This window comes from Channa argus, chromosome 16 (assembly GCF_033026475.1).
Source record: "Channa argus isolate prfri chromosome 16, Channa argus male v1.0, whole genome shotgun sequence".
NCBI lineage: Eukaryota > Metazoa > Chordata > Actinopteri > Anabantiformes > Channidae > Channa > Channa argus.
In genome coordinates this window covers 6,767,151-6,902,415 of record NC_090212.1, presented here as the reverse complement: position 1 = coordinate 6,902,415, position 135,265 = coordinate 6,767,151, and the positions used below count along the sequence as shown (strand labels likewise).

General features: G+C 40.0%; 16 protein-coding genes across 35 annotated transcripts; 8 read left to right on the top strand and 8 right to left on the bottom strand.

The window, feature by feature from the left end:
• Window positions 1–1,163: 1,163 nt before the first annotated feature.
• On the bottom strand, window positions 1,164–4,193 carry insm1b (insulinoma-associated 1b). Its single transcript, XM_067480046.1, is given in 3 exon segments — window positions 1,164–3,726; window positions 3,728–3,768; window positions 3,771–4,193. Coding segments are annotated over 3 exon segments (1,608 nt in total). The 5' UTR covers window positions 3,813–4,193; the 3' UTR covers window positions 1,164–2,201.
• A 15,338-nt stretch (window positions 4,194–19,531) lies between these two features.
• gale (UDP-galactose-4-epimerase) lies at window positions 19,532–24,050 on the top strand. 3 transcript variants are annotated; one of them, XM_067480041.1, is made up of 11 exons: window positions 19,532–19,690; window positions 20,461–20,590; window positions 20,760–20,884; window positions 21,871–21,984; window positions 22,264–22,440; window positions 22,521–22,634; window positions 22,750–22,816; window positions 22,976–23,061; window positions 23,165–23,242; window positions 23,463–23,577; window positions 23,679–24,050. In XM_067480041.1, exons 2-11 carry the CDS (start codon window positions 20,470–20,472, stop codon window positions 23,741–23,743), a joined length of 1,062 nt encoding a protein of 353 aa, XP_067336142.1. In that variant the 5' UTR covers window positions 19,532–19,690; window positions 20,461–20,469; the 3' UTR covers window positions 23,744–24,050. The 3 variants fall into 3 exon arrangements, with proteins under 3 accessions (XP_067336142.1, XP_067336144.1, XP_067336143.1); XM_067480043.1 differs by having other exon boundaries at window positions 20,772–20,884; window positions 23,679–24,049; XM_067480042.1 differs by having other exon boundaries at window positions 20,769–20,884; window positions 23,679–24,049.
• A 364-nt stretch (window positions 24,051–24,414) lies between these two features.
• On the top strand, window positions 24,415–28,070 carry zbtb8a (zinc finger and BTB domain containing 8A). 6 transcript variants are annotated; one of them, XM_067480034.1, is made up of 4 exons: window positions 24,415–24,593; window positions 25,841–26,712; window positions 26,894–27,063; window positions 27,185–28,070. In XM_067480034.1, the coding sequence occupies exons 1-4, from the start codon at window positions 24,529–24,531 to the stop codon at window positions 27,500–27,502; spliced, it is 1,425 nt and encodes a 474-aa protein (XP_067336135.1). In that variant the 5' UTR covers window positions 24,415–24,528; the 3' UTR covers window positions 27,503–28,070. The 6 variants fall into 6 exon arrangements, with proteins under 6 accessions (XP_067336135.1, XP_067336136.1, XP_067336139.1 ...); XM_067480035.1 differs by having other exon boundaries at window positions 24,434–24,593; window positions 25,784–26,712; XM_067480038.1 differs by lacking the exon at window positions 24,415–24,593 and adding an exon at window positions 24,603–24,852.
• Window positions 28,071–28,486: 416 nt separating this feature from the next.
• hmgcl (3-hydroxy-3-methylglutaryl-CoA lyase) lies at window positions 28,487–31,562 on the top strand. The gene is made up of 9 exons (XM_067480044.1): window positions 28,487–28,621; window positions 28,844–28,927; window positions 29,187–29,294; window positions 29,455–29,550; window positions 29,702–29,850; window positions 29,948–30,011; window positions 30,099–30,287; window positions 30,411–30,536; window positions 30,800–31,562. The coding sequence occupies exons 1-9, from the start codon at window positions 28,526–28,528 to the stop codon at window positions 30,899–30,901; spliced, it is 1,014 nt and encodes a 337-aa protein (XP_067336145.1). The 5' UTR covers window positions 28,487–28,525; the 3' UTR covers window positions 30,902–31,562.
• A 1,324-nt stretch (window positions 31,563–32,886) lies between these two features.
• On the bottom strand, window positions 32,887–35,700 carry gjb3 (gap junction protein beta 3). The gene is made up of 2 exons (XM_067480045.1): window positions 35,544–35,700; window positions 32,887–34,887 (listed from the first exon to the last, which is right to left on the bottom strand). Exon 2 carries the CDS (start codon window positions 34,817–34,819, stop codon window positions 33,959–33,961), a length of 861 nt encoding a protein of 286 aa, XP_067336146.1. The 5' UTR covers window positions 34,820–34,887; window positions 35,544–35,700; the 3' UTR covers window positions 32,887–33,958.
• A 2,584-nt stretch (window positions 35,701–38,284) lies between these two features.
• Window positions 38,285–40,283, bottom strand: gjb10 (gap junction protein beta 10). The gene is made up of 2 exons (XM_067479460.1): window positions 40,149–40,283; window positions 38,285–39,750 (listed from the first exon to the last, which is right to left on the bottom strand). The coding sequence occupies exon 2, from the start codon at window positions 39,660–39,662 to the stop codon at window positions 38,862–38,864; it is 801 nt and encodes a 266-aa protein (XP_067335561.1). The 5' UTR covers window positions 39,663–39,750; window positions 40,149–40,283; the 3' UTR covers window positions 38,285–38,861.
• A 559-nt stretch (window positions 40,284–40,842) lies between these two features.
• Window positions 40,843–45,031, bottom strand: ppie (peptidylprolyl isomerase E (cyclophilin E)). Of its 2 annotated transcripts, XM_067479458.1 has the most exons (10): window positions 44,957–45,031; window positions 44,435–44,533; window positions 44,301–44,344; window positions 43,992–44,018; window positions 42,233–42,314; window positions 42,040–42,143; window positions 41,829–41,952; window positions 41,503–41,688; window positions 41,254–41,396; window positions 40,843–41,055 (listed from the first exon to the last, which is right to left on the bottom strand). In XM_067479458.1, the coding sequence occupies exons 1-10, from the start codon at window positions 45,027–45,029 to the stop codon at window positions 40,987–40,989; spliced, it is 951 nt and encodes a 316-aa protein (XP_067335559.1). In that variant the 5' UTR covers window positions 45,030–45,031; the 3' UTR covers window positions 40,843–40,986. The 2 variants fall into 2 exon arrangements, with proteins under 2 accessions (XP_067335559.1, XP_067335560.1); XM_067479459.1 differs by lacking the exons at window positions 43,992–44,018; window positions 44,301–44,344; window positions 44,435–44,533; window positions 44,957–45,031 and adding an exon at window positions 42,429–43,930.
• A 1,140-nt stretch (window positions 45,032–46,171) lies between these two features.
• Window positions 46,172–54,412, bottom strand: pabpc4 (poly(A) binding protein, cytoplasmic 4 (inducible form)). Of its 3 annotated transcripts, none has more exons than XM_067479454.1 (15): window positions 53,781–54,406; window positions 51,240–51,433; window positions 50,169–50,284; window positions 49,038–49,177; window positions 48,859–48,953; window positions 48,647–48,784; window positions 48,442–48,537; window positions 48,087–48,356; window positions 47,625–47,715; window positions 47,407–47,502; window positions 47,112–47,242; window positions 46,919–47,009; window positions 46,697–46,827; window positions 46,479–46,603; window positions 46,172–46,385 (listed from the first exon to the last, which is right to left on the bottom strand). In XM_067479454.1, exons 1-14 carry the CDS (start codon window positions 53,971–53,973, stop codon window positions 46,502–46,504), a joined length of 1,884 nt encoding a protein of 627 aa, XP_067335555.1. In that variant the 5' UTR covers window positions 53,974–54,406; the 3' UTR covers window positions 46,172–46,385; window positions 46,479–46,501. The 3 variants fall into 3 exon arrangements, with proteins under 3 accessions (XP_067335555.1, XP_067335557.1, XP_067335558.1); XM_067479456.1 differs by lacking the exon at window positions 53,781–54,406 and adding an exon at window positions 50,381–50,534 and having other exon boundaries at window positions 51,240–51,377; XM_067479457.1 differs by lacking the exons at window positions 46,172–46,385; window positions 46,479–46,603; window positions 46,697–46,827; window positions 46,919–47,009 and having other exon boundaries at window positions 47,349–47,502; window positions 53,781–54,412.
• Window positions 54,413–58,657: 4,245 nt separating this feature from the next.
• tmem54a (transmembrane protein 54a) lies at window positions 58,658–62,700 on the top strand. The gene is made up of 6 exons (XM_067479609.1): window positions 58,658–58,805; window positions 59,963–60,159; window positions 60,355–60,414; window positions 60,770–60,964; window positions 61,067–61,204; window positions 62,288–62,700. The coding sequence occupies exons 1-6, from the start codon at window positions 58,793–58,795 to the stop codon at window positions 62,420–62,422; spliced, it is 738 nt and encodes a 245-aa protein (XP_067335710.1). The 5' UTR covers window positions 58,658–58,792; the 3' UTR covers window positions 62,423–62,700.
• A 213-nt stretch (window positions 62,701–62,913) lies between these two features.
• On the bottom strand, window positions 62,914–67,585 carry LOC137101327 (probable histone deacetylase 1-B). 2 transcript variants are annotated; one of them, XM_067479608.1, is made up of 14 exons: window positions 67,430–67,585; window positions 66,631–66,743; window positions 66,412–66,529; window positions 66,248–66,322; window positions 65,969–66,107; window positions 65,615–65,756; window positions 65,448–65,540; window positions 65,259–65,367; window positions 65,034–65,174; window positions 64,712–64,820; window positions 64,367–64,497; window positions 64,098–64,250; window positions 63,899–63,950; window positions 62,914–63,807 (listed from the first exon to the last, which is right to left on the bottom strand). In XM_067479608.1, exons 1-14 carry the CDS (start codon window positions 67,479–67,481, stop codon window positions 63,780–63,782), a joined length of 1,455 nt encoding a protein of 484 aa, XP_067335709.1. In that variant the 5' UTR covers window positions 67,482–67,585; the 3' UTR covers window positions 62,914–63,779. The 2 variants fall into 2 exon arrangements, with proteins under 2 accessions (XP_067335709.1, XP_067335708.1); XM_067479607.1 differs by having other exon boundaries at window positions 64,080–64,250; window positions 67,430–67,584.
• Window positions 67,586–68,608: 1,023 nt separating this feature from the next.
• On the bottom strand, window positions 68,609–82,296 carry lck (LCK proto-oncogene, Src family tyrosine kinase). Its single transcript, XM_067479606.1, has 13 exons — window positions 82,077–82,296; window positions 80,120–80,232; window positions 79,410–79,470; window positions 78,280–78,370; window positions 77,028–77,126; window positions 76,775–76,878; window positions 75,819–75,968; window positions 75,569–75,721; window positions 73,859–74,038; window positions 71,843–71,919; window positions 69,756–69,909; window positions 69,411–69,542; window positions 68,609–69,265 (listed from the first exon to the last, which is right to left on the bottom strand). The coding sequence occupies exons 2-13, from the start codon at window positions 80,225–80,227 to the stop codon at window positions 69,069–69,071; spliced, it is 1,506 nt and encodes a 501-aa protein (XP_067335707.1). The 5' UTR covers window positions 80,228–80,232; window positions 82,077–82,296; the 3' UTR covers window positions 68,609–69,068.
• A 2,239-nt stretch (window positions 82,297–84,535) lies between these two features.
• Window positions 84,536–86,609, bottom strand: fam167b (family with sequence similarity 167 member B). Its single transcript, XM_067480861.1, has 2 exons — window positions 86,172–86,609; window positions 84,536–85,758 (listed from the first exon to the last, which is right to left on the bottom strand). Exons 1-2 carry the CDS (start codon window positions 86,571–86,573, stop codon window positions 85,495–85,497), a joined length of 666 nt encoding a protein of 221 aa, XP_067336962.1. The 5' UTR covers window positions 86,574–86,609; the 3' UTR covers window positions 84,536–85,494.
• Window positions 86,610–87,672: 1,063 nt separating this feature from the next.
• zgc:154055 (uncharacterized protein LOC556036 homolog) lies at window positions 87,673–94,216 on the top strand. Of its 2 annotated transcripts, XM_067480976.1 has the most exons (11): window positions 87,673–88,210; window positions 88,552–88,608; window positions 88,999–89,107; window positions 89,317–89,442; window positions 90,936–91,109; window positions 91,189–91,406; window positions 91,487–91,648; window positions 91,969–92,110; window positions 93,396–93,616; window positions 93,712–93,863; window positions 93,948–94,216. In XM_067480976.1, exons 1-11 carry the CDS (start codon window positions 88,014–88,016, stop codon window positions 94,046–94,048), a joined length of 1,659 nt encoding a protein of 552 aa, XP_067337077.1. In that variant the 5' UTR covers window positions 87,673–88,013; the 3' UTR covers window positions 94,049–94,216. The 2 variants fall into 2 exon arrangements, with proteins under 2 accessions (XP_067337077.1, XP_067337078.1); XM_067480977.1 differs by lacking the exon at window positions 88,552–88,608 and having other exon boundaries at window positions 87,674–88,210.
• A 132-nt stretch (window positions 94,217–94,348) lies between these two features.
• tdh2 (L-threonine dehydrogenase 2) lies at window positions 94,349–98,384 on the top strand. The gene is made up of 9 exons (XM_067480978.1): window positions 94,349–94,764; window positions 94,887–95,093; window positions 95,726–95,768; window positions 95,854–95,924; window positions 96,059–96,208; window positions 96,305–96,477; window positions 96,575–96,665; window positions 96,750–97,019; window positions 97,457–98,384. Exons 2-9 carry the CDS (start codon window positions 94,901–94,903, stop codon window positions 97,600–97,602), a joined length of 1,137 nt encoding a protein of 378 aa, XP_067337079.1. The 5' UTR covers window positions 94,349–94,764; window positions 94,887–94,900; the 3' UTR covers window positions 97,603–98,384.
• A 411-nt stretch (window positions 98,385–98,795) lies between these two features.
• srrm1 (serine/arginine repetitive matrix 1) lies at window positions 98,796–108,901 on the top strand. 8 transcript variants are annotated; one of them, XM_067480970.1, is made up of 17 exons: window positions 98,796–98,938; window positions 99,853–99,942; window positions 100,096–100,218; window positions 102,356–102,526; window positions 102,800–102,900; window positions 103,001–103,225; window positions 103,404–103,583; window positions 103,682–103,804; window positions 104,104–104,312; window positions 104,575–104,655; window positions 105,388–105,474; window positions 105,728–105,863; window positions 105,967–106,053; window positions 106,351–106,806; window positions 106,925–107,111; window positions 107,445–107,639; window positions 108,078–108,901. In XM_067480970.1, the coding sequence occupies exons 1-17, from the start codon at window positions 98,918–98,920 to the stop codon at window positions 108,186–108,188; spliced, it is 2,583 nt and encodes an 860-aa protein (XP_067337071.1). In that variant the 5' UTR covers window positions 98,796–98,917; the 3' UTR covers window positions 108,189–108,901. The 8 variants fall into 8 exon arrangements, with proteins under 8 accessions (XP_067337071.1, XP_067337070.1, XP_067337073.1 ...); XM_067480969.1 differs by having other exon boundaries at window positions 106,324–106,806; window positions 107,445–107,618; XM_067480972.1 differs by having other exon boundaries at window positions 106,324–106,806; window positions 107,445–107,618; window positions 108,062–108,901.
• Window positions 108,902–109,555: 654 nt separating this feature from the next.
• On the top strand, window positions 109,556–127,710 carry clic4 (chloride intracellular channel 4). Its single transcript, XM_067480979.1, has 6 exons — window positions 109,556–109,952; window positions 120,461–120,570; window positions 122,480–122,605; window positions 123,115–123,221; window positions 124,297–124,478; window positions 126,084–127,710. Exons 1-6 carry the CDS (start codon window positions 109,884–109,886, stop codon window positions 126,246–126,248), a joined length of 759 nt encoding a protein of 252 aa, XP_067337080.1. The 5' UTR covers window positions 109,556–109,883; the 3' UTR covers window positions 126,249–127,710.
• The last annotated feature ends 7,555 nt before the right edge of the window (window positions 127,711–135,265 follow it).

The following is a 135,265-nucleotide window of genomic DNA, read 5'->3' as shown; positions in this document are numbered from 1 at the left end:
ACTCAGTTGAGAGCATCTGTGTGTGTTTCTTTTTTTTCCCCCTTGGACAGGTGCAGTGTGGAGCTCTAATGAACAGGAGCAACTCTCTGCAGTAGCAAGTGAAAGAGTCTACGCAAAGGTGACTTTTATTATACGCATACGTACTTCTTCCAGATCAAAAGCAAGTGAAGTTTTACCAGGCGTGATCATGCACTAAAGGTGAAGTGCACCCACAATTGAAACTTAAATGCGAACTTACAAGTAACTTAATACGGACTGGGTCGAGGTCAGTTATGAAACCAACTGAGCCCTGGAGTGTACTAATCAGCTCTAATCCCAAATAAATCGAGCTGCATAAGTCTTCCCAAGGACACAGATGTTTTACTGCTCCAGAGGTGAGCTTTGATACACCACCTCTTTGTCCGCCTGTCATGTCATGACATGGTGTTGGAAATTTATGATGAGGCCCTAAGTACTCTTCTATGCCAGGGAAGGCGTCTATTGAGCCTCTGCAGCTGTGATTTACTGAAAATAAGTCTGATAAACTGGGAATCGAAGGGAAAGGGTTTGGCAAAGGTTGTTTCTGGTGTTTCTGTGTCCTCTTAAGGAGAATTATTAGATTACCAATAATGTGGATAGCATAGCCTGTTGTGATGAGAAGGCGCAGAGATGTGAAAAGTTAGGCTTTTGAATGCCGGGCTTTTTAAAAAAAATGTATATGTATATATAATGGGGCATTAATGTATTAGGACGGTCCTCGGGCCTAAGTTTGGGAATTACCCTGGCTTTTAAAGTCTGTATGAAAACCCTTCATCTCCTTCTGTAAAACTTTAAACTCTAAAAGATCTCAGTGCGTTATAGACACAAAGTGTATCCGTGTTTTTTTTTTTTAAAGATCCTTAATAAGTGAAGCGTTTCGTTTAAATTATTGTACAGATCATTTTGACAGTTCTTTAGAAGATTAGATGTAAGTTTAGCAAATTATAATTTGTGACAAGAAAAGAGGACTGCAAATCCAGAGGTTTTGTGCAAAGTCTAAAAGTATAAAGGTTTTTTTTTAAACTTGCCCATAAACAAAAAATACATGAACTAAAGTTTTGCAAAACTCCCTCAAAAAATGTGATTTTGCGCTAAGTTCGTTTATTGTTTTTATCAAAAACGTCAAACCACCCTGAAACCGTGTGTCCTTTTGAAAATATTTTATTTCGATAGACAACATCGATATACACATACAATCAAAGCGCTATAAAAGCCAACATTTAAGAAAAAATAACTTGTCCTTAAAAAAGATTGCATCTAAGGTAAGAGCTTTACGTTTTTTCTTCGTCTTCTTTTTACAAGAGCTGTGGAGATTGGAGATTAAAACCCGACCCACGACAATTATCACAACTCATATGAACCAAAAAACAAACAAAAAAAGAAAACATTTGGCTATACGACATGTAAACTGCCAGAAAGATTTACAGAAAGAAATCATAAACACAACAATAAGTTACATCAAATAATTAGAATAAATAAATAAATAAACATATGATGAAAAATATTGCAACAATCTTCATTAATAATAAAATATGTGCCAGCATTCAAAATTAAAACAATCTATGTTGACTTTTTAAGGCAGTTATACAGCGGGATTTGGATGTGTATGTTGGCTATTTCAGACTAGGCTTATTTGTATACTAAAGGCATTTGTGGTTTCTACTAAACAGGGAATGCTTCAGTCACTCGTTTTTTTCACCAAGACAAAGTTGATCTGTCATTCAAAAACTAGCGTAAAGCTACAGTGATAGAGCAATCACAGTCGGTGAATTTCAAAGGCTTTGATGAGAGGGGGGGAGGATTTCTGAGAACTTTAAGACATTTCTTAGGTCTAGAAGCTATTGTTGAGCACATGTGCTGTCCTAGAAAAATACCCTTTAACAGTCAAACTAACGCTTTTTTTCTTGATAAACTAATTTGAGAAAGAAAATCTCAAAATAGGCCTATATGTCGTTCAAATATAGGGAGAAGCATTCAACAATCACTGATTGGCATGGAAAAAGACACCTCATTAAACACCACTTAAACATCAAACCGCCCTGCCTTTCATTGGCTAAAGTTATGGCAGTGAGCATCACAAACTTATCTTTTTTATTTTATTTTTTTAATTCAACCCCAAAGCCGTTTGATTTTTTTGTCCTTTTCTAATTTCTCCCATCAAAGGCACAAGTTTTGTGTTGTCTTTAGCAGGCAGGGCGCACCGGCATTTGGAGCAGGATCACCTGCCTGTTCTCGGAGGGGTGGCACTTGTTTATGTGCCTGGTGAGCCCCGGCGAGCTGTAGAGAGTGGCGGGGCAGTATTTGCACGGGTATATCTGGGAGGAGTGCATGAGGCGCAGGTGTCGCTCCTGGCCGGCCCTGCTGGTGAAACTCTCCCCGCACACCGGGCACAGCAGGCAGTCCACTGGGCTTAGATTGAGAGGGCTTTGGTTTGAGGCTTCCTCTGAGGATGATGATGAGGAGGAGGAGGAGGAGGAGGATGCTGAGGAGGAGGATACCGGTGCTTGCTCTGCTGCGCGGTCGGTGGTTTGAAACCCGTGCTCCTCCAGGACTTTCTTTTGCAGGGCCTGGTGTCCCATGATGTGTTTTCTTAGATATGCCTGTCGCTTAAACCTCTTCCCGCAGAACTGGCAGTCATATGAGCCATCTTCAGAGCCCGACTCGGACAGACCTGGACTCGGGGTGTCTCTGTCGCTCATCTCTTTGGCTTCGTCAGTGACGGATTTGACACCTAGTGGTGGCATTTTGGCCATTTCGGGTTTGATTCCCTGTGCGGGTGGCATCGCCGGTGCGCCGGTGGTCCGGGGTTTGTGCCAGCGGCGGTGAGAGGCGAGGTTGGCCGGGCAGCTGAACATCTTATCGCACTCTGGACAGCGGTACTCGACCCTAACAATGCGGGAGCACTTGTGCTGAGCCAGAGAGAAGGGATCCGCGTACGCCTCTTTGCACAGCTGACACACAAACTCCCCCAAAGGCTTGTTTCCTCCAGAGGACTGCGCCCTCGGCTTCATCTCGACTGGTCCCTCTTTGATTTTGAGACCGAGCACGGGAGAAGTCGTCACCTCGTCTTCAAAGTTGAGTTTTCTAATGGCTTTGGGTTTCTTGGAGGCGGGTTTAGGTTTTCGCTCGATACCATCAGGCGCCGGTCTTTTAGCGCCCACGCGGTTGCTTGGTGCCGGTAGGCTGCTGGTGGTGCCACTGCGGCTGCTGTTGCTGGTGCCGATTTTCAAGTCGACCGGAGCGTACAGGAGCTGGTCCAGGCCAGAGAGGGAGGCAGGTGTTGGAAATGACTCGGCAGAAATAGGCGAGCCTAGATTGAAACTTCGCTCAAAATATCCCCTGTCGTGCTCCTTGCTGATGGGCCGGGTGGGGCTGTAGAGGGCTTGGCACACCGCCTCTGGGTTGCCGAACTGCGCCGGCTTTTCCAGTCTTGGCACAGGAGCATCAGATGCTGTGAAATCCGGCGATGCTGCGACTCGGTCTGGACTGGATGCCACGGACATCGCTGGGGATGGGTCCGCCTGACTCGGTAAGGCAGCTGGGGTGGGTGGCTCCTGGAGGTCATCCTCGTCTGACCGAGTCCGGTACGAAACATGTGCAGATTTTTTGTTTCTTTTTACCAGGAATCCTTTGGGCATTTTGGCAAGTAACAGCAGAAAGGCACTTCGGGGAGGTGGGTGAAGTCTCGAGTATCCAGGTTTGTTAAAAATATGGCAACACTTGAAGCTTGTGGGACTTTATCTCCCCTGTATATCGATCCTTCTGTTGCTGAAATGTTTTCGTCTCCAAGGCATAGCTCCACTCTTTTTATGCCGGAATGATGCTATTGTTCTCGCCCCCCTTGTTGCAGCATCCCCGACCAATGGGATGAAACCAAGATCCCAGTGGATTTGATTGTGGGAGGGCTCTGAGACTGGGTTTGGTGGATTTCGTTGGAGGATGTGCAGATAGCTTAGCAGATGTACTGGCGGTTTATTACATTAATGTGTGCGCTCAGCCCCTCCCCGACAGAGGCACACGCCGGGACCCTCCTCTTTTTACGGTCTGATGGGCCCCTATACAAATGCACACGTGCCACGGCTTTGTGGCTCTCCTCTGGGGGCCCCGGAGCTGCCAAAAGGAAATGTCCGTCACTGCCATAATCATCACAATTTAGAATTAAGACGGGGATGAGACAAGCTTGGTTAAATACAAACCCAACGCTGCGTTTGGTTCATGTTCTACTGTGATGTTGTTCAAAGAGGGAACTCACCTAATAGCCACAGCTGTAAACAAATGCCCGATGCTCTACTGGGGGTTTTTCCTCCACATTGGCTGTTTTTCTATCTTTTACGCACGACCTTTACGCACATGTCACACATTGCACATACAAACTAAAGAAGCCAGTTTTAGGATGAGTTTCAAAATTAAAATAAACAGTATGAAGGGAGTGTTTTTTATTTTATGGCACGTGTCTGTCTCGGTAGTTTAACTCGACATATAAATCAGACACCTCGCTGCATACATAAGTAATAAGAAGGCCCTCTGGTCTTTGTGCACAATAGCCACGTCTGCTTGGATATCCCTGTCTTTTTTTTTTTTTCGATTGAAAGGCAAATTGACCTCTTAACTGTGAAACGGGACTCACGGCCAATCTGGCCCACAGCTAGACGCGTGCTGGGCGGAATCAGTGCTCCAGACAAAGAAGGCCGCAGCTCCAAGGCTCGAAGCAAAATACTGCACAGATATTTAGAGCTAAAAGCCCCTATAGGTGCTGTTGTTTTAGGGTTACACCTACATGCATAGGGTTACAAGCCTGGTTTGTACTAATATGTGCTCTTTTTATTGCGCAATTTGTTGAGTACACGTCCATTCTGTTGAAAATTCTCTACCATGTATTCTTCAAAATTTAAGTTCGTTTGTTGAAGTAAGTAGTTTCTCAAAACAAAACGCAATTTTTCAGTTTAGGAAATTTGACTTTTGCAAATTTAACTTTGCAGCATCCTGTCTACGTAATGGAGACAACTTTTGAAAAAAAATATACTGTGCCTACCCTCCCAACCCACCCCCAATGTTCCTGTGCATGCATTGTATACAAAGTGTTACTCCGTTTTTGTATATGTATTTATTTATTTTGTTATAAAGAATAAATGTAGGGTTGCAATGCACCACTTGGCAGAGAGTGCATTCTTTTTCCTTTCAGCCGACAGAGCAGGGAAGAATTAATCTCCATCGTCGTACATTGTTCCCCTCATTTGCATAAAGCTGCAGTATGACCAAGTCAAATAATTACACCATCGGAGCTGAGCCGCGGGCCTCGCCTTCCTTTCAATAGGCCTCTGTGTCCCGGTACCTCCTCACCTGCCTGAAAGCACACCGTTATTTTGGTTGGAAAGCGTTAAATGACCAAACTTCAATAAACTCATAGTTTTAAATGGATATTACGAAAAGGTTCAAACTGAAAATATACTTTTTAATGTTTCCATCCAATGGCAATAAGTTAGAGAATATCATTTTGAAGAATGTAATTTAAAACAATCTTTTTTAGCCACTTTTTGACATAGTTTCACTGACTCACCTTTAGCAGCCTAACTTATTTGCTCTTAAAAACCAATAAAAAGCCTGTTTCCATCCCAAACTGAGATGTGTGTGACGCCCTGCTCCCTGTTGGAACTGCCAGCTTTGATGGCATTTTAACGAGTTCCTCTTTCCGCCGTGAGCACGTCTGTGGGGCGCGTGGGCCGCTACGCCGGCCTTGGTTCCACCGACGCATGCGCGTGTTTGCTCAGTGGCGCGTGCTGCCATGCCCTGACGGAAAGCAGAGGCGCCTCATTAGCATACAGCTGCAGCCGCTTTAACGCAGACCTGACTCCATACTCCTGAACCTTATGGCATGCAATGGGATTGTTAATGTTGGGTTCATTTTTACTCTTTTACCTGGAAGCTGGGCCGCCAGTGTAATCACTTAATTATGTCATAACAGTTAAAAATAAAATAAGGAATGTTATTTTTAAATACTCTTAAATGTTGTACTGTTTGTTTGCAGGGGATGTGTTTGTCCAGCTGTCTGTAAATAGTCATTTTAACTGATGCCTAAGCTGCATCAGGCCTGATGATTAATAAACTGTCAAACCAGAAGTCTGAGATGCAGACTGGTACCTCTGTGAGCTTCTGGCCCCAAAGCTGCGTTCTTATTTTATTGCACCACCTACAGGATGAAAGGTTAATGTTTGGGTTACATTAGACAAAGTTTACTCCCAGTAAACCCAGTAACTGGTTTCACTCTAATCTCCATGATGGAATCTCACTTTCTGTCACACAGTGAGCACTGTTATGGAAAAAGATGCAGGACAAGTTGGTTATTTCACAAAGATTAAATTACACCTTTGTCACTATGAATGTACAGAAGATTCCAGTACCAGGTAAAAAATTGGCTCCATGGTTTAAATCAACCCGAGCCGGTTTGAAAATGCATTAGGACATGACTGTAATTGGTGCTCACTACATGGCCACCTTCAGTGTATTGTCAATCAATTATTGTTATGGATTAGCTGAGGTTCTATTCTGGCCGGTTGTAATCTGATAGAGGCTCTTTCAGCACCATGGAGAGAGCCTGCAAGGGACCCAGATTTAATCAGGGTGGCTGTGGACACAGCACAGCCTCCCATTCAGCTTTTGTCCTCACAACTGAGAACATGCAGGCACCGAGTAGAAAACAATGACACAGTAGAACAAAAGTGCCAGAGTTTAATGAAGTGATTGGTTTTTAAATATTGTTGTAAATGAGTTTTTATATAATACTTTTTAAAACAATTTCTACAGCTCCGGGTTACTATGACTCAATTTTGTTTTATGCTTTGTTTGCTAATCAGTCTTTTAGTGTGAATTAATCAGTGCATTTGTTTATTTAAAAGCACATTCGTACTTCTTTTCAGTACTGGATGTGTATTCATTCTTCATATTTTAGATGTTAATTTTAATGTTTGTTCTACTTTTCTTTCTGACAAGACCCTTGTGACAATGTCACCAAATTTAACTTTGCAGCACTATTTGAGTCACACGTTCTTGTTTCCTAACGTCTGTTTACTCGTGGAAGGACTGGAAACCCCTCTGTTGGCAATCTCGGGGAAGTCAACAAGTCACCATGTAAACAGCAGCCAAACAGCACCTGTAAAGAGCAACAATAGAGAAAGGTTTGTAGCAAGCTTCTGGAAAATAAGTTAGACTCTAGCACAGAGAAGATCAATGGGGAAATTGCCTGTTTGGCCATGAGAGCAACACAGAGGTCACTGTCTAGACTTTAAAGTGTACTTCAGAAGGATGCCCATGAGACCAGGTTACTGTGAAAAGCCCTGTAAAGTAGTATAGCTCTGAGCTTTAGACTAATGGACCTCAGTGTTGACTGTGAATGTCCCTGATGTCATCTGTACTTTTGACAGTGATGCTGATAACTTTATGAGGACATGGGTAGATTTCTCTGGGCTTTTTGGGCTTTCCAATATGGTTCTATGCAGCTCAACCATAAATGCAGTGCATCCTTTATGCTTCTGGGCATATTTTGACTGAGATTATGATCCGAATCAAATCTACTACAAAATCATCACGAAATGCATTATGAATAACTACAGGAACAGTCATGACTTTAGGGAAAACCATAGTTGGGTACCATAGTCTAATGCTGTGTGTGCACAGTATGAACAAAGGCTTCAAAGAGGCAACACTAGATTTTCTTTTCTTGTGAAGAGCCTCTTAGTAAAAGAGGCCTTCCTGCATATCAGGCATATCAGTTGCTAGAGTCCCAGGGGCATGTTTAGTTCTAATTTACTCATCAAAAACATCAGAGTGTCTCTCAGTAATCTCTTCAGTCCATTGGTTGTTTTGGGTGGAGTCCTCTGTCAGAAAGCATGCCCCGGAATGTTAAACACTAATTCACCTCTGAGCTGTGGAGGTGGATAAAGTGATTGTTCTATCTGGAAGTTGATTAAAACGGGCTGTGTCCTGTTTCTCCCCTCTGTGTTCACCTCTGACGTCCATCACATTCATTTCTGTATTCATGAGTGGATGAGAAAGCACAGGCAGAGCGGCTGTCGTATTATAGATAATAAGGCCAGCGGGCTCCACATTCGCTGCCACAGGTTTCCCCCTGCCCCGGCTCATTCAATTACTTCATAAGAGTTCTCTGAGGCACACCTGCACTATGGGGGTGAAGAGGAGTAAATTGAGGTACATTCATGTAGATACACACAGGCACACACACACAGCTCACAAATAGAAACATGCGGACAATGCACAAACACTGCAGCAAGAGCAGCCAGCATATAAAGGATCTTAGTGACAGGCATTTGGCTTAGTAGTCAATAGATCTCTCACACAAGTAGACAACAAAAATGTCCATCCCCTGTTGGTCACTGGCTTCTTTGAGATTGTAATGATATGGATAATGACTCCATGTAAGAAAAATGAAATCAGAACTATTGCTCATAGACTCCATATATGAGGTCACCATTATCTTGATGAAAGTGTAGACAGCAGCTGTATCATTTAGGAGCATGAGAGATGGACTCTGGCGGACCTAATGGGCCATATCCTTTATATATTGACATATGGAGCTACACACCGGTCATCTTTCTCATAGCCCTAAGCAATGAACACCCTCAAATCTTTAAATACATAACTGTGCTGTATGCTTATTTATTAATTATAATGTCACATATTAAACAGATTTAAATATGTTTGTCTACTCAGCGTTATCTGTCCAGGCAAGATGGGTTGCTGTCCATGGTACTGACTGATGTCCACCCTTGACTTTACAATGGTTGCTAGTGTCTTATGCTCTATAAAATACACAGGGCCTGTGGGAAATAAAAGCTGGTACCACATCAGTGACTTTAAGCGCCTTAAATAACAAGATGAAGATCTGTAGTTTATCTGACTTGTGCTCTCGGTTTAAATAATGGATGTGTTCATGAAATAAATCTTACATACTGTTTATGCTCATATCTATCTATATCAAAATAGTTTATCTATCGATAGAGATAGAGATATAGATAGATATACACACATACACACACACACACACTTAAACAAACCAAATATAACATGTATAAAATATGGGCAGTGCCAGGCTAGCTCTTTGCTTTTTTTAATTTAAGCTAAGCAGCTGCTGTTCTCCGTAGAGAATTTCCATTAAATGTTTAAAGCATTAAAAGAATTGGGAGATCAAGTATGAAAGTACATCCTTAACATTATGTACATGAAGGGAAGAACTTTTTCTTGACCTTTGCTTTGGGAATGCCACATTTTCCAAACAAAGAATTCACAGAATTGGTACACTCTTCATTAGATGGCATAATTTGCATTCTCCTGTAATTGTGCTGCTTCCTTGATTATTAAATGATCACCCTAATTAGGAAACATAATAGGGTTAATCAGACTTATTATTATTCCTGCAAAAATGAAGGAAAAAGATACAGTACTTGATTAATTATATCAGCCTTTTCATCAGCTGGGCTACCATTCCCCCCTCAGAAATTAATATCATGTTGTAAATGGAAGGAAGGAGCTGGCCGGACACAGACAGATGAAAGATTTCACTCAAATTAATTAAGCACTAATTATGCGGCGGGAGTTGGGAGCAGTTTGCATAATGAGCACTATCAAAAGAGATCAGTCATGGAGAGGGGCTGTAGAGTTTCTATACAGCCTTCAGATGATACACAGACACCACTGCACTGCATGAAGAGGGCTGGCAGAAAAGTGGGAAGAGGGCTTGAGGCTTGAGTCGTGAGGCTGAGGAGTGTGTTGTTTAGTTTGTCAACATGCCGTGAACCAGAAGCTTCCTCACTTGGCATGTTTTTTGTCACATGTGTGGATTAGTTCATCCTTACTTAAAGATATTACATCTGGCCTGGGGCTGTGTGCGTGTGTTACCTCTCTCTTGGCTTAAGCATCAGATAATGAATTCCCTGCTCCAGCAAGAACAGAATGTACCTTTAAATTGGAGCTAATGACAGACAACCTGCGTCCACACTTTAAACTCCAGGGAGCTTTAAAGACCCTAATCACCTTTCACACCAATTGTGGTGGTGTTCAGTTATTGTTGATCAGGGACTATACTGTGGCTATCTATTTAGACAAGGGAAAAGGGGATTAAACAGACAGAAACTCTCTATGTCTTAATCGCCTGTTTAATCACAGCCACTGTTTAGTGTATGGAGCTGAGTTACTTGAACTGATTTGTGCCATAGCAGCAGCAATCATGCATAGGCTAATCAGGGTGCACAGCCTGGCACTACCCTTCCAGGTTTCCAAGTGGAATTACAAAGACTATGATTAGTTAATCAAATGAAGAACCCAATGTCCTTTCTTTATTTGTGTATACACCTTATCTAAATGGAAATTGTATAGCCGAGGCACTTCCAGAAGGACACATCTACATGTGAATGATCCTCCTTGAGTCCTTGGCAGTGAATGCAGAATAAGATCTTTCACTCCCAATCATCGTGTTATGGCATCGTGGAGACTTTTACATGTCTGAATGATATTTGTTGTCAGTGCTCATGTGAATGATGCAATCACTCAGTCTGTTGTGAAGTAAATCAGGAAGCACTAGACGATAACCCTTCAAACACACAGGATGATGTGAGGCAGAATGTCAAGACTGTATTACTTTAAGATTGAAGTAAAAAGTGGAGTAAAGCAGCTCATGGCTGGTACATAAATAAGTTAAATATGCAGAAGTCTACTACATGTATAAGCATTTAAATGACACGTACAATGCCTAGTTTTCTCTCCCCCTTCCTAATTTTTAAAACAAGTTCATTTATATCGACCCTTTTCTGCTCCTGGTACATACTATGTAGACTACCCCTAAATACATCAGTATAAAATTTCACAAAGTTAAAAAAATTAATAATAAAATTATTTGAGTATGAAAATATGTGAAAACATATTTGTGGAGCTCTTTCTACAATTTACTAAACATAAATTTTGCTGCTGGCTGACCCAAATAATGTTTTACTCTTTAATTTATTGTAAAACTGTACAGTGTTATAGGCTTATCTAAATTGACACCTAACCGAAACACTGGAGCATTATTTGGTTCATGCCAGTATCTGAAATGTTCATGATGATAAGACAGAGGTGGATACTCTGCAAGGGATGTGTCTCAATGAACAAAAAGAGAAACATCAACTTGTGTCAGCCAAAATTGTTCGCATGCTGCCAAGGCACTGATCTGCAGCTCCCCTTTTCAGTAGTCAGTAAATATACAAAATTAGAAGGCTTTATTTTCTTTACAAATTTACTGTTTGAGCTAGTAGATTGTTTGATTTGGGTGATAGACCTTAATAAACATTTGACAAATGGCATAAAAAAACACACTGATACACTTCAGAAGATCCACCAGTTATACTCAAGAATATTGTCTCCATCATCACTTATAATGTGCATGGAGTTAAAAAAGTCATTTTTTAGATATTTATGAAACTATCTACCAAACATGCTTCTGTCACACATACTGTGACTGATGTTCCTAAAGAATTTCCCTCCATTGCTTTGTGATAACTTCCTTCCAGGGGCGGCAGACTTGACCTGCTCACTCCTCTTAGAATCACCTCTATTATTTGTCAGTGACAGCGGCCCTTTGGAGGGTGGGGGGCCTCCCTGAAAGGTACGGGGTTGTGGATGTCCCACTCCATCTCTGTCTGCCAAGCGATTGATTGTGATTTAGTGTGCAGGGCATGAGATGGTGGGGTTCCATTCTAATGAGCGATAGGTGGGAACCTTTTGACTCCCAGCACATGGCAAGCAGAGGCAGGGCTATGATGAGAGGTCAGAGGCAGCTGGTGGGGGTAACTAGGGTAGATCGGGGGGCTGGAGGGAGGCAATTGGGGGTTGAATGGATCACAAGATAGAAAGTATTAGAGATCCAGGACAAAGGCGACCAACTAACCGCCTGAGTCTATCACTTCGTCCATCCATCATCCGTTCAGCTTTGTGGTCAACGTAACAGTTGCTAGCTAATCGTTTCATCATCAGGAGCATAATGGAGATGACAGTGAATACAGATTAGCAGTGTAGGCTGTGTATGCTTATATATGAGGACGCCTTATGCCAGCTGGATAAAGTCTGTGTGTATTTCTCTTTTTGTCCTGAGTCCTGACTAAATCACAAAAGATATTAGTATGCCAAATGGAGCTTTGCACTACAGGTCTTGTTTAAACGCCAATGAATGGTCACATGAGTGTGTCATGGAGCTGGCTTGAAATGTTTTCTCAGTTTTTAAGTCTGAATGAATCCACCATGAATCTAATGGGTTTTTTTTTTTTCCAAATTGTGCTCGGAGGAACTCCATCCTGATTAGGAAAATAAAAACTTGTCTAGTGTGAAAAAGATTGATATGCTTGATATGATGGACTGATTTCCCAGTTCTCCTCTGAAAAATCACAAGACTCCAGACAGATACACATAATACACATGATCTTACTGGATATTTAAGGAAAATGGCTTTTACTTGCAATATAATCTTATAAATAATATTGCCTTTAAATCTCAATGCTCAGGAGCAAAGTTGAGAAAAAGTATTTCCCCATTATTAGCTGGGCTTTATCCCCCAGTTAAAGTCCAAAGCTGTTAGATACAAGCTGCTGTTGGATAATGTTAAGCCCAGCCTGACCCTCGCTTCACTGAGCCAGTGTTGCAGCTTAACGCCTTAATTAACCAGAGAGTCTCATTAGGACAAGATCCTAAAATCAGAACATTGACATTAATCAGAATTGTTTGTAAAAATATGAGGATGTTGTTATTGGCTATTTAAGGCAAACAAAAACGACCTTTAGGAAATGTTTCTAAACATAATTTACACATATATCCAAATTATTTTACAAGCGCCATTTTACTGTTAAAAGATTACTGCATATTTCATAAGCCTACATACAATCCTGGTGTATTTTCAGTCCCAGGAAGTTGTGTCAGCCAGGCGAATGTGTAGCCAGTAACCTGATCTGCTGTTGACAGAACAGGGACAGGTGCTCCAGGGAAACTAATCCATACGTGCATGTTAGACACAGGTCATCCATTAAGGTGGATTGATTCAAAGGTTTAAAAAAAACTACTCCTCAACAATCCAAGCCCGGCCTTACCTTTGCTGTTGCCATGATACGAAATTGCAGTAATTCAAGATGGCCTGCTTTGGAAAGGAAAAGGAATTTCACTGTTTGCCCAGCTAATACTGGAAACATTTTGTCACACAAGGGATTAGGGAGCATTTTTAGAAACGATGTCTGAACTTTATGGAGGGAAAATTAAATGACTGAGTGGTTTGTCATCTAAAGTATTAGATGCACAAAAGAATACTTGAGATTTATTTAACCCAAGTTTCTTCATGCAATAAATTATTCAGTATATTGAGGCTCAGGGAAGCTTGATAGCAGTGGGCTAAATATGTAGGCAGCTTATTGTCATTGCTTGCATGGCCATCGCAGATAATATCCCCATGTAAAAAACATATAAACCTGAGTTCACTTTCATTCACTGTTATTACAAAACTCACTCCCATATAGCCCAAATGCCAAATAAAGGTTTACAGGCAGAGGCCAGACATCTGCTGCACTCTGATTGGTTGACAAGCCATCAGCAGTCTCACCTGTTATCCACAGCCCAATGCATGGTAAACACCCTCAGTCAGACCTGCAGGGAGAAGGAGCCCATCTGGTCAGCAGCATTAACAACCAGCTCTTTAACAATGGCTTCCAGGAAAAGGAGAAGGGCACAACAGGCCATATCAGCCAATAAAAACAGGCTATGCATGACATTTAGCACCTGATGCAGGGCTTAGCAGTATACAGGTTGCCTACTGTCCACAACCGCCTCTGGCAATAAAACACAAGGCAATCTCAAAGTGTATAGGGGGTTAGGGGGGCTGCTGCGTGTGAAGCCGTCTGTTTCAGTTGTTCAATAATATGTTCATAATATGTGTGTAAAGGTGCAGACAGTGTGAAAAGTTAAAAAGCATAAAGGGAATCATTTTAAGGGTGCTTTCACATAAATATAAAAGAAAAAAACAGCCAATACGGTTGGTTCTGCAAACACTGTTATTCCCACTCTTTCACAGTGTCAAAGTGTATAGAAAGGGCAATTACATTTTATTTGGAGCTTTTATTTTGGAGGGATGTAAATAAGAATAATACAGATGAGGGGTGAGCACTGTTCTGGCTGTAAAAGCACAGTGATTGAACGGCTGAAATTTTTATTTGACTAAACAGTGACATCTTGTGGTCAATTGTTCAAAAGGAAATTTATGGGAAAAACATATTGCTGCATTTTATAGGAAAATTTAAACTTTTTGTCTTTGACTTGTGACAGTAGTAAATAAACTATTTTAAATATTATGTCCTTGAACATTTATATAACTTCTTCTTCTTTTTAATCATTGCTCAGAGATGCTGTTGCACAATCTACAAAATGGACTAAACATTCGGAAAATCAGGGTAACTCTGGCTTATTAGATGGTTCATGGTCTCTATTTTTACAACTGCCTCCTTCCAGCATGCCAAGGATGGAGACAAAGTCTCTAAATGAGATCTAGGGAAAACAAAGAGGGATGTGAAGACAGAAAGGTTCGGGGTGGAGTTTGAACAGCAAGCAATGGGCTCTCTACAGCTGCTGGCACTAATGAGGATAATTACCCCAGTAATAACATTAGCCTATCTGAGGGAATGGAGGGGAAGGACAAGTGGTTGCATTTGTTTGTGTGTGTGTATGTGGGTGGGTGAGTATGTGTGCATGTGTACGTGCATGTGGTTGCTTTGTGTGTGTGGTTGTGTGTCTGGCTGTGCACGTGCCTCTCCTTCTATCTCACTTGCAGTCTCTCTCTCATTCCCTGAATCTCAATATCTCTTTGTTAGCCCACAATAATTGTGTTTGGGCCTCATATCCGCCATATCAGATTCAAGTTTGTACAAGGTAATTAGCAGAGGAAGGGAAGCCTCCACACCAGGAGGACAAATGCCCCCATGACATAATTCTGGCTCCACTCGGGAGGGGAAGCTTTTTTCCCCTCCCTCTCATCCTCTTGTTAATCTTTCTTGTCATTCAGCTGTCAAAAAAGCGCATTGTATAAGAGCAAAAATGTAGTGGCAATCCAAAGTTGATGACATTGAAAAGGAGCAAAGTTAAGATTGAGAAGATAAAGAAATGAAGAGAACAAGGAGAGCTATAGGAGAGAAAGGGGTGGAAAGTGATTTGAGATGAGATGGAGGGCTATGTTTCACTGCAGGCCTGTAATCTCCAATCAGCTTTGACTAATAGACAGCGGGGGAAAGTTTTTCAGCGTTAATGCAGCTTGCCATTCAGTAGGAGCTGTTGTATCCAGCTGGGAGTTGGTGGATAAGGGAAGGATTAAGTAGCACTCAGGTGGAGAGAGATGAAGAGAATCAGCTGGAGACCCAGCGGATGGTCACACCCTCTCTCGCTTCATCCATCACTCAGTGAACTGATGGGACTGACACAGACTGTGACTGTGTGGAGTGAAGTGTCTCATACTAAAATGTAATGTTTTAGATGCCCTTCATGTTACTCTTTTACGATTATGCACCCCACTTGTTTACACAAGATAATGATTTGGTGCTATAATAATATAATAATATAAGCCGAAGCAAAGCTTAATTAATTGGTCATCTTATAACTGAGTAAATGAGCTGTGATTGGCAAACATCAGGGCTTTCTATTTGAAACAGGTTAGCTGCTTCGTTGTATTAGTTCAAAGAGCCTTTTTTCCAGAGGGCTCCTTGTTTTCTTCAGTTATAAACAGACTTAAAAAGTCAGATAATCTCCAGATGGCAACTGTCGAACACCACTGCCTTCCTCCTAATGATCAAAGTGTTTCTCCTGCTCCTCCATATGGCCCTTCACTGGAGAGTCGAAAAAAGAAATGCCTTTAATTGAGAATCTATCATTTAAAATAATGAGCTTGCTTTTCCAGTGAGCGGCTTTAGTAGGAAAATCAAATTCACCATAGGCTACAGCTAACGCTCGACTGTACTATGCAAAGATTCTCACATTATCTCAATGCTGTGCTCTGCTGATGCACATGTTTCACCCAAGGCATTTCTGGGAAATGCAAGGGTGAACCACAGTGACATAGAGGCCAGGTAGAGACTGTAATCCTTGGGTCCACCTCAAACCTCAAAAAAGAGAATTAACTTTAACAGATATGTGTTTTGTTTTTTATTTTTCATTAAAGAATTTTATTGAGGGAAGGTTTTCTTTATCTATATAAAGGGTTTGAAGATGGAGGGTGTCACTGTGGTACAGATTGTAGAACCTTGTGACAAAATTTTACTTCAGGATACATAGATGTAAACCGATTTGTTTTGAAATCACTACTGTATTACCTATATTGACTACCTTTATTTTTTAATTGTTGTCAATTATGCTTTTATTTCTAGCAGTTTTGACTGTATAAGTAAGTAAATGATAGTACACATTTCTGTGTAGGAGTTCAAAAGGAAGGTCTGTGTTAAAATAGATGCTGTCTTCAGAGACATGTTTTCTGTTTTCTGAGTTCATTATTCCTGTCATGATTATTTGACTTATTGAAGCCATTAAAATAATAATTAAATGTTGATGAATTCATGTTTGTTTAAATGTTCTAATGTACAGGTTAGTGAGGGGCATATCTGTGGCATTATGGACCAGAACCAAGATAGAGGCAACTACCAACTATGTACAATTATGCCCTGGTTTCATGACTGAAGGGGCACTTGAGTGACACCCCCAGCTTTGTCGAAGTCCATTTTTTTATTTATTTAACCAGCTAAAACCCATTGAGATCGAGATCTCATTCACATTGGCGACCTGGCCAAGAGATCAGCTTATACACTTATACACTTGAAAGGTCAAGTCCCCAAAAAATGTTATCCTCTGATACATTTTCCCATAATGCAACTCAATACTGTCTTTAATAACATAATATGGGCTATTTTGAAGACTTTGAAAAGCTACATTCAAATCCACAGAAAACATTCAACTGTTTTCACAATGTAAACATAGTTCCCTTATGACACATGATCACCTTTCTAAAATCCATGGGATGCCCCCTTAACCATACCTCATTTATTTAAAAAAACTTGGCCAAAGGTCCCATTAGACATTAGACACACAAATTTCAGATCTGACAGGACCCTTCAATTAAAGCTTACACTCTTAATGAGAGCTTAAGTATTTTATTTTAACGCAAGCCTGTTACAATCTCGAACATAGCCGTGAGGATTTTCTCAGGAGGTTATCACTCCCAGTCTTGCACTAGTTCAGGTTAGGAAGAGGACAGGGTTACACCTCACGGCCAAACTCAGTGTGCAATTGAACAGGTTTCTGGGACCTCAAAGGACACATGGAGCGTTGGCAAAAGGAATGGAGAACCCAAGGTTCAATACTAGTTCTTCTAAAAAACACAACTACAGTTTGTACAGGCTTTCAGATCTTGAACTATTACTTGAAGTATTAATTTTCCTGTTTTGATTATGCGAGTAAAGAGTACATTAACTGTAGTAGTAGGGTCCTTGCCCACGGAACTTAATGGTTGTGTTACAGCAGCTGGCAGCCTCTCTCAGCAGACAAACATTTGCATAGGTCCAGTCACCTGAGCCACACACTGTTCCCTTATCCTGGCACACACATAGGTTCTGGCTCAATCCTGTGCTCCCTCTTTAGTATTTTGCTCTAGCACCCCAGGCCTTCTCCACAACGACCATAGAACATCTGAGCCGCATTCAGGTCACACTGCTGCTCCTTGATGTTACGACACTACTCACAGCATCCACAGTCTGGGCCTGCAGGGCAGCTGCTGGGCACTGGGGGGCTAAGGAGCTCACTGCACTCCCTGTAGCCCTTTACCTCCTCCCAGAGCTAAACCCATCCACAGTGCTGAGGCAGCAGCCCAAAAGAACTGTACAGCCATACACTCCTGCATGTACAATGACACAGGCAAAGCTGACATATCATCCCTGCTTCAGCACACAGTCAGAGAAGTAACAACTGAGCCAAAATAGGACTGTATAATGTTTATGAAATGTATAAAAGAGGTGGCCCTAGTTTTCTGCTGTTCTCTATCAAACAGTCATGTTCCTCCTCTGAGTTTTAACTGTTTCCTTATGTCCTCTCTCTTCTCTTCTGAATGGCTGGATTGTTTTTATGATTATTACCCCAAAATTATTTTGCCATGTTGTTTTGCTCTTTGAGATTTCTTCATGAGCTTAAAAGTCCTTCTAACAAAGAGGTGGCATTTCCAGTGAATGAAGTGAGCAAACTTGATCTCTCAGGTATCTAATTCATCTCATCTTTGTTTCTTTCAATTCTGCTGCATTTCTTCATGTGCCAGCGACCCTGGCAGGGCAGGGCTGTAAAACAGGCTTCAGAAATTTCAAAGGATATATAGGAATCCAGTTTAACCTGCGCTTCAACCAACTGTATGTATGAACTGCATGATCTAAATATCCAGTACATTTACTCTGGTTTTTAAGTTTATTCCAATTGCAGCTCTATTTTAGAAGCTCTCTAGAGGAGTAAATCCTCCAGATTTAAACATTTTCTGAACTTTTAACAATTAGCATGATTAGAATTTTTTCAAAATTCAGTACATTCCTGTCAACACTGAACATATAGCAAATAAAGCGGTTCTGAACTTGATTATGATTTTTAATGATTTCTAAAGCTTGCATGGGCATGAGCACTTGTTTATCCATGAGAAATGTGTAGAGTTGTTAAAAAAAGCAAACACTTTTAAATTAGGAAATAAATAAATGTAGGTTTAGCTCTGAAGTTATAGCTTCAGATGAAGATGATTTTGGGAGGAAGCAGGGAGTGTTGCAATAGTCACTAATCACTTCTACCCCCTTTACTGCACATATTACGTAACAGCTGTCTTACCTGACTGAATTCACAAAAGTGGGCCTTGTAGCCTTTACATACCATGTAATTACATACCATTAATATGCACAGCAATTAAAATGTATTGTTATGTATGGTGTGTCTGGTATACAGCATCTGCCGTTTTAGTCTTACAAAACTGAACTAGCACTGGTACATAAGGCTTCTATTTCTTTTTTAAGTGACGTGGCATGTTTCCTTTGCCGTCCGGTGTGTTTCAGACTGCAGGCTCCACAGAGGTGGGTGCTCAACACAATCACCTCCCTGTGTGAATGGCCAAAGGCGTGGTTTTATTAGAGCGCTGTCGGACGTCACGGCACGAGAAACGCTTACGTAGCACCGGCACGCTTTAAAAGGCCCGTGCAACTAGCGATAATGCTACAGGGTGTTTCCGTGTTATACTTCAAAATAAAAGTGGAGTTAATAATTCTGACAAGAAAAACCTAAGTTTATTGGTTGCTGTGGATATCATTTAGATAAATTTCTATCCCATTATCAAAAGGATTTGGTAAAAGATCAAGCTGCTCTTGTGTGGTGCAAAATTAATAAAGTTTGTGCTTTTATTTTGGAAAACGCCATAAAGGAAAACGTTCGATAAGCAGAGGTTAACAAACTCCACGTTTTCCAGGAAGTAATGAACTGTCTAAAGGGGAGAACTTCACTAAATCAGCTGATAAATAAACTCTAATTTATCCTTGCGGATTCTCCTGAGCAGACGAAAGGACTCCACCGGAAACGACCATTTCTACTCTCACCGGGAGATTAAGTAAGTACATATCCTCAGTTATACAGTAACGTTACGATGTAGTGTCATTTGGGTACTTTGTCAGAAAGGTTGCACCTCTGCTTATTGGACTTTTGCAACTTGGGTTATTTGGCCTTGAGCGAAACTAACAAACTTGCAGTGGCTACATAATGACAATGGTATAATATATAGATTAATATATACAGAATGTTATTGGCTGATGTTAGACACTGGAAGTCTGATGCCAGATTTCTATTCATAGGATGCTCTCCAAAGTTAAAATAATTAATAAAATGGTGCAGTGGGTTGGATTAGAAGAGTGTTGGTTAGTTACCTGCACAAGCATATATGCACTATATACAGCACACAGCATCCTATACAGCATCTAATATTCGCCTGTAATGAGTCCATGGCTATTGACTTTGAGTTGAATTGAATTCAACCAGAAGCTTTCAATATGCATTGCACAACTGTGTAAAGCCAAGAATGCTGACGTGTGTATAAGAATAGCTTACAACAATGAATAGTAGCAGCTACAGGTTGATTAGTTGTTACGCAGGTTAAGGTGTGGATCTGCCTGGGTTGGCAATATGGGTGGGTCACATATCTGTAACAAAGCCAAACAAACCATTCAAGTGTGCTTCAAGGAGTTTAAACACAAAGATATCCTGTTTTTCCAAGAGCAAGTCTAGTGCTTGACTAAAGGTAATTTTGCTCCTCCCCGAATCACAAATCTCAAGATACCAGCTCTGGAATGTTGATTTTTATTTATTGTATTTTGTGTATGACAGGTCCAGAGAATGGCAGAGAAGGTGCTGGTAACAGGTGGAGCAGGCTATATTGGGAGTCACTGTGTCGTGGAGCTCATTGAAGCTGGCTACCAGCCAGTTGTAGTAGATAACTTCAGTAATGCGGTAAGAGGTAAGCTCACTTGAACATACCAATAAATTACTGTACGTCATTGTAAACTTGGCAGCTCCAACTGTTTGTTTAGTGCATTGATACTCATATTTGGTGTGTGTGTGTGTGTGTGTGTGTGTGTGTGTGTGTGTGTGTGTGTGTGTGTGTGTGTGTGTGTGTGTGTGTGTTGTGGATGGAGGAGATGGGGATGTGCCAGAGAGTATACTGAGGATAGAGAAGCTTCTGGACACCACCATTGAATTTCATGAACTAGACCTTTTGGACCGACCTGGCTTGGAAAAACTCTTCAAAAAAGTAAGACAGTTATTACAAATTATTTATCGATGATACTGTACTAGAAACAATTACTTGATTAATTTCATTCCATGTCAAAGAATGCCCCTGCTGGTCACCATACATTTTCAAATAGCATTTAAAAGTAGGGATGCTTGGATACCAATACCACCATCTGGTATGAGGTCTGATACTGGCCTTATGTACTTGTAGTAATACTTGTCCAGTACGGCACCCGATACCATGTTAAGCACATGTTAGTCAAGTGGTAGGTGGCAGTGAAACTGTCTGTGATTTGGAGATGTTTTAGTCACCAAAAGGAAAGCAGATTGCAAGCTCTGCCTTAAGAAACAGTAATTCATGTAAAGATTATTTTAAACATGTTTAATATTTATGACTGGCACCCACTGAGGTCTGCAATCAGTACAGCTTTATCTGGTTTGCTTGGTTTAACTAAGTTATTATACCCACATGGACTCTACAGTCCATGTTGTTTGCAACTCACCATCCAGGATCTCACTGCTTTGTTTTTTTTTCTATTCATATTTTTGAGCAAAAGTTGCTCCATTAATGAAACGCTGGTCTGCGCTATGTTTTCTTTGGTGGAAGAACATGCAAAAATGTACAAAATCTTGGTTTGAAGGGATGTTTACCACAGAGCTTAGAGACATCAGGTTTGTGCTCCTTACAGAATGCCAGAGAAATGTGAGACAGCTGGTGGAAACACTGTGACAGTGTGAACTGTCCAGTCTTTGAAAGACAGCAGTGTATGCCAGTGTGTCTCATCAGCTTAACTATGCAGTGGATTGATGAGGATTTAACTGTCCAGGAAGTCAACTATATGCACAACGTTTAGTACTCGTATTTTCTTACTTGGTATTGGCAAGTGCTAAAATGTAAGTACTTAGTCTGAGAGAACGTGGTATTGGGACATCATATATGGAGATTAGTCATTGAAACAATGGCCAACCTGATCACTCATGCTTATCTGTATAACTGTATTGCAGCATTCCTTCAGTGCTGTGATGCACTTTGCTGGTCTGAAGGCTGTTGGGGAGTCTGTGGAGCAGCCGTTGCGCTATTACAGAGTCAACCTCACTGCCTCCATGAATCTGCTCGAGGTCAGTTTTCAGCTTGAACTTTTGTCAACAGTCTCAACAGTCTGTGGTGTAACTCTGCACGTCACTCCTAACTCATCATTACTTGCTCTAACCTTCTAAATTGCACAATGTGTGACAGTGTGTGTTCATTTGAAATTAGATTAGGAACTTCTAACACGGCATTCTTTGTAGCTTTTACTGCATTTGCCAACCTTTAAACTTACTAGTGCTGTAGGCTGCTTTCTTACCTATACCTGACTGTATGTGTGCCGTGTTTGTGTGCATCTGCATGTATCCCAGGTGATGCAGGCTCACAGGGTGCACAATCTGGTCTTCAGCAGCTCTGCCACCGTGTATGGAGACCCTCAGCACTTACCCATCGATGAGCAGCACCCCGTAGGTGGCTGCACTAACCCCTACGGGAAGACCAAGTACTTCATTGAGGAGATGATCCAGGACCATTGTAAGGCAGAGAAGGTATTACTCAGGAGGTTGAAATGCATTCACTGATGCACAAACAAATACGGGGTGTCTAATTTTTGCTTTTGTCGAAGCAGGATTGGAATGCAGTGCTGCTGCGTTATTTCAACCCAATTGGAGCTCATTATTCCGGCCAGATTGGAGAAGACCCTCAGGGTATCCCCAACAACTTGCTGCCATATGTTGCCCAGGTACAGGAAAACTCTGCCAAATACACAGCTACATCAGAGGGACCGCTATGTGTTCTACTTAAGTTTACTGGATGATTTTGCATTGTTTTTATATCTTAATTTGTCCTCCATATAGGTTGCTATTGGAAGAAGAGAGTGCCTCAGTGTATTTGGTAATGATTACGACACAGTTGATGGGACAGGTGATTTAATTGCATCTTTTAATGCAGTGCACAGATTTAATTGGTATTGGAATATTATTTTGTGCAGACAACTGTTAATAACAAGTAAACTTATAGGGATTCTTTATTAGTGTTTTGAACCATGTGATGAATGTTTTTATTTCTTTTTTTTTTTTCTAGGTGTCAGAGATTATATTCATGTTGTAGATCTGGCAAAGGGACACATAGCAGCTCTGAAGAAGCTTAAGGAAGACTGTGGCTGCAAGGTACTGTACATTTGAGAAAACAAAAACTAAATTATTCACAAAACAATTTTACAATAATTTTCATAATATATTTAAATATTGAGGTTATTTATTGTGTCTGTAGGTTTACAACCTAGGAACAGGAAGAGGCTACTCTGTGCTACAGATGGTAAAAGCCATGGAGAAGGCCTCAGGGCGAGAGGTGAGAGACAGAAGAATGCTTTTCTTTACAAATTAAATTGCAGGATCAGGGTTTGTCCTGTGTGCCCTGAGAGTAATTGTAGATAATTGGTGCAGTGACTAAACTACAGCATGCTATCCTGTGAAAGGCCACACTGACTATAAGAGTTGATTCACTTAGGTTTCCAACTAATCTCATTCTTTTTATTAATTAAGCGTTTTTTTTTGCGTCTTTGTTATAGATCACATACAAAATCTCCCCACGCAGAGGAGGAGACATAGCCTCCTGCTATGCTGACCCTCGTCTGGCTGAGAAGGAGCTGGGATGGAAAGCTGAATTTGACCTGGAAAGGATGTGTAAGCACAGCCACACTGCAACATTTATTGTATTGCTTTATCTGATACTCCTTAAAAAAATACATGTATTTGAAAATACATACTTTTTTTTTTCATAAAAGGTGCAGATCTGTGGCGCTGGCAGTCAATGAACCCCACTGGATTTTCCAACGGCATGGCCTCTTGATGCAACTCCAGCTCATTGTTTTAAAAACTCTTCTTTATCACGGGGGCCAAAGGGAACCATGAACTTCCTCATTTCTTCGCATTAACACATGATGAGACCTCAAAAAATAGCTAAAAACTTGTTTTCAAAAATATTTTGTCACGTTTAAATTTCTGTTTCCTTAAATGTATGCTTAGCTTATTTTCCTATGATTGTGTGTACAAATGTCTGTCATCTGTGTTATGTCAGATTTTACAATGAATATTTTCTATATTGTACTCATCTGTGAGCCATAACGATGAAAAATAAATTAATTTTCTTACAGAAAAAAATTGTACCAACATTTTCACTATTTTGAAATGATTGTGAAATTAGTAGGACTGCTCACTTATATTAAATGATTTAGCAACACAAAAGCACAACAGACTGGTAATAGTAAAGTATACTCCTGCAAGACATGCTATATGATAACAAACTTTAGAAATTTGGCAAATAGAATTAAATTCTAGCTATAAATCCTTTAGAAATTTTGTAATAATAATTCAGATTTGACAAGGCTGGTGTACCCTGTCTTTCAATAAAAATAAAAGTGTTAATATGCAGTTAATACTGTGAACTTAAACTGGGCACTGGGGCTTTAAATGGATCTTTGAACCCTCGGGCACCCAGTTAATAAACACCCACGTCAGCGCAGTGCTTCAGTCGCTCTAACCGGGTTTCGGTCTTTAGGGCTGAGCAGGAAGTGCCTCACTGTGGACCCTGGACGAGAAAAAAACAGCAAAGAAAAAAGGGTTAAGAAATTAAAAATGGATATGGTGGCAGACTTGGGGTCGAACAGACTCTATCGGGCACCGGGTGAATCCAGTCACCAGTGAGTATCGATGGATTTTGTCAGGGGTATCACGGTGTGGGGCGTAAGCGGGTCCTGCACGACACCTCACGCCTGGGAAAGAGTCGCTGGTTTTGGGCAGCAGGCAAATCCTCCCCGCTGCTCGCTGCGCTCCGGACCTCCGCGGAGACGTGGGGGTGGTCTTGAGGATGGAAACGGGCGTATTAGCGCGTGTTCATCTCAGGCGAATATGTGATGTGAACATACCTTTATCAGCGCGCAGCACGCTCAGTTACTAGAGGTTTGTGTCTGTTTTTCTATTGTGTGCTGGCTGGAGCCTGAAGTGGGCGTCGCTCCAGGACAGACTGGGCTGCTCCGGTGCGCCGCTGCCCGCTTTTCTCTCGCAGGACTGCAGAACTCTCATTTCGTTTTCTAGGTCGACTGATGTGTGAATGAACGCAGAACAGGTCAGGGAATGTATTCGATCTGGTTTCGTGACACATGAGGTGCACTTTGGAGTGCGGGCGGGCGATGCACCGTGGGTTTTGGGGCGCTGCGGAGGGAGCGCGTCGCATAATTAAAAATGAATGCGTGTGATTCAGTCTGCACAAGGATGGTTAAATAGGTTATTGTAGAAGAAGTGTTCCTCAAATGAGGTTGCGGCAGTTCTTTTTTTTTTTTTTCTTTCTTTTTGGGGGGATTAAATGTTCGGCTTCAACGTTTTATTTCAAATTCCCACCGGTATGATGTGTTTGCATCGCCAGAGATTTCATAAGTGCTTTAGCTTCCCTCAGGTATGATTACTGTATTTTGTTACCCGATGCTCTCTGACTGGAGTCGGGTGTAGCCCATTAGAAGAAGATTTTAATAGAAGGCTCCTTCAGCCAATGGCAGTGAAGAATAAAGTGCTCTGGGCGGGACGTCTGCGGAGCTTGTCCAGTGCAGGGACAAAGACAGAGGATAATTGACAGTTACAGCAATACAGTTACTGCCGTGTTGGTGTAGTGACCTGCAGTTTAAATTTAGGGTATGTAGTGTAATCATTTATTAAGGTAAGCCGGTACTTACAAGCTCAGACGTCCTATGAATCACACTAGAAGAGCCAATGTTTACCTCATTCTGTCATTATAGGACAAAATGTACATCATGCACCTCACATATTGAGATTGTTATTTTCTGAGGTGGAAATTTAAAAAAATGCAAGCCCTCTGTGATTTGCTATTTTCTTGCAGAAGAACTCATTCTGTGCTGCCTCAACAGTGAGGGTGCTGTCATGTTGTTTCCTGCAGGCAGCCCCAAAGGTGGTTCAACACTGCTGACATCACAGTGTCTCACCAAAGCAACCTTCTGAAGCAACTCAACCATCAACGCCGCCAAGAGCTTTTCTGTGACTGCAGTGTGCTGGTGGAGGGCCAGCTCTTCAGAGCCCACCGCAACGTCTTGTTCGCCAGCAGTGGCTACTTCCGTATGCTGCTGTCCCAGGGGCCCGATGGACTGTCTGAGTCTGTCAATGCTACATTTGACGTCTTCAGCCCGGAAACCTTCACCGTCATCCTAGATTTCATCTACTCTGGCCAGCTGGACCTCTCCAGTCACAATGTGATCGAAGTGATGTCTGCAGCCAGCTACTTGCAGATGAACAATGTCATCAACTACTGCAAGAACTTCATTAAATCCTCATTGGACATAAGTGTGAAAGATGAAGACAATGAACGATGCCTCAGCTTGTCTGAGACATGCAGCTTCACCAGTGGAGCGGGAGAAGAGACCTCAGAGCAGCAGCAGCAAGGTCCCAGCTCTGTCAGCCCACCGCCTGCACTCTGGACCAGAGACAACTCCAGATCCCAGTCAGGCTTTATAGGGAAGGACCCAGACCAAGAGGCTTCTGCCTCAGCTGTGACTAACCCAAACAGTCCTGCTAATGAGCTAAACACTGAAGCAGAGGACCTGCAAGACCCTCATGACCCGCTTTACACCTTGCCCGGTTCAGAGCGCCGGAGAGGCAAAGGAGGAACCAAGAGGAGAGCACCCAACAGCACCCGCTCCAACCATCGTGAGGACTTGGACATACAAGAAGCAAGGACACAAAAGGCTGAGAAGGCAGAGGAGCTGTATGCTACACTACCACAGATTGTAGGTGTTATTGGACACTTTAATAAAGGTGAGTTGAGTAAGTTGTGATTTAGCTGAAAAAATGGAGAATAAATTATTATTATCTTTACACATGAGAAAATGAATACCATACTTCATCTTATAGCATTAGTGTATCCTAAAAAGGAACAAGTTCTATAATAACAATGATTATGTCAGGAAATAATAGTTTTTTTTTTTCGCCATTGCAGACTCCAACCCCATAATGCGCTTCAAGTGCCCTTTTTGTACGCACACAGTTAAGAGGAAAGCGGACTTGAAGCGTCACCTGCGATGTCACACTGGGGAGAGGCCGTACCCATGTCAGGCCTGCAACAAACGCTTTACGCGCCTAGAGCATCTTCGTAGCCATTTTGAGACAGTTGGTTTATTCAAATCTATTTGCAGTACAACAGACCAGTATTAAACATAATCACATTCATTTACAACATTTCCTTCTGATCTTACATTTAAACTTTTTGTTCCTACTTGGTCTTCCACAGATCCACCAGGCAAGGAAATTGGTGTGTAGGAAATGTAAGTGTCAGGTCACAGAAGAGACAGGACACGTGGTGTGTGAGGGCACACGACGCTATCGCATGTGCACTGCCTGCATCCAGGAGGTGGGTTGCGACAGTATCCCCATGGACAGTCTAGAGGGGCCTAATGAGGAGCCGGCCCTGTTGCTGGGCGTGGATGGAGAGGAGGAGGGAGATACCAAGAGCACCTGGATGGTAACAGATGATGACGACCTGGCCGAAGACTCAGGGGCCGACCTTATCATCCAACAAGTGGATGATAGTGATGATGAGTTGCAGTGAAATGGGACCAAAACTTGTGTGTGCGTGTGTGTGTGTGTGTGTGTGTGTTAAAGCCATTCAAGAGATCTTATGCATAAAATATGTGATCCACTGTTGTAAATATGCACATTTATGACATACTGTCTATTAGTTAAAAGCAACTGGTTCATCTTTTTTTTTTCAAAGAGATTGTTGACCTCTGTGACAAAATGGAATGCTTTTTGTTAAACTTGATAAAGATATGCAGTATCCAAAGCATGCATAATTTGTGTGTCATTTGTTTTAATTATAGTTATATACTAAAGTAACTCTTTTAATTGTATGTTTTTTGATATGCATGGAAGAAAACTTTGCTACTTTTTTGGCTCTGTCCATATAAGATCTGGCATTTAAGCAAAAGAGGTGACAACGGCAAAATGATGACTGCTATTTCTTTTAGGGAAAGCAAAGAGCTCCTTTTTTAGTGTCTCACAATTGCAGTGATTGTTATAATTATGTTTGTTCATGATATGCACTATGACATAAACCAAATTATAATTTGTCATGTTTTGTTTTTTACTATTTGACACATTAAAGATATTTTTATACATTTCTGTGCCTGGCTCTCTCATTGTCATCATAAACTTGGGATATTTTCATGTCACTGGATTTAAAACATGGGAGTATGCAGCAGTAAAATGGCACATATATATGACCCAATTCGTGCAGTAAGTATATTGATGATGTAGAAAAGTTCTGTACATCTAGTCATTTAGTCATTTGGCATCTGATGTGAGCAGCAACACTGGTTGTCTTTTTTTTATTGTTAAACTCTTATATAAATAAGTAAATTACCTTTAAAAATGTTTAGCATAAATATGTGGGTTTTATTTTTATTTCTCGGCTCTTGTACTAAACATACAATGCACATTTTCTTAAATCATTCAATTCAAATCATTTAATCAAATCTCCAGCCGGTAGATGGCGCCAGTGTGGTGCTTTTGACAGCAGCTACTGATTCCACTCCCGAGGAAGAAGTTGCGTCAGCCCGGAGGCTGGACCATCATGGCGGCCGTGCTGAGGTTTGTCAACAGAAGCGCTATAAGCTCATCAATGGGTCAACAGTACTTCGCGTTTAGCTCCACAGCAAAAGCTAAAGCAGTAAGTTTTCTTATGTTTTTATATTTCTAGCAGGTTGTACAGTTCATTATCTCGCACACCAGTGACTGTTAGCGTTCTCTGTTATTAAATTAGCTAACATTAGTATCATAACCTAGCTAGGTAGTCGGCTACTTATCCAGCGTAACAGGTTAGATATTTTTAATTTAACGATAACAAACTTTACTTTTTATTTGTATTACACCCGTTTGTGTGTTTTTGTAGGCTGGCGTAAGAACACGTCAACCTCTTCCAAAGAAGGTGAAAATAGTGGAGGTGGGACCCAGAGATGGTCTTCAGAATGAGAAGGTAAATTTGGGGATTTTTATTTGCATTTAGCAGTCAGTTTATTTTCACTGTGGCGACCCACGCAGTTCCGGCGTAAAACTGTGTCAAATCATCGTATGGACTGTGACAATCAGTGACCTTTAAACCGTTAGTGTTAGTGTAAGTACAGCAGGTGTATTGCTGATACGTTGTATAACCAAAACAAAGAATCTCAGTCATGCACTATTTTCATGTTTCTAAAATGTTCCTCATCTTGTAGTTTTCCTTTTTTCACTTTTAGACTATCGTGCCCACAGAGACAAAAATTCATTTAATTAACATGTTGTCAGAATCGGGGCTGCCAGTCATTGAGGCCACCAGTTTTGTATCACCAAAATGGGTTCCACAGGTGAGTTTGTTCTCTCAGAGCAATTCATATGCAAAATGCTGACACACCCCACTGATGGCAGGACAGAAACTGCATTGTATAGGAATGGAAGTAGCTTGTTTCACTACAGCGCTTACTGGTTTCTGATGTGTGTTTTTTTTTTTTTTCCACTGAATGTCAGATGGCAGATCAGGTAGAGGTGATGAAGGGGATCTGTAAGAAACCAGGAGTGTCTTATCCAGTCCTTACCCCAAATCTCAAGGGTTTCCAGGCTGCTGTGAGTGTCAAGCATGGATTGTACCTTTCTAAATACTACACGGACACACTGTTTATGTGGTTTGATATACTGTAGGTTATAGGTCTAAATGTTTGAGAGTCATGTTGAATGTCCTTCAAAAAAGTAGTTTACTTTTTCTTACATACTGCAGGTAAAGGCAGGAGCTTCAGAGGTAGCCATATTTGGTGCTGCATCTGAGCTCTTTAGTAAGAAGAACATAAACTGCTCAGTGGATGAGAGTTTACAGCGTTTTGATGAGGTTGTGACAGCAGCTAAGGCGGCTGGTGTGCCTGTGAGAGGGTAGGGGATCTGGCTTACTTTTAACTTTCAGCAGATCGTTAATTATTGCAATTTTTATTTGTTTTTGGAGTCTCATCTATATTTCTTGTCACCACAGTTACGTGTCATGTGTTCTTGGATGTCCATATGAAGGCAAGGTGGCACCTGCGAAAGTTGCACATGTGAGTTCGGTCTATTTATAATTCCTTCCCTGAGAAGTCTACAAATAGCATAACCACTCAAGGTCTAGATGCGTTTCTGCCTTTCAGGTAGCAAAGCGCCTGTACTCCATGGGCTGTTATGAGATCTCTCTGGGAGACACAACTGGAGTGGGGACTCCAGGCAGCATGACAGAAATGTTGGAGGCAGTCTGCAGAGAGGTGCCAGTCAGTGCTTTGGCAGTGCACTGCCATGACACCTACGGCCAAGCCCTGGCTAACATCTTTGTAGCTTTACAGGTCAGACTTTGCTCTGATTATATAAAATAATCTGAAATCAGCTGAAAATAGTGCAACCCAGTGTCCATAAGTGCAGTAATTAACCTGATTAGTTTCAAGGTTGATATTGTCTTTGGTTTGCAGATGGGAGTCAGTGTGGTAGACTCTTCAGTAGCCGGACTCGGCGGCTGTCCCTATGCCCAGGGGGCTTCTGGAAATGTTGCTACTGAAGATGTAGTCTATATGCTGCATGGACTTGGGATTCAAACAGTAATAAGTCATACTTCATATTTCTATTTGGCTGATCCTGTGTTTTAGTTCTTTTACAGATTATTGATACTACAGCTCACTTGTGCAAAAAATGAAGAAAATGACTTTCTTAGCCAGTTTTAAGTGTTTTTTTTTTATTTTATTTTATTTGTTATTCATTCTAACGAAAAAGATGCCCTTAGATATATATAGAAAAAAAGCTATGCTATCACGTTTTGATGTTTGACCCCTTTTTGATTTGGATTTTTTTTTCCTCACCTTAGGGAGTGGACATCTCTAAGCTGATAGATGCTGGAGCTTTCATCTGTCGAACCCTTAACAGAAAGACCAACTCTAAAGTCGCACAGGCCACTTGCAAACTCTAGAATATAAAACCCACAGGTTTTTCCCAGACTGGAGACTAGAGTACAACGACATAACCTCGAGTCATCTTTCTTTGTATGTTTAGTCCTTTTCTTTTTCATTTTAATTAGATTCTTTATTTGTCATCTACCAGTATGAGAATATTACTTTAACATTTGGGTGGTAATGACTCTGCTCTCGTATGATTAGATTTCACACTACATGACGGCATAGCTGGAATGGTGCCTTATTTGAAGTCTGTCCAGTCATACAGATTCTACACGTTAAAGGCTCATGGCTCATGGATGAGTCAAAATAAAGCGCTGACTTTATTTCTGATAATAAATCAAACGTCACCGAAGTCCTGGGGACTGATAAACTCACTGGTGATGTCAAAAAAGACAGAAGTGTTTTAATTTTTTTAATGCAGTGATTGCTGTCTTCAAATTAATGACTGTATAAGTAGCATTTGTGGCATTTAGATTCTTATATATTTGGGCATTGTGCTGACTTGTGAAAGAATGTTGATGAGCAGATTTTTTTTTTCTTTTACATACTGTATGCCTAGATTTATTAGTTTCTTTTTCTTTAATACAAAATTATTTAATTTAAATGCTTATGTTTACTTAAATATATACATAGGCACTATAATTGTGATTTTTAAAATAAATACTTTAATAAATACATTGTATTCACACTTTTTATGAAAATTACAAACAATTTTCAGGGTCTGAAACTCTTTGGGCAGCATTAATAACTAAATGATGTTGATTATTTGAACATCATATATTGTCAACATCAAATCATTAACTATTAAGATTTGAGTGAGAGTTTACTTTTACTGTCTTCCTAGTGCTTTGTCAGTTTGTTACGGAAATAATTAGAGTAAAGGAAAACCTTTGGCTACACATGCAAGAAACCTGAACATCAAGTCAGACAGGGAGACTCATCCCACGTTCAACATGAGAAACACATTTCTGTTAAAGAAAATTACGTATGGTCATGATGATTCACTGCAGTTCAAGTAAAGTACTTACCCTAACATTTACTCAAGTTACATAAGTATTCCATGAAAAATATTTTATAAACGACATTGACTGTGAATACAAAAATATTGAAGTCTTGTCTAGATCTATTTGACAAACTTTCCAAGGTGAAAACCGTGGCAAAGAAAAGTTATGATAATTCATAAAAGATTAGGGCCAAAGTTTCCAAACTTGTTACATAACTAAAAGGGTTTAGCCAGTAAAGTTCAAGAGTTTTTTGTTTTTTTTTTTTACTGTTTTTACTTTATGCCTCGGCAGCTGGCTAATCCATCATAATTTATTAGTTCATTAGGTTTTGTATAAAGTCGGAGAGGCCAGATTGAGGTGGTTCGGACATGTATAGAGAAGACATTGTGAATATATCGGTAGAAGGATGCTGAGGTTGGAGCTGCCTGGCAGGAGGTCTAGAGGAAGACCAATGAGGAGATTTATGGATTTAGTGAGGGAGGACATGAAGTTAGTTGGTGTGAGAGAAGAGGATGCAGAGGACAGGGTTAGATGGAGGCACATGGTTTGCTGTGGTGACCCCTGAAAGGGAACAGGCGAAAGGAAAAGGAGAAGATTAGATTTTGTATAAAGAATCTCTAAAACTGTAACTAAAGCTGTGAAATAAAAGTAGAATGAAACTACCAGAATTTTCTCTGTATTGTAGTGAAGTTAAAAAAAAAGCCTACAAAATTGTACTTAAGTACAGTAGTTACTTATTACTTATGCCAATGAGCCTGGTAATTGTGTTCAAAGTTTAATTAGGAGTCAGCAGCAATGGAAAAATTCAAGAGTGTAAATAATAAGACTGTCCCATGTTTAAATATAATTTAAGCCATCCATTGTCGTAAATGTGTTAAAAATGGATGTCTAAATTGTGTAAATATAAACTACTTACCAATTGAGAACCGCATTCTAGAAAACAAAATCAAGGAACCTATAAACAGTCCTTTATGTCAGAAAATTAAACACAAATACACAATCTATAAATGTTTATTTTATTTACTGTACATATGTAAAAATAATAACAATAAGTGCAGAAAATACATATTTTCATTTAATGCCCACAGTGGACGATTACAGACCAGAAGGATTGTTCATTGAGCCATGTTTTTGTTCAAGGTTCCTCCCACCTCCTCCACTGTGCTCCAGCTCTGCCAACACAGAATTAAACAGCAGCATTCCTCTCGCCTCATTTAAGTCAACAGCGTTCTTGGATGAGGTGAAGTTGTGTACAAGCACGTCAAAGCACAGGCAGTCTATTTACAATGTGTGTCTGTGCAGCAGAAACCTGAGAGCAAGCATAATGCATGCCTGCATATTCATGACATAAGCCTGCCGTTAGTTTAATCTGTCGTATCAAGTGAATTTATCCAATAAAAAATGTCAATTGAGGCCTGTTTGCAGATTTTCAAGTAGTAGTACTCTTTTGACTTTTGAAGCCCCTACGCTTCAATGCATATTGTTTACCATTCTTAAATAACTGTGGATCATCAGGACATCAAAACTGCAAACACAAAGCCATAATTTCAGTGTATACTGAAAAAGAGATGATTGAAATGTACACGAAGCACTCAGTGATTATAAAGCACCCGAACACCACAGCAGACACACTGGCAGGGAGTGGGCTGCCTTCATGCGTGCATTTCCTTCCCTTCCCTCCCATGTGAAAACTCGAATCACACCAAGGACAGTGAAACTACTGCTACTGGAATGTTATAAAAGGAATGAAAAGGCACATATATATTCAGCATTTATATTCAAAAAGGAAACTCACATTTTCTTAACAAACCAATATGGCTCTAGCTGATTTGTAAATATTGACAATGTTGGCTTGGAAACCAAGGTTTGTGCATTCCAAAATAGTGTTAGATGTGGTCACAGTGGCCCACAGGATGGACCCAGCACTGATGACTCGACTTCCCGAATCTGTCACAGACACACTGTAGCTCAGCTAATGGTTCGGAGTCTGTTTTCTAAAGTTTTTCATTTGGTGACATTCCAAGCATCACTCATCTTTTGATCTTCTACCTGATTTCAGCTTTTCTTTTAAGGAATGGACAGATTGGGGGCGGAGGCACGTATTTTCTCTTCAAGCCTGAGTGTGGGTGGCCTGAGCATAGACTTGTTTGCAGTCTTGAAGGATGGAGGCCTTTCTTTCAGCTCCATCCTTGATGCTGAGTGGCTGCAGTTGTTAAAAGGGTCATCGTTGTAATCGTCATGATGCACGGGTATGTGGCGGCTGCGCCTCTTCATCTTTTTTGCAAATCGCACAATGCACTTAGAGATGAGATAAATGATCTCGCAGATGTTTAGGACAATGCAAAGGGCTGAGGCTCCGACCATGAAGTAGGTGAAGATTTTCTTTTCCGTGGGGTGGCCGACGTAGCAGTCCACTAAGTTGGGGCAAGGTGACACGTCACACTTGACTAGTCTTGGAAGGTAGAAGCTGTCATAGACTCGGTGTAGGATGTAGAGGAAGGAGACCTCGATGCCTGTTTTGGCAAAGAGGCTAATCAGGTAGGTCCACCACAGGCCGCCATGTTTCTTCCCTGTGTTGACGTACAGTTTGCCGTTTTCACCAAACTTGGCTCTGTACTTGCGCTCACGCTCTTCACGGTATGCTACGTGCATGACCACCATGAAGGATGGGCACGTAACAAAGATGAGCTGCAGGGCCCACAGGCGGATGTGGGAGATGGGGAAGAAGTGGTCATAGCAGACGTTGGCACAGCCAGGCTGCTTGGTGTTGCAGTCAAAGTCCTTCTGCTCATCCCCCCACACTCGCTCGGCTGCCACTACATACACCATCACCCTGAACACAAACACCACAGACAGCCATATCCGTCCAAACGCTGTTGAATATTTGTTCACCCCACTGAGAAGGGCTTGGAAGGTCTTCCAGTCCATGTCTTTGGCTGCTAGTCAAGTCTCTTCTCTGGAATGCTTCTCTTGCTAACAGTAGTTCACCTTCACACCTGGACGTGACAGAATGAAATATGGGTGAACATGTTGTTTTTTACTCTCTGCTAAATTTTCTTCTTCCACTCTTTAGATATCGGTGTTAATGATGCTATACTCCAAGTAACTTTACAGTAACAAACAACCCTTTGTTCTGAGTTTTCAAATGAGAAACTTATCTTCAGAGTTTAGTTAGTAGTGAAACATCTCCAAACAGCCAATTCACCAAACTGTCCATAACGGAAACAAGTTGGGCCAACGTTCTTAACACACCCAGATCGCATTTAGAAAAGGTTGTGTGTCCAATTTCTAACTTTTAAGTAAATATTTATTTTATAAAACATAAGTTAACACTATCAGTTTTCAGTTTAATACCACTTGAGGTTTAGGCAGACTTTGACATATTAATGATTCTCCTTCGCTAGACAGCCTTTTACGCACGCTGCGTACAATAATTTGGAGACACGTCATGGCATGTTTGACTGTCTACTGAAATGTGACGCTTCTGCTACGATCAGAGATAAAATTCTAAAATCATTCACTGATATATAAAAGCCAACAATTCAACACATTTGAAAGAACTCGTTTCCAACTGGCTAAAACGCGAACTGCGAAATCCACGAAGCTGAGACTTAAACACGCCAAAGTCTTCTCAACTACGTTTTTCACTTACCAAAAGATGGTAAAGTCCGCAGCTGCTTAGCAAACGGGTACATGCGTGTATTTCCAGACTATTTCTTGTTGTTTTGAAGCCGGTTTGGTACGTTAACGCACAGATTTAGTCGTCCTCGACAGGTACGAGGGTGCAGCGTTAGTAATACGCATGTGGGTGGGGTTAAAGAAGAAAAGGCTGGAGCTGCACTACATGTTCCTCTTCTCTATTCATCCCTCCCTTTTATTTTAAGTACTTACACGCACGATTTAAGTGGAGGTTCAAATATCTTTTTAGCAGAAACCATTTCCAGGTACTTTGACCACGATTTGGAGATTTACACATGAGTTTTACACATGAACAACCATGTTAGAAACAAAACTGAAGGAGTTGAGTGAGAAAGTTTTTATGAACCATGTTTTCAGACACAAGAGTGTTCCCCTGTTGTAACTTGTTTCCTCACCTCATCAGGTAGACACACCCTAAATATGATTTTTTTTATGTAGTTATGCAAACCCTCAAACTTTTGTTTTGGCAAATGCAGGAGGGTGCTAGGCAACATATTTTCTAAGATGTTCATAGAGGACTATTGAAAAGGGAGAGGCAGAAAGTGGAGATGTGGAGATATACAGGTATGAGGAGATAAAGATTTATTTTACAGGAAAAAAATATCTAACCTAAAAATGTTTCCCTGTTCCTCTTTCATTACGTTCCGGTACAGTACATTTTGCCAACTTCATTCTACACCCAAAATGCCATTAAGATGTGTTGCATTTTCTTTATTGTTTTAAAAACCAAACTCTACTCAAATAACAGTTTCAAAATCCAAGAAATTCCAGGCCATTTAACATCCTCATTGTTGGATTATAAATTCAGCTTTTCAATCCAATTTTCCACCTGCCTTAATGTGACAGATCTGCCAATTTGTAGATAGCATTTTGAAATGAAGCTAAATTAAAAGAAAAAAAACTTTTCTCAGGGGCAAGTTCAGTAATAAATTTAAGCCTACGGATGTTTTGCAGAATATCAAATGTGATCTTGTTCAATGAAATGTCCTAACTCTGCTAGTTCTTTCAGAGAGAACCCTGCATTCAGAGCTCTTGAAATCTTTGTTTACATGATATAAAGAGATGAAAGACGTGTTCATACATCAGTAGTTCTGGTAAAGTACAATCACAAACTATTTCTCAATTGACACAAAGGGCTCCTCTAATGTTCACAACAGCTTCCAGACAAAGCCACACAATGCCGTGCACAGTACTTTTCCAATAATTTCATAAATTAAACCTGTAATTCACAAGAGTGTGATGTGACAGCTGTTGTGATGCCACATGCATGGAATGGAGGTTATTAACTTTTGAGCTTCAGATGGGGAACAGGTACAGACAGTTTGCTGAGACACACCTGAATCAATGCATGCCATAAGTCAACCACTGCCAGTTGCAAGTCTCAACAAGATGGGCAAGACAATAAACATTTCCCTTTACACTGTGGGTGCTGTGAAAGGAAGTGTGCCCGAGCAGAGAAAGCGTGGAAAGAGGAAGGATAAAAGGCCGGAAAATGGGGAGGGTCTCCTGAGAGTAATTGTTGATTTGTTTAGAGAACCACGGAGTCATGCTAGACGCTGTGGTTCCAACAGGATACGCACAAACAGAACTGCACATACTGAAGCTTGCTTATATTTCAGAGCCAACATATTAAAATAATACCTCACATAACACTCAGGGGTTGCAGTCTGTTCCACCAATGCAGAGGTCACTAAAAAAGTTATGATTAACACAGACGGTTTAAATCACACCCAGTAAACATATAGTTCCTTTTACTCCTTGTGTTAACTTGATATTCAGGTATTTTTGCCTTTATGACCCAGGGTGCAAACTTTTTCCTGTTACCACACAATTCCCTTCCTGAATAGCAACATGTCTTTTCTTTTGCCTTGGTCATTATGATAATCAACAGACCAAACATCATAACAATTTTCAGCACAAAAATAGATGTTACTGGTTCCAGTGACAACTATTAACAGTGGGACCTGCAAAGGATCCAGTAATTTTGGAAAAATGCCCATGCTGTTAGTCATTTATTCTGAGCAGCACGAGAAAAATGCGTTGTGTTTATGTACTGGTAGAAGTTTCAGAGAATGAGGTCTTAAATCCATTTCAGTTAAAACAGAAATTTTCCAAAAGAGGAAACACCATAAGAAGCAACTCAGCCCCCCCCAACAATTAAACTGCTGTGTTAATACTGGAATCATCCATTCACGACTTGCACGGACTGGCAAATTCCTGGGCTGGGTGGTTCCACTTGTGTCCACAGATGAATCAAGGGGAGGAGTAAAGACTCCTTCTATGCCTGTCTTAATGTACCAATCAGCCCTAACAAAAAACGAGCACGGCTCATTGCAGCAGGCGGATCTGTCCTGCCTTTGGGCATTCAGCACATTTTGAAACACATGAAAAACAAGCGAAGAAAGAAAAAGAACAAGAAAGAAAAAAGCTTTTCTCAAACCACAGTGCCCACAGAGCTACATCTTTACATTTTGTAATACAGTGTAACATACAGTGTAACTGTGTATTACAGTTACAGTACTTGCTCACAATTAAAGCACTCTGCACTATTGTGTATTGGCTTCTTTAAATAATATGCTTTTAAAAAAATGGAAACAAATGTTTGAAAATCATCTTTATTGAAAAATATTACATTACTGAAATGCTTTGAAATATACAAATTCTGATATTACAACACCGTTTACAAAACTGCACAAAACACACAGCATCTTTTAAAACATTGATAAGTTATGTATAATACAATTTTTACAAAGAATTACATGTGAGAGAAGGAAAAAGGACACAGTACAATCTGCAGTAAACTTTCTGAGCATCGAGCAGATGGAAAATCTCAGAAAACCAATCCATGTGTGATTAAAATCATGTGTTTGTAAAACCATACTCTCCAAGCCATGAAGTGACTCATGTAGTTAACCTCGAGACTAAATCTGACAGTGGATCCCACAAAACTGCCCCCCCACCCCCACCCCCACCCCCACCCCTTTTTTTTTTTTTTTTTTACATAGGACCCAGTCTGTAAAAATGTCTGAAAAAGCTCAGACACATACCGTAAACAGCAACAACATTCCAGATTGGTGCCACACACTTGCAGTAGCAAGTCTTGTAGTCTAGAATCTCTCTGACTGAACACAGAAACAGTTAAGAACTAACCCCACTGTAATTCACTCTCCGAATATACAAATGTCTGCTTCAAAGGAAATGCCTGGGCAGTCAGGACAGGCTTTCTTCCTTTTTATGTCTTTGTTTTTTTCATATAATCTTTTCCTTGGTTCTAGGTATCTCTAGCCATGGTGAGACTGTATGAGGGCGCAGGAGTTCCATGGGGGGGTTTGTCCATGAGCTTTAGAGTGTTTGAATCCACCAAGTTGCTTCCACTTGCGATTGTGCTGGTCTTGGCATTGTGTGAGCGATGGACTGAGGTCAAACATTCACAGCAGCGTTTGCCAATCAAGTAGAGGATTTCAAAAATAGAGAGCAAGATGCAGGCCAAGCTGGTGACCACCATGAAGAGGGTGAAGATTCTTTTCTCAGTGGGCCTAGAGATGAAGCAATCCACGGTGTTGGGACAGGGCACTTCTGCACACTTGATGAGGGAAGGGAAGTCATAACCCTCGTAGAGATGGTACAGGAGGTAAACAAAAGTTGCATCAACAACTATTTTGAAGATCAAAGTGAGGACGTAGGTCCACCACAGGCCTCCACGCTTCTTACCAGTGTTCTGGTAGAGACTGCGGCAGTTTTCACCGTACTTGAGCCGGTGTTTCCGCTCCCTGTCGTCCCTGTAGGCTACGTGCATCACCACCAGTATTGATGGGCAGGTCACAAAGATGAGCTGCAAAGCCCACAGTCGGATGTGTGAGACGGGAAAGAAGTGGTCATAGCAGACGTTGTGGCACCCGGGCTGAGCCGTGTTGCAGCTGAAGTCTTTCTGTTCATCACCCCATACCTTCTCTGCTGCCACCACAAACACCATGATCCTGAAGAGGAAAACAATAGAGAGCCACACTCTGCCAAACGCAGTGGAGTATTTGTTCACCCCGCTGACGAGGCCCTGGAGGAATGCCCAGTTCATGACGAGGTTTGTTCTGTATGTCTTCCCGCAGATGGAAGACAGTGGAAGCTATTTCAGCTGAAAAGGCACAGGCAGTCTATCAATCAGCCTAAGAGAAAAAGAAAACCCAGTTACATCACCGTTATAGAAAAGTGGTAAGCCCACAAAGAAAGTTGAGGAAGAATCGAGTTACTGACATCCGAATTCACGTGTTTAAACGTTTAAGCCAACAACTAAACGAAGCAAGTGACTCTGTCCCTGTGTTAAACCTACGAATTTCCGTCTTTGTCTTTAACAACTTTTGATCATCGTCAATCATCATCTACTTAAACAGAATCGCGCAACTCTTAAACCAGGATTGGTTTAGCAGCGTCGTCTAAGTTACATTCTGTGCGTAGCGGCGCCCATTCAAAAAACCCACATCTAAAACCTAACAAATTGGGTAAATTCGAACAAAATCGCGTCACTTCTGTATGAATTTCGTTACGAATCGATGTAAACACTTACGTTTGCCGAAGCTGCGATACCCGTCTGAACGGAGGAGCAGGCTTTGGATGAACTTCAGCGAATGGAAATCTGGGCAGCTTTCAACAGGACGGGAGTGGAGGGGTGGAGTTACTCGTCTGTCATGTCTCACTCACAATTCAACCTGCTCAGGTGTGGTTCAAAAACACTTGGCGACGTTTGTAAAATAGAACAAAATGAGACTCAATACACAATGCTCTTAACATAGTTTATTTCATATGTTTTCTTTTATTTGAGAGGGTTGAAAACATTTTAGTAATTTAGAATTGTATATATGCGGCGGCTGTAGCTGGTTCAGAGGCTCGATCCCCGGTCCCGGCTATATGTCGAAGTGTCTCTGGGCAAGACACTGAACCCCTAACAGCCCATTCCCATCCCCAGCTGTGCAGTGTCAGGAAGGGCATCCGGCGTAAAAACTGTGCCAATGATCAACATGCTGACAATGATCCGCTGTGGCGACACTAAACTCACAGGATAAGCCGAAAGGACAAATAAATAAATAAATAAAAAAGAAACAAAAGTAAAGAATACTATATACAAGATATAGAAGCCTTTTCGGACAGACCCATGCACCTGATTTTTTTCTATTTTCCATTTCTAAAACTTCTTTAACACAGTAAGACAACAATTAAAAGAACAATTTTAGTTGCTCAAAGAAGCACAGACCAAGCTGAGGTTTATTTATTTAAAAAGGTGTTTATTGAAATATTTACATGGCAGAAGATGTGGCTAAAAAGTAGAAAAGACCACAAATATGCCCAGGCTCTCAGACATTGGCTGCCTTCATACACACATACAGACAAGCCCAAACTTTTTTAATTCACACATATTCTCCACAGTCTGAAATGATCACTTTTTGCTTTGTCTTGCCGTCCTTTGTTCCCTGAGCCTGCAGAATGAAATCAGATTTTAAAAGCGCATTCACAGCCTGATAGTGATTACACATTTAGGGTACAATTCTAATCAAGGTGAAATGTTTGATTAAATATGACAGTTTGATCACGCAAGCTTTATGCAAAACCCTTAGAAGACCCTAAGGAAAAAAAACATCATTTTGAGGTTTTAGTAAACCACATTTGATCCTTACCTCCATTGCCCGAAGCACATCCATACCTTCAACCAGCTCTCCAAACACCACATGTTTGCCATCCAGCCAGTCAGTTTTGTCATTGGTGATGAAGAACTGGGAGCCATTAGTGTTTGACCCCGAGTTGGCCATGGAGAGCTGCCCTGTTTACACGAGAGATAAGGTTTACCCAGTTAGCCACAGGGTGTGCTATGAACACAATCCATGCACTTCATTCACACAGATCTTTACACATTAGAAATTCCTCACCTGGAGCGGTGTGTTTGAGAACAAAGTTTTCATCGTCAAACTTTCGACCATAGATGGACTTTCCGCCTGTGCCATTGTGGTTGGTAAAGTCGCCCCCTTGGCACATAAACTGAGGGATGATGCGATGAAAGCTGCTGCCCTTGTAGCCAAAGCCCTTCTCATGTGTACACAGGCATCGAAAGTTCTCTGTACAATGTAAAAAATGAAGCTTTTTACTTCTTTTGGCACATTGAAACCTGACTTAGTGCTTATTTAATTTCAAACAGTAAAGTTAACACATTTTGACCAAAACATTATGGTAAAACCTCACTAGTGAAGATACAGACCTGCTGTCATGGGAACAATGTCAGCCCGGAGAAGGAAGCGTAGCCTCCCTGCTGGTTTGTTGCCAATCTTGATGTCCATATAGACCTGTGGATTTACTCTGCCCTTTTTAGCTGGGGGCTGCTCCTGCAAGAAAAAAATGATACATTAATCACTACACTGACATCATTGAGAATCAAAGGCAGCAATACCCTTTAGAAAAGGCCATCTTACCTCCTGTGTTGCAGTGTTGGTCATTTCCCCACCTGCTGCTTCTGCATCTGCCTCCTCCGAGGTCTTTCCTGAGAATTTCTTCAGCCAGTCATCGTCCGACCACACTGATGAAAAGTGTCTCAGAGTTAAATTCAAAACAAGGAATTTAACTTAAAGTCCAAATGAAGGCTACAGTAAATTGGTCTTCACTGACCTGGCCGAGAAGAACCTTCTTTGATTCTCATAGGTTTGGCAATGTTGACACGGACAGTTCGTCCAAAAAGCTCAGACTCATTCTAGTAGAGAAAAGAGACAATTGCATTTTGCAACTCACAAAAGATACACTATCAGACTTTTAAAGGGCACTTTACCCATTTTGATTAATACGTAGAAATTATAGCAGTAGTTACACATAGTCCCCCAATTTCAACGGTCGCATGGCAGATGTGTGTTAGTATTTAACATTGTGTTTAGGTGCCTGTCTTATGGAAAATGTAAGACAGTTTTTAGTGTCCACAGTAGCCTTTGTACAGCTGATACATTTATCAGCTCACTTGTACCTTCATTATTGATACAACTGCTGAGAAACAAGAAAAAAAGCAATGAGTGGCCAAGTCAATCACCCAAACTGAACACAATGGGGACATTCATATGCTGAGGAAAAAACATAGGGGAGGGGCGATAACCTGAGCCATGAGCTAAAATGTCTGCAATACAGGTCTGGCAGAGAAGATAATAAACAAGTAGGCATTTCTGTGAGGGCTTTCCAATTATGGTAAAAAATGATAATCATGATTATTCTGATGAATATTGTACTCATGAGAATGTAACTTGATTACTCGTTGACGTTGGTAATATCTTTGCAAATAACATTGATTAAATGTCAAAAGGAAGTAAAAAAAAAACGTTTAAAGGGTATTAATAAGAACTAGTAAACACATATTTGTTATTTAAGTGGTAAACAAATGAATAAATATTACAGCCACAGTGAGACTGTGTGACTCTGTCCGGCTTTGTTGGCTTGTCTGACACACTTGTTGCATTTTCAACTGCAGAGATTTTGTCTGAATTAACTATACTATAGCAGAGCATTTTTAATTTCCTTGCTGTTTGTTATAGGATTTGTTTTCTGTCCATCCCCTAATCTTCGATCACTTTGTGTCAATTTAATTTTGAACAAGCACCTCCTCTACCTCACTTACTGTGCTACAGTTTATGGTTAGCGTTATATCCCAAGACTGTGGAGTAGATTCGGGGGGCAGTAAAGTTCTGTTTTTTTGTTGACATTTTTGCTCCTCAGTTCAGTGTGAACCAACCTTAATCAGACACTGCTTACTACTCCCGAGTCCTGGGATCTAAAGCTTACAATAATGTCAATCTAATACCCTGCTCTTTAACCTAACTCACTGGACAAGAGAAGTGCTACACTCCACCTCGTTAACAATCTTATCAAAATAAGGCTTAACGTGAATCGTCTTTGGGCCCAAACCTGCAACACTAACTACTGAACTAAAGAATCACTGTTGTAATTATTGTCTGTTCGCTTTTTTGGCACTTCCGTGGTACTAGGACTGGGTGACAGGATGCTAGGCTTACAAAGCAGGTATACCATCTTCTTGTGTTCAATGTTTGGCTGAACTTAAACTTCTACAGTCTGTTTGAGCTTTTAGGGAAAAGCAAAAGTGCAGGGCTGCAAAGGAAAGGATTGCACTGTATTTTTAATACTAAACAAAACAAGAGCAAAAATAATCAGTTTGTCTTGATTAGTTTGTCTTTGTAAAGAAATTATAATAATTAAAATCAATATTCGATTAATTGCATAGCCCTATCTAGAATAGTGGAGTACACAGACATGTACATGATGGATAAGTGATGGCTCTTGGGGCTAAACATTAGGGAGGGCACTGTAGACAATAACATAATGCAATAATAACATTTCACTACTGCCTTGTACAGTCACGTGATCAACTTACCATGTTATCAATAGCTGCTGCAGCATCCTATATAAGACAAGGAGCATAAATATATTTTTTTAATGAATACAAAATATAGATGTAACTCCTTTACATTCATTCATTTTTTTAAACAAATGAATTAATCACAATCTGCTGGTAAACCTTATATAGTCCAATAATGTAACTACAGATGCTGTTTGATCAATGCTGTTTTCTTGTAAATTAGTAACCTAGTCACTTCATCATTCGATACATTAATTAGTTAATATCAAAATACTGCAGACTGTGTAACCTTTGTCTTGCTTCAACACTATAACCAGTACATACCTCTGCCAGTTCAAACTCAATAAATGCAAAGCCTCTGTGCTTTTCTGAAAACAGAACATAGAATATTATTATCTAAGTGTAGCCATGGCTTTTACTACATCACACAATAGCTACTTCTAAACCATTGATGTTACCTGTTTCATAGTCTAAAGGTATTTGGATGTCTGTGATGTCTCCAAACGGGATAAAAGCTGCATGTAAAACCTTCTCGTCTACCTCCTCTGCCAGGCCACCTGACAGAAAGATACAGTGTTATCAGCTAGAGAACATTCAAAAATGCGAGCTGATCCAGAGGAAGACAGACGTGCTGCGTTCAAGACTGACAAAAAATGACGGCGTAATAGATGTTATTTCAAATTTAGTTAATTTTCTTGCAGTCCATTGCATGGCCTGACATATTGTGCTTTACAAATAGTGAAATAGAAAATGTCAAAAATTTGCAAGAAATAAAAAGTTTAAAAGTGTCCCTGTTTTGAGTCAAACACTAGCGTTAATATTAGTAACAGATTTTGCCGGGAACGTTAATTTTCTCAGCATCTTTTACTTTACTCGTGTTTGATTGGGTCTGATTCATTTATTTTAAAGGAAACCTGTTACTCGTATTTGCTGAAAAAATACAATTGTAATGGTTCTTTGCAAAAATTCTAAAAACTCACCAACATAGAGCACTCGCTTGCTCGCCGCCATATTGGATTTAACCCTTCCACTTTGACCCCAGCGGTTTGTCATTGGTGTAGTGAAAACTAAAGCCCGCCCCTTGTTAAATTGCTCCAGCGCCACCTGTCGGAGGTTCGGAACAGACCCTCTTTCACAGTCTCTATTTCATTTATCTCACTTTTTTTGTCGTACAATATTATCCCGTATTACATTATTTGCTCAATCCTCCAAAGTGTTTAGTAAAAGAAGCTATAATACAGGATCCTTAAACTGAAGTGGCTAAATTAATTCCACCACTGTACATTTTTTAAAATGTAAGTATTTAAAACCTGTGCTTTTGTTGGTGTGACATTCTTAAATCGCTGCTGTGAAAAAGGCCCCTTGCCTGTTTAATTTTAAATAAAATTGTAGGCACCACTATGCCATAAGACACCCTTTGCAAGTGGTTTACTAGTTGTAGTGTCTCTAAGGACTTTAGTGTCTCTATTTTTGTTTTGTTTTGTTTTGTTTTTTGTCTTTTTGGATTATACTTTGAGTTCAGGGTCGCCACAGCAGATCCCTTGTCTGGCAAAGTTTTTATGCCAGATGCCCTTCCTGATGCAACCCTCCCCAATTTCTTCTTGGCTTGGGACCAGCACTGCAGCACTGGGAATGAGGAAGGGCTGTTAGGGGTTCAGTGTGTTGACAAGGGACACTTCAACATGTGGTCCGGAGGAGCGGGTCGCAAGCCTCCCACCCTTTGGTCACTGGTCGGCCATTGTACCAACTGAGGCAGTGCTGCCCCAAATTTATTGTTACTCTTAAGATTGATAGATAGTTCAGTTGCAAATTATCAGTAACAAGATAGTCCAAAATCTTTTAAACTGGTGGTATTCTTCACCAGCAAAAATTGTGTATTAGCAGCTCATTGACATATAGGCTGCAGACTTAATGGCCTTCTGTGCAACACAACTAACTAGGTGAATATTTGTCAGATACACATATACACCACTGAAATGGTGTAAATAGGTTACATGTAAGGATTTAAATAACACAAATGGTAACCTTGATATATCATACCTTTATTGAGAATACCACACACCCGTGATCATATGATGGAGAGGTTCATCATTTCAAATCAAACAGAAAACTGTCAAGCAAAGAAAAAGAACAAGGCTCATTTTCTTTTTAGAAAAAGCTTTCTCTCCTTTGCCACAAAATGCCTTCATCCAGGATTCAATATTAATATTCCTTTATTGATTTGGGTATGCTGTTTTATTACAGAACTAGAAAATTATGAATTGTACTATTTTTTTCAAAGTGTTCAAGTATGTTTAAAATTACTTTTTTTTTTCTCAGTTTTCTGTTTTTCATAATTGTTCAGAGGACTGTGGTGTTTGGAGCAGGTGAATTGTGTCTCTCTCCATCTCTGCTGAATTTTCTGTGCCCCTGAAACAAGACAGTGACCTTTCATTAGTATTACAAGACTATGTATTGGCAAACCAACAAGAACTGTGTGACTATCTGGATGTATTATCATACCAATGTAATACAGTACGCAGTTTTCAGGATGTGGCAGCAGCAGCAGTGGTCGCCATGCTGCCCACTTTCTGTGTCGCGTCTTTTTTTGCCTGGTGGGCCTGTAGCACCGCAACAGCCTCTTCCACCTGTAGCATGAATAAAATACAGTGTTGTGCATTAACTTGACATACGGAAAATTTCTGTGTGATGAAATGTCGAACAAAGAGGAAGCAAAATACCTTTGAACGCAGAGACTCATGTGATTCCAGCATATGAAGCAGTTCAGAGTTATCGATCTCCAGCAACATGCCAGTGATCTTTCCTGCCAGGTTGGCATGCATGGCCTGAATCAGCGGGAACAGACGCTCCCCTGTTTAAATAAGAACAGTGAGGGAACAAAAATCACCCTTATAAAAACTGAAATGTGTTACAGTCCATTCACAGTGAAATGCAAGCCTTACCCAGCATCTGTTTCTGCTCCTGAGGGGGTGCAGCAGCCAGCATGGAGGCTGTGAGAGGCTCCTGACCCTGCACGTGCACTGCTGGCTGAGCCTGGAAGAGGACAAATAAATGACGTAGCACTGACAGTTATTTATGATTCAGGGCAAGATAGGACTGAAACACAAAGTGATTTCATGGATCTTTTGCCCTTACCTGCTGTAAGGCAATAGGTTGTACCACCTGGGGGTTGGGGTTACGGACACCAGTAGCATATTTATATGGAGGCATGGCTCGTGGACCAGGAACTCCCATTGAGGGACGAGGAGCCATGGACTGTCCAGAAGCTATCAGTGACGAGTAGAAACATAAAACAATTGAAACAGTGACTTGCCAACCTGATCTGAGCACTGAAGACACGAACATTTCCATATAATATTAATAATATCCCACAGTCAGAGTCAGTGAATTGGCTGTGTTCATTCTGATCGGTTGTCACTGGTGAACACACCTCGTGGACCCTGTGTGCCACTACCAGGAGTCATATGTCTCAAGTTGGCACGTGGTCCTGGTTGACGCAGTGAGCTAGGTATGCCTTGAAAGCTACCTGGGGTGAGCCATGCAGGAAAAGAAAAAAATGTGTAAAAATTGGTGAATTATTGCAGTATTATAATGATCAGGTTTATTGCTGTACATAAATATACACCGCATATAGTTGAATCTACTCACCTTGACCTCTACCACCTTGTGGTTGCCATCGATGGTTGGGTCGCATTTGGGCCAACTGATTGGGCGCATAATATGTAGTCCTATTCTGGGCCTGGTGGGCACATCAAAGTGGAATGTATTATATAATTGCATCATAACAATTCTAACTCATTTTACCAGAAATAACTCAGAAACTCTATTTGGAATTTATTATCAGATTAGATGTTTCCATAGTAACCTCTGAACAATTTTGTAGCAGTAATAGTTATTATAGGTTTCTTATCCTTTATGAATGTAATTAAGAATGTCAACATATTTTAAAGTTGTGTTTTGTGAAAGAGTGTTACACTGACAATATAAGCCTTTCCTTATCTTAACCTAAACCCAACTTTTTACCTAACCTCAAACAGACAAAGTCATAACATGAAAACAGATTACAGCCACTTAAACATACAGTACCAACTCAGAATTTGATTCTCACACCTGTGGCACAGCTGGCATGAAGTAGCCACCGGTGGGCTGGAACTGATTAATGATGGCATTAGCAGGCATTGCCCTCATGCCAGCAATACGCTGCATGTATTGGTTGGTGAGATGGGCTTTCCGCTCCTCTTTGCGTTGAGCAAGAGCCACGTAGAGGGGTTTGGAGCCAACAATACGTCCATTCATTTCCGTTACTGCCTTGGTGGCCTCTTCAGGGGAGGAGAAGCAGACGAAGCCAAACCCTTTGGAGCGACTCTCTTCTAGCATCACCTAAAATACACATTTACTTACATCTAGGTAGCTTTAAACATACAACTTTTAGACTTAGTTAACACATCCACGTGATTTCTCTCACCTTAGCACTTGTAATGGATCCAAAAGGAGAAAACTCTTTACGCAGTTTTTCGTCATCTATTGTGTCATCCAGGTTCTTAATGTAAAGATTAACACCCTGAAACCAAGGGCAAAGCCATCACTTGAATTAGCTTCTTTAATACATAATAATAACACAGGATTGCTTGGTTTAATCTGATTGAGGAGCTACTGTAGCTTCTGCCGACCTGATAACGACTGATCCTTTCTTGTTTCAGGAGCTCAAACTTTCTCTTCAGCTCCGCCTGCCGCTCCATCTTCTTCTGAGCCCGACCCACGAACACAGTCTTGCCATTGAGTTCAGTGCCATTCATGTCCTCTACAGCCTTGGGATGAAGCCCGAATTATTAGAAACATTTATGAGCGATAAAGGAAGACTGGATATGTTAGGCCAAAGTACCTTGTTAGCGTCCTCGTGCTTCTCATAACTAACAAATCCAAAGCCTCTGGATTTGCCGGTGGGATCAGTCATCACTTTCACGCTAAGTGTTTTACCTGGATATGTTAAATATGTCAAATAAGTGGATGTAACAAATAGATCACCTTAAAGTTCAAAACAGTACACATATCCCATTTTACCATATTTGTCAAAAATCTCCTTCAGCCGGTCATCATCCATATCATCTCCAAAGTTCTTGATGTAGACATTGGTAAACTCCTTGGCTTTGGCACCTAGTTCAGCCTCCCGCTCCTTGCGAGATTTAAAGCGACCTACAAACCTGAAGATAGGGGGAGAGCAGGAAAACACACTCTTGTAAAACAATCCCTACTGAGCTGAGAAAACAAATCAGGGTCCATCTGTTTTGACTTCCTTTTTCCAATCTAAAAAAGTGGTTATCCGGGTTTCCAGGTAAAGTAAGTTCTGCAGAGACCTGACCACGCAAGCATGACGTGAAGTGAGAGGGAGTACATTCAAAAACAGGGACAACATTCAGAAGACAACATCACAGCTACATTTCATCACGTGTCATTTCTGGTGTTATCAAGAGAAAAATATACACAATTGGTTGTTGTCAACGGAGGCAAGCACTTATGTTGGCATGCAAGACAACACAGTGACAACCATCATTAATCTTGGTCCAAAATTTGATGAGGTGGTGGATGGAGAGGGGTGGAGGAACAGAGTCTCACATTACAAAGGAAAGCTGAGGACCAAATGATCTTATATACCTTGCTATGATGACCTCTCCCCTTCCGCCATCCAGTATTGCATTCCTGCATTCGATCCATCACTAAAACACACAAGTGTGGGCATATACACACACACACACACAAACACTCTAAAACGGGTGGCTAGCATGTGGACAAATGAGGCAACAGAAAATGCATCTGGCAGGAAAGGTAAGATGATTTGCTTTGTTATATATCAGCTTAGAGGTAATCTTCATACTAGTGGGAGAGCGGTGAGTAGTGAGAGTGAGAGATGAGCTTATTAGTCATATTATTCACACACAAACTCACCAACTGAAAAAAGCACACAAAATGTCAGTTCACTCAACATTAGACACAAAATATGGGTCATATCAAGCTAATACACATAAAACTTTACCACTAAATAGTACATTTGGACACACTACTGTAACTACTAGTGCTGACACTATGAAAGCTATAGTTCAAATAAGTCCTTTGAATGTCTGAAAGACTAATTAGGCTTTAACACTGAAAGCAATAAGCACCATTATGTGTGCTCCTACATGATCAGACACTCACACCTTGCGGTCATTCAGGAGCATGCCGTTCATCTTTTCAATGGCACGATCAGCAGCATCTTGAGTCTCGAAATGGACAAAGGCGTAACCCTTAGAGCCGTTTTCATCGCACACCACCTGTAGCAAAGAAAAATGGGCATAAATATTTTCAATGATTTTAAAATGTTTATTTTTAAATGCAGGGATTTTATTTTGAAAGAAAGAAGGATTTACAGTTTGAAAAATCAGCTTAGTCAATTTCCTGGAGAAAGATGAGAAGACTAACGCCACCATGGATGGATCGCTAAAACGGTCTACCAGGCACAGGCCCAGGGCCCCAAGAATTCATGGGCCAGAGCTTGCTGTTCATAGCGCTTGTTTGAAAGACCTCATTTAAAAGATACAAAATGACCATAAACAGATGAAGAACAACAACAAAAAACTATCCAAAAGAGACACAAAATTAACAAAACACACACACACACCATGTCCCAAAAGAGACACCATTTGGCTAAAAATAGACCTAAAATGACAAAAAACACATCTAAAAACAGAAACAGTCAAAAAGAAAAGATGGGGGCCTCTCCCTGCCTGTGCCCAGAGACCCATCATAGATACCATGCATGTTGTTAACCTGTATAAAAAGCTACAGCTTAGTTTAGCATAAAAAAACAGGCAGAACAAACAGACAAACATCACACTTGTCTCTGTTTAACATATTGAACATTTTCTGTTTTACCTTTGCAACAACAAAAAGTGCATATCAACCTTTTGTGGTTTAAAGGAGAGAGAATTGCAATTTAACTTTTACCATGATCATAAGTTGCTATTTGTCCCTTCAAAGACATATAATGTGTTAACATACCACATTCTTTGCTCAATTTGGCTGCATAATGCTTTTAAAGAGCTACAATATCACTATATTGGTTGTGGCTAGGAGAAATGGTAAAATGTAAAGTACAAATATCATTAAAAGGTTTTCTCTGTTTTGGAAAAATGTGGAATTTATATGGCTAATCTGTGTTAAACAGCCTTGATGAAGTAATATTTCTGGTTTCAAAGTTTATTTCAAAGATCTCAGTGACAACTGTACCTTGCAGGAGAGGATGTTGCCAAAGGCAGAGAAAGTGTCATACAGGGCTTTGTTGTCAATGGACTTGTCAAGGTTCTTGATGAACACGTTGCCCACTCCAGACTTCCTGAGGGAGGGGTCTCTTTGGGACCACATGATTCTGATTGGCTTCCCTTTCACCACATCAAAGTTCATGGTGTCCAGGGCTCTTTCAGCTGAAGGGAGGAGGTGCAGAGAGGTGGAGGGAAAAGGTCAAGAGTGGTTGTTTTCACGGAGCCGTGACTCTTAAAACATTTCAGTTACTGGTGTGCATATGTGTCCTGCTTTTAACATGCATTGTATTTTTTTCTATTATGTCAATACTATGATGCAACTGTGATAATAATGCAGCCCTCCCTTTAGGTCACAAGTGAAATAACATCTCCAGAGAAAAGCTAACATAGAGGGTATGAGGATAGTTTGTCTCTTATGCAGTGTTCCACAGTGAGGAAAAGCAGGGTTACATCCAATAGATAATGTGTAATATAAACATTAAGATACTGAAGTAGACAATTTGGCTGATGAGCTGTCTACAAGCAGCTGGGACAAGTGTGGGGGGCAGCTGCAGTGGGCAAGCCAGGAGCACATGGCCCTCGTCTCTGTTTCACCACATGCGACTCTGCCAAGTCCCACCAAGACCAGCTACAATAGTAGTACAACAGGCATTCAGACAACACAAGAAGACAAAAATGGTTCTTTACTTTAAGAAATGAAATGTAATTTTCCACTTGTCCAAATCATTCTGAGGTTAACATAAGATTTTTATTTTTACTGTTTATAGCTTTAGTTCTCACAGGGCTCTTGCATCTATGTGAACACAAATGCCAAACCTCCCTTTGTTTAGCCACTCTGCAGTAGCAGACACACACACAGGCCAGGCTTTCCAGCCAAAAGTGTCTGGTAAACAAAACTGAGCTGCCTTGCGTCTGCTGGCATCAGCAGTTTGGACTGCAATTGTACTTCACAACCCCTGTGCTTAGAGAAAGTGTGTGACCACTGTCAAACATGTGGACCTCTGGAAGGTTCACAGTGGAAAAGGCCAAAGCAATCAATGTAAAACATGGTAATGAATCAGACATTGTGTGTATAGGTCAGAATGTGAGTGAAACAGTGTTGTTACATGTGCTGAATTACATGTTATTGTTAAATATTTGCCATATAAGAGCTTGAAGAGTATTATGGAGCAGGCAACTTTTGGGCTGCTCAGAAAGATGTTCTATATTTAGAAAGGGGTCCTGAGAGGTATGCGCTGGCATGGACTGTGAGTAGAGCCTTCTCTACCATTGATGGGGAAGATACATATTCAACCAGAATGTCCACAGGTGCAACACTAGTCTCAGTAGCATTTACACATTTTAGCTGAGAATTGAAGAATCTACCACCTGGACAACTTCATTGTATGTTAAATACTCCGTTCTGGCAAGGCAGCGTGCTATTGTCCCCCAGACATGAGCTAGAACTCCATTTATATACCCAACCGCTACCACCCCACCCCCACTGCCCCATGCCAGCACCATCAACAAATGGTGTCTTCTCACTTAAGCCTCTTCTTATGTTTACTTAAGTAAATGATACCACCTCTCTGGAAGTGAGCCAGGTGCAGCCTATCACTACTCCAGCTTTTGGTAACTGACTCTAACACAGAAGTTTGTCGCAGGTGGTTAATGTTGACAAAAGAGGCAAAGAAGTCCACACAACATAAACCGTATCCCCAGGCCTCCAATGACGACCACAGCACCTGCTACTATTACTCATTGCTTTGATACAATTGACTGAAAATGAAAAACAAAGACAGTTGTGAATTATGTTCACTTTAGGCATCAGGCCTTAATAAATTAAATAATCATAAAGCAGCTAGGATGTTACAGATAAAAATATTGTACTTGAACTATCTGAATTATGTAAAGTTTTTGGGTGTTTCACCAGATTAATACACACAGGTGGCATGTCAGGTATGCAGCTCAGGCAGTTACTCTTCAGCTGTGCTTGTCCTTTTTCTTGCTTTCAATGAGCACAGCAGCAGAGGGCAATGGGAATTAGTTTCATTCTGTGGCTCTTTAAATAAGAGCAGAAATGGGTCATTTAGGGTAGAATATGTGAGATCAGCCAATAGTTTACTTTGCAAAAGGCACTGTTTTAACTGCTCCCTTTGAAACCAGACTAACTCTTCTCGTGGTAAAGGCCTTAACCATAGTAATGACATATTACCAGGAATATATAAGAACTGGGACAAGCTTATATGGGTCAGATGACAGCTCCATCCAGTCTGAAGAACTACATGATTATTTCTGGCTGTAAAAAGAGGCACTAGATCAACCACTTGAGTGAGAGCACGCTTTCCCCCAGTTCTATGACCCACAGCTTGTGTTCTTGCCGATTTCGCATGTGATTGTACAGACAGTTGGATGACTGACACTTAAATCATATGATGACATTGTCAAAATTAGAAGCGTTCATGTTTTCTGTCGCAGGCCACCAACACGCTCCCACTGCTCACCACATACGTTAGGCTGCATTTCTTACCGTCAGCAGGTTGTGAGAAGTTCACGTAAGCGTATCCCAGGGAGCGCCGGGTGATCATATCTCTGCATACCCGAATGGAGAGCACCGGTCCGGCGGGGCTGAATTTCTCATACAGCATAGCCTCCGTGATGTCGGGGTGCAGGTCGCCAACGTAGAGAGAAGCCATCGGATAACTCCCCGTCGCTGTGTTCATATCTCGGACTAAGTAGATTTATGCTACGCTGCTCTCTCTCAAAGAAAATGTAACAAAAAAAAAAAAAAAAAAGCCGATAAGAAGTGCGTCCTGATGTCCAGCTTGCGCTTCGATTCCCACTCAAGAAACTGTCAACTGGCTCTGGGATCCGGCTTGTTGAGAAAATGTCAAATTTTGTCTGAAATTCTTCTTTGCAAACAGCTTCGCGTTAAGTTCGAGGCCTCCCTTTTTTTTCCCTTTTTTTTTTAATTAATGTTTTGCAATTTTTTTTAATCGTTTGTATTTAGGTGTCGTAAAGGTTTTCGTTTTTATGAAGATTTTTATGCGTTTTATGAATTTTTTTATACGGTTTTTATTTTAAGTTTAACAACAGTGAGTTAGACACTCACGGTTTGTTTTATGGCCGGGGAAAGAGACTGCGTGAGGAAAGCATGGGCACTTTATAGAGAGTGGCGATGCGGAGGAAACAGTGGACAGGGTCAAACTTGGGATAGGACACTGAGCATGCGGTGTAAAAGGGAGAGCGCACACTGCGCCCTCGCAACTACAGAGCCCAGCTCCCCACAGCGACATCTGGGTGGGAATATAAAACAGCTTCCACAAAAACAAGCATGTGGAAGAAAAATAATTGGTCACTGAAACAAAATTCACCTTAAATTTAATACACACAACTGCATTGTTGCTTTATAACTTTATTCCAGATGAAGTATCAAAATAGTAATTATTCAGCTTTGTCCATGGTCCTGAGGATAAAAGAAATAAGTAAGTGCACATGCATGAAACATGAAGTTACAGAAGAGCTGCAGACATACACACAGGTTTCAAAGATAGGTTACCTCAACAAATCCAGGAAACTTGAGTACACCCCTTTCTGGGCAGACCGATTGGTTTTAATCCTATCCATTCCACATCGTCTGATCACCCCTTTTCCCTCATGTCCTCCCACCACTTGTTCCTCATAACTCAGTGTCTGTGACCCATCCACACCTTTGGAAAACTGAATTTTTGAGCGAATAATTGGCTGTGGGTCGATTGTTACTTCAGGGGGTCTTACAGGTGCATCTGCCTGCATTTGAGTCATCTCCTCTCTGAAGTGGTTAAAATCATTAGGGTCTTTTTCATTCAGGTCATCTGACAGATGCAGTGTGACCTGTGGAGCTTCTGTGCCAAACTTTCTAAATCCTCCAAACTTCCTTCTTTGGAATTCCCCTGTGATAACAGAGCTGTCCAGTTCTTGAGGCATCAACCACCCATGAACCAATGTAACGACTTCCAGATCCCATGGTGAACGGGGATGTTTTAGGGCACTTTGACCTTTAATGTTTGTGGGTGGATTCATAAGTGATACCTGATCTGTGGTTGAAGGCTGAAGAGCAGACTTCAACTCAACTGTCAAACTGTCTTCAGACTGAGAAGCCATATTCTGATTGTAGTAAGCATCTTGTCCTTCTCGAGACTGCCAAAGGATCAGTCTGGCAACTGGATCCGACCTCACAACCACCACACCTGGTGGGGGAGAGGAGAATTTGCTCCTTGATATTGAAGTACCATAAACAATCATGTTCTCAGTCTCATCTGAGGAGGGATCCAGCTTCAAGTAGGACATAGGGATGTTGACAGATTCTTCTGGCTCAGAGCCTTGACTTGTTTCTATGTCTGTGGCCTCAAAGACTAAAGGACCAGTGCTCACAATAGCCTTAGTACCTGAAATGACACTTGAGTTACTGTTAGCATAAAGAGTCAATTTTGCATTGGATTAACAAAAACAAGCACCGACCTGCTGAGGGGTGTTTGACTGATAGGCCTTTACACTTTGAGCTACAGCATTTACACACCTCTACATCTCCACCTAGCTCCTCCCATCTGATAAAGAAAAGCATCTTAATGAAAAAAGTCAAGATAAATTAAAATGTTGTGTAATTCGGTTCTATACCTTGAGTGGATCATATTGTAGTTGCAAGATTTTGAGCCACAAGTGACTCCCTGGTCTGAGGTGAGCACACTGCAGTGTATGTACAGCTTCAGAGAAAGAGTTCAATAGGTTATTTAGGGTACAACACCAGAAACATGAGGGTATTAGAAAAAAAAAATACAAACCCACGTACTTTAGCATAAGGGTAAGTTGTGTTCAGAACAAGGTTAACCACATGTGCTCTGTCAGAGGCCACAAATTGTGCAGCATTGTTAGCTGTGCACCTGCCAGAGAGAAGTAAATCACACGTGGTTACAAACTGGACATAAAGGGTGGTAACGATGATTACCTGGCCAGCCTCTTACCCTTTATTCATTATGACCATGTGCTTGGGTCTTATGTGAGGATCAGCTGAGGCAGAGAAAAAGCAGGACTGAACAAAAAGTTGCTGATTGGGCCTGGGTTTGGTCGAAACCTGGAGATTCAAAACCTGGTCCGTTTTATATACATTGGACTTTGCATTGCTAGTCCAGGATGCTGCATAAAAGATAACATAATGTAGTGTTAACTTGTGTAAGGTTTGTTAATTTCAAGACAATTCTATGTTTAATATCTAGTTTTAATTTTAAGACCACTTTACAACTTAAACATGATCCAACAAGGTCTTTCAACTTGAAATGAGTTGAATTAAGGATTTCACATTAGCAGACTTCCCAGCATGCATTGAGGGTAGAAACTCGGGTAGAGGCTTATTTTATAGTTTGAGGAAAGCATTCATGATGCTAGCTTTCTACATGTATTTAATATATAGTAGTTATTTACATAACAAAAATGATGGTAACCATGGTAAGGGTTAGCATTTGATTCAGTCCCTACCAGAAGACACTAAGGATTAAAGGGGATTAGTTATTGTCTTTGTGCCAATTTTGGTTCTTCAGCAGCTGCAGATGGAAGTTCATGTCAACATAAAGAGGCAATTATTTCAAGTGTATTCATGTGACAGACCATGTGAATTCTACCAATATAAAACTTTAACGGACATTGAACTATTAAACTTAAGTTAAACCATGTTTTTAAGGCAGCAGATGGACTTAAATTTTCATATAGAGCAAACTAGAAATAATTTACAGTGAATTTGATGCACATTACTACTCACGATTCATAGCTTTAATGCTAAAGCTCTCGTCAGTCTCAGGGAGTCCCCGTGAAGCAACGCCTCGATTATCATATGGACTGAAAAGACATGAGCCTTTAGTTTGGTGATTTGTGATGCCCTAAAGAAGATTTCGTTAAAGCTATACAAACCTTTCTGGGATACAAGTGATGTGCACTGTGGAAGGAGTCTGCCACCACCCAAGAGTAAGTTGACGGAGATTCAGGCGGAGAGAGTTGGTAAACATCTTCAATCCACTCTGCATCTATAACACAAAGCTTTGGTTTCAGAAAGTTCCTATAAAAGACAAATAAGTGAAGAAACTAGAAAAAAAACATTTTATTCACTCACCACAGGAGTAGTTCCACACTGATCCAAAGTGTAAGTGAAGACAAAGTGGTTTGGTAGCTCTCTGTTGCTATAGCAGCTATCACCCAACTGTATCTCCTCTTTAGTCAATACAACACCGTTTGAACTTTTATCAACCAGAAGAATTAGTTTAGAGTCATCACAAAACACCTGCACCCTAGGAACAGCCACAATGGGAGGTGATTCAGCAAGCAAGTTAAAGTCAGGGGTCTGGGATTGCCAGGAATTTAAAATGATGTCATATGGGGTGAAGTCAAAATTGCCCTCCAATGGGGGAAGCATGAGGTTTTCAGAAAATTCTGGAAGATCCTGAGAAAACATAACATCCTGCTGGTTTGATTCAACAGTAATCAATCGGCAAACCAAAATGCACAAGAATAACTCCGCTGTCCCCATTACAAAACTCAAAGTGAACCCACCCTGTCTGATCTCCTGCCTCAGGGGTCACATTAATAAAGAGCTGTGGCAGGAGGGACAGGTGTTGACAATCAAGGTAACCAGCTTGGCAGGTGATCCTGAATCCTTGTCCATCTCCACAACAGTGTCAGCCGGAATGTGTTGTTGTGGTTTTTGTGAGGCCAGGGAGCCTTTGGCAGCTATAATTTAAACAAATATTTGATGTAAATGATGTATTTTGCTCATATTACTCCTGACAGCAAAACATGAGGTAAATGTATTATTTCTCATTTATTTTACTATTTTAAGTAAATCCAGTCTTTTATAGTAACAGCAAGGTAATTCATTCATTCATTCATTCATTCATTCATTCATTCATTCATTCATTCATTCATTGTTTGTTTGTTTGTTTGTTTGTTTGTTTGTTTGTTTGTTTGTTTGTTTGTTTGTTTGTTTGTTTGTTTGTTTGTTTGTTTGTTTGTTTGTTTGTTTGTTTGTTTGTCCTTTAGGCTCATCCCGTGAGCTCAGGGTCGCCACAGCGGATCATTGTCCGCATGTTGATCTGGCAAAGTTTTTATGCCAGATGCCCTTCCTGTCGCAACCCTTGTCAATTTTGGCACAAACCCTCCTGAAATACTATAGATTTATTCATCTGATGAGGCTTCATCCGAAACAGCAAATTTCAAGAAGGAATGTCCTGCAGTAAACGGCAAGTAAACAAAACCTGTCTGAAGGGGAATCTTCCAGTCACTCTGTTATTTTAAGACACACATAAATGTAACAAAAACTGTTTTTATAATGAGTGTTGGCCACAGTCTCGTTAGGTATGCAATGGGGCGGAGCTTCCCCACAGGTACACGGTAGGTGGTGCCTGTGTGTCCGCAGGTGAGCGCCAGCAGACGAACCCAGAGTGTCAAAAAAAAGCTTTCAGAAATGACTTCACGTCGATTTGTTCAGTAACATGATCTAATAAAGACAGAAAATCCACCATGGTACATTTAGGTAAGTTAACTTTTAGATGTGTTTAAGGACACTACGAGGCCGTGTTGCGTGAGGAAGCTTTAGGCGTTGTCTGCTTACAGGAACAAGGACGTAGTAGTGTCTCTCGGAGTTGTGCTACATTGTTGGTCCGCTCATGTCATATATTGTTACTTTTCTTGTCTTGTATTTTCCCACTTTTATGTCAAATAAAACACTAACTGCATGCTATAACTGCTTATGTCTTTGGGGTAGTATTTTGTTTGTACTCTAAAATAAATTTGAGGCTTGGGTAGGATTCTGGATTATGTACTGTAGACCCTAAGTAAAATCCATCTACTACCATGTATGTGTCAGACGTCACCAATCAGAATGGAAATGACACTGGAACATACTTTAAGTTTGTTAAGATGAATTTTTAAATAGGCTGGTGCAAATATTATACCACCGTGCTTTTGTTGGGTTCTGTTCAACAGTGAAAGTGAGTAGGACGGTGTAATGGAATTAGATTTTGAAATTATGCTATGATTGTAAACAATGTGGAGTATTTCCACAGTGGCCACCATCTGAGAGGCCAGGTAAAGCAGTCTCTGAACCCGCAGTCGTGTTAATTATGGCAATGGATGTTTGAGCACCCCACCCAAAGCTTTGTCCTATTTAGTTTAGATGGTTTTACATGGGTGGTTGTTTCACCTTTTCATTGGAGGAAAGAACAAAAAAGTAAAACAAAATCCGCCTCAGACCCCTTCTCTGACTTCTTGCCAAAGCTGCAAACATTTGCATCGTGCTGAGGGTGGGATCATCAGCCACCTCTGCAGTGGTTGGGGACAATTGTGGTAACTGTCTTATACTCAAGTGTTGTCACTCTGTGTTAACCACCGGCCCGCTTCATTTTTTGCTCAGCTGAAACCACAATGCTGCAACAAAGTTTGTTTTTGCACACATTTTCAGAGTACTGCACTTCCAGCTCATATTTTTCACAGCACATCTGATGAAATTATTTGCATACTGTAATTTAATCTTGTTAACTATGTGTGTTTATGCCAATCCCAAAATCCCACACAGAATACTCAAATATGGCATGGCCACATGGACCATTTGTAAAGGATTTTTACAGAGCTCACAATGTTTAAGGCTAAGTTAAAATCAAAAGGTCTAAATGACACGTGTGTTTCCGCTAGGAGTATGCTGCGCCAACCTCAAAGACAACAAAGCCCTGATGAAGATGGGGCTGGGGCTGGTGCTTGTGGGCCATGTTAACTTTCTTCTTGGAGCACTGGTGCATGGCGCTGTGCTCAGGCACATCTCTGTGAACTCTCAGTCCCAGACCCAGGTGTACGCCATCTCAAATGTCCTTGCTATTGTGGCCGGCTTGGTGGTAAGCGATAGGAGATGCATAAAAAATTCAGAAGCAAATTTAATATTGACTTTAATATTAACTCAACTGAAATGTGGTTAATAAAGAGTTAGTTGAGTTAGTGTATGTATGTCATTAATTCTTCAATGGAGAAATTGTAGTAAACATTTTAATAAGTTTTCTTTTACTGAACTTATGACATCTTCTACCTTTTAGGGAATTATTGGTGGAATAATGGCCATTGTTCTATCCAAAAACAAGAAAAGCAGGATCCTGGTAAATACTGTTCCCATCTTTCCAGGGATGAGCGTTTCCCTCCTCTATTTGCCTTTCATGTCTGTCATTTGTTGGTTCCTGTTTGAACTTGCCCTTTGTTTTTGACAGAGTGCATTTGTGTGCTCATCTGAGAGATGATAACTACTCTAAACAGACAAACAAATAATTCCTTCTTTCAGATATTTGGACTTTTCAGAATTTGAATTCCCTGTTGATTTCTGCTTCGTGCCCCCACACACCTATTTGACACGAGAAGCACATTATCTTTTATTAGGGATAATGTCTTTAATTAAACAGATTATTTAGATTTTTCTGAAGCAGTCAAAAAGATCTTGTTTCTTTGTTTTCCTTGCAGCAGTGGGTCCTGCTGGTTTTTGGCTTCCTAGCAGGTCTCTTGGCAGCTGCCTCCACTGTGGGGTTGTTTGTGTCAATGGTAAAAGCCATTATTAATAAAGGACAGGGCCTAATGGCAACCTGCAAGTATTCTGATGATGATGTTAGCTCTTCCAGCATCACATACGAATGCCCCTTTGACCCCACCCGTGTCTATGTAAGTGGAATGCACATAATTGTTGTCAGTAGTTTTGATACAACTAAAGAAATGTTTATTGATGAGTTATGTGCTGTCAATTTTTTATTTTTTTTTTCCCAGGCGACAACAGTTATTCTCTGGGTGCTTCTGGTGTCAATTTCAGTAGTGGAAATGGTTTTCTCCTTCCACTGCTTCGCTGCCTGCACTTCTTTCCTCTACCTCTGTCCATGCAGAAGGAGGCCGACCCAGGCTAAGAGGGTAAGCTGCTGTCAAATCACTGACTTGTTGTTAGCTTCAGGTGCAGTATTTGTTTCAGATACAGGTTTGTAGTGTGCGGGAGCATGACTTATCATGTCACCTGTTATGTGTCAAAATGTAGTTGCAAATTTTAGTCAAATATTTCCTCACTAAATTTGAAAAATGTATTGCATAAATTCACAGTTGGGTGCCAATATTTGTCCCTGATTATTTTGAAGTAGCAAAAAGAGTAAAAATGTTTCAATAAACAACTAGTACAAATGTTTGTTCACTATCAGAAGTTTTAAAAAATGGCCAATGGATGTATAAAAAGTTATAATACAATAATGGAAATTGAGTGCATAAATTTGTATCCCCCATGATAAATTAATTTTATAAAAATGACTAAAGGAACATTTGTACTAGCTCAGTGGGCATTAAATATTATATTGATGAAAGTATTTAACTCATTTTGAGATTTCATAATAAGGGGATGAAAACTTTTACACCAAACTGTTACAGGACTGTTGTGTATTTAAGATATAAAAACCTGTCCAACTTGACATCACAACCAGATTATCCTGCTGTACTGTTAGACAGTACATACTGTAAGAATGTCTTAAAAACCATCCACTGACCTCGCTTCATTTTATTCACCAATAGCAATGTGGTGTTGAATTTAATAGAGACTACTGGAAACCAGTGGTTGAGATTTAAAAAATCAGAGCAATGGGTAAACTGTGTCTCTACTCTCATCCAGTAATAAATCCTGTGGCTGAAAATTAAAGCAGCAAACTGAAATTACACATATCATAAACATTCCCTTGGTTTATTCATCACTCTTATCCTGTCTCTAGATATACATACACAGTTTCACACGTGCTATCTGTGGTCTTATTTTTAAGAAACATTTAGTTGTATTGGATTATCATCTTTACTATAGTTAAGATGACTGGTGTGGTAAGTTATCTGGTACCTAACAGTAACATATTGTAACGTTCCTTATAGTATACATTGTATAACCCCAGAATCATAAAGAAATTTTTCTAGCTGAGGTCATGTGTGAGTTACTTTATGACCCTCTAAAGTCATGTACTGTTTCAGGTGCGTATCCAAAGAAGCATTGAACCCCCCAAACCAGCACATAATCAGGAGAGTGATGCTGAAGCTGAATCTGCAGAGCAGGATGAACTCTTGGAACACAGCACTGGAGCAGTGGAGCAGAGTGATTGGGTCTGAACTAGCCAAACATAATGAGATAGTTTTGTACATTGCTGGGTTTTACTGGATGTGACATATCATTTGTGAAGTTGGTCAATCGCATGCGTCTGTTACACATTAGAAGTCTGAAGAAGACTAAAACCAGCTAAAGCTGTAGTATATTGTTTTGTGGAATATCAGTGTTTTTAATTATGATAAAATACTGCTATTGGTTTGAAATAGTAATTTGTATTGTCCTAAAATACAGAGATCTCACTTTGCTGCATCTTTACGATAAAATGCTTTTTTAAAATGTGGTCATTTCAGAATTATTCAATGTAATCCCTTTTAAAATCAGTTACAGGCATTAACAATGTTGCAATCACAATTCTACCAATCCTTTGTAAATGCTGCACGTAATTTGAATTTAAAACATCATGAAAACATCGCAACATGCATCCCGATTTTTCAGAAAAGCTGTCCCAAAATATTTTTGGGCCGTAACAAATCACACAAACATCCACAAAATATGGGAGGGACTGTGGTCTCACATTTTTTTTTAATGGCTCTTCAATAATGTGTAAAATTGAAATTACATTTGCAAGCTCTGTTGTGGAACACTTTTTTACTCATGTTCCCAGAAAAAATATATATATAAACAGATGAATGAAATATGGGATTTGTTTGAATGCATTGCTATGCAATGCACTGGGCATTAAAGTCCAAATACTAGTAAGATGTAACCAGGACACAAGTTGTCATGTAACAGGACTAAACATTTTAATATTGTACTGCACAAAGATAGAAATGAAAAATATCCATGTGTCAATAAAGACACATCCTGTTGTAATGTAAGCTGTAAAAAAAAGTTATTTACTTAAAAGTGTGCTAAGATGTGACCACTCTTGGTGACCCTTACAGGCGAGACCAGTGACACAAATGTATAACAGAAAAATGTCCATTGTACAAACATGCTTCAACTACGTATTCAAAAGGCACAGGACAAAGTGGGAGTGAAAGACAAGACAGAATAGCCAAAATATCTGATTTAAATAAATTAAACCCAGATATATAAAAGCATACACATACCATTTTTTACAGTGTTGCTTCGCACAAAGAAGGGCAAGTTACAGAGAGCTTAAAAAAAGCTTCAAACATTTAAAACAATACCCAAAAGGTCGACTTCAGTCCAAAAACAGCAAAGCTGAAAAGGTGTCCTAGAAAACCAAGTTTAGAACCCAATTGGAAATTGAAGGAGTTGGGTCTCTCATTATAAAGGTTTATAGTCCTTCATTCATTTCCACAGCAGCAGCCTGGAATGATGATTTATCAACAAAACAAAACGCTTTAAGAACCATCTAATCAGATGCTTTGAAATATCTTGGTGCTGAGGACCTCAAGGTGTCTTGGACTCCTCTTTTGGCCTAAAGGACCCAGAGTAAGGAAATTATTAACACTCCCATTTAGCCACTTCCAGGACAACATGGTCAATAAGTGAGTGCAGTATTTTCTCACTTTGATGTGTCCATTTTCTCATCCTCAGCCACCTTTTCTTCTTCCTTTACTTCTGTAAATAGGAAAAAAATATACCAATTTCACTGACACATCACAACTGTGACTTTGAAAGTTCATGTTCAAGCTTTTTATCTTGAGATTTACAGCGGGATGAGATGAGAATGAAAAAACAAATAGATACCTTTTGTTTCCTCCTCACCTTTCTTCTCCTTTTCTTCCGCCTCTTTTTCTGCTTCGGTTTTGGCTCGCTTGGCTTTCTTGAAGCTGGCTGCATTTCTGCGGCCTCCTTCACCTTCATCCTCTGAGTCAGAAAACTCCTCCTCACATGCTATCCTCTTGTCATGCGCGCGGACTGTAGGTAACCACAGAACAAAGGTAAAAATAAAATTTTGTGTTTTCATTTGGTGGATTAAATGCAAAAGAAGTCACCTGAGGTAAGAACATTTTGACGATATAACCCGTTCTTACTAGAGATACGTTTGTTGGGGTCCTCCTCATCCTCATCTCCACTGTCCTCCTGTACAGCATCTTCTGGAATTGCCTGGATCTGAACTCCAGGGGCGTGAGGCAGCATACGCAAGTTTTCAAACAAACGCTGCCTACACGACAGAATACCAGTTTAAGATACTAACACCTACTAACCCCTAATACAGACAAAATCACAAACAACCTGCACCTATGAAGTTCTAAACATTTCACATGATATTAGAAGTATGAGTCATGACTAGGCTGATGTGGTGTAATATCAACATGCAACTTTATATTTCATAAAACAAATATGCCTCAATTTGAATGTCAGGTTCATGGACTCACTTGATTTTCTCTAGGTAATCATTGGTGTTCTGATTGGTCATGTTGGAGGGGCTGATGTGCAGCTTGAAGTCTGGCCCAAAGTACTCAAAGTAGTCATTGTATGGGAGCTCTGTTAAGTTAAGAAGGCAGCAAAATGAATCAATTTTTATTCACCGTATTTGTATGTTAAGAGACTGTATGTAACAATTCAAGCCAGGGATTACATTTTATCTGGTATGAAACACAATTTTCAGTTTGTAACTAACAAATTCAAAGGTGACTTTGACAAGAGGACTATAAAAAAAGAGTCTACTAAAGTGGTAAAACAACATTATAAACTCACCATTAGGAATGGAGGCATCAAGGGCTACGGCAGTTTCGTATGTCCAGCAGCGTGCCACATTACGGATGGTGTAGCCTCCTCCACCCAGCATTAGCAGTGGCAGGTTGAAGCTCTTTATGTACTCCACACACTTGGCATGGCCTAAGCACAAAGAATGGAAAAAAAAATGTTTGGTTATACTTGCAGTCCTGTAACATGAGAAGAAAAATATTTTAATTAACTTACCTTTAATGGTGAGGTTAAAGCAGCCGAGCCTGTCTCCTGACAAAGAATCAGCTCCACACTGCAGAACTACTGCACTGGGCTGGTACATCTCCATTACCTTGGCCATGATCTAAGCAAACAATAGCTCAAATTATTGTGTCCTTCAAGGGAGATTTCAACTTCGAGTGGCAGTAAACATCAACTACTTACAGGTTTGAATATGGCTTCATATGACTCATCGTCAATTCCATCCCTTAGCGGATAATTCACGGCATAATATTTACCCTTCCCAGCCCCGATGTCCTGTAGAGAACAAGGCAAACATTAGCCTATGGTATTTTGATATTATAAATTTATCTAATAACGTCAATTCTTACTCTTAAGTCGCCTGTGCCAGGGAAGTACTCTCCATACTTGTGAAAAGACACTGTCATAACGCGATCTGTGGTGTAGAAGGCTTCCTCCACACCATCCCCATGATGGATGTCAATATCTATGTACAAAACTCTCTGGTGGTATCTGGAAAAAGGGAACAATCCATTAAGTCCCACAACCTTTCATCAACAATTTTTAAAAATGTAGTCTTTGTAAAAATTCCAAACTCACATATTTATTAATTATTGGGAAGCCTGATATGCCTAATTGGGGAAAACAACTAAACCAAACATCAATTTTCCGGTAGAGATTTACCCAGTTATGCAAGCACAACTTGATAGTGGTTTTGTACTCACTTTAGTAACTCCAGAATAGCTAGTACAATGTCGTTGACATAGCAAAACCCAGAGGCCTCAGATTTCTTGGCATGATGCAACCCCCCAGCCCAGTTGATAGCGATGTCCGTTTGCTGTTTGTTTAACTTCACAGCACCCGCTGGAAAGTAGGCAACAATTATTATCGGTTTAGTGAATTTAACGGATTAATTGGGCAGGGATGTCATTGTTACCATCTAACACAGCGTGTCTCTAATTAAAATCAGTAACAGTAATTAAATCTGAGCAGAAACAACTTACCGACAGAGCCCCCTCCTGAGAGCTGACAGAATTCAAATAAACCATCAAACACTGGACAGTCCTCCCCAACATTAACTGCAAAGCAGCAGCAGATGATTAGCCATAGTATTGTTATCAGTTTGATTAACTGTGTCTACACAGTCAACCTCTCGGACCAAACTTACATCTCTGCATTTGCTTGCTGTACTCTGACATGTTGTCTGGTCGGATTGAACGTAGGAATTTGATGTAATCATCACTGTGATACTTGGTCATCTCCTCTCCGCTGGCTTTGTGTGGGCGCTAAAAGGCAAAGGTCAAATGAGACTCTGAGACACCCAAGAGAAACTTCTATGGTCCAGTGACTACACTAAAATGCTGCTGTTACTGTTACTTTCACATACATAAATCTCCATCTTTCTGTAGAGGCCATAGTTGAGCAACAAGTTGTGTGTCATGCGGATTCGATGAGGCTTCATGGGATGCCCTTGACCATAGTAATAATTGCCAATATCCCCTTAAAAAAAACACACAAACACACATTTTGGTTTATTACAGTTTCAAAAACTGGATACAAGCAATGAAGTAAGCTGGAATCGCTTTTCCACAATGTTCATGCACTGAAAAGCGCAGCAATTCATCAACACCATAACTAATGCATTTCCATTTAATCCCAGCAACCGAGCCACTAACGTTACTCAAATCAAATCACCGCTACAAAAACAACCCCGGTAAACTAATAGGCGCCGGTAAACAGAGGGATTGATGCCAACTAAAGCATTCTACGCTAAAATTTGAAGTAAGATGAAGATGTTCCACTGTATTGTTAGCTAAGCGTTAGTGCTGACGTTACAATGAAGTAACGTTACTCATAACCCCCATTGTTAGCCAACTAGCCATTAACGCTAACAAAACTAGTTAGTTAAAGTACTAACCTAAGGTAACGCTAGACAAATTTAAAAAGCAGTACTGTGACGGCGACCTGCGCACTCAGATAAACTGAACAATATTATTATGGCATTATTACTCTGTGTGGGCTCGGTGGCACTGAGTCGGACCGACGCCTGACACTCAGCTAGCTAGGTCGGCTAACGTGCCAGGTTAGCAAAAGGTGAAATAAACTACAGCCTTTGTTGGAGCAAAGTGGCGGATTAATTATATCAGTGCATCGGCTGTCTATAGTAGAGGCACATGAGTACTCACCATCATAGTAGTAGCAAACTTTTTTCTTTGTTCCTTGGGAAGTAAGCGCCATTTTAGTCTTTTTGGCTGGCTTTCACCGAACACCGCAGGAGACAACAGCGACGAGGGGCGGATAGTTTGTATCACTTCCAGTCAATGGAATGAAACGTTAGCGGGCTTCAACAGGGGGCGACATTTCCACAATGTCCCACTGTCTCTTACAGAGTCACATGTATAACAAAACTTGAGTAACTGGATTTTATAATTGTCACACTCCATTAATTTCCTTAATCTTCGTTAGTAAATGGTGTATGGTACCTTTCGAAGTATGTACATGGTACAACATATCTTTATATTATTTATATACAATGTGCAATTTATTATGGCACATTGTATGTGTTCAGGGTTACAAAATACATTATGGTATGTAATTAATGGTACCATACTATTGTACATACGATGGTAGTCCAGTGATACCAGAAATTAACCACTGAACTACGATGTACTATAGTAATCTTACACTTTCCATAGGCTCATGCTGTGCTACAATGGTATACTACATGTATAATAGTACTGAAATGATGTACTTTAGCAGCAAAGAGTGATGAGAGAGTGGGAGGACTGAGCAGAGTGGGGTCTCGATTCCTTTTACAACTTTAAATTAGTAAATGCCCTAATTGAGAAGCACAATATTTAGCCTATTTCTGCATTATAATATATGATCCTTTAATGTGTCACTAGCACACTTGCAGCTTCATAGTTTAATCTACTGTATCTCAAGGTATCATAGTCAATGGATTTTTCTCAGTCCCTAAGTAAACAAGTAACTCTGGTTGTAAGCTGAATATAGTTAAAACAAGGAGCAATATATGTATAATATAAGTATTTGGAAGCATTCACCAACAGCACAAGTAGGGGCAAGAGTAATGAAATACACTACATTAGTAGCTGAACCTTATTATATTTCATCACTGCTGATTAGTATAGATGATTGCACGTGCATTGCTAGCAATACATACTTTTCATGTCTTTTATAATTTTGGATATACCTGTGTATGTTACCAGGAGCACGCCGGAAAGGCGCAGTACACACAACTCAGCATGATTTAGCTAAATCATTTCACTTATATGGATGAATAAAACTGATGATTCATTTTGTGTGGTGTGGGTTCTTCTGAATGTTACGTAATAAAAAACAACTTTCATGTAAAGCTTTTTACTGCAAGGAAAACAATGAACTTAAAACAATTATATAACAGGTAAGTAGTAAAACACAGCTGGAGCAGTCTGATAGTATTTACATCTTTTTTTTTTAATGAGCACCAGGAGAGCAGCTACTTCTTCATCTTTTTCAGTCCCCACTTTGTTCAAGCAGCACGATGATCTCTCAACTCTCTCTGTTGTTGCCTCTTCAGTGATCCAGCTGTGAAATGTTCCATTTTTAGTCCATATGTGATTGTATCATATCTAAGAGGTCACCCCAATATAAGTTTGATGCAGACATAAAGTACCCTAGATTTGGGAAACTATCAGTTTGTACCTTATCAATATAAAGGCAAGTATGCTTCAATGAACAAAATCCATTATCCATCTTTTAAAGGTGTGCCTTTAATTTGACTATATTTATTGAATGTCTGGATGTCTTTGTGCCCCATCAGGGCTATTCCTGATACTGCCTCTCTGTAGCAGTGGCGAAATCCTCCAGTACACTCCTCAGGTACTCAAAGGTGGGCCTGTCCTCTGGGCTTTCCCTCCAACACAGACCCATCACATTATACAGCCCATCAGGACAATGATCTGGTTTTGGCATTCTGTATCCCCGCTCCAGGTTCTGAATTACCTCTGGGTTGGACATACCTGCACAACAGGTAAAATGTAGCAGAGTAGGCCAATAATTATTACGTTTTTCAGAAATTCAAATCAGTATTAGAATTGTAACTTGGTCATATTAGTAAGTAGTTTATGATGCAATAGAATGAGTAGAGAGAATAATTTGTTTTACCAGGGTAAGGTATGCGTCCATATGTCACTATTTCTGTCAGGAGGATCCCAAAGGACCACACGTCTGATTTTATGGAGAAGGTGCCATAATTGATAGCCTCTGGGGCAGTCCATTTAATGGGGAACTTTGCGCCTACAAACAAATGAGGAAAATGTATTCTTCAACAACAACGTAAACACTTGGTGAAGCTACTGCACAGATTTTTATAACACTGACAATAATTATCAATACATCTAAAATCTGTCTCTGCAATTAGGAAAAAAAAACACAAAACAAATACATACACAGATGTAACAAAAGCAAATGCAAGATCATAGATTTTAAGTCTCTGTGAGATTTTGTTACCCTCTCTAGCTGTATATTCGTTGTCCTCAATGAGTCTTGCAAGTCCAAAGTCAGCAATCTTACAAATGAGCTCATGAGATACTAGAATGTTGGCAGCTCGCAGGTCTCGATGAATGTAATTCTTCTGCTCAATAAAAGCCATGCCATCAGCCACCTACAGGGGACAGCACATCATCAAACAACCTGCAAGTGTGTATTTGTTAAAGCATGACACGCATAACAGTGAGCAGCTGTGTGTGGGCCTTAACACTACCAAATGATTGTGTATGTTGGATAGACCAAGAGTGATTCCCAAACCAGGGAGTGTACCACTTCCCCAGGTCAGTTCCTTATACCCTTTCACCAGGTCCTCCACCCACATACTCCACCCGGGGCACAGAGATGCCTGCTGAATGCTAGCACTATCTCCCGATACTGAAACCTGCCATTCTGCTTTTACCTTACCAAAATCCGGCTAGTTAAAATTGTTAATGTGTTTCTGAATAAATTACATAATGCATATGTCATTTCCACATGGGCTGACCACAGAAGGAAATTGACAGCAAACCTAATGCAAGGGGAAATCAGTAACTGAAACGTCTGAATCAAGAAAACGATAATTTCCGCACAATTCAACACCCACAGTCACTGGTAGGTATTTCAGATAAAGAATCTACCATATAAGTGTCACTGGCTGTGAGGCTAAAGAGTCTGTAAACCCTCAAGCTATTTTATAGACTTCTGTTGCTGTCAGGCTTCCTACTTAGACAACTTTACACTACTTTACTCTACATCCCAATAATTTGTGTTTTTGATTCTATAAATTACTTATCTTGTAATACCTTTGTTCTCCTATATCTAAAAACTTACATTCATCCACTTAGATGAGCATGAGGGATAAGGATGTGGACAGAGTTTGAAACTGCAGCCAAAGTCATTAATGCCTTAAACTGTTATGGTCCATTATATGATGGTTAGAGTTCTGTGCTTTGAGCTTTCACTACTACAAATGTTATCAGTGCGCGGTAACTTGCATGAAACCCTCTTTTTGTAAAATATGTTCACCGCAAAGCTCTGTGTAAACTCTAGCTCTTCGCACCAAGCTCTAAGGTGGTGGAGAATTGGCATATTCTCCGAATGAAGACTCTTTTTTGTCTTCTTAGACTTTGAAACTCCAGTCTTCCTGTGGTTGTGTTTTCCATTCTCACACCCACAATACACCTAAGTTCTTTTACTGACATGCAACATTTGAAGAAGAAGATGTGGGCAAAACTTGATATTCTTAATGACTTATGCGCGGTTAAGGGTTGGAACTTTTTAGAAAATATGCTTATTGTTTTTGTTGCCAAGAGTTTGAATGGATATTAGTACCACTCCTACAGGTGTATGGGCTAAAAGAAACACTTGGTTATGTTAGCTCAGCTTAGCTTTAAGACAACTAAAAACCAAAGCAACTCCAACTAATATCACCTTCTTCGTTCGAGGCAAGCCAAAAATTACATGTACACACAGTTTATGGTTTTTCAAGGGTTATGTGGCCAAGAGTGGTGACTTTGGACTCTTATCCAGCCATTCCAGTTAGTTTACAACAAACAAACAGAGAGCTTTATGAAAATAATACATTTAGGTAAGCTATAGAGGTACTTTTTTTACTTAATTTACCAGTTGTTTATAGTCTTCGTGATAAGCTAAGTTCTATAAAGCTAAGCGTATTTTTAGTGAACAGATATCAAACCCATGTTCAACATCTGACCAAATGGGTCATTTATGAGTATTTGGATAGTATATTCATAACATTACTTTTCATTAGGATGAAACTACACAGTTGTTATCTAAACATCGGCTATAATGAAAGTCGGCAAAACTAATTCACAGAAACTGAGTGGAAAATCAACATCACACATTTACTTTCAGGTTTTGCCACCACGCGCTGATTTTTAAAAGTTTTGCTGAGTTGCGACATTTGTGAATTTTATTTTTCTATTAGGCCTGTTTGGCATTTACACAAATTTCTTTGTGCTAGATTTTTTACAGGGAAGTAAATAATTATGAATGTGGGGATGAGAGGTCAGATACAGATATTTTGATAGTATGTAGAGATGACTTGCCTGAGATGCCATGTCTATCAGAGTGTTTATGGGCAAACTGCTCCCCTCTGTTGTTTTTAGGTAATCCACAAGGCTACCTGTAATGGACCACATTTAAATTACATCAACAAACAAATTTCATTAACCTACTAGGCACTATATATCTAAGAAGAACATTTTTACAACATGTTTACTGTATTTAAAGTTGCTTTGTACAGAAGAATTGGAATCTAATATAATTAGAAAATTCCTCACTGACATAAACTGATAGAGCAGGACTAGAATAGTCATTCAAATCTAGTAACATAGAGTCAGGAAGTACAAGAAGCATTAGTCAAGCTGATACATGGTTTCTGACAGCAGACCTTGTGCTAAGTTTGACTAGCACAGAACAATACCTCTGCACAACAGCCAACCAAATCTAACCAAAAGAAATAAGTGGAATGACTGTGCCAGGAAAGAGGAGGCATTTGCTTCTTTGCTTAAGTCCGGAAGGCTGGTTTTAAAGTCAGAAAAATGCTTTGTCAAGGTCACAAAGGGAAGCTGGGATGACACGCCTGTTATTTTCCATCTTTGTTGTCATAGATAATGAAAAAGAAGTGATAACTTGAAAAGACAGGAACTCCAACCAATTCTTTCTCTTGACAACAGAGGTGACAATTGTGTCCTGTCCACAAATGGATCGTAGACAAAGAGACAGCCTCATGTAGAACCACTGTTGGTGGTTTACAGGCCACTCATACAAGACCATACAAAGGCACTCCATTCACTTCAGCTGTAAGGCTGTTATTGTGCCTGTGACATCTCTCCATGCATTTTTTCATTGTTCCTCCCACTGAAAAAGAATTACAAAGACTTTAAAGGTTTAAGTGAAACAGATACTGAATCACTTTCATAAGACAGCAGTATTTGAATATATTAAACCTTTACTGCTTGTACATTGAAATCTGTTTGCAGCTGTTACTATGACCCCAGTCTATTACTGCTGTTTGAGCTTGACAATATTTTCTGTAATATTTCTCAAATACATGATTAGGCATGAAGGAAAGGGGAAAGAGGCAAGATGCTTAACAAATTCCCATTGTCAAAGTACTTGTGTGTACTTATGTTGTGCCAATATCTGTGTACATTTGTCTGTTCCATTGGCTAATGCAGACTGTGGAAAGTAGCCATGCTTGATCGGGGTCTCTGAAAACAATAACATGGTGACTCATCCTTGTTTAGTTTAACACCCTCTACACTCAGACTAGCCAGAGAAGACTTCCTCTTGGTGTGTAAACACTAATAACCTGTCTGAAAAGAAGTTAAAGGTCTTTTAAACATTTGATAAAACATTTTAGCACAAAGCAGTGAATATAAGAAAGTCATAGGGGGAAGCTAAAGTCAGACGACTTCAGCTGAGCTCCATGCTTTGTGAGACAAAGCTGATGACTTTATGTGACTCCTTCATTTAGGTTGGCTCACACTGCTGCATTCAATCTCGAGCAATGATTATGCTATGTGTTTCCAGTAATGTGCATCTCATATCATATCCTGTACCAAAAAAGGAGAGGGGAGCTGTAAATACATGTTTAAAAGATATTCAGGTAAGTCAAGAGAAGAAAACATGTAAAAACACTATGACTCATACAAAGAGGGAAAAGCACTGGACGACCCAGTCTTTTGTTTAAGCATGAATTTTCACCCAGAGTCCGATAACAGATCAGTACGTTTGATCCTGATTGTCTCTAACACTCTACTATTTTTGTTGTCTTTGCTCCAGGCACAGAGTTCACCCTGATGACTCTATCTCTGGTTGATCATGTTCATATTGGGCATGCTTGGACTCATTTTCATTGACTAATCTGAACTGAGATGGTATGAAAAGAGAAGGATTTCATTTTGATTCATCTTTAAATGAGTATTCATTTAATGGAAATGCCTCAGGTTGCGTCAGGTTTTCCCTTTTCTTTGATGCTTTTAGTGATAACTAGTCTCAACTGTTGACTTTATTAGTAAAATGATCCTGGCTGTGACACAGACAGTATTACGACCTACCATTTTCCATGTACTCTGTGACGATGTAGATTGGCTCCTGGGTAACCACTGCAAAGAGGCGGACAAGGCGAGGGTGCTGCAAGTTCTTCATCATGTTGGCTTCTGCCAGGAAAGCTTCTACTGACATTGTGCCCATTTTGAGGTTCTTAATGGCCACTTTCCTGTCATTATTGTAGACACCTGTAAAAACAGTGAAACATCAGTGGGTCTCTGAAAGGAACTGATTAAAATAAGACCAAGTCTCCAGTGAGCCTGTACATACAAATAGTGGTGCTTAGCTATTATCATTAAGCTAACAAGCTCACAGCGACAGGGTTTACATGCTGGTTTTTAGAACGCATGTTTATTATGTTTGTCATATTTAAAATATTAGCAGGCCAACATATGTTACCTAATACAGTAGCCAACAACTGAAATGGCAATAGTTACCGGACCCAATTGTTGTTGGGACTCAATCCTCTGAGGACCAAGAAAATCTTTACTAATTTAAAGGAGGACTTTGATGACATTTATATATATATATGTACAACCAAAACTGGAACCAAATAAACCAATTTAAAGTCAAGGCATCCTTTAACTGGCAAAGCATCTATTCTTTTTTTTAAACTAAAATGTAAATTTTGTGGTTGTGCTAGAGGAAATGCCAGCGGTCACCAGATTCAGTAAGATTCATCCTCATGAATGTTTGTACAAAATTTCCTGACAACCCATCCAGCTTTGACATATTAGGACCTCTTAAAAGTGGTGGACTGATTGACCAATGTTGCCCTCAAAAATGTTTCATACGAATGAATTACCAAATTGTGACTAACTTGGTAATTGTGACTTAAGTAAACCCTGAAAGCTTTATGTTTTATAGAGTTTATAAAAAAGATAGTTAAGTCATGGAGTTGTGATTACATATGTGTTACACATAAAATATCACTCATGGAAACACTGTCCTATGTCATGTCAGAATAACCATGTCAGAACACAATGAACATCTTACACTTTGCATATAGTGTGTAAAATGTAAAAAGTATATTCACTACCCAAAGCAATCCTTCCTCACTGTAATCTACAATGGCAATCTTCTGCTATAAAGAGTGGTTATCATGTTAACTTAGATGAATAAACAGCCACGCACATTTACTTCTCTTATTCGTGTATGGTAAATCCTTGAACCAATGTTTGCGTTAGGGCGGAGTAACAGACACAGTGCGCTGATGACATGCAAGGAGATATTCTAAATAAAAAGGGGCTGTGAAATGAGTGCAAGTTCCATGGTTAGCAGTGTTTATTTGGGATGTTGAAGTGCGCTGGAGAAAGAGCATGGAAAAAGTGAGGGGAAATATTTCATCAAACCAAATAATAAGATGGCTGTGGCAACAATTATTTCAGATGATACCCTTGTGATCACAACATGTTGCCTTCTTGTTTAACTTAACACTTCACAAGAGGCATGACAATAGCCATTCATGCATGTATTGTTTAGAGACAGTTCATCAATGAGCTCACTGGAAAGATGGATTCATGTAGTCTGAGTTATGTTCCAAACTCAAATAAAGTCAGGCTGATATTAAGATTGTACTAAGGAAACCTTTTTCTCCTGAATAGACTGCAGAGAAAACACAAAGCCAAGATCACAACTTGCTGACAAACTTTATATTTTTGTACTAAAGCTACAAGCATGCTTTTCTCGTCTCGTCAATCTTTTTTTTTGCAACTCACCCATCCAGACTTCTCCAAACTGTCCAGCTCCAAGCCTTCTCTCCAGCTTTAAGGACTCACGGGGAATCTCCCATTCATCCTGCCACCAGGGCTTCTGTGGTGCCCTCGACTGGCATGGCTTAACCAGCTTTGTGCACAACCCATCTGCATCGCCTAAATGACAAGGAAAGAAGTAATATATAAAATGGTGCACGAGAAAACCCCACTGTAATAAATAACCTTGATTCATCCTTCAACCAGCTGCACGCACGTGAATGGTGCTGGACAAGCTCCTTCAGCGAGCTAAAGGAAATCTTGGCTGTTATGTAGAAGCCACCATTGTCCATGTTGCGAATCCTGTAGTGCTTGACTCCTTCACCAGTGGTGTGGTCCAAGTCCCTGACTGATAAGGAGTATGAGCCTGGAACAAATGGGAAGTGTAAATTTTTGTGCAGGAGCTAATTTCTTCTAAAGCTTTTTCAGCATCTCCCTTCAGTCCTTTCATTAGACTATTATGGTATTAACCCCATTCACTTATGAATACACTGTTGCCCATAAAGTTGAAAACAATATTTGTTACCTTTTCTTATGAAATTATTGTGTCAATATGATTTATTATTGATAGATAAAGTGTATGTCTTCCAAACATGTCACAGGGAAAATTAAAGCACAGTTAACCTTTGGGGAAAAAAAGAGATATGCATCTGAAAACAAAATTATTCTAACTTTATGGGCAACGTAATATTTATGATAAAAATATTTATAGTGCACCTTAACTAAGTTTAGGTAAATAAATTTGTCATTTTCATATGAATTATACTATTATTTGGCATCTACAGTCCCCGGAAATCTTCTTTCCATCTCTATCTGATCTAATGTCCTGTAATGTCTACAATCGGACTAAGTTTAGCTGTTTACAATTCATTTTTAACCCGGAGTGATGACGTAAATGTTTTAACAGTAAAGCAGATCCAAATTCAAGTTGATGATTCAAAACAGTAAGGGTTTTTGCAGGTTAGTCTTTTAGAAACACTTCCATAAATAACAAGACTGAGAGAGGCCATTTTTGTACATGATCTCATGTATGGCATTTGTATCATATTTAAGCAAATGTCATAACGGACCTATGGAGATAGACAACTTAAAACACACTCATTAAGCTTGAATTTTGTGCAGACAAAAGACAGGAAATGAGTCAATACTGTGATAAAAGAAAGATCAGTTCACCTGGGGTTGTCTCACTCTCTCGAATCAGGAAGGAGCCCTGTGTATTCCCAGGAGCGAGGAGGAGCCTCATGGCATCGTTTCTAGAAATGTTCTTAAAGAACCACCTGCAGTGCAAACAAAATATGCTTCATACTTTGAGCAAACCACTTCCCTTCCCACAGAGTCACAGCATGCATTATATGAAATGAGATGTAGTTGGGGCTCAGTGACATAGCGCTGGCAGCGGTAATACTAAATTTCCTGTGTGACGTACGGTTCGGTCTCCATTGTGGTCATTGCAACAAAGTTATATGGGATGTAGCCTTGCTGGCCTGTCGTGAGAGACTCTGCCAAATACCACTCTGGATCTTCCCTAGATGTAAGAAGAGACAGCAATAAATCCATGATTATGTTTGGATTATGAGTGATGCATTACAGCAGTCTAGACTTTCTGGAATGAATAGGTACACCATCAGAAAGCAGTTGCAATCAACCCGTACAGGCAAAAGGGTGCTTTCCAGACATAATGATCAATGCTTTAAATAAAACCACATTGCACTTAGACTTAGTAGACTGGGAAATGTCTTACTGAACATATCGGCAAAAGTAACAGTAGAGAGACAGATAAAAAGATCCTTATAGTATTACAAATTTTGAAATATTTCTAAAGTTTAAAGTCTAAATAAACTACAATATTTTGTCTTTCAGGGTCATAGCTAGGATACAATTTACCCTAACAGAGCTCCATCCAGCTACCACACCAAACTCAACACATTTTTCTGGACATTTAAGACACTTTTTTAAAAATGTAAATATTTAATTGTATTATTTATGAAATATTTATCTTCCTATGAGGTGAAGGTATACATTTCCCAGGAGTAATTAAATGTGCTGAATGTTTGCCTCTCTATTTTTTTGGAACGTATTTTTTAAATAACATTTAACATGTAATCTGTGGATATCTGTGTAGAATGTAAACTCTTGCCTTCGTCCTCACTAAATTTCATAACCATAACCATTTCATAAACATAACCATAAAGAATAATGTAGTAGAAATAATGTAGTGCATACTGGTCAGAACAATATATGAATATGTATAAGGTCTGCACATCATATCAAATTCGTTTTGTTATTCAAGCTAAATAAATAGTATTTACGTCGAATATTTACCTTTATTATTTTCATTTATATGCATCACTAGGAGTTTCCTTTTTGTAACCTTCAATGTAATCACATGGCTAAACCTTTATGACAAGTTTGCCTCAATTGAAACGTTGAAAGTAGAAAACGGAAACAGGGTTAGAGCAACCTGGATTAAACAAATTCGAAACTAAGCAGATAAATACATGATATTTGCCTAAGACTAGGCAATCTTGAAAACCTTTTTCAAGGTTTACTTTTGGCTGTGTGAATAATAGTTTTGGGTGCTACAGTACAAGGATGGGTGTCCAGTGATCAAATCGTCATCTGTGGTTGATATCCCTATTCTGTTTCACCAGGCTTTAAGGTGTTTTTGAGCAGCTTACTTGTTGAGGATTTTGAGTTTGTCTCCCTTTTCAAAGCCCAGGTCACCATCATGGGTGGGTTCATAGCTGTATATGGCCACCACAAGATTGTCTACAAGAGGAAAATTGCAAATTTTAGTTTAAAATAAAAAATACTTAATTGAATCACAAACTTAACTGTTGACATAGCAGTAGGCTTATGCTGTGTTTTATTATTCCTTTATTATTGTTGCTTTTCACAAATGGCTGCAGCTAATGCCTTGGTGATGGAGAAGGGCCTCCTGGTGTGGTTCACTATACTGAGGGAAATTTGCGACAATTTCACCAATGCTAAAGTATTTAGAATCATATCCCTAATAAGAATATATTTAACTTCAAGGCAGAAGTATAACGCTGAAAGTACAGGAAGATAATATGGGAGCAGGGGGGCTGTGAAGCTCACAAGCAATATGTGACGCTAAGAGTTTTAGCTTGAGATGATAAAGTGTAACTTCATCCATAAATAAATAAAACAATGACTTATACAATTTTACTGATCGTTGCAAAAACCAACTAGCCTGTGCTGTTGTCCTAACAGCAAAAGAATAAGAGACTGAACTCCACAGTGACAACTGAGGGTCTCACATCCCACCGAAACATTAGTTACACTCTTCTCAATAGAATTCCGATATTTGTCAAGGAAATTCCTCTAGGAAAGTTACAAATGTGAGAAGCATTGAGACTGAGAGCAATATAAGAAATAGGTACAGTAAATATTAGTATTTGTATAGTTTCTCGTGCAGTAGACATGACATGATGAAATATGATTGGAAATTTAATGTATGAGAAATATAAAATACAATGATTTTTGTTATTTTTAAATGTATTAATGGTTAAATCAATCATAATCCTATAAATTGATTTTAATAACTATATGACATGTTTACTATGTCACTTCATACGTCTAATATTATGTATCGTATTTACCCGATATTTTTGAACATATGGTCGTTTTACTACAACGTCATTGATTTCATCCCTATAGAGCGATTCTTCCTTTCTTGTTTTCACTTTTTTGGGGGGGACTATATAAATAAAACATGACGTTATCGAGCTCTGCATGTATATCCTAAACACGTGCATGAAAAGAACAAATCCTTGTTTCGTATTACCTGGTAAGGGCGATGTAGGGGGGGAATGTTGCGATGGATACGGAATCAGCTGATCTGTGTACTGGCGAGAGGAAAACAAGATTAGACTTGTATCTCACGTTTAGCTTTCCTGTTAGGTTCATGCAGCAGAACAAGGCCCTAATACATGTCACATGCTTTGTAAAGGGGATTCTGGTTTACTATGCATCCCTCCAAATGTCTACATGTATTGTGGCACATGCAGCTGGTTTCCTCTTTTATTTCTAATCTGATGGGCATGTAACAGATATGGGAAACAAAAAAGTATTAAGTAAATACTTGCGCTGCCATTTAATTACACACACACACAAAAAAACTTCTTTCCCAGTTATGTGAGTTATTACACTTTTATGGACTAAAACATACAGTATGAGACTGTTATTTTTACATACAGTGTTAGATTTATATTATTTTTTTTTTTTTTTTTGGTAAGAGTTGCGTAATTTATGCAACATGGAATGTATTCTGGGAGCCCATCTAATGCTAGAAAATGAGAAATGACAACTTCCCAGTTGCACTGCACTTAACTTGTGCATGTTCCCCAAGTGGCCATTCACACTGGACCACAAAAAGTCAAACCTATTCATGTCAAAATGCACACTGGCACTCATTCGTAGACTGACACATATTGGTGTGTGTTCAAATAAAAAAAATGCATAAGTACATACACCCATAAATAGATTTACACTTACTGGATTGCATGACTGGGGAGGTATGGGACAATTACAGTGTTCACAGATTTCATCCAAGTTCTCAATCCAGTCGCTATCTGAATAGTCCGAACTGCAGTTACATCCCATCTTTTCTGCAATTTAAAAGTTCAAGTTATTTTTCTAAAGACATTAAATGGGCACAAAAACATTCATAACATCATAATTAATCATAATTCATTAAATCCTCATAATTTTATTGGCAAACATTCTCAGATGAAAGAATATCATGCTTTCTTGGTTTGAGAAGAAGTTTGGATAGTTGTGTTACGAAATGTTTAGACATATTGTGCTGTATGTTTAAATAATTTAACAGTTTTCAAATATTGAGTGCTTCAGGATGAATTCAAAACATCAAAAAAGGACTGTTTTGTGGCTCCGCTCTAAGATTTGTGGATCAGTGACAATAACGAAGGCCAAAAGTGTTTTTTGTTTTCGGAAAACTGCTTTAATCGGATGTGACTGAGGGCCTCGCCTCAAAATGGAAGCTCGAAAGTAGCTCAGGCTGTAAAATAAGATTTAATTTTAAACGCTGTTTTGACACCCCATAGTAACACACAACAATCACCTTTCTGAACTGTAACACTCAAACGTATTGCCACCATTTTAACAAGTAAGCTATTAACCAAATCATAGATCTTAACATGTTCTAATACTAGTTTGGACTTGAATGGTAGACTCTATAAAACTGTGCAAATTCTAATCTTGTATAATCCCGTGTCTGCACGTGTTGTGTATTGTACACTGGTGCATTGTACGAACTAGCTTTCTCAAGCTCACTTGGCTCCCTTTCCAACATTCATAAAACAGGGTCAGTGGGCTAATCGCAGCAACCATCTGTCTCAGAGTCTCAGAGCCATGAGAAAAATCTGTAAAGGCCTTGACCTGCCAATAACATCCCAGAGCTGTGCTGAGACCCCAAGGAACAAATCACAGAAGTTCACCAGTGTACGATGACGTTTTTTTGTTGTTGTTGTTTTTTTGAATTATCAGCTCTCCTACGCCTGCTGGCCAGCAACCAGGGAGTCATACAAACAAAGTCAGAGTTTTCCACTCAGGGGGTACCCTCTTTTGATAATCTGTAGATGAAGGCCTTTCAAAATAAATACTCTTGATTCTTATTGTTTGAAAAGTATGATGGGTTTTTAAATAGATGGTAAGTTAGGTCGGGTAGGACCCTGGACACTTGGCTTAATTCACTGGTGTTTCTCATTCAAGTGTGTGAAGTTCTTCATGTGCTTCAAAAGACATTGCCTGTCCACTAACACCATAAACACAAACAACAACCACACATAGAAAATGCTATTATCATGCAAAATGTCTGTTATAGCACCGTTATCATAACTATAGACCGACACTCATCATATATACTGTATAAATATGTGTACATAATATACATATGTTTTTGACCCATTTGAAATTATCATTAACCCAATGTAGAAACATCACACATATAAATCTACCAATAACTTACATTAATATTTTATTTAGATTTTAAACGTTTTAAATGGGTTAATAAGATACAACAAATTCTGTTACAGTGAGAAAGCAAACTGTTGTTCTTATTTGATCCCGTCTTCTTTGTAATGCTGATTTCTATCAACAGTGACGATCACAAAAGTGGCTGAACATCTTTTGCTATAAGACTTTATGGTAAATAAAAGAAGGTACCTCACCGTTACTTCCTGGTGTGGATGTAATTCTTCTATAAAGGTGACTTTTATGAATATACATAAAATCATACATATAGATATGTGTACGATTTTCATTACATATAAGTCCAACTAAATTAAATAGATCCAAACACTGAAACTGCTTCATGTATTTATTATTTATTTATAAATTTATAAAGTTTGTTTCACTTTTGTCACAGTTAATATTTTAATAGTGTTTAAACTAATTTAACACTAAAAGAAAAGAAACAAAGTTTTATACTTACATCTCGAAATATAAAATGTCTCTTCAAGTGTCCTTTTATTTAGATTTCAAGTCCCGCCATAGAGATATTCTTTGTTAAATAGTTTTTGTTACAAAGAGCTATTTACCAGAGTTTTTCACAACTGAGCCTGGGTGTGAAAGTGTCATCATCCGCTTCTCGTATTATAACTAACTCAATGCTAAGAGCACTGCTGTGTGCTTGTACACACACATGCACACACACACACACACACACACGCACACTGCAACCCAGAGAGAGTTTCCGTCGTTTAAAGGTTGAGGGTTGCTCTGCAGGCTTCTAACAGGTGCTTACCATTGCAGCTGTGTGTGAGCAGAGAGAAACGTTATGGGCTCCACTGTAAAGGGGGTCAGGACAGCACCTTTCCCAAAGAGGGAACCAAGATGTGAATGTTCCAATACAGTTATGAAAGCAGACTTGGGTAGGCTGCAAGACAGTGGTGTGGGTATATTTGTGTGTTGCTTATGTGTGTAACATCTGTGAATCGATGACCTTTAAGGTGAGTAAAACCATCAGTGTGAGTGGGATTTTGGACTCATTCTGAAAGAAATAATCATGATGCCAGGAGTTCTCCAAATCTGATCTTAGTAGTATTGAATGCTGCACTTAAGACCATTATGGCCACTGGGACATCTGTGTTTCCTGTGGTTTAATGTAAAGTCAACAACACTTTATAGGCTATTTTTGTCAAACATTCATGTGGGTTGTATCAGTATTTTGTGGCCAACAAACTTTAAAAATAGACTCTGGTCTTGATTTTGTCAACAATGTCAAATATAAAAAAGGAAAAATAGTAACAATAATTCTAAGAAGAAAAACCACCAAATGGCATTCAAAGGGTGACCCACGCACAAATAATTTTCATCAAAGCTTTGTTTTCAAAAACTTCTACACCATGGTCACCTTAAGTCCAGAGAGAAGCTATGAAATTACAGTGCTTTCAGATTGCTAAGGCTCTGGAACTCTGTGCTGTTGCTTTTTCTACTGCTCAGTTAGTAACTGTGGACCACATCTATTCTCTTGTGGTGAACGGCTGCTGCTACACAGCATGCATGGGCAGGAAGTCAGTCCAAACATTACAGGAAGTGCACAGAAATATATGTGCTTAGAAGACTGCCATAGATTAAGTCTCACTTGCAATGAAACCACCTGAGTTGACTCTTTTTCCGTTAAAACTATACACTGTAAATCTAGGAGGATGGGTTAAGCAGTTTCCCTTTTTGACATGTAGAAGTTAAAACTTGTTGGTGTCTTTTACCAGGTTGATAATAATAAGTCAGATGTTCATGGGAGTGGCACCATCCTAAGAGATCAGCTTTGTGCAGACCTTACAGATTTTAAAGGTATTCCTATTTTCCTCTTGACCACAGTTGTCACTCATTCCAAATGTGGTTGGAAATCACATTCTGTTACGCAATCAAATTGAGATACCATCAATATGCACAGTTTTCCAACCGTCCTACTGCCTGCCTCACATGCAGGTGCTGCCCTCTTTCAAGTGTGGCTATTGTTCTCTGCTGATGCTTATTCATATATACTTTAACAAAAACATCATTTTTAAGTTGGTTTGCTTTTAAATTGAAGTTATTAGGACTTTACTTTCACACTTACATCAGCTTCGACTCACATGATAATATGGCCAAGGCTATAAGTAGAAGCCTGCAGAGCTTTGTTGTAAAAGCATTAACTAAAGAATAAGGCCTCAATGGATCATATCATGGCTTCTTTGCATTTTCCATGCTACTCCTTTTCACTACAGGTCACTCATGCCTTGAAGTACACAGTACTATGGTCATGTCAACAGTGCTACCTGGGCTTTCATTTCACACTGTGGCCACACTCTGCCAAGGCATATTTGATTTCTTGTTTGACCAAAAGTGTCTAACAATGTGTGTGGTGCTGCACATTGCAATAGGGTCTCATTCACAGGGGGTGTCTATTATATCCGGTGATAAAAGTACTGTGGCAGAAAGAAAAGACCTTTGTGAGTGGGTGGTTCTGGGACCAAGCATGTATCAATCTGCAGTAAGTGATCAGATCAGAGTGCTACAACATTTGTCCTTGGTGGGCTCCACAATTCTAGTTGTTCGCAGAACTTTCAATTAACCCAATAAATGTGTCTGTCTGGATGTCTTTCATTTTTAAATCCTTATTATCCTAGTATTTTTGACCTTCACTATTTTTTAATTATCTTGACTCCCCCAGTTATTTAACAATATATATTGTGACAAAATACAATTTACAACTGACATAGACATGAAAAAGTCTTTTTACTATTGTGTCATATTTGAAAGAAAAAATAGCAAATTACATTGTTCTTTATATATATATATATATATATATATATATATATATAGCAAAGGTTATGTTCAGAAATAAGTCTATTTATATATATATATATATATATATATATATATATATATATATATATATATATATATATATAAAGTTCATATACCTTGTCATGTATATACATTCGTATTACAGTAGCATGTATTAATAATTTTAACACAATTACAACATAAATGTAATGTTACTTCCAGTAATAAACTATCTAAAATGCCTAGTGAACAGCTCAATAAACTTGGTCACTGTTTGGCCACATTTAACTTGCAGTAAAATCCATGGGTTGCAGAATCTGGATATGGTATTACATGCACTAGGCACACTCTTTCTCTGCAGTGCCAAATCGATATAGTCTATAGAGATATTTTAATTGTTAGGTTTAAAAATGCACAGACCACATACAAGGCCATACAGTCACTTTCTTTAAGGGCTGTATTTTCAGAACATTTTCCTAACCAGACTGGACCGGACACAATGTCTTCATTTCTTCTTATTTCAGTCAACTTCAGGAAATATTTTAACACCAATGTCAAGTAATGCCTCCCTACCTCAAAATCCTCCACCTGTCCTGAACTATAAAGCTTCCCAAGGTATCTTTATAGGTTAAAGTGAACATTTTCATGAAAAATTTCCATCAACACAGTAGTATTCTGCCCCTCACTGTTTTGCTCTTCACTGTAGCAAAACCCAACAACATAGTATAATATATTTAACATATATAATATGATATATACATTAACACTTTAGTCTAGCTTTCAGTCTTCATTTATCTAGTCTGAATCACCTATTGTGCAAAGATTAATCAGCAGTAGAGCAGCAGGCTCTGTCCAGCAGCAAGGTGTGCTGGTGGTTGTGTTGGTATTAAGGGTGTGTACATGTACAGGTTTGTACACAGAAGCTTCCTCATGCATGTGAATCCAAGGTGCACATCAAAGCAGTAATTTTCATTTTCACCCCATGCACAATTTTCTTGCAGTTACTTGTCATGCCATCATCAAAACACCTTGAGGGAAGAAAGGATGATTCTCAGTAATGTTAAGGAACAGTTGTGATTTTAACACAGTGAAAACCGTCTTGAGTTGATGTTCATCTTGGTGAGGCCCAGGTGCTTCAGAGGGGTGGACAGAGCGAAGGCAGCCTTCATAGGGATGTCACACAGCAGATCAGACTCCTCCCCACACTCCTCCAACTCGTAGGTGGCATCATCCAGCATCTCTTTATGGCGGTCACACACCTGCTCCACCTTCAAGCGGTGGATCTCCCCACGCAGACGGATCAGCTGACGGGCCAGACGGTTGTCCTGAACCTGCATCTCCCTCTGCAGATTAAGAGAAAGTGAGCCTTAGGGGGAAGTTTGGATTTGGATAGCTGACTTATCATATAGTTCAGGTTCTTATCAAATCACTGGTATATGGAACACAAAGATGGAGGCCTGAGAATGTGAGATTATTTCACAACCTGTTTGTTTAGGCTGTGTTTACTGCAGGATCTAAAACACGCAATTTCCTAGTCAGGTATACAGGCAGGACAGATCACAGACACATGGACAGATAGTGTCAAGGTGGAAAATATTGACTTAAACTCATATCTACAGTGTGCAGTTGAGTAACTTTTTGTTTGAGAAGGTAAAGTGCTCACACGTTGTCGACTTTTTGCACCATGAATCACAACTTAATAGCCTGTCAATCTTTTTCAATGGAGATCTGTGGATAATATAAAAAGCTCACTCACCAACTCCTTTCTCAGGAACTCCAAAGCATCATCAATAGTCTCAAAGCCACAGACGTTGCGCACAACCAGTTCTGAGTTCTCATTTCTCAAACCTGCAGGCATGGAAACGATTTGTCCCCCAGTGCTCAGACTGTCTGCGGCATAGTTTTCCTTCCACGGCCGACTCTGTACCCGCTCCTGCCACTCTAGGTAGGATGGTCTGCGAGTCTGTAACTTCAGCTTCTCTGTGAGCGCCTTCACGCTGTCCAGATCCTCTGTGTCTCCCTCGGAAGACTCGTCTCCAAACTCTTTGAAGTTCATCGCACCGGCTAAGTGAGTGAGACTCGTAACGAAGGCAGGTTGGATCACGTTCAGTTCTCTTTCTGTGGAGGTGGTTTGGCGATTAGAGCGCAGTCGGTCCATACCTTCCTTTATAGGGAGATCGGAAGCAGTGACCGCCCATCCCGCAGAAGACAGGGAGGCTGGATAAATTATTGGCTTTTTATGGAAGGAAGCCGAGTTTTCGTGAACTTCCTCGAGACCTTACCACAAAGTGTCACAATTGGCAAACATTACATTACAAAATAAAAGTATAACTGTGCTTTTATCATTCCAAACTGAATTGTTTTGGACATTAGAGTAAAATTTTCCTACATATGACAAAATCCTCCCTTTCCACGGCATATGTTAGACTGTATTACAACACATTATTCGGATCTCAAATTACGCGATGGAAAGTAAACTTTTGTGGTGATTTTTATACACATATTCTTAAGAAAAAAGTACTGAAACATAGACTATACGATTCCAAATTTTAAAAAAATTCATAAAAACTTGTAAAACACAGAAATACTAGCTGCATAAGAATCAAAAGTAAAAGTACACAGTTTAATGTGATAAAATTGCCAAATAAACATGTATTACTCTATGAAGTATTAATGTATAAGTAACACCTTATGCAGTTCTTTGATATTCATAAGAATTATTTAATGAGCCTGCAATTTGTTTTGTGTGTAAAATCAGCACATATTAGGTGGCAAAATGAAGTGGCAAAAAAAAGGAAGAGATTCGTTCACAGAAAATGTACTTTCACGCAGGGTGTGTCTAATATCATATTTAATGTGTTCTCTATTTACCTATGACAGTGGAAATGAGGAACACTGAATAAAAGTGAATGTATTTGTAATTCTAAAAATTGACTATTGAATGTAGAAGCTACTAATTCAGTATTTCTACATGGGGTTTTGCAACTTCTGCTAAAGGATGACTCAAACATTTCTTCTACAGATACAGATCCCCCCCCCCCCCCCCCCCCCCCCCCCCTCAACACACACACACGCCACTCACAGCACAGGGCTTGTCAGGGAAGTCGTGATTTAGAGCAGCTTTCTGGGTTTGCCTATGCTGCCATGTAGTGGGCATATTTTGGATAGCAAGCAACACATCTGCTTCTTCCCCCCTCCTCTCTCTCCTCGCTCTCACCCTTCAAAGTACGAGAACTTAACGCAGCAATGTGCGACACTTGTCATAGTTGCGCTCTCTATCAGGAAACGTGCACTTCCGTTTTTGGTCAACCCAAGCGACACATGTTCCATTTAGAGGGCGGTTTTGAGCTCAGTCACCTGTGTTTAAAAAAGTGTAGCAACATTATAGGTTATGTTCAGAAAAAAGTCCCTTTATTTATAGAGGCCTTATCGTCAAAGCAAACAGAGCGCAACTGTCCAGGCAGCAGCACAACCACAGCAGGGAGATCACTACTTTCATTTCTTAACAAAACAGGCGAGGAAGTGATTTGAAGTGAAGGGCCGAACCAATTCTGAGAGCTCAGCAACCGAGGATTCGTCTCTGTAACGGTGGGAGCTGATGGAGTTCTCTGAGCACATCAAGACCGCCAATGTGGAGGATGTTGTGCTCCACCAGCCGCTGCACCCACCGACCAGAGGCACCCTGTGCATCACCGGCCACCACCTGCTCTTCTCGGACAGGGAGAATGAGGGGGGCAGCAGCAAGTCTCGCCAGGTTTTACTGCTACTCAGGAACATCGATGCTATCGAGAAGAGGTAAAGGTGCAGGGATGAAGAGTGAATGGTGATAAAAAGATAGACCCATATCTTAGCAAGTTGAGCTGAGTGCCCCATCAGAAACTGTCATGTGATTTAGTTTCCCAACTGTCAAAAGCATTATTCTATGCTTATTTACTTACTTTAATTTAACAGCTTAAATACTAATTAAAGCATCTAATGAGGTTTTGGGGGATTCTTTTAGCACTAATTTATCAGAGACTGTGATAACAAACTTGGGTATGTCAAACAAATAATCACACTGATTAACATCAAACTGTCTCTGCTCTAAGTATATTTAATATCTAAATACATTAATTGTTTAAATCTTTTTTAACCAGCGTGGAAAACCTTTTGGGCTATTCCGGCCTTTTCTCTAACGCAGGCCGCAGTGAAAGGTTGGACATCTTTTTTGTTGCTGTGTGTCTACTGTGTGCTGCTGTTATTGTGCTGAAAAGGGAAATGTGCTTACAAGACTTCAGCAGCCTCCACATGCTCATATTGTGGGTTGCTTGCCAATTAAAAATCTTTTGTTATTTTAGCTTTGTGACAGCTTAAGCAATGCTAAAGCTGCTTGATAGATTTTTGGTCAGAAACCAAATGCACACCCATTTCTTCGCAAGATAAAGCCCCTCCCAGACCCAGCCCAGCTTACTGGGCTTGCCTTCCCTTTCTGCTGCAAGTCAAGCTTTCTGCACTGCTGGAGTCAAAACATGGGGCACTGAGGGAGGAAGTGGACACCAAGGGTGTTGTTTTTAAAATTAATTGTGATGTGTCTGTTTATGTAGGATATCTGGATCTTCAGGGACACTTACCCTAAAGTGTAAAGATCTTCGTTTACTCCAGCTTGACATCCCAGGCATGGAGCAGTGTCTCAACATTGCACACTCTATTGAGGTACAACAAATAATCAAATAATCTTACTCAGAACTGAAACATAGGTCTAAATCAGTACATTAGTAAATTAGTATTTATTATTTGGTCTTAGGAATGGGAATTTACATCCATTTTTTTGAAAACAACATTTGTCAGTATTTCCTCCACTTATTCTCTCTGTTATTAAATTATTTTGATATTTTACAACAATCTCTGTTTTCCTTCTCTAGACCCTGTCCTGCCTGGAGTGTGTGTCAGAGACATATCCATTCTTTTACAGACCATCAGACCTAAACCTGCAGGACCAGTGGGGACTTTCATCCCCTGAAAAGCACTACAGTCAAATAACGGAGCTTGTAAGCAATATATAAAACACTATATGCTTTCTTTGCTGCACAGGAGTTCGGCAGGAAAACATGAACACAGAGGTCAAATTTCAGGATATCCCTGTTGCTTAGTTTTCATTTGTTTTCCCTTAACTTTAGAATGTGCTGCACACTGCTTGAATTTGTGCTTAATAGGCTGACATCTTCCTCTGGGAATAGCATGTTGCTATAGTGAGGGGTGGATCCTGAGGGTAGTATTGTTGCATGTTTTGTATAGGCACAATGTGGCCAGCAAATGTGGGATATCTGTACTTTTCATCAAGCGGCCTTATATTGTCCCGTCACCATCCTGTTGAGCCACTCTGAGTAGTCAGAAGCTGCATGCTGTAAACTTCATTGTTCTTAAAGAACATTATGTAGTCAAAAATAGAACTTTGAAAGAAGAGTTTAACATTTAGGTAAATATGCCAATTTATCAAGAAATAGATAATAAGATCAATACTTCTTCATGTCTGTGCCTTAAATTTAAAGTTACTGCCAGGAGGTGGTTGGCTTATGAAGCTTTGTTCAAATAGTAGAAAAGCCAAATGGGCCAAATTTGCAAATTTGGCTTGTGCCAAAGTGCAGCAAAATGGGACACACAAGTGTGCACAAACTCAACAGTCAAGTAAAAGTGCTCCAAAAAAGTAAAAGTATAAAGTACAACATTGATTTATGGTAATTGTAGAAAAATAAATACTAATAACTAGTAATTAATAACAAAATAAGGGTCAAAGATCACTGTTGGTAATGGTGGAGCTCATTTGTATTACTTTATGTACTGGAAGGTGGTTAGTATATATAGAAAACCATTGTTTACTGCAAATGAATAAATAGTAGGCTAGTATATAAGTACATATAAGTGCACAGCATATAACCTCTAGTAAAGCCCCACCCTTTTAAATTTAAACAAATTAATGTGTAAATTTATAAGCATTGGAGGTTCTTAGGTGGATTTTGTTACCTGCCTTTTACAGCTTACTAAACATTTAAACATGGCAGTGGACCCTGTCCAAAGAAATTACAGTACACCTACTAGCACTCCTAAAACTCATTAATTAGAGCATTCTATCTTTTGACCAGCTTGTTTTTATTTCTATATATTTATACTTATTTGGGTGGGGTAGGGTCTACAGTCAAACAAAGACTGTGTACAGTCTTTGTTTGACTGTATAAGCTTAAAAAACAGGAAATCAGGACAGACAAAGAGAGATGGAGGGGTGTGACGTCCAATAAAGGTCCACAGGCCAGGACGCAAACTGTTGAAGCTGTGCTGTGTTTCTGTGTTTCCGGTCTAAGATGCAAAAAGCAGGCTGCTAGCTCCACCTTCATATTTACTGCACATGCATTAAATGGGTATCAACTGCTAAAATTAGTTAGCAGTTAAGAGTTATGTGCAGAGGAAGATGGACCTTTTTAGGGTTGTTTCCTGTGAAAACCCTTTGACATTAACTGTCATCACCTTGTCGGTTCTGTGTTTGCAGCATGATAGGTGGAGATTGAGCAGTGTGAACAGAGATTACTCAGTGTGTCCCACCTACCCCAAAGCTATCATTGTTCCTAAGGATATAAGTGATGACTTGCTGGTCAAATCGGCCAAATTCAGACAGGGAGGACGCCTCCCTGTCCTCTGCTACTACCACAGGAAGAATGGCATGGTGAGATGTTTGTGTGTTTCTCTGCAGGCAAAATTTACCCATAAAACTAAACAATTCTGATCAAATGAAAACCTGTCAGGTGATTATGCGCAGCAGTCAACCACTGACAGGAGCCAACAGGAAGCGCTGCAGTGAAGATGAGCAGCTACTTCAGGCCGTAATTGCCGGCTCAGACAAAGGTTACATTATTGACACCCGCTCCAGTCAGCAGGCACAGCAAGCCCGGATGACAGGTGGGGGGTTTGAGTCCAAATCATGTTACAACCGTTGGAAACGTCTGCACAGGCAGATGGAAAGGTATGTGTATCTTTTTATGATGCTGCTTTGTTGCAATAAAAAGGTGTGTCATCTAATTTTGACTTTATTTATGTTTACAGGGGCAAAGCACTACAGGAGAGTCTAATCAAGCTGGTGGAGGCTTGTGGTGACGAGTCTCACAATATGGACCGCTGGCTTAGTAAGCTTGAGAACTCAAAGTGGCTGTCTCATGTGCAAACTGCTCTGTCAACTGCTGGCCTGCTGGCTGAGTGTGTGGAGAGGTAGGAACTACACTGCTGGTCTGTGTATAAGATTATAGGTTGTGTGCATGTTGGTACAACTACAGATGTCTGTAATGATGTTTTTTCACTGGGAAAATGTTCTGGGAGAATCATGAAATCTGCAAACAATACTGTGTGAAACTAGTAATATATTTAATCTACATACAATACCTAAGTAGAATGGATTTATTTAACTAGACATTGCTGAATAAGACTTTTTTGCAGTGTTATCTAAAATTGGTGAGAAAGACAAAATAAATGATTGTAAACTGTTTCTTTTGCATGAGGATTTACTTTGCATTTAAATTTCTGTTGTCCAGGGATGGTCATTCAGTTCTTGTTCATGGCTCTGAAGGAACAGATTCCAGTTTGCTCATTAGCACTCTGGCTCAGATCATCATGGACCCATGCTGCCGCACACTGGAGGGATTCCTGGCTCTGCTGGAAAGAGAGTGGGTACAGGTAAGTTTATATATTTAAATATGAATGAGAAGATCCAGAAGACGAGGTGAATGAAATGTTTAAAAATATTATGCACTGAGCTTGGATCATAACCATTTACAATTTCCTCGATTGATTGTGTAAGTTGCATGTGCAAACACACATCTTTTTTCTTTTCATGATGATTTTTTTGGCCTGTTTGTGCCTATATCTGACAGCATACAGTATAGAGAGACTGAGACAGAGAAACCACCTAAACAAGACACTAAACCCCTAACAGCCCATTCCCCTCCCCAACTGTGCAGTACCGGTCCAAGCCCGGTAGAAATTGATCCGCTATGGAGACCCTGAACTCACAGGATAAGCCGAAAGGACAAAAAAATTAAAAAAAAAAGAAAATTAAATAAATAAATTGAGTTGGACAAGATTCGGAATGGGTGCTCTTACCGGCCTGCAGCTAGCTGTCAAGCGTTTGTTCTTCTGATATCTGTTGACCAGAGCCAGCATAAATTGATTCCCATGCTGTTTAACACAAAATAAAACCAGCAGTTATTATTAATATTATAGCTGATTTCTGTATATCTGTGGCTCTGTAAATGTTTTTTTTTTTGTCCTCACTGAAGTCAAACTCATGGTTAGTTAATCATTTAAATCGTTTATATATACATAAATCTATTTAGATAAGTAAAAGATTCAAATCAAAGGAAGTAAATAATGGAGACAGCAGTATAGCAGTTACACTCAGAGTGAGAACATCCTGTCAAACACTGATATTGCTCCACAGTCTGTTTATAACGGGAAATATCACAACTGCATGTAGTGCTCAGAAATGTAACAGAGCCTGCTTATCTTTGACCTTTGGCCCTGGGCACTCAGTGTTTCCCCTGTGTTGTGAACTCATTCAAAAACATATGGTGGTTCAGTGAAAAACTGGTCTTTATCAGATACAGTGTAATGTTGGTAAATAATAGAGGCTCCCTGATATCACACCCTTGCAAATTTAAAGTGCAAGCCAAATTTAACATGCTTGGTGCCACTCATTAAACATTAAGCTTTGACAATCATTTTTTAAAGATCAAACACCTGATTTTGCACATTAAAGTGATTATATTTATTAAGGTATGTGCAAACCTTTTCACTGATATAATTTTAGTAATTTAGTCTCTTTGACCATTTGTTTTTATATTTCTGATGGTGAATGAACATTTGTAGGCAACTAGGTTGTGCACTAAATATTATGTCCTAATACCCTACCCTAAAATTTAAAGAACAGAGTTTTTTTTTATATACTGTGTGCATTTCCCAGGCAGGACACCCATTTCAGCAGCGGTGTGCCCACTCAGCCTACTCCCATGCTCGTCTCCAGCAGGAGTCCCCGTTCTTTCTGCTGCTGTTGGACTGTGTGTGGCAGGTGTGGCGTCAGTTCCCTCTAGCAATGGGCTTCTCTGAGGCGCTGCTGGTGAGGCTGGCAAACGAAGCTTACGCCTCTAACTATGGCACCTTCTTATGTAACAATGACCAGGAGAGGTCAGTTGTACTGTAAATCAGAGGTTAACACAAACACAATAGTGCTTTCCTTTCTAACTAACATTTATCTATAAATATTCACTCCCTCGTATCAGATGTGCTAATGGTGTGAAGGAGAAGACACACTGTTTGTTCCAGGCTCTTCTGAGGCCCAGGAAGAGAGCTTACTACTCCAACCCTCTGTATGAGTGCAATGAACTGGCAATCTGGCCTTCAGTCCACCCTCAATCCCTGCAGCTCTGGCGAGGTAAGCTTTAATTGACATATATTCAAACCTAATTTCGTGTGTTCTGTTTTATGTCGGTCTGACTTAAACTCATGTCTGACACAGGTTTTTTTCTGAGGTGGACTGCGCAGGCTCGTCACCTTGAAGAAGCTCAGGAGGAAATAAGGAACATGATTATTGAGTGGGAGAAGCTGGCACTCAGCTGATACCAATAGTATGAGTGTTAATTCAGCCCAAACATGTTAAACATGTTTGTAAGAAGGAATTTTGCATTGTGCAATGCTTTTGAACTGTGGAAATGTGTTTCCGAATTCTTAAAGTGTTTTTTATGTTCAGTATTTTTTATTCTGTCATAAAAAAAAGAAAAAGCTGTATTTGGGGCTGTTTAGTATATGTTCATGCCATGTTTTACCACTTTTAAAACTGTTCAGGGTTGTTTTCTAATTAGACCCTTTGTTTTGCATAATTTAATAGGGAAATTATTTTCTGACATAACTTTCCTCATTAATATTATATAGAAGAAGGCTTTATAAATGACACACCTCCCAGTCCTGTTAAGCTCAGCTAAACACTCTTCACAATACAAATCCCTATGCACAGCAAGTCAGCATGTTTGCACACATGGAGCTTTGCAAGCTGGAGACTGTAGTCCTGTTCAGTCAAGAGCAACAAGCCCTGGTGATTATCCAAACTGGACAAGAACCACATAGCCCAGCATGACTTTCTACACTTGTGTACTTACCCAGTGGTTACTGTGTGAACTGAAGCGGTGACCAATCGGATGGTAATGTTTTAATTCTACCAGTGATCTTACCGGCTCCTATTATGTCATGTAGTTTAGTGGAATAATATTTGATTTCCTAAGTTGCATCCTAAACTGCTAAATCAAGAATCATCTCTCTGGGATTTAGAGAGGACACAGGTAATCCTAATATTGTTTCCCATTTGCTATTTAAGTTAAATCTTTCTGTCTAAGATTATTTGGACACAACATGTATACATCCCAATGATCATTACCATTATAATAATTTAACTTTGTTAAAGGGCCACTACTGGACATGCAACCAAGTGTACGGGTCTGTGTGCCCACTGTGGCTGTGTGGGGCCTGTTTTGCCGAGGTTGCCTCAGCAGGGTACTGAGTTATTCGGGTCACAGCTTCAGTTCTTTGCCCAGGCAGATGAGCAGGTGGAACAGCCTGGAGACCTGCAACCCTCCACCTCCTCAGGAAAACCCTCGTGTCCTCATCACAGGTAATACAAATATCCATTATTTATTACCACATATTAGCTGCCTTGTCCTTATTTTTATTTTCAGGGAGAGATAGACTTTTCTACAGCTACCCAAACATTGAACACATGAAGCTACCATTGTGTTCTACCACTTTCACTGTGCAGCCTGTGTTTTGTGTTGTTGTCCACAGCGCAGTTACAACAAGGACAGAATGCCTTGCCTGTGGAGACCCTTTAAAGGAGCTTGTAGAGTTCATATCACTTCCAAGTAGATCTATTTTTTTAATTGAACAATTCTCAACGATTGGGTGATATCACTGTGGCGTCAGTGGCGACATGTGCTGTATTATATTTTTTTTTTCGAGTTGTTTTCCCTGTATACTAGCAGCAGGACCCCCATTTCATCTCACCACAATAGAGTGCATGCAGACATTGCTAGTGATATAAAAGAGCCAATGAGTAGGGACTGTGTGGAGAATAATAGTCTGCTGTCACTTTTTGTCCCAGGATAAACCTGTGGAATAAACAAAAGCTTTTTCACAGCTCACACATGGTACACCAATAACAATCATTTCATTCTCACACCAAACCTCAAATGCTTTTTAAAACTATTTCTGCACAGAAATAATATTAGACCTTGTCTCCATGTGCAGGTGGCCTTGGGCAGTTAGGTGTGGGGCTTGCACAATTACTGAGGTGAGATATTCAGACATTTCTAAGACATTAAAGTTTATCTAAATGTCTGAAAGTTGAAATTCTTCATATTTCTATTAATGTCTAGAAAACATTATGGGACTGAGAATGTAATCCTGTCAGACATCAAGAAGCCTCCAGCTCATGTTTATAGCAGTGGTATGAAATTTTTAATTTATGTTTTTGTGTGTTCTGTTTTTCTGTTTGCTAGTTTGCTGTTTTTAAAATTTCTCAAATATAATTATGTTATATTATTGTAATTATCTTTCCATTTCCCACTCTTGTGTAATAAGGTCCATTTGTATATGCTGATGTGTTGGACTATAAACACCTCCGAGAACTGATTGTAAATAATCGGATCACTTGGCTGGTCCACTACAGTGCTCTGCTTAGTGCTGTGGGTGAGGCTAACGTGGCTTTGGCACGCAAGATCAACATCACAGGTTTGTCTGTATACACATATACCTTTTATACAATCTCCCTTTTGGGATTTATCATGGTAAAACTTCTGTGGAACTGTGAATGTTCTCTCTATTTAGGCCTTCATAATGTGCTAGACTTGGCCCTGGAGAACTGCCTGCGCCTCTTTGTTCCCAGCACCATTGGGGCGTTTGGTCCTTCTTCTCCACGTGACCCCGCTCCTGACCTCTGTGTCCAAAGGCCGAGAACCATTTATGGCGTGTCGAAGGTGCACGGAGAACTGATGGGAGAGGTACAATTATCATAGGAATTCACACAATACAGAGAGAGCTATGATGATATTTGTATATATTCATTTCCACATCATCAGTCTCCTTATCTTTTTTTAGTATCTCCATCACAAATATGGCCTGGACTTCCGCTGCCTACGTTACCCAGGTGTAATATCAGTCAACACACCTCCTGGTGGAGGGACAACAGGTATTTTTTAGCATTACATCTTCAACTAAAATAAGTTTTAGCTGGATGTTATGGACTAAACTCTCTGCGGTCCTATCTCTGCAGACTATGCAGTTCAAATATTCCACGATGCTCTGAGCACAGGTCACCATGAGTGCTACTTGCGACCCGATACCCGTCTTCCCATGATGCACATCTCTGACTGCCACCGTGCCACGGTAGAGTTCATGCAGACTCCAGAGTGCCAGCTGTCCCTGCGTACATACAACATTGCTGCCATGAGCTTCACTCCAGAAGAGGTGGCCCAAGAAATCCGCAAGCATCTTCCTCACCTCAAGGTCACCTACAATCCTGATTCTGTCCGCCAGACCATTGGTATGACTTCAGTCAACAGCTTAAACTTAATAATTATTGGTAAATTGTGCTATGTGTAGAAGTCAAGATTTCAAACTATTCAGACCCAAATACTGTAGTCCTACATGATGGCACTTCATATATTTCCTAAAGAGAAGTTACAAACAGAAGGATTTGACTGTTGTTGCGATATAATGCATATAATGAGAGATTACAATATCTTTTTGGGAACCCTGTTGTCAAACAGTGATGATGTGCAACTCTAACAATATTGAAGTTGGAATGATGCAAGTGATAGTTGTTAGTTGTCGGATGTCAGTGGGTGCAGTATTTTTCATGTGATGACATGTGGGTGTGACAATTTAAAAAACAGAAATGTTTAACCTGGAAATAATGTATGGGATTATTTTAACTGGTACGAGAGAAGTAATGTGCTCATGTTGCCTGTCACCTTGCAGCAGACAGCTGGCCTGTGAGATTTGATGATACCAATGCCAGGAGAGATTGGGGCTGGGCGCCGGCCTTTGGCCTTGAAGAGCTGGTATCAGACATGCTAAGTTCCATTCGAGAGAAAAGGACCAACCAGGGTTTGCCAGCCAGCTAGCAAAACCTGTTCTACAAAGACTGACAAGGGCCCCTGCTTGTGACTTGTCTTCAGCCTGCATTCACCCGAAATACACTTCTTTCGCTTTCACAAACTATCAACCACTATCCTGTGCTACTCTGGAACATTACAGTAATGAGCCAGGGACTGTTTGTACAGTCAGTACTTCTCAAAATACAGTGGACAGTGACATGTCACACATATGCAGAAAAACACACAGCTCTTTTTTGCAGGGAAGAATATACTGTCAAACCTTCTCCTACACTTTGTTGTTTTTAATTGTTATAATGATATAAGCATCAGCTTACACATGGATATGTTGCCTCGGATGGAGCAGAACATTACATTTTTCCTAAGGTGTTAAGATTTCAGAATGTCATGCTAATCACATGCATGGACTAAACAGTGTCACAGTGCTTATTACAATGTCTAAAACAATACGGACCAATTGCACATTTAGTCTAAGACATCTATTGCACACTTTAATTCCAGGATCATCTGGAATCTGGCTTAGTTAACTTTGAACTGTAATAACAGTTAATAACAGTTTTTATAATATAGTCTATTACCTGAACATTACCCCACTACCCTTGCAGTGGCATCTAACAGGTAGCCTATATTTTACTGTTTTGCCAGAAGTGTGACTTTGGTTATTAATACCTACTATCAAAAAATGAAGCCCTATTTACTATAGATGACCCTGGAAAACAGTGTAGGTATAAAAATGCAGTGTACGTTGAATCAGACCTTAAATAATAAAAATCTAATTTAGCCAAACATAAGTGATGATTGTAATATGCTGAACTTTGCTTATTCTTTATATTGACTGTACATTAATGTTAATTATGATGGGGACTACAACAATTTTTATGTTACTCCTACTCAGTTATTCCCATTTTAAACTACTCAGTACATCTACGCTCGTTTCAACACTTTCAATACTAGTTATTTTCTAATTCTTATACAAATATAATAAACAAACCACAGTGCATTATTATAGATTTGGTTATCTAGGAGTTTAGATTGTCCTTACTTCCAACTGCTACATTAAGGCGATGCTTCTTTAATGTATCTATAATGGTGATTGGTGTATGATTAAAGACTACGATATAAGATGTAAAATACTATAACATTGTTACTTGTACAAATCCTTGTGAATCCATGTGACACCTCCGTACATACGCCGTCTCGGCAGTGCCTTTTGCCTCCTGTAGGGGCGAAGCCTACTTCCGGCTTGGGCCTGACACTCTGAATATTACCGGAGGGAACGCACGTCTTTCTCAATAGCGCCTGTGATTAACTATTTTCTCCGATAATGGACGCGGGATTCTTCCGCGTAAGATTTTTAAAATTATTCCTGTCTTTTTGCCATCTTAGTGTTATTTTGCTTAAAATGCATTGTGTCTTTGTAACACTGTAATGTCATGTGTTAAGGCTGAGGGCCATACGTTCAGAAACGGTACAGTCATGGGTCCGTCTATCAACTGATGGCCTTCGTTGATTTCGTGTATTAACTGGGCAACTGTCCGAATTTCGCTACACGTCCTTACAGAAATCATTGTTTTATGCTTTTTGTTATTGCTGAAAGTTATCTGGCTCTCATTTTACAGCCTTTCTATGTTGAAATGAGCGGAGACATTTGCAGGAAATAGACGCCACGACTTTGTAGCTAGCTTCAGCTAATTGGCCAGCCTAGGCTAAAGATGGCGCCCGGGCGGTGCATCGTTTCTGTCTTCTTGCTAGTGACTATCACCATGGCCAGTCACGACCACTCACTCGCTCGCTGACTTTAGCGGTAGTAAAGTGGATGCTAAGATGCAATGTTTAACGACACAAAAACACCATTTACTACTTCGTTTCTTGTCAGCGACAAGTTCCCGGTCAGGTTAGCCCATAGACTATGACAATGTCTGTTTCCCTTGGAGGATTAAGCACGGCTAACTTTTAGTTTAGCTAACGTTAAGATATCTGTATCAAAGTCTAAATCTGACTCAGTCTGGCCTGAAATATAAACGAAGCTGCAGTCATTAGAGATATCATTAGTTAATATCTCAACTCTGTTGTGTGTTAATTTATACGTAACGCAGCTAATGTTTGCTAGCTCGTGTTTGTGTTTCGATATAGCGTTATGTGTATCAGCGTTGGGTTAAGTTATGCTAGGCGAGGGGGGACACGTGAGACTTATTTAAAGCACAGATCTATGTATAGAGAGATAAACGATGTGTGCATTAAACACTTATTTGTTTTTAGGGCACGAGTGCTGAGCAAGACAACCGTTTCAGCAACAAGCACAAGAAACTGCTGAAGCAGCTGAAATTTGCAGAATGTCTGGACAAGAAGGTATAATATCATCCACATATCGTCCAGTGTTAGTACTCATGTAACAAATTGTCGCATCAACAACTGTGAGGACTTTCTTTTTTAAATGTGCCATCCACCCTTGTTTGTACAATTTAGTAATTATGCTTATTTGGTTGTTTTTTTCACTTTTAGGTGGACATGACCAAAGTCAACCTGGAAGTCATCAAACCATGGATTACTCAGCGGGTAACCGAGATTCTGGGGTTCGAGGACGACGTCGTCATTGAGTTCATATTTAACCAGCTTGAGGAAAAGGTAACTTCTTTAATTGGGGTCATCTCTTTTGTTTGTTTGTTCAAAACTCTTAAATTTGTGGGCATTGCTTAGTGAGTAACAAGGGATTCGATCAAATAATTGAACATCGTAGTCAAATTGAATAGGTAAAGTAACAGTTGGTGTAAGACTGATATATAATGAAATAGCCATGTTTTACTGTTATGTGAGAAAGTGCCATTATTCAGCAGTCTTCTAATGATGATGTGATTTATGATTTAAAAGGCCTGAACCAATATGGATGTTATACCTTGCATCAGAAGTATAGCACCAACACCTAATTAGCTCTCTCCTGAGCCCAAAGTCACTGAGCCCAACTCTCCCTTCATGATGCAGTGTGTGGTTTGAGGTGAGTTATATGCAGGGATTACCTATATCATGTCAGTGAAAGACACCTGAACAAAACCATAATCATATTTTACGTAGGTAATTGCAGTGCATCATTAAACTGCCCACATCCCATTAAATGTACCTGAAATTTAAGGCTGAAAACTAGAAAGGTTTACCAACTTCTCACTGCTTGATGTTAGGAGTAGTTGATCTCCTCTTTTACTGTCTTTAAAAAGTATTTTAAGAGTATTTTAACACCAAACAGAAATGTATTGTCTCACTGGCCACCTGTGGTTGAAAGTTTTATATTTTTGGGTGTGATTAGGAGAGTCTTCTGCAGTTTTAACCTCACAAAACAATCACATGAGGTTGTCATTACCACACCTTCAGTGCATCTCTGCATCACCATAACGAATCGAGAAATTCAACCACTGGAGGTCAGCAAAAACCTGAATTTAACAGATTTTAGAGTTGCTCTGTTGTAAGTCTGTGAAAACATCTGACTGCACCCAGCATCTCAGTTGCATGCAGTCAGATGTGAAACAAATGTTAGCAAAGGAACAATACCTTCAGCTTGGTATTAAGTTACTCATTGAAGACTAAATTGTGCATGTTCTTCATCCCATAAGCTGTATGCTACTTTATCTAAATATCATTATACTTAGGATTATTATTATTTTTATTTATTTTTTTTAACACATTGCTCCACTGATAAGTCAAACCACTTGACACATTTGAGAAATGGTCATTTCCAATGCACAGGCTTACTTTTGGAAATTTGAGACACAAGTAATGTAGGGTTAACTATCCTTAAGGAGGTGTTAGAATAAACGGGTATAACCCTTGTTAATAATTTTCATTATCCTGAGATGCTAAAAGGTACATGTGTTTATTAAGTAACTGTATGTGACACAAGCACTGCACATAAATGTACATTAAACAATTTTACCTTTTGCTTGCCATGCCATTTGGGGGTGGGTGGGTCTTTTAAAGCTAAGTTTAAGGGTACTGTTGCATTTTAGTAAGGAAGGGTAATTGAACTGAGATTACGGGTCTCACAGTTGTTCAGTTATTGAAATAAAACTCCTTTTTTGTGCATCTGTGTACTCATTATTGCTTGTTCGTCTCTTGCAATTTAGATAAATGATATAACATTAAGCTCAAGGTGGTTGAGTCTCAAGCAGTAGGGAGGCGGAAGCAAGCCAAGGGAGCTCCGTGCCCACTGATCCCAGGGGACTCACTGAAGACACCGGGACTGTACTTGCAGTGTTGGGTTTTGATGCACTCTGTATTGTGGCTATATGTTTAACTTCTGAAGTGTAGACTGTGGGGAGACTGGGAAAGGGGGGTGGGTAGGAACACAGAAATGTAGAGGTATGGGGATAGCATTTGAGGGCATCAAATAATCAGTCTTTTTTGTTTGTGTCATATGGCATTTTTTATGATACTGTAAATTTGGGTAATAAAAATCAGACATAGGTAAAACAGCAGTATTGCATGCAGTTTTTAAGTCTGTAGGTCTGTCTCCCCAAAGTAGCTCACATTCTGAGTTTGAGTTTGTGAGTACATTTTAATCAATCACTTTATTTTTGATAGGTTATGGATTCAGGGAAGTTTAAATACATGTTTTGATTATGACTATTACATAGTCACAGGTATACTTTAGCAAGGACTAGAAGGTAGGAATCCCCAAATGTGGGATCCTATCTCCCCCTAATATTTAGTCTACTATTGTTTCAACGGCCATATTTTTTTTTTTTTCTCCCTCCTTCGTGTGTGTTGTTTGCAGCACCCGGATGGTAAGGTGATGCAGATCAACCTGACTGGCTTCCTGAATGGGAAGAATGCCCGGGAGTTCATGAAGGACCTGTGGCCCCTGCTGCTGAGTGCTCAAGAGAACATTGCCGGCATTCCATCTGCTTTTCTTGAACAGAAGAAAGAGGAAATTAAACAGAGACAGGTAAGATTCTCAGAGTTTGATAACAGAAGTCACAGGCCTCTGGCTGCTATATGTATGCAGATTTATATGTATGTTTGCAGTCTGTCAAAATCTTAAATGTAGTCTAATTTTGGAGGCACCTTTTATTTAAAAAAAAAAAAAAAAAAAAAAAGACTGATATGCCCTGAAAGATGCATATACATTCACACCGCACAAGACAATATATCCAAATTTGCTGGCTTTAGCGTCGTTAGTGATTGCTTCACAATCATTTTGCCATTTCATTTTTGGCAGATTGAACAGGAGAAGCTTGCTTCGTTAAAAAAGGGTGATGATGATAAGAAGGAAAAGGACAGGGACACCAGAGAAAGGGCTCAGTCAAAGAGCCCAAGAAGGTAAGAAAATGTGTTTCATATTGACGCCAGTGGATTGAATTTGGATTTGTGTTTGTATCTCAGAACATTGAAACAGATTGTTGGCTTGCTTTCTTTCCAGGCGGAAGACAAGATCACCGTCACCTCGGCGAAGGTCACCAGTAAAACGGGAAAGGAAACGTAGCCACTCGCGCTCCCCACAACGCAAACCTAGTCCAGTTGCTGGCAGTTCACCCCCTCCACCCCTAATGCAGCTGCCCCCGAAACCAATGGAACAGCATCCAGATCCAGATACATCAGGAAGAGCAATGCCAGAACCAGTCATCCAAGAAGCTTCTTCCACATGGTTAGTGGAATACGTCCTTTACTTAATGTTCATATTTTGTCTTGATACAAAGTTGGGGAAGTCAAGACAATAAATATGTGTGTGTGTGTATGTAGGGGGGGGGGGGTTACTAAAGTGGTTTACTAAAGAAAAGTAGCAGGGATGGTTTACAACTCAAATGTCTTCCTTTGACATGTAGTGACAGAGTTGTGGAGGTGGTGAAACCAGACTCGGTGACTCAAGTCAAAGACCCCTCTCCAGAGAAAATCCATAAAAAAGAGGAAAGGCCCAGGTCCCGGGAAAGGGAGAAGGACAGCAGAAGGGAACGACCTCACCACCGTTCACGTTCTCGCTCCCGCAGACGACGCTCACGTTCAAGGTATTTCTGTCAATTTTTGTATGAACTTAGTGTGGTGTTCAAGCTTATGTCAAAATTGTTTTGTGTAAAATTACAGCCTTCTGTTTTTCTCTCATTAGATCTTACTCTCCTCGTAGACGGCAGAGTCCCAGGAGGAGAATGTCTCCCCGTAGACGGCAGAGTCCCCCCAGACGTGGGCCCATTAGCTCCCGACACAGACATAGGCGCTCTCCTGTCCGCAGGTCAGTGAAATGCTCAGCAAGGTGTACAGGGTGGCTGGCCCAATGTCCTTCAAGATGGTTGAATTTTGAAAAAAATGCCTTGTCATTCAGTACCAAAGTTGGATAACTAATTAGGTACTATGACAGCATACCCAGAGCTGCCAAAATGGCTCAGATTTTTTCCTGTGTCCCAGTTACATGATCTTTTTTTTTTTAACGTGGCTTCATATGGTGGCAGTATGACGAGCCAGTTGAACTGACGGTAGGCACTGGAAAAGTAATGTTGGTTTCCCCTTTTGAAGATGCAATTTGTTTTGCAGGAGACGCTCTCGCTCTGCTTCATGCTCTGGTAGCAGCTCATCTGGTTCTCCCTCACCTAAGAAAGCAATGAAAAGAGTATCTAGCACACCACCTCGAAAGCAGGTTCATCCTCCTGACGCATCCATTAGCCCCTTAGGTAGAGACAGACGATCACAGTCTCCACGGGCCAGAAGGAGTCGGGGCTCTGCTTCCCCACCCAGATCATCTGGTATAATTTTTATTTTATTGGCCTAATAATGATTGCATCAGTATGCTAATAACTGATTGGTTTCTCTTTGGAGTTAGAAATTATGCTTAAAAATACAATTGAATTGTTAAAATAATTTTTTTATTAAGTACATAAGAATCTAATTATTCATGTAAATTAAATAATTTGCATGCAGGTAACTATTCCTTATTTCAAATGGTGAAATAAAGGAGGTATGATTATTAAATGCAACTTGTAAAATTCTTGGTACCTTGTTTTTCAGGTTTGAAGCGAAAGCAAGGAGCAAGGGGTGACTCTCCATTTGATAGTGCTAAGCCCAGGCCGTCTGAAGGTTCTGAGTCAGGTAAGCTTTAAATTGTTTGTTTTTAAATAACCATAATAGCCTTATACCTTGTAGCTCACAAATTTAAATGACCAGGCACATGGAGTTCCCACCTGCATCTTATTAGAATTGGACACCCACCCACTACCCAAACCAGTCCATTGGCACCGGTTTTCAGCAGGATGGTGCTAGTTTTGACCTATAGTTCAAGGCACCTAATTTAATTTTTTCCCTTTTTTATTTCTTTTTTCCCTCCTATAAATTGAACCACCATGTTAATGTGTTCCATGGCAGATGGCCAACTATATCACTGGACCAATGACATGGAAATTATCTGTGAAAATGCACTCAGTCCAGCTAGGATTGTTATGAAGCTCAGTCTACGTATGAATTTTTGCCTTTGGTTTGCCCCACCAACTTTTTTTTTTTTTTTTAGGGTCAGTGGAAAAATGGCTATTGATTGCGAAGTAGAAATTTGAGTAAATCTATATCCAAGATCCTCCTTATAGTGCTCCCATTTGATATCCTGCTCTGACAATGCTATGTGATGTGAAACACAATAAAACGCTTCACGCTTACAAAAATTAAAACTGTAGTATAAATACATTGTAGAATTGCACTATGTAACTTTGAATAGAATCACAAGCCACAGGGAAGAAAATCTGTTTTCTGTACTTTTCGTATAATTTCCATGGCAGTCTGTTTCACTGAAACTGTTAAAACTGATGGGACACTCAATGCTCTACATTTCAGAGGAGGATAAAAATGAGAAAGGGGCAACAGCAGATTCGGTGCAGCAGCGACGTCAGTATCGCAGGCAGAATCAACAGTCGTCTTCAGGTTAAAAGCGTTTTTATCCCCGTTCTTTCCTCTATCATACCCAATTCCTCTCTTTCTCTAACCAAGTGTATGTCAATGTCATCTTTGCACTCATCGTCTCATGGACTTGAAGCTGTGCCCTAACCCCAACCTTGGTGTTTTCTTTATTATTTTATTTGTTATTTATTATGTATTTATTTTTTTTTTTTCTCCTTACTGCATACACAATGGCAACAATAAAACTCTTTTTGATGTCCTCTGTTTGTTATTTCAGATACAGGATCTTCTTCCTCAGAAGATGAGGGGCCCAAGAGGTCCACAGCAGGGCCAAGTGCTAGAAATGGTGAAGTCAGGAGAAGGCGTAGTCGTACACCTTCCCCACGCAGACGACATAGGGAGGCCTCTCCAAGGTTAGATACCAAGCACATATTTTCTTGTCTGAATGGTCCAATTTCTAAATTTCAAGTTTACCAATTATTGTTACGTAATATTTTTTTTTTTTTTTCCGTTCAGGAAAAGACGTTCTCCATCTCCTGGACGCAGACGTCGCTCCCCTTCACCCCCACGACGTCGCAGATCTCCTTCTCCCCCTAGACGGAGGTATAGACAACTTCTATGGATGTGTTTTTTTTAAATAAATGTTAAAGTTAAGCATGAAGTACTAGTAAATTTCAGTGGGATGATCTAGAGTGAGGTTAGAGATTCATTTAGCTGACTTTAGCTTAAACATTGGACGACATGGCTACTAATTTTCCCAACCTAGTTACAACCCTCTTGCACTTAATTTAATTTATTTGAAAATGTATTATCATACATACAAAAATAAGATAAAAAATGTCCATCCATATGATTTAATCTGGTCCTTTTCAGGTCTCCTTCTCCACCTCCTCATTTTAGATCTTCATCTCCCCGACGATATTCTCCCCCCATTCAACGTCGCTACAGCCCCTCACCTTTGCCTCCACAAAAGCGGAAGCTGTCTAGCTCTCCATCTAAACGCTCTTCACCAGGGGTCAAGCGACGCCCCTCTAGGTCCCCTAAGCGCCGAAGCTCTCCTCCTCAGAGGAGACGCACACCTCCATCTTCTTCTTCACCACCCAGACACAGGAGGAGCCCCATGTTGCCTTCTGCTCGTTCAAGCAGGGATACACGATCCCCTATGGGAGCAGCCAGCCGCCTCTCCCCATCACCTGCAAACCGAAGTCGCCCTGTTAGGGGTTCCATCAGTCCTCATGGGCGTTTTGAAATGTCTAGTGCATCTCCATCTAACCAGCGGAGACAGCAGTCCCCTTCACACAGTAGCAAACCGATTCGTAGGGTGTCCCGCACTCCAGAGCCTCGCAACCACCAGAGGTAAACAACCAGGAACTTATCTGACTGAATGACTTGGTCTTAACATATTTGTATACTAGAACTTGTTTTGTGCTATCACTCTTTCCTCTTTCCTCCTAATCCCTTTTCTTCTCATCAGGCCCTCTCGCAGCCCACAGCCTATGAGAAGAGCATCTTCTAGATCGAGATCTGTTTCTCCTCAGCCAGCAATTCAGAAAGGTCCAGCTCCTGCATCTGGCTCCCCCTCACCATCTCGCTCTGTCAGTGGGTCCCCACCTCCAGCCAAAAAGGCCAGCAGTGGTTCCGGGAGTCGGTCCCCAAGCAAGGTTGTCTAAGATAGTATTTAGACATACAGATTTATATCTTGATTCTTACATGTTGAATATTTGTTGGACAGTCTGTGCATAGGATATTTCTACATGTACTTTTTGTCTAGTTTACTTTAAAAAAATGATGTCACCTTTTCCTCTCACTTTTAATTACCTTAAAGTCTTGGGTTACTTTTAGAAAAATCTGTGCATTATTGAATAGGTCCTAGAAAGTTGTATGTTTACATTACTGGGAAAACTAATCTCTCAAGCATTCAAAAAAATCCATTGACATTTGTGGTGTTATTTAGTAGCACTTGCCATACTTATAAATGTTTTGTTTTATTGTAGAATTCTGATATTGATGCTAGTGGAAAGAAAAAGAAGAAGAAGAAGGAAAAAAAGCATAAGAAAGACAAGAAACATAAGAAGCACAAGAAGCACAAAAAGGAGAAGAGTGGCGCAACTGGGAGTGGAGATGGACAAGATAACCAGGGTGTGGAGGAGGATGGAGATTCAAGAAAAGTAAAGAGTGCATCTTTAAAAGTAAAGAGTGGGGGGGGTTAAAGTTGATGTTTTTGTCAGTTTAAATTTGAAAAATGTGTTCATCCAGATCATCTGCCTCCCAAACTAACCATATAGACCTTAGTTTGGGCAATATTATGTATGTGGTGACAACCATACAGACAGTGGTTGAGGAGGCAAATATTACATTTTTGGTAGCAAGTTGATTTTAAAATGAACAAGTTTATAATTTCTCTGCATATTATTAAATTATCCACGCACACACCACTGTTGCTCTTTCTTGCATTTTATTTAATACTTTGGGTAGAATGGATGAGACAGAAACTTGGTGTGTAGTATCCCTTTAAAATTGGGGGGCGGGGAATTTAGGTAGTGAATAAGGTTTTATTAGTATTGCACTAATTTTGTGCATTTGTATTGAGCTGGTTAAGTAAAATGTGTAGTCTACCTTTTATTCAGGAATCGGAAAGTGAAGTTGAGGACACCTTGGACGATCTGGAGAAACACCTAAGAGAGAAGGCCCTGCGCTCGATGAGGAAGGCTCAGTTGTCTCCATCACAGATGTCCTGAAAACATGTTTTCTTTTTCTTTTTTGTTGTCTTTTTTTTTTTTTTTCCCACTTTAGAATTTTCTACTTGATGTTTGTCATCAATCTGGTTCAGCTTTAGAATGTATAAATTGTTAATTCTTCAGTTTTTTGTTTTCTTTTTACTGGTTTGGTACATTCTGGAGTGTTTCATTACAGGCTTGATTTTGTCAATGTATTATCCAAACTGTAAAAAAAACCTGTGTTGTTCATAATTTTAAATATTTGACCAGGGACACGGTTGAAGTGGGATAGGTTTCAAATATTTAGATACTATTGAGAAATAATTGCATGTGCAGTGTTTGTCCTTAATGTGCATGAGCCACTGACCCTATCGGGTGTAGGGGAAAAACCGATATGCAGTAAAACATACTGTTACTATTGGCTTTCATTAGTGGAACCAGTGGTACTTCTGTGCTCATTGTTAAAGGCCGCAACAGAAAGTCTTGTCCCATATTGTAATTCTGTAGAGGTGTTTGGCATTGTTCACCTGCTGTTTTTCAGACTTTGAAATTAATCTTGTTTAAAAACTAAAACAATCTAATAACATACAATGCTTTAATTTTTCAAATAATTTGATATGCAACTTTATGTTGACACCAAGCTGATCTGTGGGACTGCTATTTGATTTGTATTTAGTAACCCTTGTTCTTGTCATCGTTTCAGAAATAAAAAATTTTTTTTTTTATATATAGAATCTGTGTTCTCTTTATGTGAAGATTTTATCATTTGTGCTTTGGTGGGTATCTATCATTCAGATGAATACAGATAAAAGGGCAGAATTTGTAGTTACTGGGTTTTAAATCTATTACGAACAGTACACTTGCATCTTCTGTAGTTGGGGTAATGGCTTCTTGCAGTCCCTATTTATTCATATGGTGCAGCAGATCAGTCTTTTAAATCGAATCGTACAATTCCAGCATATTGATGGTAATCAGAAAACTACATCTTTGCAGCTGAATAAAGCTGTTAAGCTCTAACTGAAATCTCAAATTGTATTCACTAGAACTGGATTGTGAAAAGTAGGCTAATATTTTGGAAAGCCAAACAATGGGGACTACCGATCCTAAAACAATTGCTACTAAAGCATAAGAAAGATAACTTTGACTAAAGTACATGGGGTCTTCCCTCTGATCTGTAAAAAAAAAATAAAAATAAAAAAAGGTTGAGAGGTGGTAAGATCATTTTCTTTTAGGGTGTCTTCCTAACAAAAGGCATTATTCCTCTGCAGCCGCTGAGGGGCTCCAGGCATCATCGCCCTCCTCCTAATAAGGAGACTCTCCTCCTTAACCCTCCTCCCACATTTAGTGTTTCCTCCGCAGATGACATCACAGCTTTAAATATTCCCGTAGCTTCTTTCCACCCGTCCTCACCATCACTACTCGGCCAGCGCACAGACCCTCACGGTCCCATAATGTTCTTCTAGCTTAACCTCCCTAAAGTTAAACACCAGCATTAAGATAACTGCAACTTTTCTGGCAGACGACGCTGTCCCTCTGGTCCCCTTTGCTAAACAGACGGTCTGCCTCCAGAACCGGATTCTCCTTGGCAGAAAAGGCGGCCGCAGGGCTTCAGTGCGGGAAAAGGGTGGAGGCGAAGTGGACCGAGCTCAGTCGGGTGTGGTAGCAGAAAGACAGAAAAATCATTGTTAGCGAAACTTCCAAGAAGGAGCTCCGATAATGTCGCTCTCGGTACCGCAGAACGGAGTAAAGGCAGATAACGAGCCCGTTATCGAGCTGTTTGTGAAGGTAAGACCGCAGCGCAGGGAAGAAGTTTTTCATCTTGGCGGACCTGGTAAAACACATCAGTTCAAGGCGCTGAAATAAGCTTTATTTCGGCCTGGGGAATGTGTGAAACGCCTTATTCGTATTTAAATTAGTTTTTTAGGCTAACAACCACTGAAGCTAGATAAGGTCTTTCTACATTTGATAAAAGTTCTTTTGTTCCCGTTGTCGCATTTGACTACATCCATAGCCGTCTTTGGCAGTGTGGCCATGTGGAGCCTGCAGTGTCACCAGCAGGGCGGATGCAGCTATTCCTCTCATCGTGGGGAAGGACAAGCCTGCAACGGTGAACACTAGGCGCTCGTCTGGTAACAATAGCGCACTTGTGTTTGTCCCTATAGGCCGATTCAACACTTTAAAATTCCCCCTCTTCTGCAGTTGCACTTTCATGCTTGTAATTTTGGTAAGATTTTACAAATGCTGGCATGAGTGGGCAGTAGAATAGACTAATTTGAATAAAAGTTTGGTGTCTTCTTAGTGATGCGGTTGGGCTTCTGTGTTTGTTAACTTACTACAGGAGCCTTTGAATATTCCTGTGTATTGCAAACATATAAGGTCAGTCTGGACACTGATTGTTATTTTTTATGCAGTACAACTACTAGTACGCAGTGTATCACCTCTACATGTCATAGATTAAGGAGCTTGATGGATAGTGTACTTCAAAAATTCAGATCTCAGATCTACAGCACTGCTGCTTCACCTAAATCTGTATTCATGTATCAATCCCCTTTGCCCCAGCAGTGACGAATATGATGTTGGAGATTTCCCAATAGCTACTTTCCTTTCTTAAGCCAGTTGCTTTGCAGGGCGGGAAATGGGATAAAAAGGTGGAGTCTGTGGGGGCTATATGGGGGGTGGGGGGGCTATGTGAGTAGAAAGGAGAGCGGATTGTGTGAGTGGTGCAGTGGAGTGTCACTGATCTGAACAGGAAGGACTTAATTCTAAAAGTGGTAGTGGTTGTTTACAGCTATGACAAACGTTTGTAAATACTGGTGAGCTTAATATGTCCATCTGCAAATCTGCCTTACTTAAATGTAATCACATCATACATTTGTAACCTTGTGTGCCTGTGCACAGTTTTGGAGTTGGTCAGAGTTTACCTTTCAGCAGCCTTCGAAGTTCTTATTCCAGGTTTCTAGGCTTTGCGGAGAAACACACAAACCTCCAGCCTTCTTGTGTTTTTTATGGTTGGCTCTTTAAAAAGAACTCTTTGTCTTGAGGTACTGATGGGGTAGGACCAAGTGGGAACAAAAAGGCCAGTACCGTTTTTCTACCTCTAACAGCCTTCAGGAGAGGTTACATCATCCCCAGGCCTGGAACGTTTACATATGTGGTCAACTCTTCCCTCTCAGCCCCTCCCTTCTTGTACTGTGTGCAGAAGTTTTTACCATTGAATGTTTTCTCAGTCTGTGTGGGGTTGCAATTGCTGTTTTGTTTTTATTTATTTATTTATTTATTTATTTATTTTTGTACTCTGCTATGCCTCTGTAATGTAAAGCATCAGACATGTCTATAATGGCATCTATTATTGATGCTGTTGTTCTTACTGTGCTGTGTTAAACACAATTATGGAAGACAATGGGAGTCATGCAGGTTACCATAGGCACACTGCTGTGAGCTTGGCCTCTGGGAATAGCTGATAACAAACTGTGTGTCTTCTCAACACACTCTGTTAGGGCCTTGCTACATATCAAAGCTGACTATGTGTCTCGTAGATGAGTTGCCACAGTGCCTCTCTGTTAAGGTTGAGCAGCGATAACACTGCTTACACAGCAAAGTAGCTGACTGTCCAGTTTATGGAGCTTTTTGCTGATCTTGCCACTTTTCTACCTGCAATGTTTATAGCAACAGTTGTGATATTGCTGCTGGAACACTTTACTTCATGCTCATCCTTAAGGGTGTGGAGGTGAAACTCATCATTATGGGTATTTATCTCTCTCTGTTGCAGATGAACACAATGTAATGACTTTGTCAGAGGGAGGATTGACCTTTGACCTCATCACCGTATAGCAGATTATATATCACTTTAAATGCAGTAGTTGTCTTGCTGGCAAGCTAGAGTCTCTTTCCCGCATCCATCTGAAACAAGTTTTATTTACACATATTGATAATGCATTTGCATTGGACCACCACAGCGGAAAGTGTTCCACATGTCGATTTGGCATGAGTTTTTATGTCGAGCGCCCTCCCTGCCGCAACGCTCCCATTTTTTTTCATCTGCGGGGACTGCGGGGGCACCAAGTTAGCCCTTAGTGGCTGGGTGGGCCCACACCTGTTAGGGTGGAATTCCGAACCCGCTGCCTTGTGCATCCCAATCCACTGGTCTACCACTGAGCCACCAGGCCCCCTATGTATTGATAATGTGACTACTTGGCTGAATGATTATACTCCAAATCTGTGAAGGAGGTCCATTGTTGCATTCTGTCCATCATTAAATTAATGCACTTTTGGTTTTGTTTTCCTTCAGTTCTTTACGAAGCCTCAGTGAATTAATTCAGGGCAGGAAGGCTAGTGAGTCATTCTCCGCCAGCGTACGACCTGACTGTATGAAAGGGAACAGAATGTAGATGAGTTAAGAGAAACACTCTAATTGTCAATGCTTCTCTTGGCTGTGAATGTGCCAAGGTCACACTACTGGTTGCAAAGCCTCCTGCTGCCTTCAGACTTCCATCCATTTGCCAGCAGTGAAAGCAGAAAAAGTAAACATGTTTTAAGTCTGGCTGGTACAAGTGGCTGACTGTGTCTGTGCTCATCTTTCAGGATGGTCCTATGGGAACAGTGGTAATGTAAGTCTTCGTGTGTGAAAATGACTGGGGTCAAAATCTTCACACAGACAATCCGATTAAATTCTTTCTTTGCTTGGTGATGAGTCACACCCTAAATTCCTAGTGAACATGAGGCTATTCAATATTTGAAAGGCCTTTTGTATTTTCATAAAACAGTGCATCACATGACGTAAGTCACATGTTGTAACAGAGAGCACAATATGACGTGAGCAGCTCTTCCAGTGACAGTTTCAGTAGTTACTGTGCTCCAGTCAATGCAGTTGCATTACATGCAAGCCAATGTGTGACTCACATTTTATAACCAGTGTTGACCCAGTGTAACTATTTGCAGAAAATGATAATACTGAGCCATTAACCTTCCTGTCTTGTAGAAGCGGTTTGTTTACTGTTTTCTTTTCAGCTTAAAATAAACTGTTCCTCTCCCCCTTGGGTGGTATTCTAGAGATTTGAGTGCTCCTTTTTATAGGAAAATCAATAAACCAGTTTATATTTCCCAAGCATATAGGAATTGCAGCAGTCAGCATAATGAGTTAGGGGACAAAGATTAATGGCTTACTACTCTTGTAGAGTGCTGTTTTGTTGCTGCGGGCTGTTGTTTCAGCATTGTAAATTTGCTTTTCCAGCACCTGACCTGCCAATTCTCCTCCATGTGGTTGAGTGACTCTCTTGGAAACACGCCTAAGTGGTCTGGGATTGTGTTATTGCACCACTTCGAGGACAGGTTGTGCAGCAATTCTTTGAATATTTATTAGTTGGTGTATTTAGAAGTCAGTTTGTGTTCAGAAGATTATAAGATGGATTGTGCTTGCGTATCTGAATCAAAACCTCATTTAACCTGTCGGGAGAAGGAAAAGCTTATCTTATGTGTGCTAACTGGCCTGGAAGCCACTGACTAATTGTCAAAGACTGGGTGAGAACAATTTTAGGACTTTAAAGATAATCAGTCAGCAAGTTTTACTTGTTATCTGTATGAGTTACTGCTGCAGTTATAATCAACCAGATCTGGATACAGAGGAAAAAAACAAGCATCTGAGATGTGTGAACCCCCCTATCACATCGTAATTCAATCACTCTCAACATGATCCTGTCTGATTGTGTTTCATGTGCTGCATTCTTCATTGCAGGATCAAAGTATGGTCCTTGAGAATGAGAGGATTTTTTTTTCTAGTTCTTTCACCATTAAATTGCACAGTAGACGTCTCCTTCAAGGTTTTTTGGTTTAATTGAAACCCTGGCAGAATAGAAATACTGAAATATATAATTTTACTGGGGCAGCTGTACCTCAGTTGGTAGCGCGATCTTCCATTAACCCTATGGTTAGTGGTTCGACTCCCCATTCTTTAGGCAAGACACTGAACCCCCATGTAGCCCCTGATGGAGTACCTTGCATGGCAGACATTTGTGTGTGTGTGTGAGAGAGAGAGAGAGAGAGAGAACAGGTGAATGTGAAGCAACATTGTAAAGTGCTTTGCATAAAAGTGCTATATAAGCAGACCATTTAGCATATATTGTGATTTTGGCTGAAATTAATCTTATGTATTTTCAGTTGTTATGAAATGACAATGCCATTATGTAATAATTGAGCTGCATGTTACTTCAGTATAATATAACTGACTACTTTAAATGGCAAGTTAATTTTTTAAATACTGGTTTGATATGCTACGTTATTCCATGTAGTATTATGATACATAAACTGGCTGCACTAATGCAAAAATAAAGGTTTGCATGAGTGATTTGCATGCTTTGAATTTCTTTTTTATAATGTGAAAAGCAAAGCATGTCAGGTAGGGGCTGACAAATGACATTTTTGCAGGTCAGAATGAACACAACCACTGAGTGAGACGTGAGAGACGTGTTGCTCAGAATAACCAATGAGACGAGTGTTTTTTGTAGCTATTGTGCAGGCTATTGCTGACATGTATGTTTGGCATATGATGTTGTAATGGCCTGTTGGCATTCTGTTTTTCAATTGTTTTTAGTTAAGTACAAAAAATGATTTTTGAGTTTTAAATTTTGTGTCTAATGAAACCATGGAGAGATTTCCATGTTACACATGCAAATGTTATTTACTTATTTATTTAAAATCTGTCAAATGAAGATGCAAGTGTGAATCTGCTTGCTAACTGATCTGTCTGGGACCTGTGGATGTGTCAAAGGGTGGAGTTGAAGCAGCTGCTGACTTGTATAGTGTAGTTTGCCGTTTGTGATAGACGCTTAAAACAACAGAGTGAGGATGATTGTTGGTTAACATTGACGTCTCAGATGACAAACACTCATCTTGTGCCTCTAGAAATTGGAACTAGCTGTTTTTCTTATCTCTTCTGCAGAGGGTAAACCCAATGGTTATAACATTACTGACCTAGGGTATGTAGGCCTCTCTTTAGACTTGAGATTCCAACTTTCCACACAAAGTGATGGTTTTTATACTAAGCTTATGGGCTCCAGTACAGTAGCCCTGTGTCTGACTGAAAGTATTGAGATTTCCACTGAGTGATGTCAGCCTGACTCAACCACACCAAGAATGTGATGGTGTTTCCATGATTTCGCATGCTCTAAGACCTGTGTACACTCATCTGTCTTGACTGTGGTCAGACACAAGGACCCTGCTCATGATCCAGTCATCAGTCTGGCTACAGTGTTTCAGGCAGCCCGAGCCCACCAAACTTTAAAGTAACATAAAGTTTTAAAGTGTTTAAGATGAATACACTTATCCTTTATTTGTTTTTGTTTGAGTCAAATTGTGAATTATTTTACCAAATAAATGTGGAGATATTGTTTTAGGTCTGTGTGTGTGCTCTAGATAAGTCTCCTCTGTTTTGTTTGTTTGTTTGTTTGTTTGTTTGTTTGTTTGTTTGTTTGTTTGTTTGTTTGTTTTTTAATCCTTAATTCTTGTCTTGTTGATTTAGGCATGTATATGCTGTGAACTATCACCTGAGTCCTGAACATCTGTCTTGGTGTACAGTAGCTACAACACTGACACACCCAAAGAGTTCCTTCAACCTGGTTAATTTTAGCAAAGCCAGCTGAGACTGCAGAGTAACTCCTCAGCTTCTCAGCCTATCCAAGTCCTAACCAAAACTCAAAGCTGAATACTTGTCCAGCAAACAGGGAGAAAGTGGTCTTGACGTTGCCATGGCTGCTCCCTTTCAAGCGGACATTCCAGAGAAGGAGGAGGAAAGCTGTAGTGCTTGTTGCATCGTCCGTTCCTTATTCGGTCAAAGTGTGGCTTGAATGCACTGAGCAGCCCACCCAATTTAGAATATGACGTGTGTCAGTGACGGAGAGGCACAGTTCGCCATGTTACTAAAATTAGGCTCTGAGCAGAGACTGGGAGGACCCTGCCCAGCCTGAGCAGAATCAATTGTCCCTTACTGCTCGCTACTGTAACTATGATCTCACATCACCGTTAGAGAACTTGTCTTGGATGACAATTTAACTCTAAATGTAAGACTTTTAGATGAGTAGACATATCAGTAAACAAATGTTAGTTGTTTAATTGAAGGAAAAGTCGACTTGAACAGGTCTTGCCTATTTTTGTCTGCTTGTAAATGGTTATAGGACTGGACCTGTGAAAAGGACACTTTTTTACATGCTCAAGTGTGTCAATATTATGCTCAAGCTACAGATGAAATGTGATGGTCATTACTTCAGTAACTCTCTAAAGCCAGTTTTCAGAGATTCCAGAGAATGTCAGGAGGATTAGGTCCTGACATTTTCAGGAGTTTCCCTTTCATATATTTGGCCAACATCAGGATGCGTTCTGACTTGTGAAGAAATACTGTGAATTTGGGCAAGGGTTGGTGCTTGGGCACTTTGAGCAAGATACTGTATTTCAGATAGAACTGGGCCCCCTCTCACACTGAGTCTCATTGTGCTTCTGTGGGAGGGGCTAGCTGTCCTAGACGCAGATGCCTAGATTACATCCGACTTGAGCATGACTCAAACCTTCCTCTAGGCAGCTGTGTGTTTTTGGCATTAAATAAACAAGTATTTGTTGACTCAGAGCCCATCCATTAAGGCTAAATAAAGCTCCAAAGTCTGTTGGCAGTAGTCAGCTGTTACTGGTTCTGTGACCCTTTACATTTTTAAAGCTGTTTCCTATCTAGGGAAATTCTCAGGAATTTGTGACTATTTTTCAACCAGTGTGCCTTGCTCAAAAACAAATTCTTGCCAACTTATTTGCTGGGTTTCCCATCACCATCCTTGCTAACTGGTGATGTGCTAAAAATCCACGAACAGGCACTTTGTGTTGTTACTGTATCGAAGGATTTCCAGAAGCCCTTTTCTGATTGTCATCCTATAATAGTGGCCTTCAGAAGAGTGTTGTGTGGAGGAGGACAGCGTTTAGAGGAGTGTGCTTGATCTCTTTAGCTTCCAATTTTGTTTTTATTCTCTTATTTTAATGTTTTTTTTTAGCAGGTGTTATTCAGCACAGTTATGGCTGATGGTCACCTCACATAGAGTAACTTAGTAACTTTATATCTCAGGCAGCGGAAATGCAGCTCCACTAACATCATTGCTTAAACTAAACAAAGCACCCTCTTCGGCGGGATTAACAGGACATTTCTTGAATAGTTTCTCTCTCTTCCCCCAATGCCCCACCCCCCTACCCCAGCATCTGACTTCACAAAGAGGCCCAGGATAAGGGGAGAGGTATAAAGGGGGGAAGGAGGAGAAAGAAACTAGCAACGTGCTAAATGGCACAGAGCTTTTGAAGCTTGGTTTGTCATGCATCTATAGGTCTTTCTTTGTTGCTGTGACGTTCTTTTTGGCCACGCAAGACACAGAACTCAGATGAACTCAGCTTAAATAGCAGGTCACTGTGTGGAATTACAGTAAATATGTTGTGGTTTACAATTGACATTGTGTCTTTGGGTTTGTGTATGTGTCCCCACAGATGTTTCACCTGTGACTTTGTACTCTCCTCTATCCTGTTTGCTCTGCTTTTCAACATCACATGTGTCTGGCAATTGTCATGGGAACAGTTGCTGTGGTGCATCACCACCCCTGATCCAGACCTGAATGGTCCTCTGTAGGTGTAGCCCTGTGGGGAAAATGGAGTAATCATCCCACTTATGTCTTTCTGATCCTCTAAAGATCAGCCAATGCTAGACATTTTAATGACCCATAAACCATATTACCTCCATCACTTCACCGCTGAAGCCTTATTTTAAAATTGAATTGTGTTAGGTGAAAAGGGGACTTCCATTTGATGAACAAAGGCAGTGATCTAATCCATGCTGTCAGATATTGAATTCAGAAGAGGGAGAGGGAGAGGACAGCCGCAGTACAATGGGAGCCAGCAGGCAGATCCAACAGAGCCATCCCACTGGGCGTCACACAGAGGACAACAGCAGCTGGCCTGTCTGCACCAGCAAGGAGCTGCAAGCTTAATGCTCCAAAACAAAGTCCTCTCTATTCAGGTCACTTTAGAACCTGCTTAATGGATACAGAACACATATTTTTGTAAGACAGTCCTTTTGTTTAATGTTATGTGAATCATATTTTTATCTTTGTAAATCTGTCACTTGCTCACCTTAATTTGTGTTGAAACTGCACATGTGTTTTTTGTGTTAAACATGCACACTTTAAGTATCACCTTTGCAGCAGTAAAAAGGAGCACTGATGCTAAGGCAAAGTTGGAGTAACATAAGCCCAAAAAACAATATTCAGCTCTTTAATAGAGATTTCTTTACAGTAATGTGCTGAATGAAGAGCTGCATTCCACAGTGCACTTACTTATCCTCCACTCTTGTCCTTGTAAACATCTTAGTGGAGTGCATTAATTTTTTGGCCCGCCTTGCCTGGAGAATGGCATACCTCAACAAGCTTGGTATCCACAAAGCTACAGTTTATACATTATTACCAGTGTAGCTTTGCCACATATGTCGGGTGGTTCAAGTATTTTTGAAGTAGATGGCTCTGAGTTTTTGCAAGATGTGGGAAACTAAACAATGAAACGACATCCCCTGAGAGGACATAACTATGTGGCTGTCAGTGTAGCACCAAAATGTATAAAGAAAACTGCTTAGTTCGGCTATGATTTTATTTATTCTGCCTTCTGTTGGACAATCTAAAACATAGTTGTCCTTTTCTTCACCCCCCTCTGCACTGAATTGAGCAAAGGGTGCATAACAAAGTGATCAGTGATTGCTCTGAAGACAGGAGATATCTCCTTTTTTAGCGTTTCTGCTTTGTCTGTGAGAGGAAAACAGAAATCTGTTATTGTTTTTCTCATTCTTCTCATGAAGAATTGTAAGGAGGATGCGGGGTTGTTGTTTGGTTGGGTTTTTTTTAAGCTTACGTGATTGTCTCAAAGTTTCCTTTAAGGGTTCGGACAGTAGAGCCCCTTTCAGGCATGCACCGGAATTGAGACATTTTCCAGACTTTCTCTGGGATGGGTGTATGTGTCAGTGCAAACATCCAAGTCTTTTGGCCCTGACAAACAAGACTTTACTTAGCCAGCTCCCTAGTGCAAAGTCCGGATTATCTCCACCCGAGCTCATTTGTAAATAGAGGAGGTAGTAATCCGGAGGATTCAATTACATTCTCTTTTCATCTTTCCCGTACACTGTTTTTCCATTCTTTGGTTAATACTGCGGATACGTTGATATCAATAGTAAATGTATTTAGACGTAACAACAGCCCACATTACTGTAGTCTCATCCACCATCTCTCATGCGCTGGAAGGAAACACCGACTGCGTTTACGTGGACTTAAGTAACCGGGTTACAGTCGGCTTGTCATGTATACGGGAAACCTGGTTGCTGAAATCGGGGTAGGGGATTAGAGAAAGCTGGTTTACCCAGGTAGATTTCCGTCGTAGACCGCCAATTAATCTGCGGTATATACTCTGCTGTGTTTCTAATCGGTTTTCTCCAAGTGCGCATGTGCGTAGCAACAGCAAGCTGCACGCGGCTGACTGAATGAATAAAAGTAGAGATGTCGCCTCATTTTAATTACAAAGTCCGCGTAAGGTCCGACAGAAAATGTAATTTACACAAAGTGTCTCGTATAAGTGTAAATAAGTCACTTTCCCTCGTGGATTTGTAACTTTCAGACTGGTTTCCCGTAACCAGGTTACTTAAGTGCACGGAAACGCAGTAGCCTTGTTTTTGCGTCATGTTCTGCCCCCTACTCGAAATGGCCAAGAACCATCCTTTGCCCAGTTACCCGGAGTATTTCTTCACAAGTGAGAACGCATCTCACACGGACCCGATGTTGTTTACTTGTCTGAAAGAGAGAGTGCAGACGGTGTCAGGACCTGATCCTCCTGACATTCCTAGAGTTAATGTATGAAATGGTGCTAAAGCATTTTAAAAAAGAGTGTTGCCCCTTAACTGTTTTTTTAACAGAGGGCAGGCTGTAATGTGTGTTAAAGAGTCATTGTAAAATGCTATAAAGGTGAAATACGTGATTTCAGTCAAGATTATTCCACCGCTTTTCTTCCCCCAGTTTCAGCCTCTGCTATGATCTAAGTGCCGTCAGTAGTTGAAACATAATACAGATTTTTTTAAAATCTTTATTATATTATCTTTATCTAAATCTGGGCCATTACCACCTTCTACTTAACTGTGTCTAAAAAGGTGCCATTGTTTGTGCACTCAGGGATAGTACCTGCAATATATTACTGATAGTGAATCTGCTTCTATCCTAACCTGCTATCTGTTTGACTGTTTATTTAAGGCGGGAAGTGATGGAGAGAGCATCGGGAACTGCCCCTTCTCTCAGAGGCTTTTCATGATCCTGTGGCTTAAAGGAGTAGTCTTCAACGTCACCACAGTGGACCTCAAGAGGCGAGTCCTGCTCCCATTTCATATTCTCTTCTATTAATGCTCACTCTCCCTCACCTTGTTTTCTGGTTGTTAAACCAGAATAAAAATGTCCGCATTCTTTTTCTTTGTTTGATAACTTCTCACCTGTTTCTTGGGTGTTTTTTAAGGCCTCTTTGCCTCTTTAACACTTTGATTCAGCTCCACCTCTGACAAACTCGCTGCTTCCCCACCGTTTATTTGGTTTTCCCATGACCCTTCACCATGTCAGAGAAAATTGGGGGGTGAAAAATAAATAGACTGATTCTGGAAAGGCCATTTAAAGTTCTTCACTCGGGTCACTTCCTGCCGACTTTGGTGGGTAGCATGTTATTTTTCACCACTACGATCAGAAAACTGGTTATCTGCAATTTTGACTTATTTAGATTTGCCTCCAAGCTGCAAACGTTCACGTATTGGTTCCAGTTGCAATAGCTCCATACCAAACCCACTATGTTTCCATCTGCATGATTCATCTATATGGTCTGTTAATTTTTATTATTTTTTTTTTTTTCCAGTTGTGAGGCAAGGAAAGTTGTGGACTATTTTCGGAAATTTCCAACTGTCATATAGATGTCTGGTGTCTATTTCTTTGTCATGAGCATTTGACTCATAGATTCAAGATGTCTGATACTTTGTTTCCAAAGCATGGCTCACCCATGTGATAGCTGGGTCATCACTGGGCGTCTCCTCCTGAGATCACTGCTCACTTCCAAAACAACAAAGATGTGCATGATAAATAATCTGCCCCCTTTTAATTTTAATAGAGCCTGTATGCCTGCATGTTTGCACATTAACAGTGTGCACATAGGTTTGGGAATATTTGTTTATATTTTCTTTGGCAGAAGGTGTTTCACATAAAACAGACTGTGCTGGTATCCCATAAAATGCAATGGAGAATTCCTAACTAAAAAGCAGTGTCAGTTTGCCCTGCCCTCTTTAAATTAAACAACTTTAGCTGAAGGAAATTGCCAATGATTTTCTTTTTCTTTATTTCTATATGCACAAGCTTTTTTGTGAAAATCACACAGCACTGCTATAAGTCGGCTAGTTTCATATTCTCGAATCAAGATTGTCAGGATAACATTTGTTCAGGGGATGAAAACAAATTTCTTGCCCACTCTTTCGTAATATTGTTGATTGAGGGTCCCACTTCCCTTTCGCATGCCAAAGAGTTGAAATCACTTCCCGTTTTCGTTCCCTTAGATGGCTTGTCCCAAAACGCAGTTATTCATTATGTATCCTTTCACACTGGACCACACAAGAGTCTGTGCATGGATGTTGTGGCAAATTATTAGATCAACAGAGGATTCACACTGTCAAGTGACTTAAATCCATCTGTCAGGCTCTAAGAGTTGTTGAGACACTGCTGCATTTTGTTGGGATATAAGCCTGCATTCTGTGGATTTCAGTCAGTTGTGTTCACAGTACTCATTCACCACATGCTCATTTTTTGTTTGTTGTGTGTCTGTGTCATCTGCCTGCCAGAGACATCTGGTACTAAATGTGCTATTTGAAGGACGTGGAGAAGAAACAAACACCCACATTCGCAAGCCGGAGCAGCTGAAGTTGGATAAGCAGCAGGGCTGTATGGTTTTAGAGAAAATGGTTTAAAGTGCAGAAGACTATCACAGAGCCACAGCACCTCCTAGAAATATAAACAAATGCACAATACATCTAGAGTGTTCATGTCCATAAATTAAACATATCAGACCAATAAATCTTATGTACAAGCCTTGGGTCACTAATTCAATGAGAGCTTAAGAGCTGCACAACAAAACCATTAGAACATAATAGCTAATAAAAACAGTGTTATTCATTTGCATGGCTCAGGTTTTGTTTGTTGGAGTCAACTTAAGACACCACCCCCTCTCTCTTTCTGTTTTTAATCCAGGAAGCCAGCAGACCTCCAGAACCTAGCCCCAGGTACACACCCACCCTTCATTACCTTCAACGGTGAGGTCAAAACAGATGTCAACAAGATAGAGGAGTTCCTTGAGGATGTCCTATGCCCACCCAAGTAGGTGCTTTTCTCATCCCCATGGCAACAGGCAACAGCTCACCACACCTGTACTACAAACACCATACACTTCTGTCACAAGGGCATTGTTGGTTTTATAGCACACTCGGCATTGGATTTAAACTTAACTGATTCTTACTGACAAAAGGCTACCAATATTTAAAACTGTTGTTTTTGTCAACAAACCCCCTATAGTGTCAGTCCATCTACTTCCATCCTGCCAGTTTGTACCCCATTAATCCTTGATCAAGGCATGAATCTCACAAAACAGGGCAATAGTTTATTTTTTTCCCTTTTAAAAAAAAAATTAAATCCCGTGCTATAACTGCATAAAACTAGTGCACAACTAACTTTATTCAAACAGGAATAAATTGTGTATTAGACTGTTTTCAGTGAGACATTGGAATACCACTGAAATAAACACTGGGCAGTAAGAAAGTACAATAATTAAGAGGCCCATTACATGTATTGTTTAACTTTTTTACATATGTGTTTTCTTGTATTTGCAGGTATATCAAACTTGGTGCAAGACACCCTGAGTCAAATACTGCTGGTATGGACATCTTTGCCAAGTTTTCAGCCTATATCAAGAACTCAAAACCAGATGCAAATGAGGGTTAGTTGTATCTGTACTTAACACACACACACACACACACACACACACACAAAAGAGAGAGAGGGGGAGGTATGCTGATTAGGAGAAAAAAATCCAGAAACTGTCCTATTGTGCAGACAGAATGCTCTTGTTGCCAAGCAACATTGGTAGCCCTGCCCTGATTGGTGGATTACACCCTCAGTCAGCAACACAGAGCTTTTATTCTGCTGCCTCCTCCTGTCCTCACGGTCAGTCTCACCTGGTGGAGCTCTTTAGAAAACCACAGAACAGCTTTTCTGAGAATGAATTAGTGTTTTCAGCCTCCTTACTGTCTGTGATTTGTACACCCCCAGACCCTGTTATAAGAGAGGCACTATCTTAACTTAATGGCTAACATTATTGGATTATTATAAAAAAAATATCTATTATGACGTTATTATGTCTTATAGATTGTTTTATGAAATTATCTGTAGATTTGTTTTGCTGTAAGGACGTTTATGGTATTCACAAAATTCTACAATTTTTAACAGCTTTATTTGGCTGTTCTCCACCCTGGGAAAATGAACCACAGTGAGGTAGATGCAAAGGCCAAGGCTAAGTCAACAGAGTTTGAGGCTGAATCTCATGGTTCAATGATAAGTGCTCTCCAAAGTAACAAGACACATCTACTGTTGAAATACTATTGACCATGCAGTAGACGTAGTAGTAATTAACACGGCATATGAAGGCTGATGTAGAGCAAAGACAAAGTATAATACCTGTACAATTGATAATTATACTTCCAAGAAATTGAATTGTTACAGCAGTAGACGGTTGTATCACACTGCTAATATTAGACATGATTAGGTTGGACATGTGCTAACAATGTGTTTTTCAGTGTGATTTTTGTCAGCAAAATTAACACAATGTACTTTCACACAAGGCCTTGTCTCTTGATGATTGCTGCCCTCATGTGGCTAATGGGTATATGGCTGAAACAGCTGTGGTCTCAGACTAGACTTGAGATTTTATTTAACACTGTTCAAAATTTATTTGCTTATACAGAATCTATCAAAATAGTTTATAGTATTTTTATAGTAGAAGTATTTCTTTGCAGCTCTAGAGCGTGGGCTCCTTAAGACACTACAGAAGCTGGATGAGTATCTTTGCTCACCTCTGCCTGATGAGATCGACCATAACAGCATTGAGGACATCAAGGTTTCCAATCGCAAGTTCCTGGATGGTGATGAGATGACCCTGGCTGACTGCAACCTGCTGCCCAAGCTGCATATCGTCAAGGTGAGCAAGCAAGTATTTTAAATGCCACCATATGCTTGTATCTTGCCTGTGTCTTATTATACATCCCCACACGTGTTTTTACATAATTGACCTAATTGGAGTCAGACAAACTAGCATAGCTCCACCCAACTTTAACCTGAGCCGTAATTAGTTCTATTTATTGAACACACCTGTGTGCTTTCACTGTAATGTAAAGTAATGTAGCCTTTTTTTTTTATCTACAGCTTGACAACAATCAGGGATTGACCCAAGCACTTTACAAAAACATTAAACATTAAAATATTTCAGAGAAATAGAGAACAATAGAAAACAATAAAAACAAAACATATTAACTATCAAATGCCGGCTTGAGAATTAAGTATTAAGTTTGTATTTAAAAGTATGGAGCTCAGGTAAAACATCAATATCTGGAAGCAAAGAGTTCCACAGCTTGGGGGCAATAAAAGGCCCTGTCAACCCAACCCTTTGACCCAGGTCTGGGCACTGCTAAAATGTACTGATGGGTTGATGTGAGATTGCGACTTGACACATGAATAGTAACTAGATCAGCCAAATAAGAAGGTGCCAGACCATTAAGGGCTTTAAAAGTGAGTATTAATATATTTCCTGAAGTGAACAGGAAGCCAATGAATAGAAGGCAACACGGGGGTTATGTTTTCACACATAGACATATTGGTACGCTAGCGAGTTGCAGCATTCTGCACCCAGTGTAGCCGCTGAAGAATCGTCTGTTTAACACCAAAATACAGCACATTACAGTAGTCACGCCTCAGGCAAATAAAAGCATGAACGGCAATTTCTGAGTCCTTTTTGTGACAGAAAAGGCTTGACTTTGAGAACGCATATTTTGATTTTTAATCACAGAGCTGATTTGTTTATCGAATCACAGCTCGCTGTCAAAAAGAACACTGAGGTTTCAGACCACAGTGTTGACATTAGAAGATAGACTTCCAAGATTAATATTACAGGGTTTCATTTGTCACTAGGCCCAAACAAAATGACTTGATCTAAAGTCAGCAAATATAAGTAAATATTCTAACAATGTCTAACAATGCAGAGACCAGTCATACTCGGCTTACCATTAGAGAAGTCTTCAAAGATGCAGCCAATACTCACATTTTAGAAGTTGGAACTAATGAGTTATTTTAATTTGCTCACAACTGACGATAGGTTTTGTTCCTCTTTAAAGTGAACCGACTTACTGTTTTAGTGAAGGAATAATAGTGATTTGTACCACTTCTTTTTCAATTAATAATTTTATGTATTGAATGTCAGTAAAAGGCGAAAAGGTTGTACCATTGCTTATATTGTCCAAACCAAAAAGGATTTAACTTTTTGGGGGTTTTGTTTGTTTGTTTTTTCATCATTATTATTATTGTTAAATAAAATTATTATGGATTAATCCCACACACCCCAAGATTTGACAGATTTTTGTTGCATTTAGTGGAGCATCAGTCTAAATCACAGAAGTAAAAACTGTATCTGTTTCACAAAAATACAAAACGTGCTGCTTTTCTTTTTCATGAGTTAAAAATAGAATTTTACCCAGACTGTAGGACCTGTAACACATTATTTCTAACTAACAATGCTTAACTTTACCTGCAGGTGGTGGCCAAGAAGTACAGAGGTTTTGAAATCCCCAAAGAGATGACTGCCATCTGGAAGTACCTCAACATTGCCTACACTCGTGATGAGTTCACCAACACCTGCCCCAGTGACAAAGAGATCGAGATCGCCTACGCAGACGTAGCCAAAAGGCTGGTCAAATAAGCTGCTTTGTCCTGGCCTCCTCCTTCCACTGCTCAACCAATGGCCTCCCCCATTGCACTCCCCTACACCTCCTCTCCTCATCACCAGGACTGATTACTGTGCTTATTCATGAGAAAGAAAAAACAAACTCTGGACTTCCTTTTCCTTCTCTCCTCCTACAGTAAACCCCAAGTGCATGAACCAGTCATGATTTATTTTTCCTTAAGTTAATACAGAAAATATTACAATTGGGGTTTTTTTTTGTTTTGGTTTTGTTTAATTTGCTGATAAATGTTCTGAGGCAATTGAGAAGCAGTCAGACATGTGTATTGGTGCTTATCAATGTTGGGAGCCTCCACAGACGCAGTCCCTGATAAGTGACCTTCAAGCTGACCTTTTCTCTGCACTCGGGAAAGGTCACAAGCTGTTATTTGTTCGATATTGAAGTCTCTTTCTCGGTTTTGCTATAAAATTAAAGCCAGAATAATTTTTTATTTTTTGTTTCTGTTTTGTTCCTGGCTTAAACAGTATTGATGCTTCAGTGTTTTTGGCTCAAGTATTTGACAGGTTTAAGTAGATGCTGCAGCTAATCGAAACCTGAGTGGTTGACATATCAAGTAAAAGATGCTTTATTTAATGTTCAGCTGTAAAAATAAAACAGAGTAATTATAACTGCAGGTACAGCTACCTGTTATACATGTTCTGAACTCCTTATTGCCTCAATTAGACAGAAATCTTGTAGCTCAGCTCCGTAACATGTCTTCTACTGGCTGTAAAGGTAACAACCCAGGAAACACAACCTGAGTTCTAATAAATATCCATGCATATGTAGCTTACATAAGTTCAACAATGTTTTTTTATATATATATATAAAAAAACTAGCTGACGTTTTTTTCTTTATAAAGCATGAACGAAAGCCTCTACTTTGGTTGTGCATACTGTAGCAGTTTTTAATGCATATTGTGGGCCATAGAATGGGAAAATTAGTTCTGGTCTCATTTTGGATGAGATGTCTCTGGCTTTATGTATTCATAAAGTCAAAAAATAAGAAAAGAAAACACACTTTTCACAGTAGCATACAAATTGAAGGACATTTGTACAGTCACCAGGAAGGTGACACTATGACATAAGAAATGGAGAGTAGCAATTAAACATTTGATTAAATATTACTTTCTCTTTGTTATTTAGAAGGATCTCTAATGAAGTGAATGAATGTTTGGATACTCCAAAAGTGCTTTAGTGCCGATAAAGCACAATCTGTTTCTCCTGTTTGCCATGTTTCCAGATATTTGTTATGAAACAAATTTGATTTTAAAAAAAAAGGAATTGTAAATATTTGTTTTGATTGCTCAGAATTCAATGTGTAAATTTTATACTTTTCATTGAAATTATGAGAAGCACCGGCCAAATTGTTTTTTTTGTTTTTATTTTTTTTTCTGCTTGGATTTTAATCCTAAATTAAAACATTTTTCACTTTGCCTTATCTGTTGTCTCTGTACATGCTTTGTGCAACGGTTTTTCAAAGATTATTTCAGCACAACAACAGAGTGAAGTTGTAAAAAGTAAACTTCCAGCTATGTCATGGTCTCTTTTATTTTATTTTTTTAAAGCAATAATGACTGAATACAAATAAATTTATCGGGCAATCAGGTTGTGTTGCATAAACCTTCAGTGTTAACAACACATCTGTCATTGTAATGTAGCTTAAGAGATTGATTTGCTCTTGGCCCTCTGTTCCATTATTGCATATTGTAATGCACTTTTTAAAATATTATTGCTCAATTAGCTTATCCAGTCTTTAATTTCAGTATAGTTACATTTTGAAGGTTTTTTTTTCTTTCTTAGACTTATGACAAGATGTGTCTTAGCAGTTACAATTTTGTCTTTGAATTGACACCTATGCCACATTCCACCATAGTCTGATGTTTTTAGCTATTGTGACATGTCCTTTGACACTATTTCAGACTAATGTAAAATGGCCACTGAGACTGAATGCTTAAAAATACAGCAAACCGGAACAGTTTAGAAGTGTCCTCAATTGGTTAATATTTATTATTTAGGGACTAAAATATTTGGAAGCTTTGCATTCCTGTACTATACAGTTCTAAACAAAAATGTCTCTTACTGGGTTTCTTGCTTTTTTAAGTGTATCTGGAGGCCACTGGCACAGGGACAAGTTTGAGAACCCCTGTGCCACAACGTGTTTGTTTGCTGCTTTCTCCAAGGAATGTTTTATGTGGGTGTTGAGCCACTGTGGGCTCCAACTCCCCCTGAAGACTCTCTTGCAGTAAACTTGATAATGTTTTTCAGCCAATTCCCTACTGTTCTATAGCACAAACAAGTCTATTCTGTAGGGCTGACTGCAGCCAAAGTTTTGCAAGAGAAGGGGAAAAAAAAAGATGATGGGGGAGTACAGTTTTTGGATGTTCTCCAGATCATTAAAGTGTCATGTTGCAGCCCCAGACACACTCTTCTCCTTCACTGTTGAACAGACACGGTCTCCAGTTATGATTCACAGGGAGAAAATCCACCCAGACAAAAACTGTGTGTGACTGTGTGAGAGTAGGGAAGATACAACAAAGCTGCCTATCTTTCAGACCACATACTCATTACAAGCAGGGTGAGTGTATTCATGTAATTGGGTGATGAAGGTGAGGCCAAGAGGAGCCGAGTATTGTTTCTCAACATGTTGACTGTCTGTGTGTGTTTAACACACGAAAGTGGGCCAACAAGTAACCTAACTAGGAAAACATGGGTGACAGCCACAGCTGTTTTTTCAGTTTTGATTATAACTTTTTGCTATTATGATTTGGTAGTGGACTTTTTTTGAGGCTTTTTGAGAGGTAGGGGTACAGAAAGCTATAGGGCCACTGATATCAGCAGACAACAACAACAATGCATTATTTACTCTCCCACATTACGTTTTACTGCGGGGGAACATTTTAGATCACTCTATAGAATTCTCTCTACTGTGGGGGCACCTCAAACTGTACTTTATCATGTCTGCTCTGCTGTGGGGGCACATTTGAGGGTACTGTTTTCTGTACTGTGGAAGCACCTGACAGGCTGCCTTAACATATGTGCAGTATTGTGGAGGCACTTTATCATGTTTGCTTTTGTGGTATTTGTTTGCCCTTGTGGCCAGTGTAAGGATGGGAGTGGGAGGGGTTGCCCCCTCCAAGTCTGCCTATGGAATTGACTCTAAATAGGACAAACAAATGAGCTTGTATTTTTCACTACTCTATCGAGCCTTTTCCATTTAGCATTGACTCAGTTCAGTTTTCAGGTTTAACATCCATTTATACAGCTGGCTAAATATTTACACAGTTAAAGTAGCTCACTCAAAGGTACATAGTCATATCCTACCTCAGTTTTGGACCCTACAATGTGTAAAACCCCTGCTTTGCATATGGACTTTGTGCACCTGACATTTAATGTGGCAATAGGTTGCCTTGTGTTTGCTTTGCTCTGTCTTATGAATGTTCATAACTAAAACAATGCTAGGACAATTATCCTTTAAAAATAATCAATGATTAGACGTTTCTTCTCATTTTGTAGTTGCCAAAAATATTAAATTCATAAAGAATATCTGTCTAAACACACTGTAGAACAGTAGTCTGGATTGTCTAACATGTAAATGAACTAATAACACATACACCTGGCCTGTGTTTTTTTGGTATGTTTGACCTGTTTTGGTATTGTATGTGCTGGCTCACTTGTTGGAAATACTGGCGCACCTGAATGGAACAGAATGTTATTATTTCCATTTATGGTTTCCCTGCTGTGATGGTGCAGTCAGACCAAAATCTGACTGGCCTAATGTGCTCACCTGGGGTGACCAAACCGCAGGAGGGGGCAGTAAATAGTGAAGATAGGGTACTAATCATAACCTTAAAGAGAGGGAGGGGGGCATATTTCGGGGAAAAAAAAGGGAAAATTATGTTATACTCCCATTTAAACCCCACATTAAGGGAAAAACATAATACATAATAATAATAGGTTTTTGTTCACTGTAAGAAATGCCAAGTATGCAACATAAACTTGTGTTATGTGACAGCCAGACAGAGACACATGGACAAGGGGGAGATGTGTAGGAAATGGTACAAACCTATTGTTGGTAACTTAAGAAGATGATCTAGAGAAAATAGTCACTAATTTTCAAATTAGGCTATATGTCTATGAACAATTTGCTGTTAATGTTGGGTCACCACATACATATAATAGGTCTATGTTGTTAGATTTAGAGTGGGCCAGCAGATTAACTAAAATTTCAAATTCAAACAGACAACAATTGATCAAAGGAGTTTTTCCTCCAAATATGAAGTGTTCAGTAATTATCTCAAGGGAAACATTTCCTGTATGGACATCATACACACACAAAAAAACTCTATGTAGCCTAGTTATGTTTAGACTAAAAATGAAAACGACAATAATCTTGCTGTAATGGCCCTGCAGCGTGTATTGACACTGTGATTTCAAAAAACCTAGCACAATGGAGCGAACATTGTTGCAGGGGTTCTATTCTACCCTTCTAGTCCCACCCCCAAATTATGGGGAACCTCGCGATATCTCGGGTCAAAGGTCACTTAACTAAACTCTTAGGCGGTCTGACAAGCGTCATGAGACAAGTCCTTAGGTAAGATTTTTTTACTTAGCTACGTCACCATTGTAATCGTATTCCTGAATAAACAGTAGCTCGTTAACATTCAGACATGGCGGATTTGTGTGTACAAGTGAGAAGTCGTTTTTTTTGGTTTAGTTTTTTTTTTGTTTTTAAACAATGCGAACACTGTTGTTGTTTTTGTTGGAAAGCGGTAAAGTTCAGGGCATTCCTGTCAGGCCCACTACAGAGCTGCAGACCCCACAGCCCTCATAATGCTTTCCATGCCCTTTATCTGCGCCTTACATCTTCAGCAGTGTTGGACTTAATTCAGAAAATATGTTGGCGTCTGTTCGCTCTCCTTCCAAAAATACTCGTCGTCTGCGACTGGTTAGCACGAGCTACGAGGGTATGCTGATCCTCCAGCAAGGTGTGTTTTTCTTGCCAAACTTCTTTACATGAGTCGCACAAGCTGTCATTGATCCATCATCTCGAATGAGTCTTTTGGCCCCGAACACTGGGTTTTTGTCTGGTGTCATATAGTTGCTCATAAATAGGCCTGAATTAAAAAGCCACGAGTTTGCTCGCGGTGATGCAGAGTGGCACACTGGAGGGAGGCATGACAGTCTGGAATGTTCTTATATGTTTGCTGAGTTTGAATGAGCTTCAAGTGCGCTAAATATTAACAGCTTCGCGAAGTATCTGGAGTAATGACTACAACAGGTGTGTGTAACAAGAGGTGTATTTTAAAAAATCGCTTTGCCCCAAATTACAAGAAAGCACTTAGTCCAAAAAGCACAAGTAGAGTTCTGTCTCAGATTTCAGCTGCCCCTCCAGCAGGTGACTTTTTATACTACTAAAAAAAAATAATGGCATCTCAATCTAAAACAGGCTAATATTCCTTTTCAAAGACCGTGTTTCTTACACTGGATGATCGACCAAGGTGTGTAGAGCACGATCCAGATCATTTACTCTATACAAGTAAAAAGTCCTGCTTGACCTTCTTGAAATTTCACATACATTAAGTAAATGCTTTTATTATGAAAGTCTGCTTAAATTACATAACCTTATTGTTAAAAAAAATATCATTGTCCTCCGTCATCACCATCCATCCATCCATCTGTTTTTTGTGTGTAAAAGAGTACTTCAGTAAGTTCCTTAAACATTGCACATTACACTAATTGTCAAAGGTTTTCATAGCAAGAACTAGTTTTATTTCTTCAGTTTCTTGGATTTTACAGAATCGTGGTTATGTTTCTAGATGCATATGTTCTAACATTTATAGGTCTAACTTTTTAAATTTAAAATGTCTTTTGCCTCTGGGGTATTGAGGTTTAAGACTATAGCTAGCTTAGAACATGGGGACACAAAAAAGGGGCTTTCTGCATGGCTATAGCACTACAAGTAAGTGAGAAAATGTTTATTACTAACTTGGATGAACTTGTTCTTTAATTGTAGATGACCACATTTTCAAATGTGGTAAATGGCACCTGCAGGCTTCCTTCTGGTGTATCTTTTCTCAAAGCCTTTCTTCCTTTCGGTGAAAGGGAGGACCAACATACTCACATTAACGTCAGACTGTAACATCTAATGTTAACATGCATGTGGATTTCATAGAGGATTTAATTGTGGCATCAGCCACCCCATCCACTCCTAGACCACCGAGTAACAGCCTAGCTTATCTGCACCGCTCCAGTGCCTGCAGTCAACCAGTCAGGTTGGGTTTTGTGTGCTCACATTGTTTATTTTAGCCTTCATTAAAATGTGGCGGGTTGGCTTTTTCTCTCCGGGGCTCAGTGGCTACTGTGGTGGAGAGATAGGAGATTGTGGTGGACCCCCTTGGGTGACCCACAAAAAGCTGCCTCAACCCCTTCCCTTGCTTGCCACTCACCCCATCTGGGTCCTTGAGTCACACCCTGTGGCAGAGCTGCGGTTAACTGTGGCTGTTGGCTGGTAAAGAGGCACAGTGAGGGTTCAAGGATACACATTCAAAAAGGAGAAGTTATTCGTCATAATTACCACTAGAGGGTACTCAGCCACAGTAACATAAAAGAGGAATGACTATCAGAGTTGGCAGAGACTGCTCTCTAGGGGTTTTATTCTTATCTCCTTTACATGGTCAGCACTATTTCACAGGAAGCATGAAATAAGGTGTGTGTGTGTGTGTGTGTTTAAGAAGGTGAGTGCATGAGGATTAGAAACAGTCGGTCTTAAAATGAACACTTTAAAAGAGGAAAGGGGAACTATGAGTTCCCGTCATCTGTATATTTGAAAGACACCTTGTTACATGAGGTATTTCATGCCCCCAGGAGCCTTTGTCCAGGTTGTTTAGTCTCTTTATGAGACTACAATAGTGGCCTTTTAAATTTTATCTTTGACAAAAACTATCAGACATAAAAGACTGTGCTCTGTCAGCAGCCACACCCCACCTTAGCTTTACACAGAGAAAGATTTACCTCGCAGTTTATGTTACGTTAATGTGTCAAAGCCTGCGGCAAATATCTGTCTGGTATGTGATGGGTTGTTGTTTTGTCTGTGCAGTTGTGCATGCTTATAAGACTGTGTGCCTAAATGTGTCTATTTTCAGAACTAAACCATACTAGTGTTACTTTAATAGGAATCAGGAAATGTCCGTTGGATGTCTTGATAATCCCAGGTGTGTGTGTGTGTGTGTGTGTGTGTGTGTGTGTGTTTGTGAGCATACGAGACAGTGTGCATACAAGTCTTTGTGCTAAAGTGAACTAGCAGGTTCCCTTTGAGAGCCATATAGCACATCTAGGGGGAGAGAGAGGAGGTCTTTGAAGTTCTGGTTCTGCCATCCGTCTCCAGCTTGCTGGTTTTCTTTTCATGCCAGTCTCTGCAGAGGCTGTTAAAGAGAAACGCCCCAGCTGGCTCCTCCCTGCTATGTCGCCATGGTAAAATGACAACAGACTACACTCACGAGGTTCTTAGTGACAGTAAAGCTCTCTCTGTTTTGATTTTGCCTTTTGTTCCATCTGTGCTGTCTTCAAACACTTGTCAGAAGCAGCAGGATTGCACAACCAAGTAGCTAGACATTACAGAGTACATTAGAAAGAGCTGAGCAGAAAGGCCTAGAGCAAATGGCAATTAACTAGCAGTCAACGTTAATGGATGTATCTGATCTGCCCTTGCTGCAGGTGCCGGCCCTCTGTCCCTGGTTTCTCTCTGATCTAAGCCAAAGTGTCTCTGTTACTTGCTAGCAGCCATGCAGGATGCTATGAAATTTAGCTTTAACAATGGAGAAGGAAAGCAGGAGGAGGTGAATGAAGGAAGATGTATTGATTGCCCTTAGCTGCTCCTTCATAGTCTTTGTGGAGGGTTTGTGTATGCTAAGCCCTCTAGCCTAATAGCTTTTAGACTTCCATTAGGTCATTTCAGGCAGCACGGTTTAAGTAAGTAACAAAAGGCTCTGTCAGAATGTTTTAAGCATTAATAAGACGGTCAGTGTTACTTCTCCATCCTGTCAGCTTATCACAAATGCAAAAGTCAAGATCTCAAAGCCAAAAAGCTTGGTTTACTGTGGTTCTCAGTCATCTCTGACTTGTATTAGCTTTTAGTCTTTTCACAGTTGGTTTGATTGAGCAGTGAAAGCTGTGGCTCACTCACCCTGTAAACTGGACGTGTCTCTGGAACTTTGTCCAGTAAAAGTCCCTGTCTTTCACAGGTGACCGATGGTGGTATGGTTTGCTTAACAAAGACCCATGGCTCGATACTAGAATTGGTGTTCAGTAGGAATAGGGTTAGAAGTACATTGTTTGGTGTTGTTATATGGAAAAAAAAAAAAGCCAGACCTCAACCAGGCAGCATGAAAGACAGAGTCGTTTAGGGTTTCTTTGCTGTCAAGCTGTTTTCTGGTTCTGTTTTTAAAACCATCTTGTTTTTATAAAAGTTGTTTATTAAGAGCAAGGTCCTCTTTTTTTTTTTTGTGGAGAAAAGCACTGTGGCCTACAATGTTTCAGCTGTAATTAGTGGGTAGATCTGGCTTTGATGGTGCTCATATTGGTATTCTGGTATGTGGAGAGAAATGCACGTCTAATATGTGTATAGGTTTACTTGTATGCACAAATGCATTAAAATACAGGCACACACACACACACTTTTCCTACTGTATTTCATAGATGAACCCAAATAATATTTCAGTTTAAATCTCCTCCATGAATCCGTGGGTGTGTGTCTCCACTGGCTCATTTTGCTGAACAAACTCCACTGCCTTCTGGTTATTGTGTGGCGCGTTTCTCACCAATCTTCCTTTCTCTAACGCCACTGTGTCCATGCAATCCCTCAAAGTCTCAGCCTTAATACATCGGTTACCGTATTTTTCCACCAACATGACTGTCGCTTGCCGGGAAGGCTTCATATTGTGCGTGCCACTTTTGTGCCATTTTTGGAAGAGTCTGTGTTCTCTCTGCACCAGTGC

Bases quoted from the DNA above. Each gene is read 5' to 3' on its own strand.
- gjb10 (XM_067479460.1), bottom strand. From the start codon at position 39,662: ATGAACTGGGCATTCCTCCAGGGCCTCGTCAGCGGGGTGAACAAATAC.
- ppie (XM_067479458.1), bottom strand. From the start codon at position 45,029: ATGACAAACCGCTGGGGTCAAAGTGGAAGGGTTAAATCCAATATGGCG. The intron at 44,019-44,300 runs GTATGTACTGGT...TGTCTTATATAG, and splicing joins TTGAGTTTGAACTGGCAGAG to GATGCTGCAGCAGCTATTGA. The intron at 41,397-41,502 runs GTGAGGAATTTC...TCGTGTAAACAG, and splicing joins TCTCAAACACACCGCTCCAG to GGCAGCTCTCCATGGCCAAC.
- zgc:154055 (XM_067480976.1), top strand. From the start codon at position 88,014: ATGGAGTTCTCTGAGCACATCAAGACCGCCAATGTGGAGGATGTTGTG. The intron at 89,108-89,316 runs GTACAACAAATA...TTCCTTCTCTAG, and splicing joins ACATTGCACACTCTATTGAG to ACCCTGTCCTGCCTGGAGTG. The intron at 92,111-93,395 runs GTAAGTTTATAT...TGCATTTCCCAG, and splicing joins TGGAAAGAGAGTGGGTACAG to GCAGGACACCCATTTCAGCA.
- gjb3 (XM_067480045.1), bottom strand. From the start codon at position 34,819: ATGGACTGGAAGACCTTCCAAGCCCTTCTCAGTGGGGTGAACAAATAT.
- srrm1 (XM_067480968.1), top strand. From the start codon at position 98,918: ATGGACGCGGGATTCTTCCGC. The intron at 99,943-100,095 runs GTATAATATCAT...TTTCACTTTTAG, and splicing joins CAGAATGTCTGGACAAGAAG to GTGGACATGACCAAAGTCAA. The intron at 106,807-106,924 runs GTAAACAACCAG...TCTTCTCATCAG, and splicing joins GAGCCTCGCAACCACCAGAG to GCCCTCTCGCAGCCCACAGC.
- fam167b (XM_067480861.1), bottom strand. From the start codon at position 86,573: ATGGACCGACTGCGCTCTAATCGCCAAACCACCTCCACAGAAAGAGAA. The intron at 85,759-86,171 runs GTGAGTGAGCTT...CTTAATCTGCAG, and splicing joins AGTTCCTGAGAAAGGAGTTG to AGGGAGATGCAGGTTCAGGA.
- zbtb8a (XM_067480034.1), top strand. From the start codon at position 24,529: ATGGATATGGTGGCAGACTTGGGGTCGAACAGACTCTATCGGGCACCG. The intron at 24,594-25,840 runs GTGAGTATCGAT...TGTTTCCTGCAG, and splicing joins CCGGGTGAATCCAGTCACCA to GCAGCCCCAAAGGTGGTTCA. The intron at 27,064-27,184 runs GTTGGTTTATTC...GGTCTTCCACAG, and splicing joins TTCGTAGCCATTTTGAGACA to ATCCACCAGGCAAGGAAATT.
- LOC137101327 (XM_067479607.1), bottom strand. From the start codon at position 67,481: ATGGCGCTTACTTCCCAAGGAACAAAGAAAAAAGTTTGCTACTACTAT. The intron at 65,757-65,968 runs GTGAGTACAAAA...CCCTTTTTCCAG, and splicing joins GCTATTCTGGAGTTACTAAA to ATACCACCAGAGAGTTTTGT. The intron at 65,368-65,447 runs GTAAGTAGTTGA...TTGTTTGCTTAG, and splicing joins ATGAAGCCATATTCAAACCT to ATCATGGCCAAGGTAATGGA.
- clic4 (XM_067480979.1), top strand. From the start codon at position 109,884: ATGTCGCTCTCGGTACCGCAGAACGGAGTAAAGGCAGATAACGAGCCC. The intron at 120,571-122,479 runs GCGAGTCCTGCT...TTTTTAATCCAG, and splicing joins ACCACAGTGGACCTCAAGAG to GAAGCCAGCAGACCTCCAGA. The intron at 123,222-124,296 runs GTTAGTTGTATC...ATTTCTTTGCAG, and splicing joins AAAACCAGATGCAAATGAGG to CTCTAGAGCGTGGGCTCCTT.
- lck (XM_067479606.1), bottom strand. From the start codon at position 80,227: ATGGGATGTAACTGCAGTTCGGACTATTCAGATAGCGACTGGATTGAG. The intron at 76,879-77,027 runs GTACGTCACACA...TTTGCACTGCAG, and splicing joins ACCACAATGGAGACCGAACC to GTGGTTCTTTAAGAACATTT. The intron at 75,722-75,818 runs GTGCGTGCAGCT...CTTGTCATTTAG, and splicing joins GCTTGTCCAGCACCATTCAC to GCGATGCAGATGGGTTGTGC.
- gale (XM_067480041.1), top strand. From the start codon at position 20,470: ATGGCAGAGAAGGTGCTGGTAACAGGTGGAGCAGGCTATATTGGGAGT. The intron at 23,243-23,462 runs GTGAGAGACAGA...TCTTTGTTATAG, and splicing joins AGAAGGCCTCAGGGCGAGAG to ATCACATACAAAATCTCCCC. The intron at 23,578-23,678 runs GTAAGCACAGCC...TTTTCATAAAAG, and splicing joins ATTTGACCTGGAAAGGATGT to GTGCAGATCTGTGGCGCTGG.
- tmem54a (XM_067479609.1), top strand. The intron at 60,965-61,066 runs GTAAGTGGAATG...TTTTTTTCCCAG, and splicing joins TTGACCCCACCCGTGTCTAT to GCGACAACAGTTATTCTCTG. The intron at 61,205-62,287 runs GTAAGCTGCTGT...GTACTGTTTCAG, and splicing joins GGCCGACCCAGGCTAAGAGG to GTGCGTATCCAAAGAAGCAT.
- tdh2 (XM_067480978.1), top strand. From the start codon at position 94,901: ATGCAACCAAGTGTACGGGTCTGTGTGCCCACTGTGGCTGTGTGGGGC. The intron at 95,769-95,853 runs GTGAGATATTCA...ATTAATGTCTAG, and splicing joins GGGCTTGCACAATTACTGAG to AAAACATTATGGGACTGAGA. The intron at 96,209-96,304 runs GTTTGTCTGTAT...CTCTCTATTTAG, and splicing joins ACGCAAGATCAACATCACAG to GCCTTCATAATGTGCTAGAC.
- pabpc4 (XM_067479454.1), bottom strand. From the start codon at position 53,973: ATGAACACAGCGACGGGGAGTTATCCGATGGCTTCTCTCTACGTTGGC. The intron at 48,954-49,037 runs GTAAAATGGGAT...TAACATATCCAG, and splicing joins GGAGATTTTTGACAAATATG to GTAAAACACTTAGCGTGAAA. The intron at 46,828-46,918 runs GTAAGGCTTGCA...TTATTTAAACAG, and splicing joins GGAGCAGAAACAGATGCTGG to GGGAGCGTCTGTTCCCGCTG.
- hmgcl (XM_067480044.1), top strand. From the start codon at position 28,526: ATGGCGGCCGTGCTGAGGTTTGTCAACAGAAGCGCTATAAGCTCATCA. The intron at 29,295-29,454 runs GTGAGTTTGTTC...ACTGAATGTCAG, and splicing joins CACCAAAATGGGTTCCACAG to ATGGCAGATCAGGTAGAGGT. The intron at 30,288-30,410 runs GTCAGACTTTGC...TTTGGTTTGCAG, and splicing joins ACATCTTTGTAGCTTTACAG to ATGGGAGTCAGTGTGGTAGA.